General features: G+C 45.7%; 2 protein-coding genes and 1 pseudogene across 3 annotated transcripts; 1 reads left to right on the top strand and 2 right to left on the bottom strand.

Moving 5' to 3' along the window:
* Window positions 1-3,747: 3,747 nt before the first annotated feature.
* Window positions 3,748-7,198, top strand: LOC144119128 (uncharacterized). The gene is made up of 3 exons (XM_077651833.1): window positions 3,748-3,826; window positions 5,188-6,572; window positions 6,620-7,198. Exons 1-3 carry the CDS (start codon window positions 3,748-3,750, stop codon window positions 7,196-7,198), a joined length of 2,043 nt encoding a protein of 680 aa, XP_077507959.1.
* Window positions 7,199-8,504: 1,306 nt separating this feature from the next.
* On the bottom strand, window positions 8,505-11,468 carry LOC144115261 (uncharacterized; annotated as a pseudogene).
* Window positions 11,469-19,503: 8,035 nt separating this feature from the next.
* On the bottom strand, window positions 19,504-102,455 carry garz (Sec7 domain-containing protein garz). Of its 2 annotated transcripts, none has more exons than XM_077649563.1 (34): window positions 102,302-102,455; window positions 101,783-101,891; window positions 101,459-101,657; window positions 98,078-98,305; window positions 95,872-95,978; window positions 94,854-95,240; window positions 93,283-93,484; window positions 91,158-91,402; window positions 90,610-90,708; window positions 88,185-88,379; window positions 87,948-88,089; window positions 83,176-83,435; window positions 81,623-81,825; window positions 76,223-76,346; window positions 75,716-75,841; window positions 75,537-75,619; window positions 75,395-75,458; window positions 72,363-72,635; window positions 71,225-71,401; window positions 69,616-69,740; window positions 68,224-68,359; window positions 67,771-67,886; window positions 64,261-64,420; window positions 62,087-62,345; window positions 57,241-57,437; window positions 54,483-54,708; window positions 50,527-50,708; window positions 37,430-37,610; window positions 37,083-37,213; window positions 31,375-31,476; window positions 30,165-30,278; window positions 29,421-29,739; window positions 21,187-21,497; window positions 19,504-19,666 (listed from the first exon to the last, which is right to left on the bottom strand). In XM_077649563.1, the coding sequence occupies exons 2-34, from the start codon at window positions 101,876-101,878 to the stop codon at window positions 19,640-19,642; spliced, it is 5,796 nt and encodes a 1,931-aa protein (XP_077505689.1). In that variant the 5' UTR covers window positions 101,879-101,891; window positions 102,302-102,455; the 3' UTR covers window positions 19,504-19,639. The 2 variants fall into 2 exon arrangements, with proteins under 2 accessions (XP_077505689.1, XP_077505690.1); XM_077649564.1 differs by having other exon boundaries at window positions 68,224-68,356.
* Window positions 102,456-102,810: the final 355 nt, after the last annotated feature.

Raw genomic sequence — 102,810 nt, 5'->3', positions numbered from 1 at the left:
TTTGTGTAGTGCCTGCAAGCTTCTTTGGAGTCAGTGATTATTGTGAACGATTTATTTCCGCAGTATCCTTCAGCTACTGCTAGCGCAACAGCAGCTTCTTCCCCCTCGGATAATCTGCAGCCGCTCTGTGATATACTGTTGACTAGGTCCCCTTGATGGTTCACCACCACCGATACTACTCTGTGTTCCTTCATGTTTCTGTTCCATCGATGCAAAGCCGCATCTGTGTATAATACTACATTTGTTTTTTTCAGCTAAGTGCTTTTCTACATACTCTGCTCTCGCAGCCCTTCTCCCTGCGTGCAGATTAGGGTCCATGTTGCGAGAGATTGGGCACACCCCGAGTGTTTGGCGAATGTTATCAGGTATGCCCGCAACCCTATCTTCCACTCCTTCACTTATAAGTAGCCCAGGCTTCGAGAAGTGGAGCTTTTTCCTCCAAAAGTGCCGCGCCACAGTTGACGCCGGAGACGTGCCCCCCCCCCCCTCCCCCGCAAAGTACGCGAAACTTAGGAGGACGCTCGAGCTTTGCCTTAGGAGTAGACGTGTTAGCGCCTTCTCCTATTTTTTTGTTTTTAGTCCTTTCATTTCTAATTTCTCACCGATTACCAATTAACAAAGACCACTCCCATCACATTCATCGATTACAATCACAACTAGCGAACACATTACCGATTACCATTCACAATTATATATTACCAATCACTATCTTGGTTACAGTACACGCCATACTACGTACCTGCTTATCTCACGCATACACACGATTTGTTTGAATGCAATGAACCACCATAACACCGCCTCTTAATTCCGCGCAATTTGTAACGCCTGATGTTCATATTTTTTTTCTTAATTAGCATAACAACAGCGCACATCCTAAACCCACGTTACAGTCATACACACTGCAATGTGTTCACTAGGTGCCCCCTAACTCGATTCAGCAACTACCCTTCAAGGCCTATGGGTTGCGTCGCCGCATTGCACCCAGATGTCCTAGGTTCGAACTCCTATAACGTATATTTTCTTTTTCGACATTCTTCACGAATTTTGGGATTTTAAAGCTAAAGCTTTACTGGCCTAGCGACGTCGATTTCGCATTGTGTTGCAGAAGTTAGTTATTTCGTAGACAGGGTGCTAATTTCAGATTCCCTAGTGCTGTTCTCAATGCCTCTACTTGTGCTGTAAAACCTTATTTTTTTTCTAAAAAAAGGTTATGATGTGTTGTACCAAAAGTGGGGCTGAACCGAATCCCGAACCGGTTCGGACCGGTTCCTCTGAATCCTTCCGGTTCGGTTCCAAGATGGCGAAACACAAATGGATTCGATTCGGTTCTGGTTCCGAACAAAAATACGGGTTCAGTTCCGGTCTCGGGATCAGGTTAGATTACGGTTCGACAGCCTGGTCTATAGTCATGACGCATGCGATCGAGATGCACAGCGGGAAAGCGTCGCACGAAAAGTGACTGCGAGGATCTGGATAGCATGCTTCTACCGCCGAGACAAGCTGTTCCGATGAACTAAAAGTGCGGTCAAACGAAGTTTGCGGTATACAGTGTTTAAAAGCACAGCGCGGGGAACTAAAAAACTACGACATGATCATCAGTTGATCGACTAAATGCTTGAGCATTATACTCGTACCCTCTTTTGAGACTCATCAAAGATCATCCACACAATTCGTCTGTGTCTGTCTTGATTGCGACTTCACAAGATTTCATCGTTTGTCGTTTTTTTTCGCGAATGTCTTGCATGACTGACGTCCATGTGCCGTCGATGAGTCGCTCTGAGGTCTCTTTCATACGCAGCTGCCGCGCCTACACGTTGTCTGTGCGCTGTCTCTGCGGAGAAGTTCTTGTTGGCCTGCGTCGCAAATTTATGAGTCCTTGACACTACATCAAGTTGAAATTCCTGACTCAGAGTAATTCTTCAGTTCTTAGGAGGATATTGACATTAGGAAATCGTTTATTGCTAAGATTCTTCACCATTATAGTCCAGCCCGGATGTACCGAATCAGGATATTTCGAATTATTGGCTATTTCAAACACAAATTATCCCCTTGAAAACCCTGTGTAAAAGTGCAGGAATGTCGCGCAGCATATCGAACTCCAATTTCACCGGTCGTTCGATATATCGAACTGCGCGCTGCGCGTTTCCAACTGGCGCTTCTAACAGCGCTCTTCGGTGGCTTTAAATTCCAGCGCGGAGGCTAGTCGGCTGCGCGGCATTAGGCCCTACTGGCTGCGCTATAGGGTTGTGAAACCGTTAGACGGTGTGGACTTGGGGCCCGCTTGACGGTATTTTCTGATCTGTTGTTCTCAGTTTCCACGTCACATTGCTTTCTTGCGGTGAAGCCAACTTAACTAAACCCTAGGGGCGCACCTCGCCTCCCATACGTGCTTCGCTGCCGATGGCGCGGAAACCAACTGTAGTTCAATCGCTTAATAAGCTTTTATTATATTTATAGCGCACTAATGGCAGTATTAGGCACTTTATGATAGGCAGTGGCTAGTACTAAAGAGCCCTCCGCTGAGCTTCGATGTGAAGCAAGTTAGGCCTAACAACATCCAGCGAGCGGTGCGGTGCCAGCGGGCTAGCGGGCGGCTTGTCAATGCAAGGAACGTGTCACTAGCGTGGGCGCAATCTATTGTTGCTTCTAGTTTACAGACAAGCTAGTCTATTGGTCAGTTTTTATCAATAGACCATAATCTAGAGCCGTTCTCCGGTGTGGCCATTTTCCGCCGATTGGCTCGCCGCGGTTCGGGCGTTTATTTGGGGACTGCGAGGCTGCGCCAGCTCCGCAGCAGCGCCTGCATGTAGCCGCGGTTTACTGCCCTTTAAGCGCAAAAAAAAATGGTGGCGGTTTAGCATTGCTAAACCCGAAATATTGTTCGAAAGCACTGTTTTTTTGCAGTGGACACCATCGCCACGTACCTCAAAGCTTCACACAGACCGACCCCTGAAACCCGGGGATTGCGGTCAGAAGTGCTTACGCACTAAGCTCAGCGTGGTTTAGCGAAATCATCCCGGCGACGTAGACGGCTCCGGCCGACTCGCTCGTCCACAGCAAGAACTGCAATGCGAATGCCGCGAGAGCGGCGCCGGCTCCTTTTTGCTGCAAACGGCGAGTCACGTGGTTAGTCACGTAGCCACAGCTGCGAAAGCGGCTGTTGGCGAGTGACGTGGTAGAACTTTCTGACGGGTTAGTTGGTACATCTTTATTAAACAGCGTGCGCTAACAGGACGTACACAGGAAACTTGGAGACAGAGGAAAGAAGCGCGTGATATGCCACGTGGCTGCCACACCACCGCTCCTCGACTTGAAGGTCAAACTGCGGCGCCGATGACCTTGGCTTGGCTAGGCCATTAAAGCTTACGCTTTAAAACATTCCCGACCATACTTCCCCAGAGCGGTTGTGTCGCAGGAAGTCTTTGCGTTATCAAAGGGATAAAATTGATGCCTTAATGATGGCATGTATAGTATGACATTCACGTTAATTGCGCCGCGGCGCTTCATGCGCTCGTTGCTATCGAGAAAACTTTTGATCACTATCAAGCATTAGGTGTAGGCTATATAGCATGCGATTTCAATTCAAATGCGCTCTTAATCCTTTCTGCCGGCCATAAAACACCCCAGAAATAGGGTGGTGGTGGTGGTGATGGAAACTTTATTTGGCAAGAGAAATCAAGGCCCGCAGGCCCCCTGGCTCTCCGCGAGACCGTATTCACGGTCTAAACGTTCATATTGTGTTGGTCCATGACGTACGCGGCCCAGCTGACGGCGATCTGCCTGGCCATGTCCGCTGGCCGCAGTGAAAAGCTCCCAGTCCTCCCAGGTTTGGAGAGGCACCGGGGGGAGGGGACGCCGGGCATGATAGGACGATGTGGGTAAAGGTGGCCTTGTGCTGGGAGCATAAGATGCATATGGGGGTACCGGCATAAATTTAGGTTGGCTGGTGTAGGGAGTGTGACGTTCCCGCCTGTCGGGGGGGGGGGGGGGGGGTCAGTCACACAATCTACGGGTACTGCTGAAGCGAAGCGAATTGAGCCAACAATTAGTGGTAACCCGGCAAAACAATATTTATTCCCCTCTGCCTGAAGGCGAAACTGGCGGTCCGCTCACCGCTGGCATTTAGGAGCCTCTGGTTGTCGGTCCGCTAGCAGTGTTGCCGCATTGGTCAGTTGGTTTTTTCCGGTTGTCGGCCAAAAAATTCCAATTTTTTCCCACAAATATAATTTTTTCAAAAGAGTAATTTTAGAGTGAATACAGCCAAGGTAATAAATATAAAAATTCGTGAAATAAAATAAATACAAAGCCCATTCATAATGAACATCAGGGCTGGATTGTTCTTGACCACATCGTCAATCACCACTTTGTTTTTATTAGTTTTGGCGTTGGGACGGGGTAGCCTCTCTTGTATAGACAGTAGAAATTTTCTGGAATTCTTTTACAACAACATGCGTACATAGGGGATTGTGTGACTAAAGAGCTGGAAGTGGTTGGAAGCAATTAATGGAAGGGTCATTTCCACTACAGCTATAAGAAATCCAAGGACGCAGCACTCGAAGCCTGAATGAACATGAATGGGCCAGGCCAGGGCTCTGTATTTGCTAGGCAGCAAATTCAAGGGAAACAACAAGCCATATTTATTCTCGCGACACTAGTCAGGCTGCCATGATAACAGCATTTTCCCTTCATCTCTGCACATTTTCCTGAGAAAGCACATTTAGAACACCGGTCTTTAGCGAAACCAAAATTTCCCACGTTTTCAATGAGTTATTAAACAAAATTCCCTTTTTCCCCCAGTGGCTTGATTTTCCCACGATATGGGAAATTTCCCACGATTCGGCAACAGTGTCCGGTAGATCGGTACTCCCCTCCAATCGTCTCGCGTCGGCGGGCCGCAGCTGCTTCGGCTCTCCCGTGGTCTGCCTCTCTTCCCGGCGTATCGGCTGGCGGTGCTGTGACGGGTCGGGGCCACAGGACGCTTGGGCGTTTCGGCTGGCGGTCAGTTTGCTACGGTCCCTGAGGTCCGGCTTCACTGACTATAGACCAGCGCGATCATGCGAGACCGTTCGCCTTGCCCCTCTCTGCTCGACTCCCTTCCTTTGTCTCTCCTGCCTGTGCCGCGTATCTCCGGGGGTCCCCTTTCTTTCTCTCTCCCTGGGTGATCCTCGCCCAACGGTTTTTCGCCAGAGAGCTGGTCCACAGCCATCGTGGTCCCAATCCGGAAGGCGAGGAAACCCCTCACGGCTTTTTCCTCCTACCGGCCTGTCTCGCTGACCTCGGCGGCATGCAAATCCATGGAGTTCGTGGCCCTTCAACGCCTCTCCTGGATGGCGTGCGCCTGTGGCTTCCTCTCTGAGTGCCAGACGGGATTCCGCAGGCACCGCTGCACGGCAGATTCCATCGCCGACGTCGTCTCCTGCCTGGAGGAGGCCAAGCAGCTAGGGGACGTCGCCCTCTTGGTCCTCCTGGACGTCCAGGCAGCCTTCGACAGCCTGCCCCACTCCTCCATCGAGCAGGCTCTGGACGAACTCGGAGTGACCGGGCGGTTGCGTCAATTCGTAACCGCATTTCTTTCCAACCGCTCCATGCAGGTTCGGGTTGGGGGCACCCTGAGCTCTCCGCGGCCCATCACCACCGGGGTCCCTCAGGGCTCAGTTCTCAGCCCCTTCCTCTTCAACCTGGTGATGGCCGGCCTCCCGTCCGCCATCCAGCAGGGTCTTTGCCACAGGGTCTTCTGCTCCGTGTATACGGACGACGTCGCCCTCTGGGTCCGGGCCTCCCGGAGGCACATAACCTCTGCCAGCCAGGCCCTCCAGCGAGCCCTCGACGAGGTGCAGTGCTTCCTGGTGTCCAGGAGCCTGGTGCTCTCTGCCACCAAGTCAGAGGCACTCTTCGTCCATCCGCGGTGTGCACGGGCCTCGTCGCGAATCTGTACTCTGCGGATTGACGGCACCGACCTACCCTGGAGGCCGCAAGTGAGGTACCTCGGTCTCACCATCGACCATTGCCTCACTTGGATCCCAGCGGACAAGCCCCTCCTGCTCCACTTGGACCGCGTCGGCCGAGCAGCCGAACACCTCCTGGCACGCGGGAACGGCTGTTCCTCTACCTGGGCCTTCCGGCTGTTTGAGGCAGCTGGGACGTCAGCGGTGCTCTATGCCCTTCCTCTGGCGACTCTAACGACCACCCGGCTCCGCCGTCTCCTGGGAGTCCCACAGAGCTCCCAGATCACAGCCACCCTAGCCGAGGCGGGGGCGCTCCCATTAAATCTCATACTCTTACAGAGAGGCCTCACACATACAGACCGGCTCCGCCATGTTCCTGACGGCAGAGCCCTCCGTGCACGCCCCCACTCCAGGATGGGCATGCTCTACGCTGCCTACATGGAGTCCCTGGGCCCTCCCGCCAGCCATCCTGCCCTCCCCCCACCACCTACGCGTCCTCCCCTGCAGGTCTCCTTGGACTTCGGAGGCATGTCGAAGCGCCACACACCAGCTGCGGCCCTCAATCAGACCGCTGCTGCCTTCCTGGATGAGATGAAGGGGACCACCCTTCTCTTCACCGATGGCTCGGTGCTACCAGCCACAGGACAGGGGCAGCGGCACTCGTGGCTCCACAGCTGAACGCGACAAGGACGTGCAGGCTGCCCTTCCCAGGCACTTCCTCTGCAGCTGAGCTGGCCGGACTCCATCTGGCAGCGGACCTGATTGCGACCATCCCACCTGGTTCAGTCGTGGTCCTCTGTGACTCCTGGCCAGCCCTCCAGCTGCTGTCCAGGCCTCTTGACAACGTGGCCACTACCCTGGAGGATGCTGGCCACCAGATCTCCCTGCATTGGGTGCCGGGCCACTCCGGTATTGAAGGCAACGACCTGGCCGACACTCTGGCCAAGTCTGCCCACACCGATGGGTCCCCGGTATCCTATGCAGTGACTCAACATGACTTTGCCCGCCCCCTCATCATGCAGATGGTACGGGCCCTTCACTCCGACCGGAGGATTGCGAGAAGACAAGCCCTTCCGCCGGCTCTCGGACCAGCTGCCCAGGCGGGACTGAGCCCTCCTCCTGCGCCTCCGCATCGGTTGCACGTGGACGCCCTCCAGGTTGTACGCGTGTGGCAGGGCCCACTCTCCTGCCTGCCGCTCCTGCGGGGACACGGGGACGCTTGGCCACCTCCTGCTGGCGTGCCCGACCCATGATCCCCCCAGGCGACGACTTGAGTCGGGATGCCGGGCACTCGGTCTCCCGTCTACCACGGAGCACGAACTCCTCTTCCCGGCTCGCAGCCAGCTCCTGGTGCATCGGGTCCTCCTCTCCTTTCTCGAGGAGACTGTCCTGAGCATCCTCCCCTAGACCTTCGCCTCGTCCAGCACGAGGCGATGGATCTGAGTGGACCGATGCTCATTCCCCCTGCCCAGTGCTTGCACACATTCCCAGTGCACTGAGTCTCCTCTCCCCCCTCCCCGCCAGGTGTTGGCACACTTTCCCAGTGCACCGAGGCTCCCCCCCCCTCCCGCCCGGTACTAAATTGCACACACTCCCAGTGCACCGAAGCTCCCCTCCCCCTGCCCGGTGCTTGCACACACTCCCAGTGCACCGTGGCTCCCCTCCCTGTTGGACGCTGACGTTGCTGCGGCGGTGCGGCTCCAGAACGGCTAAGGATATCCACGGAAACTGCGGCGGCCCTCCCCCCTCCCCTCCCCCATCCCCTGGTGCCCAAGAGTGATGCCTAAAAGGCCAACATACGTCGGGACCAGTATCCCCCTCTCCCCTTAGCAACAACCACCACCTGCTCATGCAGCCAAACAAGGGCACCCGCCAAATTTCTAGGAACCCACGGCCGTTACGACCGGAAGGCCGATGGCCTCGTTGGGAATGTGTCGAAGGGGATCAGGTGTCTCGAAGGGCAACACTTCCCTGAAGTCAGTCTCGCCTGCTCTGCTGGCAGCCCGCCTGGTGCCAACCGCCGGCCTCCCCCGCCACCTCGAGCCGGTAAGTAGTCTGTCGTGTCCGCTGCTAGTAAGGCCGCCTGTCGGCGTGCACAAAAAAACGCACAAACGTGCCCGTCTGCGCGCGCCGGTGGGGGGGGGGGAGGTGGCACAACAGACATCAGGGAAGTCTTCGATTGCGTTGGGCACCGCGCGCGGGCTCCCCAGACAACACTGAAATATCCTGAGGACATACTGAGGATGTTTTTTTGAGGACATTCTTTATCCTCAGGACATCCTCAAATGGTCCTCAAAATGTACTAGAAAGGTCCTCATGTCCGGCCTCAGGACATCCTCAGAATAGCCTCAAAAGGACAATTTCTGATGTTTTGAGTACATTCTGAGGAGGTTATAACTGGTCAAGCTGCATAAAAAAACGCGAAAAATTTGTGCAAATAATTTATTCATTAAATTCCTCAGCTGCTTGCTGCCATTTGGTGTTATCCCGGTGTGCTTCACAGGCTCCTTTACTGCTCTTCTGAGCTGCGACTGTCTTCTGTGGTGCCTACGGAAATAGAGATGGAAAATCAGAGATGGAATATGCATTTATGAGGACACACATTTACAAAACCAAAACAAACATAGTAGAACACCGGAGCACAGGCAAATCATGTTATTATTTTGCATGTTGTGCATCCAAAAAGGAAATAATTCATGCAAATAATAAATTCTTGCACATAAGTAAAGTGTATATTTGGGAAGAAAAGGCACACAAACATCCAGCCATATCAAGGTGTGTTGTTGGGCAAGCTGGTGAGATATTCAGAGGGAAAACAGTGCAAAAGAAAACACACAGGACAAGAAAGACAAACTCGAGCGCTGACTAACAACTGAGTGTATTTAGTGCGAGAGCGAAATAAATACTTGGAAAAAATGACAAATGCGCAGGCGCAGGAAAAGAAAAAAAACAGCCATAGGTGAACTGGTCAGTCGATCATTTCGTTAAGCTATTCACTCCCTTCCTCTTTACATTTATGTTTTCATAAAAGGACTCCACACCAAAACAGGCAGCAAACAATACAAGACAAGCGCTTGTTCCTTCTCTCTTACTGCATGCTGTCTGTTTTGGCACTAGGTCCTTTTACGAAAATATGCACTAACTAGCCCCTCAGCAAGCATTACATTTCTGTTTCACACATTTCCTAAAGTAAATAGAGAATTTCTCGTCTTTTGTGTACAAATGCCCCACTGACATGAACCAGAAAACTGAGAAAACCCTCAGTAAAATTTAATAAAATCCTGCCGATAATTCTGTAGCACACATAAATAGTACTGGCCAAGTTGAAATGCAATGATGAGAGATACTGCTTGAAAGCATCCATTTGGAGTTGGAAAAAGATAACATGCCACCCGCCATAGAAAAAGCCTTCAGCTTCTGCCACTGTGGCATAAACTCATGGTTTATACAGTCAGTTATGCTGATATTTCTGAATGAAGGAGGGGAAAAATAATGGCATCGCGTTTAAAAAAGTTTCAAAGCTTTGCGTGAAACATTCTCTAGTGGCCAGACACGCAGACTAGACAGTTGTGATGCTCTATATATGCCAAGCATTGATGATCGGCATGGAGAGAAGTACAGGTCCTCGAGCTGAATGACCTTTCTTCCTACAACGCAAGGTGCTCCAGTTGGCAGATGTGCAAAGTTCTCGATGACAATTATAGATCCATCTTGCAGAATGCAGCAGCTGTCCTCTTGCCAGGGGCAAGGACTACGCTGCCTGGCAGCTTCACTTTTTTGAACTGAGGCCCTTGACATGGAGCAATAAGGGGCCCAGACTCATGTTGTCCAGTGAGCAGTGGGAAGTTTGGCATCTGCTGAGCCTCCTTCAGTACAGCTCCTTGCTGTGATAGTCTGTTAGAGAGCTGCTCAAGTGGTCGCTCTGGTTTTCGGAGCAGTCTTTTCAGAGCAAACATGTGGTTCTCAAATGGGAACGCACTCCATGAATCCAATGGCCCCAGGTGCTCAACATCGGATGCCAGATGGCATAGTCCATGCACATTGTGCGAAGCATGCTCCTTGCCATATATCTTCGTAAAGCCTTTAACAAAATGGTTCAGAAGCTGCCCTGCATACTGCACTTCACTTTTTGTGCCATTAGGCATTGAAAGAATGGTAATAGCAACATGCAAAGCTAGAAAATTCTCATACATCTGTGATGGAAGAAGCGATGACAGGAGCACGGGTCCCCCATACAGCAAAAATAAACTAAACTCTGTGGCCTTCCAGCGATCCAGATCTGTGAGGCTACGAGGCTTTCGGTTAAGTTCACAAGGAACAAACGGTGCGGCCTTGACATTTCTCACTGACAGTTCAATGCGGACTTTGCTGCCAAGCCTTATAGCTTTCGGGCCACGGAACCACAATACAAGCAATTTGTGCACCACGCCTAGGCAAACGAGGTGCATATAATCTAGCGGGACATCCCTCACAATGTCTATTGGCAGCTGCTCTACAATACTGCTTCCAGTATGATACTGCTCCTGTGACCTCTGCCTAAAACTGCAGTCAGTTCTCAGCTCACTGCTAATGTTTGGAAAACAGACTCTTCAATGTACGCACCCTTAACAGTGCACTTCGTGCAGCTGTAATAGCCCGTGTGGTTTTTGACTCACAAAACAAATGCCTTTGCAGGCGCATCACACACAATGGCTTTTAGCTTTACAGGTATTGTGAAAGCTTCAACAGCAATTCCTGTAGATAAAAGAACATTTAGCTCTTCAACAAAGCTGTATAGGAACTCATTTGCATCTCTCGGCTTGCTGTCACCGAAGAAAACACTCGTCACAAATGGTGCCGCATGCTTGAGGTTGCTTATGCGGCCGAGAATTGTCCAAAACTGGCCTCTAGAACTTTTCTATAATGGTAGGCCATCAATATGAAAAGTCAGATTCAGTTCCGGCGGCAGGTCTCGACACTGTCCCAGGATTTCCCGTATTCCTGCTTCTACACCGAAGTGGCGGTACTGGCCTTCCGAAATTTCGGAAAGTTCATTCGATTTTTTCGGTCTCTGTAGCAGCGCTCTCGCCGATGATGGGAGAGAAGAAAAACACTTGTGGCTGCGGAGCACTTTCAAAAGTGACAGCAGCATGCGACGACCCAGACTCCACTGCCCAAGTTTGAAGCTGGTGGCGGAAAGTCGCTACGTCCTCGTCAGCGCGTTCATGATCGGCTTCGTAATCGAACCTGCCGTCAACCTGAGGACAAAGGTCCTGATCGGAGCTTAAATCTACAAAAACCGATGAGGTCCCAGCTTCAGCATCTTGACTTGTGGGGTCTGGGGTCGGCACATCCTCAGTATCGGGCACAAAACGTTCGGTCACACACACATCACGCTGAAGCTGGCTGCACTGTTCTGACAATGGGTCAGCACCAGCTTCGGCACACGCGGGGAGCTGCAGGCTAACGTCAACCCGTCTTTTCCTAGTGCGGCGAAACTTTCGCGCACGACTTTCCGTTGACATCGTGCAAATCTAAAAGGCGTCACTCACTTTTCTGAGAGGCATCCATCGCGGAATAACACGCACGTGCGAGTAGCGTGCGTGCTTCGCCGTCACGGTGATCGATCACGACGTTGCGGATGCAGGCTTGGCTTGGCTTAAACGAGAAGCGGCAACACACGGTAATGATGATGTTGATCGTGCGATGCGATGTTAAGAGGCAATAAATATTGCGGAACGATTGACTTTGTGAAAAAGAACATATTTTACTGAAATAAAAAACACCGTAATTTGCCTACCCAGCAACACACAGACGGGCCCCCGGATTCAAGCCCGCTTTCCGTGATCGGGCTAAAATCGTGCTCCTTCGCCCAAAGGAAAAGCTAGCGGCATTGCGTACAACACGTAGCCTTGCAAGAAGGAAAACGATTTGCAGAAGCTTTAATTGTGCGCGATAGCGTCGTCACATGAAAAAACGGCAATCACAACTACGGTAGACCAGAACTCATCGATTTTCTCAGGACATGAACCAGCAGCGATGCGGGTGGCTGAATACGGCGTTGCACGAGCCTTACCGGAACCGCACCTCAAACTTTTTTCTCTATCGTTGGCACGCAGCAAGCGTTCTCTGGGCTGCAGTTAGAACCAGCGTGCATGCGCGGTAGTCACCTAAAGGCGGTGGTTTCTCTCGTTTCCGCGTGCAGCAATTTGCGGTCTAAGCGCGCTGTCGTTGAAAAAAACTGCATGCATACTGTCAATGGGATAAAACTTCAGAGCGCCGTCGCAGTAATGCATCACAAATAAAACTTAATGGAAGTAAATGCTTAGAAATAAAATTTCACACACACACACAAGCATTATTTTTCTGATAATTTTCATGCATGCGTGTTCACAAACATATGTCCTCAAAATGACATTTTGAGGACCACGAAGCCGCTGGTATGACCTGAGAACATCATTCTGCGAACGTTCTAAGGACAATCCAACCAGGGACATTATGAGGACATATTGAGGATGTTTTAAAGGCCCCGAGGACGTTTGGACCATTTGAGGACGTCCTCAGGATGTTTGGTGTTGTCTGGGTCTTTTCTTTAGCCGTCTGGCTGTCTTTGCACGTCTGTCTTCTGTACCGCCCGCCGCATTCCACACCACCGTCTTCGCCACGTCTGGGTCGATCAATTTGAAGAAAGGCGAAATGTCTTTGGCACTGATCGGCGTGGTGAGTTTTCAGCAATGCCTGAATCTCCCGTAATGTAGGCCACGCGCCATCATGGAGGGACTCAACAACGCCAACTGCGGAAAGAAGATCCACGATTACGCCAGGGCCTTCCTAAGCAACAGGACAGCCACGGTGGGAATCGGGGATCTCAGAGAAAAAATCAACACGCCAAACGAGGGCACGCTGCAAGTCTCGGTCATATCACCGGTACTCTTCAACGTAGCGATGATAGAACTAGCAAGAAGACTCGAAAAGATCGAGGACATCGGCTCCACAATCTATGCAGACATCACGATATGGGCCAACCAGGGAACGCTAGGACAAAGAGAGAGAAGTTTACAAGAATTAAGCGGCGACGTGTGTGGAAGAGGACTGGCGTGCTCTACTGAAAAGTCGGAGATCCTCAGAATCCAGAGAGGGAAGAAACACCCGAAGGTAGAAATCCTACTCGAAAGAAGCCACATTCCGGAGAGGGAACAGGTCAGAATCCTCGGAATGTGGATCCAAACAAATAGGAGATGCGGAATCGCAATCAACCGGGTCAAGCTGGCTGCAACGCAAGTTTCAAGAATGATAACCAGAGTATTGCGGAGAAGACGTGGCATAAAAGAAAGCGACACTTTGAAACTCGTAAGAAGTTTGATCATAAGTAGGGTGACCTACTCCCTCCCATACTTCCAAACAACCCAAGGGGAAAGAGACCAAATCAACGCAATCATTCGGAAGGCATATAAAACGGCCCTTCAGCTGCCGATGCGTACAGTAAACGAGAAGTTACTAGCACCCGGCATTCACAATACATTCGAAGAGCTGGAAGAGGCACAGCTAGAGACACAAAAGGAAAGGTTGCTGCAAACAAGAAGCGGCAGAAGAATCCTAGAAAAGTTGGGGTACAACTTAGAATACTAGAAAAGGAAGCAGACATTCCCGACAACATCAGAGCTACTGTCAAAGTCTGCTCACTCCCCAAAAACATGGACCCAAACCTCCATCCGGCTAGGAGAAAGGCGAGAGCAAAATACATAGAAGAGAAACTGGCGGTCAAAGAAAATACAGTACACGTGGACGCGTCCAGATACAGAGGAAGAGACGTGAGAATGGCAACGCTAGGACTCAACTGGGAGGGCGCAGAATTTTCTAGCGCATCCATTAAAAACGGTTTGGTTGATGAGGGCGAGGAACCCGCAGTTGCTCTAGCGATCGCCGAAGGCAACTAGATCGGAAAATCTTTAACCATCCTAACAGACTCGAAAGAGGTGTGCAGGAACTATATGAAAGGAAGGATAGGTAAATGTGCACGACAGGTCCTAGCATAAGTGGCTCCAAAAAAGGACCAGGCGAGGCATGTTATTTTCTGGGTACAAGAACATGCGGAAGTATGGCCGATGAGACCGCTCGAGCTTACACGAATCGAGCCTCTCATCCACTCAGGCCGGAGCGGGCCTCAGAAAATATAATGCCCACCTTCTCAGAAATCACTAATTACTACAGGGGGGTAAGGAAAAGATATCCGGAACCGCACTCTAACCTGGCTCGGGAAGAGGCGGTCATATAGAGGAGGCTCCAAACAGAAACCCTAGCTAATCTTTTCATATTAAATAAGATGTATCCAACGCAGTACAGGGACGCGTGCGCCAAATGCGGAGGCAAACCCACGGTGCATCACACAACGTGGGAGTGCAAGGACAATTATAGTTTGCATAATCAGAATGAACCGTGTCGGGAGCAGTGAAAGGAAGCGCTTTCCAGCCACAATCTAGCCTTCCAACGAAGGCTGGTACAACATATGCTGTGAAAGCTGCCAAATCCAATGGGTCCCTGGAATAGGGGCTCCACTCGCGGCGAAGACATCGCAAGATGAAGACGACCACTGCACTCTGAAGTGTATAGAAACTAGAGCAATAATGTTTATCCTATCCTATCCCGTATTCGGCCCTTCACAGCAGCGTTCACGCATGCAGGCGACGCCAGAGTGACTGTTCTTTGGTAATGAGGGATGGATGGTGTGGCGGGTATATGAGGCGCTCAGCGCGAGTTTTCGGTGACCTCAGCAAAAGAGCGCATACGCTCCTTCGAGAAATCCCCCACGAAGTCCGCCAGAGCCCGGTTTCTAGACCCTTGGGCTAAGGAGTCGGCGGCCTCGTTGCCGGGATTTTCCGGTGCGCAGGCACCCAGATGAGCTCAGCGCGTTGGGGGAGGTGGGGGTGGGTATGTGCAACAAGCATTGAGCAGGGGGATGAACCCTGCCCCTGGTAAAGTTTAGAATGGCGGTTTTTAAGCAAATAGTGTAACGGGCATCTGTGCATGCCAGAGCAATGGCTATAGCGGCCTCCTCGGATTCCTTAGACGTGGCACCTGAAGAAAGCTCAAAAGTTAGGGGTGTTATGTGGGGGCTGTGGACAACCGCAGTGACCCTGTGCTCATCGTAGGCGGCATCCACGCAAACAGCATCGGGCTCATCTTCTTACCATTTGTGTCGCGCGCGCCTTCTTGCGACTTTGGTCACGGTGGGGGTGCATGTTCCTCGGTAATTGTTTGGCATATATTTTGAAGTGTGAATGTAGGAGGGTTCGTGATGCCTAGCTGATTTAGCATGTGTCGTCTGGTAGTAGTAGCCGCTAGTCTATTAAACTGGGCTTGTATAAGTGGACCTCTCGAAGTTCATGTACTGTCGGGGACAAAAGTGCCCCGCTAAAAAGGGCGAGCATGCTAGTCCGATTCTTGAGGCGAGTTTAGCAATGGTATCTGCTGCCGTTTGTAGCGTGTCCTCGGTTTGACCGTCTGATCCGTATGTTGCCCAGAGTGTGAGGTCATCGGCGTATAAAGTGTGACCAAGACGAGGATTTTTTTGTAATTCTGTAGCTAAGGGGATATGTGTGATGTTGAACAGAAAGGGGGAAAGCACGAAGCCTTGCAGCATGACCACATTGGCAAGTGTGTAGCGTGAAGTGTGGAGATTTGCTGTGAAGCGTGGCTGTCCTGTGTTGGAAGAAGGCTCTTATGTAGTTGTATACGCTAGGACCTGTTTGAATGTTCGTGAGTGCCTGTAAGGTTGCTGTGTGTTGTACATTATCGAAGGCTTTTTTTATATCACCTTGGTATAAGTTGGCATAAGTGGGCCAAGCACTACTGGTGCTAGCTGTAGCATAGTATCCTGTGTAGATAGGCAGTGGTCTGAACCAACATAGTGTACGGATACTGTCCAGTGTCATCTACGTATGCTGTTAGCCGAGCTAGTATGACCTGTTAAAGAAGTTTCCCTAAGCTGGAGGTCAGCAATATCGGTCGCATATTTGCTGGGGCAATTGGCTTGTTGGGCTTAGCATTACTTTCCCGTGCGTCCATTCTGATGGGAGTGTGTCTTCTTCCCAGTGTCCGTTATAGAGGTCCATTAGTTCCTGGAATGATTTATCGTCGAGATCTCCGAGGGCCGCATTTGTAATCTGGTCTTCACCCGGCATAGTGTTCCTGAGCCTTTGAAGTGCTCCCGTACCTCTGATGTCGTTGCAGTATCTAATTTATCATTTGGGTCTCCTGCACGGGGGGGGGGTGTTGTAGTCCCTGGGTGGTGTGCATATCCTATACCTAGAAGGGTATCTGTGTCATGTCTGTGCTGATGTGTTAGTATAGCTATTATGCTGCATGTTTGTTTTGCTCTGATTGGGGCCTAGAAGGTGCCGGAGTAGGTGCCATGCACATGTTGTGGCGAGATTCCCGCTCAGCCCTTCAAGTATTTGTCCAATTTGGCTGATACAGTTGAGCTCCATGTTCATCAATTTGGGTGGCCAGTTCATTAATCTTCAGAAGTTTGTGATTGTGCTTCTGTGTGGCATATAGTTTAGTTAAAGGGGCTCTGAAACGCCTTCCGAAGAGAGCACATTAACTCACTTAATCACTGCACTGTGTTGCCATGAAAACCAGAGGCAAATAATACTCTTCCTACACACAGCAGATGACCCGCAATCACGCGTCAAAGTTGGCGAGCCCTTCCCGGCGACTTTTTCACGCTCACACCCTCCTCCGTCCCCCGCATCTGCGTAGAAAAGGTGAGAGGTGGTCATTGGTTAGATTCTTTCAGACATCAGGCAGCCACCGTGGCCGCAGCCAATAAGCCACTTATTTCCGGCGGGTCGGGAAGCTCCGCTCCCAAAGGGGCGTCGGCGAAGGAGCGCCTACCTTCCAGCGTGCAAAAAAAGACGAGAGGAGAAGGAAAGGCGCAAAGACGCTGAAATTCAAATTTTAACTACAGATAACTCAGCTTCTACAAAGCTCATTAAAAAAATCCTTGCTGGACACTATTCGTGAAGGGGCGTGCTTCAATATCCCAGGCATGCCGCAACTTTATTAGAGCCCCCCTTCACAGCCCCTTTAAGCTGCGGTGGGCTTCAAGGAAATGCCACTCTGGCATCTAATGTTGGCACCTCTTCATGTGTATCAAAACTATGCATATTAATCTCTTGGCACTGAAGGAGTTGTCTCACCCATGGCCTTAATTCTATGTGGTCTTCTGCAGGGGTATTTCGACGCTGCCGGCGGAAATTTTCCGAGTTCGCTAAACGATGCTTATATGATTTAGGCGTACAGTGTGGTCCTGCTAGAGTAAGGATAATGATATGATCGCTACCTTATGTGTGTGTGATTCGTTCCAACTGCAGATGCAGGATGCGTCTGCAGAGCGTGGCGTCCTGGGCTGGTGTCCATCCCAACCGTACCTTGTCTGGTGGGGCTATTGAAATTGTTATGCACGGGTAGCTGGGACTGCTGTATCTAATTGAACAGAACCTCTCCTCAGCTGTTTGTACGGCTGTATCCCCAATCAGCATGTGCACCCCCATCCCCCCCCCCCCAGTTCAGGTCCCCCGCTATTAATAAAGGTGTTTTATTGGTTTCCTGCGCTATTGTCTTAATTAGATTCCCGTAGCGAGATGCAGGGCTACTAGGGAGGTTGTATATATTGGAGACTTAATGATTCTTTGGTAACATCGTTCAGTACGATTTCTAGTGACGTGTGATACTTCGTGTGTGTGGTGCATTGTGTGCGAATGCTTGCCTGATGCAGGTTGTAACAGCGGGCTTATACGCGTTTGGTGCATGGCATGCTGTATATCCTAGTATGTTAAACGCTGTACACGTTTCTTGTAGGAGTATAAGGTCGGGGGGCGACGAGTTGCTTGTTACGAGCTGTACTAGAGGATCCCGCTTTCGCCTCATGCTCCGGCAATTCCAGTGTCAGATTATTAATGAGTGGCTGTTGACGTTATGAATGAGAGGATTAGCTGCGATCCTTCTGCAACGGAGGTGGGTACTGGTGGTAGGGCTAGGAGGGGGTTGAGATTTTCTTGTAATCAACGTACATTTTCTTTGCACCACTGAAAAGAGAATTCTATTTGCTACACTATAATGTGCAGCACTAAAAAATGATCTTGAAACAAATGGGCTGAAAAAAAATTTATGCACACCACCCTGAAATTGCCAGTTTTCTCATGAGAAGAAAAAAGATAAACCCCAGAACTTACAATTTTTATCTGACCAGTAGTATACATGTTCTTTTACATCGTTCTTTTAAGAATTTTCAAGCTTCCCTGTGGCACCGCAAGCACCCACTTTTTTTTTGGAGTTATTGAAGAAAATCTACATACTACACCAAATATACGAAGTCAATGCGTGTCTCCGCACACTATATCCTAGCTACATTAAACATAACTTCCAAGACCACTGCATTTAATCCGCCTTTTTCGCAACATGCGGTGGCCTTTGGTGAGTGGCGAAAATTCGTCTGCTACTGATTGAAAACAAACACACATGGGGGACTTGGGAGCTGTTCTACGAGGAGCCAGCTGCGACTGTGAGGCGGCAAGTGTGTGCTTGAGAGCTGCTGCCATCTGTTGCATGCGCCCGCCACTAACATATACTGCACATGTGCAGTAGGAGCAGCCGGTTTCATTTTCAACTAGTCGAGCTTAAGGAGAAGAGGCATGCATGCACAGAGGGGCCTTGTGAAAAAAGCAGATTATATAGATACATGGGGTGCCCAAAGCTTCTTCAAAGCATGATTTACCCCAAGTAAGAATACAGTTGCAGTAATAACAAACACATTTTTGTTAATACTTATGTGGTGATATTCTTATGTAAAAATCAATGCTGGCAGTTTGTTTACAAACTGAACTAAAGGAGTCACAGCATAGTCCAAGATGCAGACAGGGTTGCCTCTTGATTCACCACCCCTTTCATTGGGTCAACCAGTCTCTTCAGCCAGCATCACAAAATGTTTCATAACATCATGATGACTTCTTTTCACAGAAATTACTTGAAAACTAAGATGTTCAGAGCTTCACAGAAGAATAGATCATGTGAGGAGGCAGAAATAACAGCAAAATTAATTGCATATCACTGCAAGAGCTGTCAAGCACATACAAGATGTAAAAAGTGCTGGTTGCAGTGCACTGTACCAACCTTGTCCTCAAATTATGTGTCCCATGCTTATATAATTAAAAAAGTGCATCTTGCACTATACGAGCTGGGCTTCTCTAAAGCTTCAGAAAAGAAGATTCGAATCATGTCTACGGGAAGCAACACTTTTCATGTTAGGTTCCCTATGGGTCTCAAATATTAAGTACAAAAACAAAATTGAGGTAAACAGACTGCGCTATATGACATCATATCATTATGATATAGAAGCTTTCTAATAGCACCAAAACAGGCTTCTGGCTAGAAACCCCCAATAAAGCCATGTTCTGAGGTGCAAGAAATGTACCTTGTATAAACAGCATTCAAATTAAATGCAAAACAAAATCAGAAGCCTTTTCACTTATATTTGCAATTCTTCCCCACCCCCAGAAAAAGTGCATTAACATACAAATTCAAAAGGGGCCACTTTCAGCCTAGCAGCTTTTATTAGTATCTCTATATACAGTTTTTTTTTATTCTTGCAAATTTCATTTGGAAGCTGAGCAATGACGCATCTGTAAAAACTGCACCAAGACGGAGTGTGATCCTCATCGATCAGCTGACTTCACAGGGTTCTAGGACAAAAAAAAAAAGAAGGATTATAGAGAAAGACATCAATACTTTCTGTAGCAGAACTTCCATCAATAAGGCAGTAAATCAACACATGACTAAAAGAACCTGAACACTAAACATTAATGCTCGCATAATTTCCAGCACACACAAGGAAGGAAACTGCATGTAAAAGCGGCAGTTTTCGCAAAAAGAGTTTCAGTACCACTGGTATGATTCCACTTTTCTAATAATTTATCTTCTGTGGTCCCCAAAGGAAAGCACAACCTTAGAAGTGTGCTGCTATCCTCTGTTCAACAGTTCATCTCAGCAAAGCAAGCATCAGCCGACACTATGTATTTGTGGTTTCACAACTTAATGCACATAAAAATATAACTTCAGAGAGAATGTAAAGATACAAAGCTACCAGCTCCATTCATGACCGAGAAATAAAACAAATGAACACAGCTGACACAATGTCTTCATGTAAATAATTCAAAATGGACACTCACTTACTTCAAAAAATTATGAGGTTAACATTCCTGTGAATAAACAACAATCCAGAAGTCCCCCACTGCCTAACTTAAAACACCGCTTCTCATGTTGTTAGGCATCATATAATCTTACCTTTGAATGCCTGCCCTACGAGGACATTCTAAAACATCTTGCTGCTGTCTGTGTCTGATGGACTGTTTACAACAGATTCACAAAGCATAACAGCCAACAAACTTGCAACCAAGAAAGTAAAAAAGAAAGTGCTGGAACCAGTTACGAATAGTGGACTACAAAGTCAACAATGTATAATCACTCTGAAACTGATGTCTACAGTTAACAATGGCTGTCTCCTGCCAACATCTTTTATTTTACCATGTGTTGACTTATTTTTGTAAAATTTAGATCCTGTGAAGCGCCCTCTGTAACAGGGAAAAAATGCGTTCCGTGATTCGAGTCCTACAATTCTTTCAAGCTGAATGAATGCAAATTCCAAAAACGTAGAACCTCAGACTAAAGCTACAGACCACTATACTTTTCATAAACTACTTAGAAGTTTCTAAAATTCGAACACATACTGCCTTAATGGTCATGATACTTAATATAATAGCTGTTTTATAACCACAGCAGGCAAAAAACAAACCTGTTTTGCATATTTACTCAATGATTTTACAAAAGAACTTGTATGCTACCTCCACACATTTTATTTACCTCTTTCCTCCTCACAGAAAATATCTTATCAATGTTTCATAGTCAATTATTATAAGCACATCTTTCTCCTGTGCTTTTTTTCCTTCCACTCCATACTTCCAAGACTTAAAACTCGAAATTAATTGTAAGAGCTGACCAAGTCAGAAAGGATGACTTCATTTTTGACTAGGTCAGTGACAGCAATTCTTGGTTTCCATTATGGTACTGGATGAGCGAAATTATGTTGAACTCTTGACTAAGACCTAATACTATACATCAAAGACTACATAAAGTACACTAATGACTAAACACTCGTTCAGATGAAAAATTCCACCAGAAGCGCTTCAAAGAAAGATGTGCCTACCTGGCTTGGTGCAAACACCGAATGATGCTGCTCACAAAAGACAATTGGGTCAATAACCAGTGGTACAGGTGTAGCCGTTGGTGGTACAGCAGTGGGAAGCACTGGTGGTGGTGACAGTGATGGTGGGTGTAGAATCACCGAGTGAGGGGGGGACACTGGATCCACAGGGGCTGCCACAGGCCCCGCTGGGATTTCCGAAAATGCCATGGTTCCAGCCAAACCTGTCTGGCTTGCCCCCAAAGTGATACTGCTGCATTCACTTCCAACACTGGCACTAGAGGGCCGCCGTTCCATAAAGCTTGGATCTTCCACTGAAAAGCATAGCATGAAAGCAGGACCAGTGAGATAAATGTGGTGCTACACTCCGCAGTTAAAAGGGGACATCCACCGCGTTCAACGGAGCGCCCCTTTGATGACCTGCGAGAATCAGCGACACCAGGCGCACGCACCATGAGTGTGGAAGGTGAAGTCAGCTTTGCTTCGTCTGCTACGGTGCTCCCCTGGCGCTTGCTTGCGGAGGTAGAAAATCTCGAATGCAAAGTGTATACTAAAAATAAAAAGAACTCCTCACAGCTACATAACAAATGAGTATTTCTGGGATATATACCGTATTTAGCCGCCGCCGCGTAATGAACCCACTCGCATAGCCTAGCGAGTTCCTGTTTTCGCTGCCGTCCGCTGCGCAGACATTGGCAGCGCACCAAGATGCTGCCCGCTGCCGACATCACCACTTGTTTGTTTATATTTTGAATACAGCTCCTGCCAGAGGGGTGCGGGGAAGCGAGGGGTGGGGGTGGGGGGGGGGGGGGCGAGCGCGCGCAGCGCGGACCTCGGCAGCGCCAAGCTGCTGCCCACCGCCGATAACATCAGTTGTTTTTTTATATTTTGAGGGCAGCTCCTGCAACGGGGGGAGGAGGGGGTGGCAGCGCGCTCGGCGAACTTGGCAGAGCGCCAAGACGTTGTGCGCTCTAAGCTGAAGCTTAAACATTCGCATTAGACACTTGTCACTGTCCTGTTTTTAACCTCGCAGTAAAAAAATTGGGCTGAGGCTTAGCTAAAGTGTTAAGTCTGGATATCTCGAAGCGAAAAGATTCGTGGCGATGCTCGTGGTTTAGCTTAAGGTTTCATACATGCTGCTTTTGAGCCAACTCCCACGCTGCCACTTCTGGGTCTTCTTCTCCTTCCATGGCGAAAGGTCAGACGACGCAGGCAGCGCGCGGCGGCGACGACCGCTGCAGCAGCAGCGGCCACCTGCGCTCCGCGTGACGTCACTCGGTTTCACGGTCAGACGACGGAGTGAGCGCACGGTGGCTACGACAGCTGCGGCAGCAGGGGCCACCTGCGCTCCGCGTGACGTCACTCGGTTTCGCGCATGCGCAGCTGTGGCAAATCTGTAGTGTGGCTCACGCGAAGCCTGGTTTTGACGAGCCTAGTGAAGCTTTTCGCTTCAAAAACGCGCGTCTGACCTTCAGGGCCGGTGTTCAGCACGTTCGCGTTATCTCGCCGCTATTGGCCGGCACCCCCGGCTGGCACAAAATTGCCCAATCGCGTCAAAGTGAACGATGCTAAACACTAGCGGCACGAACGCGTCTGACCGCGTGCCTTTGTTGATGACTGGAGGGACGGAAGGAGATATATGAAATCTCGACCCTTCCAAAAAAAAATCTGCTGGAAACTTGTTTCCCTCACGTAATGAACCCTCCCCCCAAACTGATGTCAACTTTTCTGGAAAAAAAAAGTGGGTTCATTACGCTAGTAAATACGGTATTTCTTTAATTTTTGATTTTCCTGAAGCAATTTTTCTGCAATACAAAAGTGGTGCAGGAGAGACATTTCTAGTTCTAGTCAACTTTCTGCTCTCCAGTTGCTGCAGCAGGCCGATTAACTGAGCGAAAGCATAAGGAGCCTGTTGAGGCATTTTCCTGGCTTTGAGCGTTGTTGTTTCTCTGTCACACGCGGTCTGTACTTAAGTGTGCTGTGTGTTCGTAGTGGAAATCAAGGTATGTGTGGTTATCTTAAGTTGCATGATTATGCATGCCAGGTGGCACAGCCATTAATGATCATGTCATGGCATGAGCCATCATGACTATCAATTTATTGCTGTCGACTGATGTGCATGGAAACTGTTGTATTTGTGTAGCAATTAGTGTGTGTATGTGTAACGAAATACTGAGCACGACACGTGATGCTTGGTCGTGACAAGCATGTCATAACTTGTCATGCTGAGCGAACATGAAGTCACATACCATGTGATGTCACTAAACCGGAAGTGACAGCTGGAAGTGACGTGACTAAATAGGAAGTGTGACTGGTAGACGTAACCAGACTGGAAGTCTTCCAGCAATGCCTCAAAGGGTTCGTTGTGCTAGCGCATCAAAATTAGCGGACGCGAGATAATGCGCAGACTTGGTTTCGATAGCACAAGGAACCCGTTCGGCTATTGTCGCAATACTTCCGGTTGCCATTTCTGGTTTGACGGCATAATTTCCGCGCATCCCTCATGGTTTGTTGACGTTACTTCCGGGTTGGTAATGTCATTTCCAGGTCAGGGCCATCACTAGCTGTTGCTACTTCTGGTTAGAAGGCGTAACTTCAGCGCGTGTCTTCCCGTTTTGTGAGGCCACTTACGGACATCACTTCCGGTTTGGTAATGTCATTTCCAGCTTGGTGGCGTCACGTAGTGGGGACTCAGCCCCGCAGCCTCCCCTTGTGGTTTGCTTTCCTGCGGTGCACCCTCCCATGGCTCCGCCTCAGGAGAGGTACGCCATGTGACTTTCCCTGTTTAGTTACCTTAACTAACAAGGGAGAGCGACACGGAAGCCATGACTGCTGCTCGCACGGACGTTTCGCATGCGGCTCCGCTCTTCCCCAGCGGGGCGAGGAAGTGGCAGGGAGACTTGCTCCCGTATCTAGTCCCGTCCGGCTTCGAAGTATCCCTTGCCCTAGCACGGGCGAACATTCGCTTCTAAGTTTGCTGGCGAGTCGGACGATCTCAATTCCTTAGCGTATTTTGTTGCTAGCTGGCATTATTGTTGCGGTAGCAATAAATGCCTGTTTGTGTCAGCTAGTGTGTCGTTCCTTTGTTCCCTCAGAGCAAGGCCCACCGTGGTTGACGTGCGCTTGGTAGCGTACGCGATCACGGGGTGGGGTCTGGCGATTTTGAACTGTGTCAACCGCAACTAAGCAAGGAGAACGTATTTATCTTTCCGATTAAAACCCCAAAACGTGTACTATGTGATGTCACGCTAGCTCAGTCATGAGTACTGATGCCAAATGCTTGTCATGACTACACATCATGTGTAATGCTTAACACACATCACCATGCACACACATTCATCTCTATACATGACACGGCTTCCACACACACCAATCACGAGCAATTAACGTGACGTCACAACGATGATCATGTCACGGCATGACCAATGACCATGATTCCCATGGCGTGCGTATGTGACCACACATGCTTTGATTTCTATACAAACACACACCACACCAAGCAGCGACAGAGTGTGACAGCGACAAAATAGCGCTCAAAGCAGGGAAAACTCTTCAACAGGCTTCTTATGCTTTCAGTTAATAATCACCCCGCTGCAGCAACAGGAGGTGTTCACAGGTTTAGAGCAAGAAGTGGATAAGAACTAGAGATATCTCCCCTGCACCCCTTTTGTATCATGAAAAAATTGCTTCAGCAGAATTGAAAAAGAAATATATATAGCAGAAATACTGATTTGTAATGTAGCTGCGAGAAAAATCTACTTTTTATTTTAAGCACTGCCTTCGCATTCGAGATTTTGTACCTCCACAAGCCAAGTGCTGGGACAGTGCCACGGCAGTTGATGCGAGGCTGACTCCTTCCGCACTAAATGCGCATCCACCTGGTGTCACCGATCCTCGCCAGTTATCAAAGGAGGCACTTCACGGAGCGTGGCAGTCACGCTGTGGGATGTTCCCTCTAACAGTGGACCGTACTGTAAATGCACAAATTTCCAATGGTTCTGGTATATGCTGCAGTACAGGAGTTCTATGCACCTACCCCAGTTTAATCAGTAGCCCCAATGTGCGTGACAGCCACTGAAAAAGACAATGTTGCACCTAACAATGCACCCTGACCATCAACAGATCATGCTACAACCAATGCAGGGATAGGTGCCCAAAAAGCAACGATTTTGCTTGCTACTCAGAACTGGCACATGAGCACGGATTTATAAGATGGATGCAAGGAATAAAAATCAGTTAAATGTGACAGTGAAATAAGGCATAATACAGAACTTGAAACATGCACTTGCTGAACACTGATATATTGCTGATTCACTAATGATTTCTACAAATGGATGCATAAGCTCCACGCCCACATGGCATACATGTCAAACCATGAGTACTGCTGCCCTGAAGCTCCTATGAGGGACTTGTAAGGCTCTTTTATACTAGTGCCACAAATGTGCCACTACCTTGCAACGAGTTTTGTGTACCTGTTGCTCATAACCAGGGTAGTCTTCCCCCAGCTTTGTACTCATTTTGCAAACATGCAGGAACTATTTGCAATTTATCCAGAAATACACCCAACCTCTCTTGCAACAGAATTGGACATAATGCACATTCTCTAAAACAGTTATTCATGCATGAATATTCAGGAACCAAGGAAGAAGCCTTCAGCCTTCATAGCTAGCACATTAGACTAGCACAAGCACATAGTATTGGTAAAATGTCAAAAACACAAACAGAAAAAAAAATCTGCTGAGCAGAGGTGCAAAAGAACTGTACGGCAGCTCTTGAATCGAATCAATAAAAAAAATAAGCCAAACATTGAACCAAATATTAATGCAAAAACATCACCTAACGTAAACTGTAATGTTTGCGAATTCTGCGATCCATACATACAAGATACGACTGCTCTCATTAGGTAGTGACAATATTGCAACCTGCAGAAAACGGCCAGAATCCTGGTCTTCATGCTGGTGAAGGAAACCATCCAACTGCCTCACATTCAGAATGGAGGCTGTATAGCAACAGGCAAACGCGTGTTCCATGCTTTCAGCAACAGCGCACACTTTGCACAATGCGAGCTGACCCAAGTGCTGCTGCCAGCACCAATGTAGCCTCTGTAACAGGATTTTAGAAGCAGCGCCATCCTATGCAGCAGTGCACTCTAAAGGCTCTCAATTTAGTTTTTTTTGGTGGCTTTAGTTTGTTCACCACTCACACATTCCAAATACTTTTTCAGAGGACGGACGTGGGCCTCCACCTGACAATTTCCAGAACGGCCAAATGCAGTTTTTGGAAGGAGCACATTCAGAGATAGCACAGCATGGAGTGTTTCAACAATTACAGCTGGTTGAAAGCCAACAAAGCAATGACAGATATACATCTGCTCACAGCACCAAGAAGAGGTGGCCATGAATAAAGCAAAAATGCAAGGTAAAATGGCAATCGCAAGAGGCCAAAACAAAAAACCAGCACATGCATAAGGCTGAAGTGGATAGGCAAGCACAAATAATAAGGCTGCTGTTGCTATGTTGATTCTTTTCAGATTCAAAAGGGCAAATAAAAACGTTGATCTATCAAGTTTCATTGGTTATGTTTTTGTTCACTGATTCATAAGCTATGGTGCTTTCTTTCGGGTTTTGCTACTGTACTCCAAGTTGTCAATCTCGGTGAACTGCGACAGTAGGAGCAATGGCCCTCAATCTAGGCTGCTGATGTTTAGGTATGAACTGAATATGCTTTTGCACGCGAAAATAAAAAAAGAAAGTGAAAGTGACAACAGTTGTTATTGCCCACATAGGAATGCCAAGTAAATATTTAGTACAGTAAAAACTTGTTAACTCGATCTTCAAGGGACCGGAAAGAATGTTCGAATTAGTCGAAAGTTCAAATTATCGAATGACCCCAAAAAACCTTTTAAGAACTGATTGCACCAAGGTCAATTTTTTTTGGTAAAAGACTGAACAATGGTTACTTGCTTTTGAGATGAGAAAATGATCTTTTACGTTCCTATCAATGCTTTATTGCGTGCATATTGTCAGGAGGGTTGAAGCAGAACTGCTCCAAAACCATAAGAACCTCCTCCCTAGCACCATTCACGGCGCAACACTACGGAGCTTCACCTCTACCATGTAACATCACCCCTGAAGTGGAACCGCTGTGTGTGAGGAGGCTTCACATTACAAATGGTGAATGTCACGTGAGAATGCACAGTTTCGGCACACTGGAAGGGTGGAACCACGCGTATGGAAGCGAGAGAAATTCTCAGTGGCGGGAAAAAAAGGAAGAAAACACCAGTGGACCAACAATCAGCGTACGAAATGGCAAGCAGCTGGTGTCAATTGGGTGGTTAATGTTGGCTGATTGAACCGCCATCACTGTGGGCTGGCCCTAAGCTCAGTAAAGCGAAACCGAAACTGAGCAGTCTGACTGTTCTCGGAGATGGGGTCATCCGTTTGTTGTAGCGCCTGCTGTTGCACAAACGTCAGAAGTACGCGAGTGACTCTGCAGCATGGAATTCACGTTTTGAGTACGGCTATTTCAGTGACCTCTTGCCATGTTGCTCATGTCTGGACGAGGTCTCCTTCGGGAGCATGTTCGAATCAACCAATGCGAGACCCATAGCATCCGAATTAGCGGGTGTGGTGCCATAGACTTACATGGATGCTGGCCAGGACCACACCGGCAGTTCAAATGATCCAGACTTCCAAATTAATACAAGTCGAATTAATGAGCTTTTACTGTAACTGTTTTAAACCAGACCAAACATTACACACGAAAAACTGTTTGGAGTACCTGGCCAAAATCTGAGCAATCATGTTTGGTGAATCTCTTGGCCAAGAGCAGAAAAAGTTGTCTCCATGAGCAATACAGTCAATTTCGAGACCTTTAACAGCTTACCACTGCCCCTCCAAAATCCCCACTGACGCAGCCAGCCAAGTGTTACTTTTTGTTCAGCCTACAATATATCTCAGAATATGGCTTCAGCAAGTACGCCTGAAGTCTGGACAGTGTGCAGCGTTTCCTGATCACAAAACCGCATCTCAACACCAAGCAGCAATGTTGGTACGCCTTCCTCTGAGGATCCTACATACAACTGTGCAGCAAAAACAGAGAAGTACGCACAAAAAAGACCATTTTCTGCCATAACCAAAAGGCCCTGCGACTGCTAGGTTTTCCACTAAGCATGAAAGCTGTGGTAGTGCAAAGAATCGAAGTCCTGGGAATATCAGTAAGGAATGATTGAATGGTGCATGACAGCCCAGTTATCACTACAGCCGAAACCCGCTACAACGAACGTCGTTTCAACGAAATGTTTCCAATTCCCCGTCAGCTCGCCACAGAAAGTAATGGAACAAATTTCTCACCACAAAACCATTTTTGGCGAGCTCTTCCGCTTCAATGAAATGTTTGCTATGCAAAGCTGGGTTTAAAACTATCTTACAATAAGACAAGCATATCGCCGCCCATCTGCGTACTTCCGTTGGTCCACGCGGCTTTGTTTCACTAAACTTTCGCTGGAACCAATTGATCCACTCATTCAAACGCACATGGAGACCACCATTGCTTGGTAGTGATGACAGTCGGGCTGGCTGCCTTGAGACAAGGCATGGGTCCAAGCTCCCGTTTTCTTCCAAGCCAGAGCCGCAACCAATCTGTTGCCAAAGGACGCAGCAGCCTGGCAACAGCAGCAGCGCGTTTGCCCTAGTTTTTTTCACCCGTGCTTGTGCGCTGCAATCAACATGAGCATGACGACTTTGTCTAATGCGCCGAAGTTCCTTTCTTCCGAAGAGCTGAGTGATGAAGGCATAATTGAGGGCGTTCGCCACAGCGACGCAGCATCGAATGATGACAGCGATGCAGAGGATTTAGCACCACCATCTGCACTAAAAGTGATGGAAGGAAGCATTTGATGTGCTCCACAGATTTATTGGTGCTCATGATGACGACGTCGTGATGCAACTGCTCACCGAGTGCGAAAGTCGTGCCATGGCACTCATGGCAAAAAAAAAAAAAAGTTGAAGAAGCTGACAGACTTCTCTGGAAATAAATGATGTTTTGGGACTATGTTGTCTAAGCTGACAGTGTTTTTGGGCTGTTTTCGCCTCAACGAAATTTTTCGCGCGCCCCGTCAGTTTCGTTGTAGCGAGGTTCCACTGTAGTGGACTTAACTGCACGTCTTCCCATTTTACAAGTGAGCAAATAGCTCTTAGCATCTTTAGTTCTCTGACCAAAAAAAAGGGCCTACATACCCATCACAGAGACCAGCTCATAAGAGTCTTCCTCTTGAGCTGTTCGTACAGCCTGATCACTGGAGCAGCCACTTTCTGGTGCTGCTTCTTCACATGGAATGGTCGAGGGCAAGGCTGGAGGAGTGGGAGGGCGAGGTGGTGGCTTGAATACCTCATCCTTCAGGCGCGGCAGAAAACTGTCAATGCGGTCCCATGTGACTGTCCAGAGCTGAGTGTAGCCCGACGATGAGTTCTCAAGCTCCTCCCCAGCAGCTTGAAAAACTCCTGCTGTGTCCATAACCAGCAGCATGTTCTTTAGGGACTCTGGTATAGCTTCACTCTACCAGAGCAAAGAAGACAAAGCAAAGGCCACCTTAAGAGAGGTGCAAACACACTTCACAACCACAAAAAAAAAATCATGCATCTGCAACAGCAACCACATGAATAAACTTGATGCGAGCATTTCATTTTAGCAGTTGAACCTTGATGCTCAGTGGTGACTTATCAGCATTGCTTCCTTTGTCTTAAGTTCATATTATACAAAAGGTAATTGCATCATTCTATTCTAAATCGCACTAAAAAGCTATGTACACTGAAATCTGAGCAATATGTGTAGGGCTGCCATGAAAAGGCATTCTTCCAGCAGCAATGTAAGTTAGAATCATGCTAAAGAACAGTAGCAATCCCTAAGACAGATAGCGTCAAAAGATAACAGAGTGATGGGTTCAAGTTACAAGCAAGCAGCCACTAATACTGAATACTTACGAGAAGGTCACTGTCCTCAGCATGCATGTACTTGTCCATAAAATCCAAGATTGTCAACCACAAGGCAGTAAAGGTAGGCAAGGACAGCAATGGATTCAAATGTTGCAAAAACACCTAGATGCAAGAACAAGAAAAACACAGTAAACAATTTCAGTGACAATAATTACACTACCTTCATGTGAGAGAGAAAGAAAGGTCGTCATTGAAGAGCTTCGGCTAGTATGTTCAGAACTGCCTACGTGCTGGGGAGGAGGTTAGAAGAGAAACAGGCAATGGAGGAGCAAGAAATGAAAAAAAAAAAAATGCATAGTAGAATTTAAACGGTGGCTACAAAATTTCAAAGTACATAAGCTTTTCAGATTCCGACACTGATACCCAATAGTTAATTTAAAAAAAGTAGGGGTGTTTGAATACTCGAAAATTCAAGTAGTTTGCGAATAGTATTTGCTATTCAATTAAATTCACATCGCACTTTCACTGTTTCAACCTCCTAAACCTTACGAATTTCTTGGTCATCTAAACTCGCAGCAAAACACTGCGAGAAATGCCATTATCTTGCACTTGACACAGGAGTTAACTTGCTCTTTCCTCACAGAATCAACCTCCAGCATGCAGGAAAAAAGCCCGCGAGCAGTAATGCTAGGCCTCGCATAAAAACACTGCACTGACAGCCATCGAGTGCTGCCGCGGTGTCGCCGCTGCAAGCTTGCAGGTCAAAAAAAGAAGTGCAAACACCACACGGCACGTCATTAAGTCGTGCCACGATGCAGGCAACAGGCTGTGCATCTGACTGGCAGCGATCCTCTCGTTTTAAATCACAACGATAAGAGATGCTGCACGCAAGGAAGTGGTCCGGCATGTGGAGGATAGCAAAACGGGCTAAGTTGCGAGCCACGTGTCGCTGTGGTTGTTTTGCGGCAACCACTTTGACCATTCCCAATTTCTGTCAGTTAGAATATAGAAATTGCGTGTGTAAGGCCAAAGAGAGCAAGAAAAAAGCATACGATAGAAACATTGGGTTTGAAGGCCGCTAGTGTAACCACAAGCAACAGAGAAGCACGAGGAAGAAATAAGGGAGTCACCTCACATAAATGGCATGACCTAATCTTCCAGGTGCCAGGCGGCTTCACGAACAGTGATGTCATAGCCACTCCTCTCATTTTTCCTTCCTCCATAGCCAGCAACTACCCAGCATGTAGCAAACACTTACCTTGCATAGAAGTGTAGCACCTCTCATTCTGGTTTCTTCCATTCCAACAGGGTCATTGGGGCTCACATTCTCCATCAACTTGGACAAAAGAGGAAAGAGAACCTAACAAAAAAAAAGGCATGCCGTAGTAAAACTAACATGCATAAACAAGATACGGACAGAAGAACAACTCCATAGACCTCTAAGACAGCACACTTCGGTGAAAGCAGCAAACTGAATAGCTCTACACCTGACAGTTTTCATGTTCAAATACTTACCTGCCAAGCATTAACTATAACACCATTCAATTTTTGGCAGTACAAACACTGGTTGAAATCCCAATAACAATTATTAGATCATTAGATCACATGCTTTTAGCTATGCACCTTGAGATGTTAATCCACGCTACCTCTCAGCTACCATCACAATACACACGACATGTAGTTGTTTTGTGTGGCAGGTTAAGGAGGAGATATGATCGTGTCTGAACAAAGCCATCGCCAGGAAGCAGCACAACCTCATTATTGTGGAATGCAACTGCAGACTTTCAAGTGATAACTGAAAAAAAAAAAGCAAAAAAGAAAGCATGCTAGTCTTGCAGCTAGCAAATCAGCAGCAAATTAGAATATAGAATTTGGACTAATGCTGGCATGCTATGAAAACTGTCACTGCTGTGTACTACTGTCAAGTATATGCCTAGCATACTATTAGCAGCCAAGATTCTGTCAGCGTTACAATAAAGACACTTCTGAGTGCATTCTACAAAAATCTGACAATTCAATGAAAGTTCTGGCATGTTCTGAGCAAGAAAAACTTTCCAAGAGTCACCAGCAGTTTTAATGATCACAACTTTCACACAATGCAGTACTATATAGCCTGGCAGCACAATCCGAAGAACATTACGCCAGTTCAGCATATAAAAAAATCTCATGCAAATAAATAGGCTCCACAAAGTTCCAACTAACATGTCTACATGCTTCTAATAACTTCTGCAGACTGCGAAACTAATCACTGACTGGTGCATGCAAGACAATGCAACGGACAACTAAAACACCGCAAAGAGGAGTTCAAGTAGTAGCATGAGAAGTTAAGTTAAAAGCAGCATGCCAAACAGGAGGACAGTGTGCAGTTCCATGAGTGAACTTTGTCAGCAGTCGTACCTGCACACGAGCGGTATTTGCAAGGAGGTATATTTACTGTACAACACAGTCAATGATTTCTTTTGTTTTAAGAGTGATGCAAGTACATTCTATTGAACATCTTGGCTAGATGACACACGACAACTTACACTGTGTCCTACCACTTGGTTATGGGGCACAACAATGTACCTTGCAGCCCTCCAGAAATATAGCAGTGGAAATACAGCAATGCTGAGACAATTCTATTTGGAGAGCATGTCACATGACGTGAGTGGTACTACAGTGAAAGCTCGTTAATTCGACCCCCGTTAATTCGGACAATCGGATAATTCGACCTGCACGCATGGTCCCTACAATTATATATAGGAGTCCATGGGGCAAAACTCTCGTTAATTCGGACAAATTTTACCGCCCATCGGTTAATTCGACCTAGTTCCACGGCCCGCCAAGAGCGGCGCTACTGTAAAGTTGGAAAAAAAGAATGTAGCGTAGGCCATCCGTACGGTCAACGTCATCAGCAGTGCGAGAGAGGGCAAGGGAAGCAAGGTTAGCAGTGGCCGAAGCGCCCGGTGTCTTTCTTTGTGCTTCGTTGCCTCTTGCAGTCGTGCTCAGTCGTCGTGTTAACCCTATCTTCAACAAGTCTCGTTTTGGCGTGTGTCGTCGTTGCCCCGTGTTTCTTGCTGCTACGATCGCGGTTATTGAACCCTAACACGCCTTTTCTGGATATTGCGTGCTTTGCCAGCGTGTTTACTGCGCTGTTTTCGAGTGCGTAGCGCGCCGTGCCTGCGCGCCTCGCCATCACGTCCTGCTCCGATGGCGACACCGGCAAAGCGGCCGAAGTACAACCAGGCGAAGGACCTAGCCACGAAAGTGGAAATATTGAAGGTGCTGAAGGATGGTGTTTCACGCTCTGACGTGATGGTCAAGTATGATGTTAAAAGAACCACCTTGGCCACTTACGTGAAGAATGAAAACAGCATTATGGAGGCGTTTGACAGTGAAGCCTACGGTGACAAAAGGAAACGACTGCGGACTGCGGTCCACCCGGAACTCGAAGAAGCCGTAATGCGATGGATTAGAAACGCACGTGAGGCCTACCTCCCTGTGAGTGGGCCATTAATTTGTGCCCAGGCTGAAAGGTTCGCCACAAAAATGAACCTTGAAGAGTTCAAAGCTTCTGAAGGTTGGCTTGCTCGCTTCAGAAGCCGTCACAATCTGACTTTTAAGAGTGTGTGTGGCGAAAGAGCATCCGTGGACGAAGACAGGATCGAGGAGTGGCGGATCACCGGGCTTCGTGAACACCTAGCTGCGTACGACACTCCGAATATATTTAACGCCGACGAAACAGCGCTTTTCTTTAAAGCACTCCCGGATAAGACGATCACCTTTAAAGGTGACCCTTGCACAGCAGGGAAAAGAAGCAAAGAAAGGGTCACTGTGCTACTTGCCGCCAACATGACGGGAACAGAGCGTCTGCCTCTCCTAGTGATCGGAAAGGCTCAGAAGCCGAGGTGCTTCAAGAACGCGCGGCGCCTTCTGGTTGAATACCAAGGCAACAGGAAGGGTTGGATGACGTCCAGCATATTTCAGTCCTGGCTTCATCAAATGGATCGGCGTTTTCGAGCTGAGAAACGGAAGGTCCTCATGGTTGTGGACAATTGCAGTGTTCACTGCAAGGTGTCGGGCCTGGAATGGATTAAGCTTGTGTTCCTCCCGCCGAATACAACTGCAGCACTTCAGCCCATGGACCAGGGCATAATCCAGCATATAAAATGCAAGTACAGAAAGCATGTATTGCAGCGCATGCTTCTCTGTATGGAAGCTGGGAAGAAGTACGACCTTATGCTCCTCAGCGCTTTGAACATTCTGGCGCACGAATGGGCCAACACGCCTACAGCAGTTATTGCGAACTGCTTTCGGCACAGCGGTTTTGTGCAACCGAACTGCGGTGTGGGAGAACTGCCGACAGAAGCAGCTGACGCAACCACAGAAGACGACAGCTGTTTCGACAGCGTTTTGCCTCCTGCCGTGCGGCTCGCGGATTACGTGTCCATCGATGATGGTGTCGCCATTGCCGGTCAGCTGACCGAGGACCAAATCATCCAAGAAGTGACAGGCGCCGACAACGACGATTCGTTGGAAGATGACGCTTGTGAGCACCTGCCCCAAACGCCGAAGCGCACGGTGAAAGAAGCCGCAGAAGCCTTGTCCGTGCTGGAAGACTTCTGTGAACAAATTCCGGATGGTTCGCGTGCCGCGGAGCATCTGGCAGCTGTTAGAGCTATTGTAGCCGCTCAAATTCGCCCGAAAAAGCAGACGACAATAACAAACTTCTTTGCCAAATAAAGGTATGTCATGCTGGGGCAAATTTCATGTTTTTTGTGGTTCATTCGATATTTCGACATTCGGTTAATTCGACAATTTTTTGCGGTCCCGTCAGTGTCGAATTAACGAGCTTTTACTGTATATCATTAATGAAGCAGAAAAAAAAAACTATGGCGTCTCATAGACAATGTGAACGCTGATCCTTTATAAAAAGAAAAATGCATGTAAACTCATGTGCTCAGGCTTCAAGATGGCCACTACTGGCACTGACAGCTGGCACTAGCTGACAACTCAAGATAGCATGCTTGATCAGACATGAAGAGCCACGGACTCCTCCTGTTCTTTGCTGCCGGGGTCTGATTAGCAGATGGTGTATCTGACTGCATCCCAGTGCAGCTAAAGAGCGGCAGCACGCAATTCACAGTAGCTACTGCCACTCCTGTGCTCTGTGTGCATGCGCAGAGAAAGCCTGGTGGCCAGGATTCATGGATTCATCACTAGGAGAATGAGGCAGCCTATGGCCTCTGCCCGTTGTTATAAAGGACGCAACGTACAGCTATGGCCATGAAAATATGGAGCATGCTTCAGTAATCAAACTGCTTTCACGCCTTACCTAGCAAAAATTAAGACTACTTAATACACATTCCAGCCAATGCCACCAGAGCATTCGTGTGTAAACCTACGAAACCTTTATATTTTATCAATGAAATGCGTGAGAAATGCATGAGGTAACAAAGAATGCTTTGCATTATTTTGGCTGTGCCTGTACACGGTGGCTTTACAATTCGACACATTTTCACTTCTGCACACAAAAAATTAGAAAACGATTAACCTATTAGAAAATTAGAGACTATTAGAAACTATCAGAAAACTTATCACTAGACATTAGCGAAGAGTTTTTTTTTGTTCGAAGTGAATAGTAATTTTCTGCAAAAAATTTCGAACCAAACATTTGGAATACTTCTGGAACACAAAAGAGGTTGAATGACACAACAGGCACCTTCGAAATCACGTATTTTTCAAACACACAAGGCCTCTATATGAAAAAAAAAAGAGAGAGAGAGATAATGCATTGAAGCTGTGTCACACCCACTAACGTGCGACGAGTTTCTGCAAAAATGGCCATTGGAAATTGGGGAGTCAACCAACATGTGGTGCCAACGTATCTGTGGAGTGTGAGACCTATATAAGGGTGCCTCCAACTGTTGTTGTTAAATGCGACTGTGTCGTTGCACAGCTGTTGCCTTTAAGTGTTGACTACATGACACATGCAAGGCGGACGCACCACGCGCTCAGTGTCACCTCGCGTCAGGTGTCAGAAACAGGCACCAATCTCCGTGTGTCTCGTGCAAGCTCCCCTTCGTGCTCACGCCATCATGCTTGTTTAGAGAATTTCATGCGGAGAAGAGCGGCTGCGGCAGCTGCAGTCAGCTCAGACTCATGAAGTCAAGGGAGCCGCCCGTTCTCAGATTAGACAGATTTAGCATTGCACGTTTTGCTTCCGAGTGGTTCCACTGCATATGCGCGGATAGCTCCGAGGACGCCCCCAAAGTGCTGGCCAGCTGTTTGCACAAGTACCCAGTCAGAACCAATCAGCGCATGCACACTGGCAGCACGCGGAAGCAGATCGCACTATGCTAAATGTCTCTATTAATTCGTGCCGCTGTGCTCGTTATGGCACGTGCACACCGCGGGTACCATGGCCGTAGACACGTGGCAGGTACAGGTCTGGGCACCGTGCTTCGGCCTGCTCGCATCTGTTGCCGCAGGCATGTGCAGACCGGCTCCCACATACGCGCAGAAGCGCAGTCACGCGGCGTAGAGTCGGGGCTTTGGTTGCACGCATGCCATGGTGCCATCTTTGAGCAGGTATGCTGAACCGAAACCACCCGCAGCAAGTTTCAAACATGTTATTTACTTGAGACGAATACTACCTCGAGATTTCGAATGCCAAACATTCGGATCGAATCGAGTATCGAATACTTTACTATTCGAAAGGATATTCGCACATGACTACTTGTCACTACACTCTTCCCTGTAAACAAATGCACCATGAACAGCTAGTCCTATGTGGTTCTCCCCATTGCATAACAGATGCGAAACAAGGAAATAACTACCGCCAACACCCACCAAAGACTTGAGAAATAAGTACTGTTTTCTTCTGTAGCTGTGCGGCTGCACTCAGATGTTAGTGGTAATTATTTCCACCAGTTGAAAGTAGACTGCATGCAATTTAGGACAATTTCAACACGAGCGAAAGCACACCTTGTTGAAACAAGCTTCCCATTCAGCAGCTGACAATGCCTGAAGGTCATGAACCAGCAGAGCACGCTGCAGGTAGGTCAGTGCCGACGTGCGGATGTTTCGTCGTGTATCACAGCAGAGACGAGCAATGCCTAAAAATACAAAAGCACATGCCAGATATATTCAAGCAGCCCAAGCCAAATAAGCATTAAAACAAAAACTGCACCCAAACTGTGATGTAAAACATTTTCAGTCGAGCAAAATAAAACTGACACTAAATGCAGAAGACATATGTTAGGCAGAATTTACTCATTAAAGCTCTGTGGACTGGATAAAAATGAATTGGACTAGACAAAAAGGCAACTGACCTTGCAGAAGTGGACACCAGCACAGGTTCCAAAGAGTTGGCTGCTGACTGCCTCTTGCCAGCCGGCTCATATCTCCTGAAACTGGCAGGCCAGTAGACGACAAAACAAGTTCAGGAACCAGATCATTTGGCTGCAGTATTGACGCTGCCCTTGTGTGCAAAGTATGCATGAGATCCAGAAGCTGGAAAGAGCCAACACAACAGAACACCTTAACAAACAAATGTCCATTATTATTAAAGGGCAACTGCAGAGGCTTTGGAATTCAACGAGCTTAAAGGGATCGAATGTGTGAAACTTGCATGTAAGGCCTGCAAAGTCCTTTTGGGCAAGTATTTGAAATGGCGACACAATTGCAGACTAAAATTGCAATGTCTCCACAGCATAAAGCGCCAAGTGCGGGGTTGCATAATGACACCATCCACGGTATAAGTACATTTCCAGCGCATAAACGCTTGCTCTGAAAAAAGAAAACCAACGACACCAAAGGCAGAGCCCGCCGAGTGTTGTTTGGCAGCATCTAATGATGCACGGCAGGGTGTGGTTGACGGCAACAGAAATTTGAAATCTTACCATTCCTGGCGTCACACCAACCTTCTCACTCCTGCAGTGCTGTGAGGGGAAATCTAACTGAAATCTAACTTGATTATGTCACCATTTAAAATGCTAGGTTAAAAAAACTAAGCATGCTTTCCCTACTGCCTATATAGGTTTGAATCCTTGAATATCGTGGAATTCTCAAAAGTGCCTTTAAGCAACTCAATGCCTAAAAGCATGAGCCACTTTGAGAAAGCACTTTTGATACTCAATATTCTCGAAATACAGTTCTGTATTCAAAAACTTCAATGAAATCCATCAGAACTTATACCAGCTATTTTAGTACATTTCGAACATCTGGCTCAATTGATTATGGCGGACACCACCATACAACATGTGTCAATATGAGGTGTGGATTTATGGGTAACCCTTGGAGGGGGTAGTCTCACAAACACCATGAATTTTAACCTTATTTTCACAAAGAAGAGTGAGGGGTTAGTGTGGTTCTTCAACAGAAAATTTCTTGCTAAATCCTAAATCCTGCCTAAACTTGCCCCTGGTAAGCATGTTTAGCGGTGAAAATACAGCCCATTAATGGCAGAATATTCAACAAAAACAATATATAAACATGTAGTGTGTAGTATGGCACCAACACCAACTACACTACAAAAAATGTACAGAATGTAGCATCTTACTCTCCCTTTGAACATCAAATAAAAAATCCCTTTTCAGAATTTTAAAGAAAGGAAAACTGGACAATTTGGTGAGGGTTTAGCATAATGAACAGTGCAAAGGACCAGGATAAGGAGACAGGACATGTGCCTGTTTCTTTCCTCGTCCTGATCCTTTTACGCTACTCATTATGTTAGATTTTGAAGGCTGGTAACACACATGGCTTTAAACTCCTAGCAACAGCAAGGGCAAATCAGTTGGGATCTCTTCAGTGTCACCGTATTCGCTTTCGGATGCTTTGCTCCATCACACACACTGCAGTGCAGTCATTCTGGCAGCTGACTGCTATTGTGCCTCTGCTCATCATATCGCGTGCCCCCGGCTCCGCACTCTTTTATGTTCACACACTGGCGTGGTTTTTGGGTGCTTCGCACCATTACGCTGATGCATGGCAGAAGAGCTCATCGTACTGATGCATGGCAGAGAAGATGTTCATACGTATCATATTGCCGCGAATATTTGCAGTATTTGTTCGTTTTTCAAATCTGCCGCCACACCACTTTATCGCTTTGTTTGCGACGCAAGACGCGACTAGATTTATCTCGACTGATCACAGCCAGGCAGAGCTGATTCTACGTTGTTCCAGAATGTTCTAGTAACTTTGCACGCTTTATCTCGAAAGTTCACTATCAGCTTTAAATTGAGCACGGCCGACAGCGGCGGGCATTCTGTTCGACGACCGCCGAGCACGCTTGTCGCTTCGCCGCCGCCGAGTGATTCAGTCCATTTTGGGTGCAAGTCAGCCCAATAAACAGTTTTCTTTTAGAAGACCCTTTCGCCCGTCTTCATCGCTGCTTCGACTGCCGTCACCACTACGTGACATCTGGCGGAGGTGCTGGGAAGCCTCCTTCAAGTCGTGAAGCCAGCCCTCAGCGCTTCGCACCCGAGGATGAGCCAGCAGCTCAGCGAGCCAGCCGACGTCTCCAGGGAGAGGAGCCCGAGTTCGGGAAACTGCCGGACCGCACCAGACAGCGAAAAGACGCTACTATGAGCACCACAACCTCGCCGAAGATGTCGACACCGATCATACTGCAGCAGCCGCGGGTGCCACCAACTTTCAATGGATCCCTAGGCGAAGACCCTGAAGAATGGTTGGACCAATTTGAGCGCGTGGCGTCATTCAACAAGTGGGATGATGCGGCAAAAATTGGACATGTTCTTCTCACTGGATGGCTCCGCACGCACGTGGTACGAAAACTACGATTCGTCCCTTACGACATGGGAGCTATTCATGAGAGAACTATTGAAGGTATTCACCCGTGTCGTGAGGAAAGAAAGAGTCGAACGACTCCTCGAGTCCAGGATCCAGCTTCCGAATGAGCCCGTCCGCGGTTACGTCGAGGAGATGAAGCGCCTATTTCGCCGCGCCGACCCCCAAGATGACCGAGGAAAAGAAAGTTCAGATTTTAATGCGTGGCGTAAAAGAGCAACTCTTTGGCAGCCTCGTCCGCCAGCCACCAAAAACAGTCGAGGAATTCAAGCAAGAAGCCTGCACGATTGAGAAGACCCTCGACGTCCGAGCTCGGCAGTACAATTGTCCTTCCTCTGCCTGTGCAATCCGTTCGGACACGCCGGCCACCACCAGCGACAGCTTGCGGGAAGTTATCCGCGAAACCGTCCAAAAGGAGCTACGCCGATTACTGCCATCCTCCCCACAGCCACAAGCAGTGACTCTGATGGACGTGGTACGGGAAGAAGTGCAGCAGGCACTTGGTACCCCGACGGCCACAGAACCCCAGGCCATGACCTACGCCGCTGCAGTAAGGACTGCTCAGCCCCAGCGACAACCGCTAAGTCCTCCCCAAGATGAGCCACTTGTTCCACAACGCCGCCTCCCAGCCTATGACCGACGCTCAAGCCCCAGGTAATGCGACGCCAGGAAAACTTCCGACAACCGGCCATTGTACTTCCATTGCGGTGAGGCCGGCCATATTCTTCGTCACTGCCCGTACCGACGTATCGGTCTTCGGGGATTTGCCGTTAACGCCCCACGACCACGCTCCGGACAACGTCCGCAGGAAATCGACGAGTACCTGCGTCGAGAGGAGTACACGCCGAACCGCTTTTCGCGCTCACCATCGCCGTCAACCTCGCGCTTTGCGTCGCCACGCCGCAGCTACGCAGCCGCGGTACGAGGAAGGTCTCCCAGCCCCCATAGGGGAAACTAAAGGCAGCAACCTCTGGAGGTGAGGTTGCTCACGAGCGAAACGCCGAAGATCCTCCACCAACCACGCCCCATGAAGACGCTGCACCTGCGACACCGCATGAAGAACCTACTCTCGCTACACCGACGCCGCACAAAATGACAACCCCGACCACGACGCAAACTGCCTTCAAAACAACGACGCCACCCAGAAAAGCTTTGACCACACGCCACACCCGCGACTCGCATACGCGACGAAGCCGTGACCCGACGCCAAGAGTGACATGCAATGCAAGAGCCAGGACCTCCGACTTAGAAGCGACTATCGCAGGCCGGAAAGTTACCACTCTAGTCGACACAGGAGCCGATTACTCGGTGATGAATGGAACATTCGCTGCGCAGCTGAGAAAAGTCACAATGGGACGACCCACAAATTCGCACCGCAGGGCGCCACCTCATTACGCCATCAGGACGATGCACAGCGCAAGTGACTGTCAAAGGACATACCTATCCTGCGACCTTTGTTGTGCTACCACAATGCTCCCACGAAGTGATCTTGGGTATGGATTTCCTTAATGAGCATCAGGCGATCATCGACCTGCGATCCAAGCTGATCACGCTTTCGACGGACGAAGCCATCGCTTCGATGAAAACTAGGGAAAATCATGTTGCCCTGAGTGTCCTGGAGGAAGAAGTGAGCGTCCCACCCCGATCAAGCATTATCGTGACCGTAGGTGCCACAAAAGCCATTAACGCTGAAGCCATCATCGAGGGGAACATGCAGTTGCTTCTAGACCAAGGAATCAGCATCGCAAGAGGCATCGCACATTTCCGCAATGGCCAGGCCGAAGTACTGCTGACTAACTTCAGCAAAGAATACCGGCACATTAACAGAGGAACGACGATTGCTTTCTTCGACGAAATATCTGACGTACGAGACTCCTTCGCCCTCTCCGACCCCTCCGCAGAAGATTCGCCTGACCAAGAGAACTCGCCCACTTTCGACATCAACCCAGCCCTGCACCGGAGCAGACAAGACCAGATCCGCAATCTGCTTCAAAGCTACACGAGTGTTTTTCGACATCGCCGAAGGTGCGACAAACGGCAATTGCCAAGCATCGCATTATAACGGACCAACATGTCCGACCTCTCCGTCAAAGCCCCTACCATGTGTCACCGCGAGAACGACAAGCCATCCGGGACCAAGTCGAAGAAATGCTTCGCGACGACGTCACCCAGCCTTCAAACAGCCCATGGGCAGCACCAGTTGTTCTAGTGAGAAAAAAAGACGGCGCACTTCGATTCTGCGTGGATTATCGCCGCTTGAACAACATAAAGAAGGACGTCTACCCCCTCCCCCGCATCGACGACACACTGGACCGCCTCTGCAACACCAAATATTTCTCATCGATGGACCTCAAGAGCGGCTACTGGCAAATTGAGGTCGACGAAAGAGATCGCGAGAAGACAGAATTCATCACTCCGGATGGGCTGCGAGTTCAAGGTGATGCCATTTGGCCTCTGTTTCGCACCAGCGACGTTTCAGCGAGTAATGGATACAGTGCTGGCAGGCATGAAGTGGCAAATTTGTCTGGTATATTTAGATGACGTCGTTGTCTTCGCCTCGAACTTTGAAGAGCACCTCAAAAGACTTCGAACAGTACTAGACGCAATCAAGTCGTCTGGCCTAACCTTGAAAGCAGAGAAATGCCACTTCGCCTACGAAGAGCTGCTGTTTCTACGCCACATCGTTAGCAAGGAGAGAGTACGCCCAGACCCGCAGAAAACAGCTGCTATTGAACAGTTTCCACCGCCGGCCGATAAGGAAGCAGTACGCAGATTTCTCTGACTGTGCACATATTACCGACTATTTGTGAAAAACTTCACGCATCGCCGAGCCCCTGACCCAACTGACAAAGGCAGACGTGCCGTTTAAATGGGAAGCGCCGCAAGTAGAAGCCTTCAAGGAACTTCAGCGTCGTTTACAGTCCCCACCGATCCTTGCGCATTTTGATGAAAACGCCGATACTGAAGTTCATACCGACGCAAGCATCGTGGGCCTAGGCGCCGTCCTCGTTCAAAAAAGCGATGGGCTGGAGAAAGTCATCGCATACGCTAGCCGTTCCCTTTCCAAGGCCGAGGCTAACTATTCGACAACTGAGAAGGAGTGTCTTGCCATCATCTGGGCTACGTCAAAATTCCGCCCCTACCTCTACGGACGACTGTTCAAGGTGGTCAGCGACCATAACGCGCTGTGCTGGCTTGCCAATTTGAAGGACTCCTTTAGCCGACTCGCTCGATGGAGTCTGCGTCTCCAGGAGTTTGACGTCACCGTCGTTTACAAGTCCGGGCGCAAGCACTCTAACGCCGATTGCCTCTCACGAGCCCCTGTAGATACACCGCCGCCGGACGACGATGAGGACGCCTTCCTGGGACCCATCAGCCCCAGCTCTTGTGCTCAGCAGCAACGTTCGGACCCCGACCTAAAAGGCCTCATCGAGTACCTGGAAGGCAAGGTTTCTTCACCCCCCACTTCATTCGAGCGAGGACTGTCTTCCTTCTGTGTGCAGAATGAGGTCCTCGTGAAGAAGAACTTTGCAGCGAGCAAAACAGCCTACCTCCTTGTTGTGCCTGCTTGTCTCCGCGAAGAAGTTCTACAGGCTTCACACGACGAGCCGACAGCTGGACATCTCGGGTTTACTCGCACCCTCCGCCGCATTCAAGACAAGTATTACTGGCCCCGACTGGCTGCCAATGTCGCACACTATGTGAAAACCTGCCGAGTTTGTTAGTGACGAAAGACCCCTCCCACACGACCAGCAGGATTTCTGAACCCCATTGAACCTCCCTCAAGGCCCTTTCAGCAGATCGGCATGGACTTGCTTGGCCCTTTTCCAATGTCAACATCTGGAAATAAGTGGATCATCATAGCGACCGACTACCTGACCCGCTACGCCGAGGCGAAAGCCCTACCGAACGGAACAGCAGCAGAAGTCGCCAAATTTTTCGTGGAATGCATTCTTCTTCGACACGGCGCCCCCGATGTGCTCATCACGGACAGAGGAACAGCATTCACGGCGGAACTAACGCAAGCCATCCTGCGTTACAGCCAAACCAGCCACCGGAGGACAACTGCATACCATCCGCAGACCAACAGACTGACCGAGCGCCTGAACAAAACCATCGCCGATATGCTCGCCATGTATGTCGATGCCGAACACAAAATCTGGGATGTCATCCTGCCTTACGTCGTCTTCGCCTACAACACCGCAGTGCAGGAGACCACCCAGATGACCACGCTAGACGCCATGCTGCCCAACGTTACAGAAGAAGAGAACGTTGACGTTGCCGCCTACCTTCAACGTGCAGAAGCAGCTCGAAGGCTTGCCCGATTACGGATCAAAGATCAGTAGCGGTCCGACGCCACACGCTACAACCTACGTAGACGCAACGCGGAATACAAGCCAGGAGACCAAGTCTGGGTGTGGACGCCCATTTGCCGCCGTGGATTGAGTGAAAAGCTTTTGCGCCGCTATTTCGGCCCGTACAAGGTTCTTCATCGGCTAGGTGAACTGGATTATGAAGTCATCCCTGACGCAATGACTGCATCCCAGCGACGGTGCGTACGACCAGAAGTTGTCCATGTAGTCCTGTCTGAAGCCGTATTATGCGCGCTAAAGGCCGCTGCATTTCTATGCTCTATTTTCGCAAGATGCGTTTTTCTCTTACTACAGTCCAACCTCGTTATAACGAAGTAGCATCGGGACCGTAAATCAGTTCGTTATATCCGATATTCGTTGTAACAGTAGACATAAATATCGGCTGTGACAAATTCGTAATTTGGCTCGCGCAAATATTCTAGACACTAAAATGCATTATATACTTGGCTTTGAACCCACTACAAACGTGGTAATCCTTACCTGTCTCCTTGTGGCATTCAATCAAAATAGGCCGGAATATGGGAAGGTTGACACGACTGTTCTTACGTCGCCGCGCACGTGAAAGTGCGTGGCGCGAAACGACTGCACCATGTGTCTGCGCATAGGCGACTTGGTGTAGAGAGAGGAACTCGAGTGAGACACAGCGGGAACCATCGCGCCTGCGTGCTCTGCCGAAGCGCGATTGGTGGCCCCGAGAGGGACCGTTGAAAAAAAAAAGCTGCCAAAGCAGCTTTGAGAGAAGAGGAGGAGGAGGAGAGGGGGCGTTGGGCGAGAAGAGAAGGAGGAGAGGCGGCGTTGGGCGAGGAGACATATGCAACGCCAGCCCGGGATCAGCCAAACAGGTTTGCATTCGTTCATTTGAAGAAAGATGTTATCTTCGTCTGGTGGCTTTTCACAGCGCTGCGCAGAATGAAGTTTTCTACATTGTCCATGCTCAAGAGGGCCTTTTCTACGTCAGCAGTTTTCGTCGTCGGGAGTTTTTCCAAATATCCTTTCAGCCTCCTGGCCATGTCCGCGGCATCCGCACTGCTCATCGTTGGTTCATCCCGTTCACTCTCACCGCTGTCGCTGCTGCTGTCATCCTCGGGCAACAAAACGCGATCCACAATTTCTTGATCCGTCAGCTCGGGCGCCACGGCCAAGTTCTCATCGGCCGAAACGAAATCGTCGAATTCGACGCCTGGGACTGCCAGCCGATCCCAAGTTCTGTCCAGCTCTGCCTGGTCTTCGGGCTGCACTTCTTCTTCGTCGGCAGGCAGAACAAAACCGGCATCCGCGAAACAGTTCCTTATTGTCGACTGCCTCACCTCATTCCACGACCCGTACAACATTTCGAGTGTCGTCTTGATGTTTATTGTTGTCGATCTATGTCGATCGATGTCAAACACCAGTTGCGTCACCAAACGCTTCCTATAATTGCACTTAAGCGAACGAATAATGCCTTTGTCTAAAGGCTGCAAAGCAGAAGTTGCGTTCGGTGGCAAAAACTGCAAGCGAACTGCCTTCAGCACGATCGAAACTTTATGCGCCGAACAGTTGTCCAAAAGCAACAGGACCTTCCTGTGCTGCCTCTCCATGTCCTGGTCGAACGCTCTCAGCCAGTCCTCGAAAAGCTTGGTCGTCATCCACGCTTTTTTGTTCGACGTGTATTGAACCTGCAAATTCCGGACGCCTTTCAGGCACCTCGGATGTGCCGACTTGCCGATGACGGTGAGCCGTCTTTTGTCGGAGCCGTCCATGTTCACGGCAACGACGACAGTCACCCGGTCTTTGTTTTTCTTGCCCCCATGGCAGGTCTCGTTCTTCATCGCCAGTGACCGCTCTGGCAACAACTTGAAAAACACGCCGGTTTCGTCGACGTTGTATACGTCGCACTCGTCGTACTCCTGGAGCAGAGGACGAAAATTCTCCAGCCACGTTTGACATGTCTCCATGTCGACAGCGGACCCTTCGCCAGACAAAGTGTGGCACGCGATCTCGTGCCTATCTTTGAAACGTTGCAGCCAACCGCTGCTTGCACAGAAATCGTCATGCCCCAGTACGCAGGCCAGGCTGTGGGCCTTCCGTTGAAGAAGTGCTCCCGACACCGGCAAATTTCGCGCCCTCACATCTTTAAACCAAGAAAGCAAAGCCGCTTCCACGTCTGGGTGATGGCAAGGCCTAACTCGTTTACGGTCGGCTTTTATGTCGTCCTCGGTGTTGCCCTCAATCTTCTTTCTAGTGGCCAAAATAGTGGATAACGTACTTGGAGGAACGCCGAATTCCGAAGCAATATCCTTTTTCTTGCGGCCACTGTCCACAGCTCTCAGTATCTGCAGCTTTGTCTGGAGCGAGATCGCTTTCCTCTTCGATGCCATTTCGAGCGCTGCAACAACAAGACTGGCCGCTGTGCTGATGTCAGAACGCCGGCCTCAAAGTTGCCAATGTTGCTGCGCTTGCCTTTCTTTACCGCTGGACAAGTGGCGCCGCCTTTCGGCCCTCTGTCATGTCATGAGCTTTCAGAGTTTTCGCGCTCTGTTCACAGGTGGCGCGACCATCCAAACGCGATTTTTGTGCCAGACGGCAAAACTTTTTCAAACGATAAAAAAAAAAATTCAGCTGTGTATCGGCCTTCGATTTTCATTTTGGTTTTTGTTTTTTTTATGCTACTTTCAAGTACTGAGCCTCGTGTAAACCAAATATTTCTTCGTTACAGCCGATATCGCGGCGGATCTCGCGTTTTCGGTTTCGTTATAAAAGAATAAATGTCACTGAAATGAAGCATGACCAACCAAAATTCGTAATTAGTTCGCTATAACCGATAATTCGCTATATCAGTGTTCGTTATAACGAGGTTCGACTGTAGTCGCATTATTTGTTTTAATGCATCGGGTCGATGCTTCTTTGAGAGGGGAGTAATGCCGCGAATATTTGCAGTACAGTTGAACCTCTATGTAACGAACCTCTATGTAACGAATTCCTGGATTTTACGAAATTTTTCAATTCCCCAGCACATCCCCCATTGAAGCCCATGTATAGGCGACCTCCATGTAACGAACTCGTTGCGGCAGTTGACCTTGATGTAACGAATCCGTGGCTCTGATCATCGAGCTGTATCTTGTAATGTTTTGCCCGAAATTTGACCGGGCAGTGCGCAACTTTAATGAATATTGTTTAAGTAAGTTTTTATATTAAAAGGTAAAGTAGACCGCGAGCAGAACGCTTGCAATCGCAGCAAACAAACAGACCTCAGTGATGATGATGATGTTGAGCGCCGCTATCGCCGCTCCGTGGCAAGCGTAGCAACTTTTAAGCTTTCATTTTGTAGCTTGACACTAGGTGGCACTACTATGACAAATTTTTCGTGGTGTTGCGGCGCAGTTATGGTAAGCCTTCTTCGTCAGCGTGTTGACGTGTGTGTGTTGGTGTGTGTTTACGGTGTCGGTTCGTTACGATGAGTTCTGCTGTGAGGAAACGCAAAGTTTTGTTGCTTGAAGATAAGCTCTCGATTTTGAATGCGGTTACCGCCGGTGAAAAAAAGAAGGATGTCGCTGCCCGCTTCAATATACCAGCCAGCTCCCTGTCAACCATTCTTGCTGCAGAACAAAGCATCCGCAGTGCGATGGAGTCGGGCACAAGCGCCCAGAAGAAAAGACTGAAGACGTCGACGTATGCTGATGTGGACAACGCCGTGTTTGCATGGTTTTTGGACAGACGAGCACAAAACGTGCCCATAAGTGGCGCGATTTTGCAGCAGAAAGCCATAGATTTTGCTTGTATCCTGGGCCACGACGACTTCAAAGCGAGTAACAGCTGGCTACAAGGATTTAAAAGCCGGCACGGTGTCGTCGGAAAAGTGGTATCTGGCGAGTCTGCCTCCGCAGACAGCGATGCTGCTGCCTCGTGGGTGGCCAAGAAGCTTCCCGGCATTTTCAGCCACTATGAAGCTGCCGACATTTATAATGCTGATGAGACGGCCCTGTTTTTTTAAATGTTACCGAGCCGCACGTTCTCACTGAAAGGAGAAGACTGCCGCGGTGGAAAGCAAATTAAACTCCGCGTGACGGTTTTGCTTTGCGCCAACACTGATGCCAGCGACAAGCGAATCCTGTTTGTTATTTTCCGCAATGCCCGATCCGGATGTTTTAAAGGAACAGGGCGGATGCCAGTAAAATATGTGGCAAACTCCAAAGCTTGGATGTCGCGGGCAATTTTTTACGACTGGCTGAAGGAGCTCAACCAAGATGTCAAGCGACAAGTTCGCAGCATTTGTTTGCTGCTTGACAACTGCTCCGCGCACCATGTGGAAGGCCTACAGCTTTCTAAGGTCGAGCTGCAGCATTTGCCACCTAACTGCACTTCTCTGGTACAGCCCTTAGACAAATGGGTTATTAACAGCTTTAAATGCTGTTACCGGCGTCGATTGATACAGAAGATGCTCCTGGACATCCGCCTTGAATGGCCAACAAAAGTGGATATCTACCAAGCAATCGAAATGCTTGCTGCGTCGTGGCAAGAGGTCGGATCACAAGTGATGACCAATTGCTTCGCCAAGGCTCAGGTAAATAAGGCCATTCAAGCTACAGTCACTGAAGACGAACCTTCAAGCCCACCCGAGGTCGCAGAAGCGTGGGATGAACTACGCATGAACGGTGGGGTGCCCGACGGTGTCGAGCTGTGCAACTTTTTGTTCGTGGACAACGGCGCCGTGGCTACGGAAGAGATGACTGATGCGGCACTTGTCGAAACCGTTAAAGATAGCCTTGAAGGTGACGGTTCGTCAGAGCCTGATACGTTTTGTGCTGTTCCCACCGCGAGGGAACTGATGGACGCGGTGGATGTTCTGCGCCATTTCGTCGGCTCGCAGGACGATGAAGCAGCCATGGATGCCTTAGTTTCCTTGGAGCGCCGAGTAGTGGCTTCGATCGGGCAAAAACAGCAAGCGAAAATTACGCAGTTTTTCTCTATTAAATAAATTCTTTGAATGGCGAGTTCACTTGAATTGATATCTGTCGAATTTTTATTTCGTTTTGGCATAATCCTTACCAGTCTTAACCCAAAACTGCATGTAACGAAAACCTGGATATAACGAAAAATTGCGAACTTTTTTCAATTTCGTTATATCCAGGTTTGACTGTATTTGTTCGTTTTTCAAATCTGCCGCCACACCACTTTATCGCTTTGTTTGCGACGCAAGACGAGACTAGATTTATCTCGATTGATCACAGCCAGGCAGAGCTGATTCTACGTTGTTCCGGAATGTTCTAGTAACTTTGCACGTTTTATCTCGAAAGTTCGCTATCAGCTTTAAATTGAGCACGGCCGACAGCGGTGGGCATTCTGTTCGACGACCGCCGAGCACGCTTGTCGCTTCGCCGCCGCTGAGTGATTCAGTCCATTTTGGGTGCAAGTCAGCCCAATAAACAGTTTTCTTTTAGAAGACCCTTTCGTTTGTCTTCATCGCTGCTTCGACTACAGTCACCACTACGTGACAATATGATCACAATTCAGCAAAATTATGAGCCTATTTATTGGGAAATCATATCATCTGAGAACGTATTATCCAGAAGAAAAACAGTAACTCTATGGGACATTCTTATTATTCACGATATTGAGTGAACTGGGAAATCGTATTCAGATTACCCAACCCAAGTTTAAGAATGCCCAAGTTAAGTCACTTTTTATAGCAGGTGCTCTTTTCTGAGAGAACTATGCCACCACACAGTAGGAAACAGAAGGGCTATATTAAATAAACATCCTACTTGAACTATGCAGCTTTGAAACAAATAAAGTCAAAAGAGGCCAACCAAAACTTTCAAAACTTATGAAATTGAAGTGAATTTAAGCTGCACTGCACGAGTCATCTCAAGCTGACAAAGCTACAAAACAAAAACTGGAGGCAACTTTGAGGCAACTCTGACAAGAATTCAATAACACCAAATGACAATGAAGATGATTTAATTTCAATTGCACAAAGCCAGCTTGATCATAAGACATCATAGCTAACATGCTTGGCCTGCATGAAATGGGACCAAAGACCCTTTTTCCCATGCTTTTCACCACTGAGAAGCCAAGCCCCAGCAGGCCAGGGGAAAGCTTGCACCCGCTGAAAAACCAGTAGTACTGGGTATAGAACCTCACGTCTCCCACATGCAAAGCAGATGCTCAATCCACTAGGCCAAACAATGTCAAGCCTTATACCTTACAAAAATCAGCATCTAGAATTCACTTTCGAAGAAGGAACTTTTACACAGTCTACAGAAACTAACCTGAAGCGACACATGCTGATACTCAGAAGGTGCTCCCTCCAGGCGGTCCTCATCATCAGCCTCATAACCAAGACTGTGCTGCTGGTTCCTGCGGTGCAGGGCCTCTTCCCTGCGCCTCGCCTGCCCCTTGGTCATTCGTTTCGTCTCTCGCGGCTTCGCGTTTCTCTTTGCCCAGTTGTTTCCTGTGACGGAAACAATACACAGACGCATTTACTGAAATGCTCATTGTACCTGCCACACAGACTCAAGAAAAGAAACAATAACTTCCCTGAGTATGGAATAAAAGACAGTGCTCGTAGTCTGTGAAGAATCAGTTCCAAAAAAGAGAAAACAGCCACACATGTGAAGCGCAGTGTCAGGACCAATTATGCAAAATTGAACGAAGAAAAAAGAACCAGTCATTAGCCACTCAGACGACAATAAATGCTGAAAAACCAATCTACACCTACAAAAAAGTGCTAGCTGTTCTGAACGTCATTCCTGTAATATGCTAATTTAAGCATATACTACCGTATTTACACGATTGTAAGTTGACCTATTTTTCAAAATTTGAAAATCCAAAGTGTGTTTGGGGGGGGGGGGGGGGGGGGACTTAAAATTGAAACCAAAGCATCGCACCATAAAGGAGAGACAAACGAGATATCAGGCATGGTTGCATTTTTGCTGCGCAGCTCCGTCGCATCGCTCTTGGTGCTGGCCTTGAGCAGCTGCTATGTCAACACGCAGAACTGGCATCCCCACCCTGCACAAGGCGGCCGATGGTGGCTGTCGATAAGCAGCAAACCAGCACCCGCCCACTCCCCCCACGTGGCCGTAGACTGCGTCTGCTGATAAGCGGCAGCAGCCCAATAACGCATTCGCATTCTACTCTTAATAGGCGTCGTCCAAGTTTTTTTTTTGTTTACTTTCAACCGCGCACTCGGCGCTCCAGGGAGCGTCGATAGTTGATGAAGGGCCGCTCGCTGTTCGAATCGCGGTGGCACCCGCACTCGGAAGCGCGGCCGCATCGAGGAGTGTCGATGGACGGCGGAAGAGCCGATGCCGCTCACGCGTAGTTTTTTTTTTGGCTCTGACAAATTCAATCTGGTGCCGGCCGCGTTTCACAAGTTTTTAATGTAGTGCTTTGTCATTCGTCTTTAGTGCTCCGGGTCCGGTAAGCAACCGGCGCTCGTTCACGGCTATATGCAAGATGACTGTCATTGTTTAGGCTGAAGAAACGAACTGCGCGCCGGGCCACAACTTCAACGTTCGCAACGGTGATACAGGTGTGGCAGCTGCAACGAGGCAAAATTTTCAGCTGTTCTACGCGATGTCGTGATGTGGCTGCTTGCGAAGTGCAGGATTTCGCTGCACGATGGTGTTAGAACAACGGGTTGTGGGACTGCAGCAGCGATCATGACGGCAGCGCTAGTGAGGACGAGTAGTCCAGTGACTAATAAATTTTCATTTTGGAATGCATCCACGGGAGCTCCCGCGCGCGGCAGCCGATAGCGGCTGGCGATAAGCGGAGGCCACAGGATAGTGCTGTCGCGTTCCGTTATTAAAGGCCAGGTGTAAACAACCTCCAAGTTTTTTTGTTTTTTTTCATAAATGTGAAGTTGGGGGTGGGGGTCAACTTAAATTCGAGTCGACTTACAGTCGTGTAAATACGGTAGCTTTTAAAAGCAACACAATGCCACACACCTGTACTGTACCTTTGCAATTTTAACAGGAAGAAATATGATAGGCTCCCTTTAAGATGAACTTGAAGGGACCATGAGAATTCGTTCGTCTTGTAACAAGTGTCCCAGAAAGGTTATGCAAATATACATTACATAATAAAAATGAATAAAATTACCTTGCAGCGAGAAAACTGCAAAGAGAGCATTTAATGCATTATGCATGAAGTGAGCTGAACAGTAAGGACATGAAACTAGCTCAAGCCACCCCAGCATCCCAGCATCGGCCGAATTTTTTTTCTCTCTCTTTTCTGCTGTGACCTCTCCTTGCTTTTTAGTGTGAAAGCATTATTAGCCTCCTACCTCCAAAATCCCACTGCCTTCGAGAGAGTCTCTAAATGAAAGGAAAGGCACATAACTGGCTCCCTGGGCCACTGGACATCTCAATCGGGCTTTCAGGTATGTCCCAGTGGGTGGTGACAGAGAGATGTGCCCATGCACGCATTGGCAAAATGTGGCACCGGAGCAATGGGCCACCGGCATTCATTGGTTTCATTAGCATTGGCATTGACAACATTGTAGACTCCATTGATTTAGAGGAAAGGAAAGGCACATAACTGACTCCTTGGGCAAGTGGACACCTCAATAGGACTTTGAGGTATGTGGCAGTGGTGTCCACCTGCAAAAACACCATGCTTTCGCACAATATTTTGTAATGCTAAACTGCCAACCAATTTTTTTTTCTGTTTTCTGTTCTCCCCCGGCTAGGCTATGAGCAGCGCTTCAATCGTGTCCAGCTGGCTTAGCCATGCAGTACAGAACCTGAAATCATGACTGTTTCTTTTTTTTTTTAACCTGTCTATCTCAGTTCTGCTACGTGGCCGTCACCCTCCACGAGCAGGTGCACCACACGTCTTTCCATCTGCCGCAAGCAACACACACAAGATGCAGACATCTGACCAGGTCCGATTTCTGAGCCCCGTAAAAGACTGCTGCGACGCAGTCTCAGGCTATGTCGATGCTGTGTCTCAACAAGACAGCTCACGAAACAGACCCAAAAGCAGTAACCTAAGCTACAATGCGAGCGGGACCCCTTCCACGCAGTCTCACGATGCCTGAAGACAAACTGCCGGTTGTGGAATGCCGACCTAACTGTAGCGTTCACGACGACACGTACTTCGCTTAACACTCACGGATCACTTTCGCCAACTTAAATTCCCGTGATGGGCTCAAATGCTGCCGCAAATCAAAGACGCGAAAATGAAACCATGGCGTAAGGTGCCCAGTGCACAGTGCGGTTGCACAGGCTGGCTTCGAGCCCGATGTTTCTATTATATTCTCTTTCCTTGTCCTCTTTGGGCCAAGGTACACAGTTTCTAGGTTCTAACTAAGGAAAATTGAGAACAATCAGAGAAGTCACCATGAAACAAGCGCACCAGCACACGCGGGCTGCAACTTCACCCCTTCCGCTATCCCGCACAGGCTGGGCCCGTCTCTAATCGCAGTGATCTAGAGGATCATTATCAGTAAGGTTCACAGCCAGTTGTCAACTACATTGTGGCACGATGCAGTGATGTGCCGCATGGTGCTGCACTTCGTTTTGCTACCTGCGATTGGCTGTCAGCACATTGATTTCATGCAAAACCTAGCATAACCAAGCCCAGGCTTCTGCCACGTGTTGCAAGTAGATTCTATGGGGAAAGAGCAAGTTTAAGTTAACTCATGTGACAAGTGAAGTGCAAGATGGAAATACCGCGAATTTAGATGAGCAAGAAATTTGTAATTTCTAATGCTTTTAGAGCCTCGAATATTTTGAATAGTGAAAGTGAAATATGAATAAAATGGAAAAAAAATAATATTCGCAAACTATTTGAAGTTCTTAATATTTGCGCACCCCCTACGTTTTTGCTTGCATATGGAGAGTGCTGCGCGAACACTCCGCAAGTACCGCTGATGGAATCATTGTGCTCCGCGGTCATTGCAAAATTTTGCCTTAACCGAGGAACATATGAAAACAGTTAGTCTTAAGCGGTTATTTTGTTTTTTTACGTCGAGTCTATGGGAAACAAGCCAGATGTTCCCACATTGTTAGTCTTATTCGTGAATTTACCTTGACCAGGTTCGTCTAAACAGGAGTCTACTGTACTTTGTAAGCAGATTGCTTCTAAAAACGTTGTAACGTAACAGGTACATTCATGAAAATACATCCCCTAAATTTCATGAAATAAATAGCTAAAACACAGATGCACACCTCTCAATTATTAGACAGACTACTGCTGCAGAGGAGATCCGCCTTACCTCCATGCAGACTAGCCTCGACAAAAACGCGTATGCACTGGATGCAGCCGTGCAGGTTGCTCGGAGTGATGTGGGCCAGGTCACGCACCAGAAAGGCCAAGCACTCGCAACACTTGGCCAAAGCAAATGGGTCATGAGGGAGTAAATCACAGGCCAGGCTGATGGAGAACTGGTTCACGGGGGCAGCGCTATGGCTGCGCTCTTCTTCGGCACCCCCACCGCTGACCTGCCACAAGACAGCAAAGCACGCAAAATGTCAGCAAGTCAGAAAAATTGGGCCTGAAGCTACCACCAATCTCAGAATTTTCAAATGTTTATTTAAACAAGCTCTCAGGCAAGCTTTGTACAAACTTCATAATGAGTGACACGTGCTTTATTACAGTTAAAAATTACCGACTTTAATCTCAATATACACAAAAACGTGCAAGCTGACGGGAACTCGTGGCATTGACAGAAAAAATGAAAAAGTTGAGGAATGTTTCCTCCATAATGTACCGTATACTGCCGCATATAAGTCAACCTTTATTTTAAAAAACTACCACGTGAAATGTGGAGGTGAACCTAATATACACAGCCAATCTATTTGCATGGTCTAAGGCAGTTTCAGTTGAGCCATGGGTAGTAAGTTCCTTTGTGACAGCACCTGGGCTCAGTGGAATACATGGAGCTCCATGTGTAAAGAAAAAAACTTAATTTGCATGCACATCTATTCCACTAGTAAATATTCCAACTATACACACCACAGTTGCCATTTACCCGGCTTGCTCGCACTGGTAGTTGCTTTCTCGGACGAGGTAAGCAGCACAAAAGCAAACTTCCATAACGTCCAAAGTGCACGTCACACCGAAATCCGAAACTACAGGACCGCTGGCAGTTCAGTTTGCAGCATAACAGGATGCACGCAACTATGGCAGGCATGGAAGGTGCACCATTTTATACCCTCTAACCTCCATCTGCCTCCAACTGCTGGCCTTGTGATTTCATCATTGTTCTGTTACTCTGAGATGTCCAATACTGTGTGCATGCCGCAATTATGTTTGCCAAAGCGCTCAGGTAAGAGTTCTTGACTGTGCAGGAAGTTGATGAAGGAGAAGTAGTAAGGAAAGAAGGAGAAGTAAGCAAGGACAAAATCGCTATGAACTACCGCATATACTACAGTAATGAACCCAGTGGCATAACGAACCCATCCCCCACTTTTGTCATTGAGAGTTTATATTTTTTAAACCGTTAGCTTCTCGTAGCGCATGTTCCTCAGTTTTCGTGCCATCTGCATGCTGCACGCCGATAGCATCACAGCGCGTTTATCTTTTGACAAGAACTCCTGCGAGGCGGGTGGCTCGCTTGGCAAACTTTCCAGAGTTCCAAGATGTTGTGCGCCCTTGACAGAAGTGCCGGAGGCGATGGCTTGCTTGGCACGCTGCTGCGCGCCTAGCTGCACCACTGTAGGCTTAGAAAGCCAGCGAAAGCTTGGGCACCGAGAAGAGCATAGTTTAAACCAGAATGCTATAAAACATCCTCAATGCTGAAATGCTAGGAAGGAAGCAGGACGTTCAGATCCCCAACCAATTTCGCTTGCTTGAGGTCGGCAGATTGGGGAGGCTTAAACATTCACATTACACACTCGCAACCGTCCTGCAAGTTTTTTTTAACTTCGCATAAAACAACACGCACCTGACCTTCAAGGCCGGCGTTCAGCATGTTCGCTTTATCTTGCCACGATTGGCTGGTGCTACTGGCTATCACGAAATCGTCGAATTGTGCAGTGATACAGCAAGCACCTTTCGAAGTGAACGACACTAAACACTGGTGACATGAATGCCTTTGACCGCGAACTTTTGTTGATGGATGGATGGACGGACAAACAGACAAACGGGCGGGCGGACGTTTGGTATGAAATTTCGTCTCTCCCAAAAAAATCTGTTGAAACTTTTTTTGCTGCGTAATGAACCCTCCCCCTAACTCTACCAAATTTTTTTTTAGTTCACCTCAGCATAAGGAGTAATATTTCTCAGTAGGCCACAATATGATAAAAAATACCTTTTAAAAATGGAACTTGCGCCAGTAAAAAATTAATCATCGAGTCAACAAGATGAAGGTCCTTTTTTACAAACAGTCAGATTCCTAATATCTGCCCTCAGCCTGCAAACTTCGTTTTCATTTTTGAATGCATGACTGGCTTTCGTTCAATACAGCCTAGTTCCACAACTCAGTAAGAGCAGGTCAAAATTGAATGACTCTCCAATTTTGTCTGCACTGATGCTTTTAAAAGTAGACCCCTCAAACACAAGAAGAAAGCTATCATGCACAAAATAAGGATTAAAAATGACCAACTGTCGAGTTAAAGGACATTAGAGTTTAATGTGCCTAGTCTAACAATGAAAAAAAAAACTCCCAGACTTTTGATTCACCTTCCCTTGGCCCAAACAGCGACAGCTGCATCACATTCCCTGCCACCCCATGAGTGCATCCACTCCAATATACACCTCGACCACATGACCACCGTGGCACATTCTCAACAGCCCCACACACAGCCATTGGGGCTGTGTGTGGGGCTGTGTATGCACCTGTACCATTTTCAGAAACCAGCAGGTGAATGTAGGTGTTTTCAGTTGTGACACAGAACGCGAATGAATGCCACATACCCCAAAAGAAGGCCCTCATACAGCTATCACTATAAGCCACTTCACGTGAATGGTTGTGCCTTGTCCTGGTAAGAGAATACGTTTCCAAGCACCCAAACTACAGCTACATAGCTCACCAATATCCAACCGCCGGCCGATGAGTCCATCGCACCCTTAGGACAATCATCTTGGCAGGAACTGGGTACACGAGCAGCATCCCCATTAGCTGACTGGTGCTGGTACAGCTCACTGTCTGACGTGTAACCACGGTCAATAGAGCCTTCCTGACGTCCATGAACTGCCCGTGACAGCTCACTGTCAGACTGGGCACCCACTGTAGAGAGATTCAAAAGGTACAGCAGCCCAGACTGAGATTTTACACCAGCAACTGTTTTGCTTCTGAACGTCATGCTTCTTGCATATAATGCGCACACTATAAAATTAATTTTCTTTCACTATTTTTACTCATTCAACGAATCATAAAATATGAGCATGCAGCAGAGCATAACATTAAAAAATATTTGACAAAAAGGGCAGTAAAGTTAAGCACACCATAGCAATAAAATCAGCAAACATTCCAACTTAAAACACACAGAACACTGAGTAAATGAATATGTAAAGCCAGTAAAAACCATGAGTTCAGATGCAAATTTCTCTAAAAAGGAAGAATATCTATTCAAGGGATAATGGTAAACACACAGTATAACCTCATTATTCCAAAGCCTGTCACAAGGAATATATTCAAATCAGGCAGGAGCCCGAACCGAGCCCGCCAAAGCATGTAACCATTATTTACATGCTACACGATGACCTAAAGTAGTCACTGATACAGGACTTTGATTTTGTGGTTTCATGGCATCAAAGGTCTTTTCTACTACAGTAAAAGCTCATTAATTCGAATTCCACGGGGCCGCCAGGCCAGTTCGAATTAACCAAAATTCGAACTAATGAAAGTGAGCAAAAATGGACGCGTTTGATGCCCGGAGGGCAAGAAAAACATTTATTTAGTAAAACAATCTGTTATCATCTTCTGCTTCTTCTCTCTGAGGGCTACCATAGTCACTCGGTCTTCTAGCGAGCGAATGAGACGCAGGGAGTCTTCTTCCCCCTCTTCAAAGCTGAAGAAAAGGCGTGCGACATTCAGCGTTCCCATAACTTCTGCCGCGGACGGACGCACGGGCTCTTGCTCCTCATCGTCGTCCTCGTCTTCTGCCTCTTCTGGGACAGATTGAGCGACAATGTCCTCATCACTTCGGGCACCGCACACTGCCGCATCGCTGTCTACTTCAAAGTAATCATCAAAACTAACGTCCTGCAGCACAGCACGCACAGCCGCAGGACAACGTGCTTGGTGGAATCCCGTGCTTTTTCGCGATTTCCACTTTGCTGGCCTTCCGTTCGTCCACCTCGCGTAAAATCGCCATTTTCTCCTTCACCGTCTTGGCGCAGTATTTCCCACGCGAACACATCTCGTGGACACAAGCTCACAGCAAGCGGCGTGCAAAACGAGGGCTAAAACACTAAAACGTCGTTTCTCGAAGCAGTCGCGGCAGGAAAGACTGGTTAGTACTTGTTCCAGCACCCTAGCGGCGCCCCTATGGTTGTGCCATCTATCGTTCTGCCGTGAAAGCTTCCAACGATGGTTTACAACAGGGGCGCGCAGTTCGAATTATGGGTGGCAGCGCCAATTTTTGAGTGAATTAACGAGCTGTTACGCGCATAGACTTCTATGCACTGCGGACCGGACCACGATGACTATTTCGAATTATCCAAAATTTTGAATTAACGAGTTGTGAATTAACGAGCTTTCACTGTAGTAGGAAAATGAACACTTTAAAGCCATCATACCTGCACTCACAAAAGCTACGGGGGCCCATGAAATAGATGAGGAGCAGCAACTTCTGTTGCAAAGCAAACCACAAACCACTGCTGTCCCTTTTGCACTTCTGTGGAGTCCGGTGAAATGCTGTCCCACCTGCTGCATTTTTGACAAGCTGTAGAACACTTTGTTCTCATGCTATGGTTTTGCCACACTATAAACTCAACAATGAGCGCATAAAATGCTAGCAGACTTCTACAAGAATTAGTGCAGCAATTCTGGCAACAGTTTTTTTTGTTCTCTGTATATTATCATCACATGAATAATACGAATATTAAATTTCAAAGTTGCTAATTCTACATACACATTTTTATGATGCCATTCGACATAGTACACAAGAGTGGTGGTCAGAAAGTTAACTCTGAGAATTCAACTTTGATATGTTTAAATCACTATACACAATTGTTCTACCAAAAATACCTAGGTGCCTAACATTGCATTTTTTATGCTCAGCACAATATATTCCTGTCAACAATTATTTCTGTCAAGAAGTCATTATATATCTACATTCAAGAAAAAAATTACTCCAATAATGTTTGAAACTAACACCACCCTCAAAAACAGCTGCATATATTTAATATATGTGGACAACATAACAACCATTATTGAACCTGATGTTAACATTACATATTGTAGACTGCATAATAGTTAGGAAGCTTGTAATGACCAGATAACCCTAAACATCAGCTCAGCATCAAAAGCCAAGAGTGTAGATTGTTGTCAAAGGCAATAAACATAAAAAAACAGAGCCTGTGTGTCACAAATAACCAACAGCCAATGCTGTTCACCTACTCCATGAAAGATGTCTAGGTCACTGAAACAAATATTTAGAGGTAACTGACCCCTATTCAGAGCATGTTGATACTATTTGTGCATCAGCAACGTGAAAACTTGGTTTCTTAAGCACAAGTTCAGAATAACATGAAACAATATAGAACTCCTCGCATTTAAAATGTTAGTTGAACCAAAAATTTTTGCCGGACCCCTTTTCCATTGCAGACAAATACAAACCAGAAGTGCAACAGAGACGTGTAGTTCATTTATTTTTTTTTAATACTGATCGACCCATTCCCGATTTATTATTATGCATGTCAACAAAATTCTCTACGCTCAAGTATAAGGGAAAGTAACAAAGGATGGCGTTTTTATATTGTGCTCATAACAAACTAGTGAAAACCAATATATGCAACATTATACGAAACCCTTTTGTCTCGCATATCCACACATCGTCATGCTCAAATCCTGTTCCATGTATTACATATCTATATATGAGAATTCTTTCTGTTTTCAAACGATAAATGGAGAGCCCTACCCAGTGCCACGTTCCAAAATGATTCCGTGAACAAGTTTGAAAGTGTAATAGAATCATTTCTGTTGACAGGGTAACTTCTTTATGTTCTGTCATCTGCTTCACCCTGCTTATTTTTTTTATATATTTCTGTTGTTACAGCTGTTGTCGTACATGCTATGCTTGTTGTTTGAACTTCATCGATGGACGATGATGTCATCATCATTTGCAAGTTCGTGTGGAGCTGCGCCTCTTGTGCAGCAGCGCTTCAGCTTAAAAAAAAAAAGAACGCTTGGCGTCGCGGCTGTCTCAGCTCTGCTCCTTTGAGGCACCCGCAAAACAGCAAGTGAACCTTGAGGTCAATCACACTTGTTTCCTTTTGCGCTGAAAATATGCTGACCCTATTAGTGCTATTCAGCATTTCATGCACTTTTAAAATTTTTCTTGTTTGGTCAGTCACCTCTTTTGAGCATTATTTTTTTGCATTATACAGTGCTAGTAGTAGTTGCACCTGAAATTACTGATCCCAGCTGCTTGTTGTATGACTAGGCTGGAAAATGTACTTCCAGTGTCAAATGAAACAAGACCGAAATAACCAATGGGAAAACCTGAACACAAGGATATTACCGTAAAAACCGGACTATAGGTCGGACCGGAATATAGGTCGACCCCCTTACTAACCAATTCTAAAAATGAAAAAGATCTGTTTTCAATGGGAAAAGTACCGAAAGACATCCTTACTTTGAAACAAATGCGACTCGAGAGGTTGCACAATGGTGACAGTATTTAATTTCATTTAAATGCTGCTTGTATGTACACCCGGCAAATTTTTTAACAATACCGCGCACCAATCGGCCCGCGTGTTTGTTTCTGGCACAGGCAAGTACGGCGCCGTAGAGCAAAGCCCTCCTCTTCATGAATCGCCACAACCAGGATGGCGAGCCTTTGAATTGCGCCCTCGTGAGTCTAGAGGCACGCGCGATCTCTGCCGCTTTCACGCGGATGCATTCGGCAGTCACAGGCAGCGATCTTGCTCGCAGCGCAACGTTTCCTTCCTATTCTCGATACACTACGGTCTGCCCACGAAATGATGTTTTCATCTGGTTGCTGCAAGTTGTAATACGCAGCTTCTGCCTCCGCCAGTACTGAATGCTCTTTACGGATACTCCAAATTCGCGCTGTGCCGCCAGGTTCCCGTGAGCTTCCTCGTACTCAATCGTGTTTTTCTTGGAGGCGACGGTAAATTGCCGTTAGCTTCCGCTTTGCATCTACTGAAACGCAAAATGGCGGCACTGCTGCTGATGGCGATGGTGATGGAGGCGGTTGACTTCAGCCACCCATTGTTGCAAGAGTTCCGTATTTTTTCCGCCAATGACCGGTATATAAGACGGGGGTCGACTTTTCACCATGGTTTTTTGAAAAAAAGTTCGACCTATATTCCGGTTTTTACGGTAGGTGCTGAAGAAAAAATACAGGCAGTGTCCATTAACACTTTCATGCACTGGTCTTAGCCCCAACGAACTGAAGAATCAAGCGCACTAGTTAGTATCCAGTGTCCCTCAATTAAAATCGTCTCATTCTGTTGCTCCCGTTTGAACTGTCTTGTTCGCATTTCATATGACACTGACAGTATCTATATATGCTATAAATAAGCAAATAAAGTAAAAAAAAGAACTAACGATTTCGGCAAGTTGTTTCGTAATTTGCTCCTAATGTACCGTGAAAATGGTTCTAAAACCAAGCCCGAGCACCAGAACAGCGTGCTGCCTGGTGCACCTTTAGCCACTTTACGCAAGCAAGTGCGCACTCTGCCCACCTGACGTAGTAGTGCTGTCGGCCACTGAAGTCATAGAGCGGTGGAAAGCTGGTGGCCGGTGAAGTGCATGAGCTGCTTGGGGCTTGAGACCCGCACCTGCACACGCCATCAGCACAAACAAGGTGGCCCAGTCTGAGGGAGCCTGCACACATGTTGCACTCGTGCGCAGCAACTCCTGCAGGGCACATGCCACCTGGCCGCACACCTGCTGGAGCGTAGCTGGCCGCAACAGCAGTAGCAGCTGCAGAGACCCCAACACCTGCAAGCACCAGGGCACCATGCAACTGTCAATCATATTATGACTTCACTATGGGCAAGCACTGGTAGAAACACCCAGTGCTCAGAGTAGGTATACTAATTTCCCCAACACCAGCTGCACTGCAACAAGGCTTCCTGCGGTGCAAAAGAGCGGAGGAGCATATAGCCCTTCCGGATACCGTTTGCTGGCAGGCACTTGAGCTTTTCTATACAACAGTACTAGCACCTGGTGTACTGAAATTTAGACTGCTTGATAAAATGGCAAACACCCCACATTTCTGGGCTCATTTAAATACAGCTCTCATTTGAAAGGTGGTGACTGCATCTAGCCGCCAGTTCTGGCCATAGAACCTCTACCCACCCACCAGCAGCAAGGTATATTGCAAAATACTGTGACTTTGAAAGATTTTTCATTTGAGTGACCTATTCTAACTATACCCAGCTCTCCAGGAACACTGGCAGCAACAGCAGAGTGCAGAAAATTGTGGTGCAAAGCTCTTCATGGTCACAGGCTCTGATTCTCTAGTGCTCCTGCTTAGCACACATCCATACAACTCTCAATACTAATTCAAACTCACAGGTAACGGTAAATCTGTTGTAACTAAGCAGAATTCGATTTAAAGAAAACCTCTTATATTGATAGAGCCAAAGCATCATTTCATAATAACAAAGCAAAAGGCTTCAATTTATTTATTTATTTATTTATTAATTACAACCTCAAAGGCCCCCCCTGAACGGGTATTACATTACATGATGATCCCATTAGGTGGCTCCACCTTTCTCAGCTGAAGAGGAGACATAGCAATTAAAACTATTTTCATTATTTTAGCATGAAGTGTAGCAAGTTTCGCATAGTTGTGTAACATTTTATGCTTATTTGAGAACTGCATTCTATTTTAGGCTAGCTGCTATACTGGTTGAGTCAGTACAATTAACACCCTTATAAATTCATACCAAGGGCAATATATAATTAAGGAGCAAGGGCATGTTTTGGATCTCAGCATGATCACAAAGGTTTGTTATGTGCAATAAAGCTAGTAGTCTTTTTTTAAGATGCCTAGTAATTTTATAAACAAAAGTTAAAATATACAATGCATATTTACATGACAACTGTTTTTACAAAAACCAATTTCAAAAACTATTACTGGCATATATAGAGAAATTAGGAGCTTTACTGCACTCTTAAATGTCTAAGGAGTCATGTGCAACAATCATTCTAATGTCACTGGTTATGAAACGTCGCAGGGATGAGTTACAGCAACTGTAAGAAATATGAAAGCTGAGAAAATCAACCTTAAAGTTTATTGAGAACTGCGTTTGCCTTGTCTATCGCCTCGTATGGTCTTCCTTTTCATCAGAGAAGTGCAGCATTGCAACCAATGGAAGCTTTACCTTATCTCTCTTCTTCATGATGATACTAAGATAGTGGTGCACTGTGGTTGAAAACCCGCAGAATTTGTGATCTGCTGGGTCCATCAGAAGCGTGATTCACTCAATTTTTAATGGCAAAGATAAAAAAAAGTTTTCTAAATTTGTGCTGCATATTTCGTTAAAATTTTCATCACATGTCAGATGACAGATGAATTTCGGAGGTCGTGGGTTTGGATCCTACCGCCGGCAGTTGGTTTTTTCTTTTGTATTAATCTCCCATTGATGAAAAACTACAAATTAAAAATAAAGACATCCCCTATGCACCTCGGTTTCAGTGGCTGTTGGCTTCCATCATATAGATGAAGACCCAAGCGCAAGAAAAAAAATGTATTGAGGACAAGAAAATTTTGACTAAATAAGCCACTCTTATTTTCCGCTGCCACATCCCCATTAACTAAAATGGTTACAACAACAGTACAATGAGCAATGAAGTATCACTATTGTTACACTGCCAAGCATTGCAGTGTAACAAGACCACTACTCACCTGAGAGGTCATCTCCTCACGACGAATCAGCCTGATGGCCAAGCGCAAGATGCCGACGACTGCACGATCAAGCAGAAACCGATAGTCGCTGGCACTTGCACCCATGACCAGGGTATACAGATGATCCCTCACAGCTGTCCAGATTGGTCCAACACGATCCCTGCAAAGCAGCACATGCAGGTCTTTAATGCAGGATGTATACCTCTTTTATGCCCTTCTTAGGAGCTCTATTTGAGGCTTTCCACAGAACCTCATGGACCCAACAGCAATGCTGGCTACCAGGTTAAACAAAGATTCCAAATCTTAATGCCTTTGCTTGTCATTTCAAAGTTGGCACCAGTCACATCTGAGATAATAAAACGAGATCTCAGTTCCCAAAGTTAAAAGGGGGACATATCAGAGTATGCTTCAAGCGCTCATTATGCTAACAAGAAATAACAGCTGAAAATAAATCATGCTTTATGCAATTTATTTTTTTTAAACTAACTAACATACCGTATTTACACGATTGTAAGTCGACTTATTTTTCAAAATTTGAAAACCCGAAGTGTGGGGTGGGGGGGAGTCGACTTAAAATCGAAACCAAAGCATTGCACCATAAATAAAGGCGAGACAAATGAAATATCAGGCATGCTACAACATCGTTGCATTTTTGCTGTGTGGCTCCGTCGCATCGCTCTTGGTGCTGGCTTTGAGCAACTGCTATGTCAACGCGCAGAACCGGCATCCCCACCCCGTGCGAGGCGGCCAATGGTGGCTGTTGATAAGCAGCAAAACGGCACCAGCCCACTCCCCACACGTGGCCGCAGATTGCGTCTGCTGATAAGCGGCGGTGGCGGTCTGATAACGCATTCGCGTTCTACTCTTAATAGGCGTACAAGTTATTTTTGTTTACTTTCAACCGCGCACTCAGCGCTCAAGGGAGCATCGATAGTTGATGGAAGGGCCGACGCTGCTCACGCAGTTTCTCTTTGGCTCTGACGCATTTGAATACTGCCGGCCGCATTTCACAAGCTTTAATGTAGTGTTTCATAATTCATCATTTGTGCTCCGGGTCCGGTAAGCGACCGGCGCTCGTTCACAGCTACATCCAAGATGGCTGTCATTCTTTACACCGAAAAAACGAACAACTGCGCGGCGGGCCGCAAGTTCGACGTTCGCAACGGGTGATACAGGCATGGCAGCTGCAGCAAGCCAAAATTTTCAGTTGTTTCACACGATGTCGTGATGTGGCTGTTTTTGAAGTGTGGGATTTCGCTGCACGACTATGTGAGAACAACGAGCTGTGGGACCGCAGCAGCGATCACGCTAGTGAAGACGATGGCGCAAATGTGGACGAGTAGTCCAGTGACTAATACATTTTCGTTTTGGGATGTGCCCACAGGCACTCCCGCACGCAGCAGCCGATAGCGCTCTGTTATTAAAGTCCAAACGTAAACGACCTCCAAGTTTTTTTGTTTTTTTTTTTTTCAGAAATGTGATGTGGAGGGGTCGACTTACATTCGAGTCACTTACAATGTGTAAATGCGGTATATGCTGAAACCCAGTTAAACAAAATTTAAAAAGAATGGCAACATATTTTCAAGTATCTGACATGCAGAATTATGCAGATTTAAGGCACGAGTGGAATCTCTGCATGCATCTGGTAATTTCCTATTACTCTGAACGAGAGGCCACCACAAATTATTGTGTCCAAGACCTCAAGAGCGTTAAACCTGGAAGCCATTTTAACTCAACACCACAACTATAGCAAAATGCAGCACAGCAAACACCCCTCAAAGGAGGCCCTGTAACCAATGCTGGTGGTCTACGGTCATGATCTGCAGTCAAATGCCTTGCACCTGCTAGCCAACTGCGATACCCTACCAGCAGGTGCAAGGATGTCACAAGGCAGTCGACCGTGACATCATGACAATAGGGTAACACCACTGGTTGTAGGACCTCCTTTGAGGTGCATTTGCCCTTCCTAATGCTCCTTCCTTCTTGAGTTGTAACTGACAATGAAGTGCACATGCATAACATGCCTGTACTTGTCACCTTATACAAAGCACACATCAATGTTCAGAGCAGCATGCCAGTGTACTAACACAAGTTGTCCAAACTTGGACACCACATGGAACACTTTCTGCTCGTGTGCACTACAAGCTATTTCCGATACCAACAAGCTGCATCACAATGGGAAGCAGAAGCAGGCAGTGTTACCACTGCTACCACAGGTCACCACTTAACAAGAATGGCATAGCGGTAAAAACGAAGTGCTGCACGACTGAAAACAACTTATTTTCTGTACAAAAGCAGCACAACCAGTAATCCTACACCCCAGATGAACCCAGGCAGCTTAGTCACACAGCACCTCTTGGACCAGCTGATAGTGCTGGGCCATAGGCTTGGTTTGGGTTGGTGCCCAAGCAGATCAGCACCAAGACAAGCCAAACCAAGAGCCAAGCCAAGAGAGGGAGAACAAAAAGAAGAAGGGAAGAAGGGGGAGCGAACGGAAACACAATTGTTGAGAGAAATAAAAAGAAGAGAAATATGAAGAAGATAAAGAAGAGCAGGAAAGAATTAGAAAGCAGAAAAGAAGAAAGGGGAGAAAATGGGGGGACATGACGGTTCTTGCCTAATGTTTTAACTAGGGGCGGCCACATTTCAATGGTGGCGAAAGGCAAAGGCGCCCATGTGCTGTGGGATGTGGGTGAATGTTAAGATCCCCAGGTGGTCCGGAGCCCTCCACTACAGCAGCTCTTTCCCTATTTCTTTCAGTCCCACCTTCCTCCCTTCCCTTGCTGTTCAGGTGTCCACCGAGATATGTGACAATTACTGCCCCATTTCCTTTCCTCAAAAACCAATTTTCCTGCAGCCTAGAGCAGCCAATTTTTTTTTATTAATTCAGGAAACTCCAATATCACCAAAGAAACACTGAAGCAGACTGTCACTTTTGCAGACTGTGCTCAGAAAGCATAAATTTGGTTTATGGAGGTTTGGTTTATGGGGGTTTAATGTCCCAAAGCGACTCAACCTATGAAGGATGCCGTAGTGAAGGGCTCTGGAAATTTCGACCATCTGGGGTTCTTTAACGTCCACTGACATCGCACAGTACACGGGCCTCTGGAATTTCACCTCCATCGAAATTAAACTGCCGTGACCGGGATCGAACCCGCGTCTTCTGGGTCAGCAGCCGAGCACTATAACCCCCGAGCCACAAGACGGCTCAGAAAGCATAAATTAACATTATTTTGTAACTACAACCTTTCAGATAACAAATATATTTAAACATCAACCGTCACAGCATATTAATAAGGTAGTGTCTTGTTAATGCATGGCATTAGCAATCTTACCATTGCATAAATTTTGAAAATAAGAAATTAAATTTGCAATAATGAAGTCCATACTAAAAAAAAGAAAAGGTTACTGTAACATTCATTAGAGGAGTGCTAGTTTCTTACCCAAAGTTGTCAGGCATAGAATTAAATCAAATTCAAATTCCTTGTGATGATTCTTGGCTATACGCACTTGTTTTGCAACACAACCTTGATCAGCAGCTCCAGAAGGAACACTGTTGAATGCTCATCATAACCACCAGACATAGATGAGTGGCTCTCTGGGCCATGGCATGTATAGATCAGAGCCTACAAGAAAAAAATGATGAGAGACAGAGAAAATGAGCAACGGGGAAATATGGACTTCATTAACACAACAGGTCTACGTAACAGAGTCCACTAGGCACAATCAAAATGGCTTACAGAGCTCCAGTCACCAAGAATCAGCTACAAATAACCCTAGCTTACAAGTACACTATGTATTGCCACAACTTCTGGTGTGAACCAGAACCAGTCTGCAAAAGTAAATAAGCCTGATCTCTGGCTTCTAATGAGTTGCGGCTATGCTCTACTCTCAACACTTATTTGAGGCAGCATACACTCTTAGCAATGAAATGTATTATATTTGCCACAAATAATTACCCACCTTGACCAGTTCCTGCAATGCATCTTCACGAAGAAATTTTGATTCAGATACCAAAAGCTCTGGTTGGCAGTTGGCTACACACGTAAGGGCTGCTTCACGAGCCCGTAGGTCCTCTGGGTTTGGCCCACGCTGGCTGCTGCAAGACAGGTAAGATGCTGCTGCTTACTCTATCACATCCCCAACAGCAACCAAGAACCAAGTATATCTCACTCTTGAAACCCCATGCTACCCGCACTTCAGCTGTTAACAAGGTTAGAAAAAAATTATTGTTTTTGTGGTTAATTTTGTTACAAAGAAGAAAAGGCTTAAATAAATATAAGACTACGTATCAAGCCCCACTACTGCCAGAAGAGCAAGCCATTTTTCCTTACATTAAATTAAAACTTTATTACAACAGACAAAAACTCATTTCTGCACAGCAAACCACAACTTATAAAACATTGTGTGCAAAAAATAACTGACCCTGCCATGGAAAATAGGGAGGAATGAAACTGTAAAAGGTCACTCATTTCATAGCATCGAAATGACAGATCCTGCATGACAAGTTGCACATCTACACAAATACCACAAGGCTGCTGCTTTAACAGGAGGAAAGGGTGGCACAGAGGCACTTTACAACTGCTGCCCCAAAGTCGTGGTTACAACCATCATTGCCACAACTTGAATTCTATACCAAGTCAAAAGATTAATGGCAAATGCATTTAGTGAGCCGCACAGTAAACCACCACCCTTTCAGTATGCACCTGCTGACTGAAGCTTATAGCATGCAGTCCAAAACCATAAATTTGTACGCATCCCTTTTTATTCACACTAACCATAAACACGCAACAAAACCAGAGGAAAGCACGCCATGCAAAGCTAAAGATGATGGCTATCCCATGGCTAATGGTTTAACCAGTTCACTGTAAGAATATAGCAGTGCTGATGTTCACAGCCAAAAAACCAAAAATTGCATACAAGATGCTGTATGTACATTCTCCTGCAATTTATTGGTCAGCATCACTATACATTTCTTATAGAAAGCCCCAGTGGTTCAGCTGCTACCGCATTTAGATGCTGAACACTAGCTGGAAAATTTCATCCCGACAGTGGTAGCCACATTTCAATGGAGGCTCAGTGCAAAAACACCCACATATTAAGATTCTGGAGCATGTTAAAGAACACAACTTGTTGAAACTTATTCACAGCACTCCACTACGGCCCATGTCATAGCCCAAGTGCAGCTTTGGCACGTAAAAATTCATTATTGTAGAGTCAATTTATCACCCTTCCTTGCAGAACAAACCTATTTATCTTGTACTATTTATCTTGTGCTGAGAGCCAGAAATTTGTTTGGGTAAACCAAGCACATCTCTTTTTTAGAATGCAGTCTCCAAGGGCAGGGAGCCTCACCTGTCCGTCAGGTACATGTAAAATGAGTTGAAGATGTTGAACTGCTGTTGACCAGGACCAGTGCTTGGGCCTTCTTCAGCCCGAACCAAAGAAACTTCTCCAGACGGGTCAACAAAGTCCTCAGCCTAATAAAAGGCAAAGTTGATAATACATGTCACCATTGCTAATAAGCTCTTCTCATAACACAGCCCAACATCTCTGAAGGTAATGTAGCATTATACAAAATTTAAAAAAAAACAAAAACATAAAAATACAAGCAAATATTACAGCTCACACTCTCAAATTAGGGAATGAAGGCCTTCTTCAAAGCTTTCCTTGAGTTCACTCTTCATGAAGGTCACTTGAACCGCAGTTTGTTAAAATACCACGAACATCATGCAAATTCACGCTTGTATCTGTCCTGTGGAGCTAGGGCCAAGTGTACAAAGTAGGATGAGCTACAATTCACAATTCAGCAATTAGAGAACTGACCAAAGCTAACCATGAGATAGAGATCTCACAATAAACAATGTACGATAAACAATGTACAGCAGTGAAATACAAATACACTTACTTATGTATGCCGTAAAATTAGATGCAAGTAGTTAAGTAGGAAAACAAGCGATTTGATTAGTTTTGAACACACAATTTCCTAAACTGAAAACTAGGGTTTGCGGTCCTAGTCGGTGGTTGAATGCCACAATGAACAGATAAAACACCATTAGTAGCCCATCCTCTTACAAACCACGTCGCATTATATACAATGCATATACATAATGCAAGAATATACGATATAATGCACAGCAGTTATATATTGCTCAGCCCACAAAAGCAGACAGTATGGCAGGTAACAACCACTTTCTTTTTATTTAGATGTGTACGAAGGAGGCATTAGCATCTTTTTGAAGGCGGATACCTATCCTCTAGAGTAATCAAGGCACAGAACATTTCATTTCCAAACAACAGGGCTAGCCCTGTTGTTTGGAGCTCAGGGCTAACAAAATGTGATGAATGACGACACAAAGTTCCGCAATTAACATGCCACCAGCCTCCTTAACGCTAATAGCATTGTTTTGCAAACAGTCAATAGCCATTCAAAACAGGCATCGAGTGCTACACAGAAATAAGTTCTCTGATGCGGTGTCAGGCTTCACACAACAGAAAGGGGGCAGTATCATGGCTTAAGCTCTCTAAACATCAGCATTTCATGAAGGTAAAATGAAGGTAGTGCCATTATGTGGCAGAACAGGATACTGCTGGAGAGGAGTTTTTGGAGTGCAGTGAGGTAGTACAACTGGTGGAAGCAGTTCCATGAACAGGGAAACGGTGGAAGTGAATGCAAACAGCAATGGGGTGATGATGGAACTGCTGTATGTAGAAGGTACCGACACACTGCAGCATGCCTGTCAACAGCAACGCAGCATATGGCAAACCAAAATAGTGCATTGGTCCTAACAAGATAAGTCAAACAAAGTAATTTGCAAATTAAATGCATAAAATTTTTTAAAAATTGTTTTATTCGATAAGAAAACAACCAAATTAAGAATGTAGCAATGCAAGCATGACAGTGTTGTCCATAATAAATATGGCAGGACCAGATGGACATTGGCAAAGTGTAGCTGTCACTTACAGTGACTAGAGCTCGCGGCAGCAGCTTGGCCTTGTACAGCTGTAGCAGGCAGTCAACAAGGTTTTTCCAGCCATCGCGCAGAATGTGGCCATGCCTCTGGGCCAGTCCAAACACCATCTTGGCAACCAGCTGAGCCTTCTGGCTGGAGCCCAGCGCTAAAGGCACGGTTTCAGGGCTCTGTGCATATCATGGTGCGCATATTCAGTAAAGCATGAAAACCAAAGCACTGCAGTGGCATCAATACTCGTGCAGCAATTCCATTCCAAAGACATTACTGTAGTTTCATCATGCCAAAGGCCACAAGACTGAAGCCCCAACATATGTGCTGGAGCTTTGCATCAGCTTAACCATCCTTTGTCACTTAACACCTGTTTTACCTTTACCATGCTCTCTCTCTAGATGATCATCTGAACTTTCCCGGTTGTTACGCCAGCTGTTGTCTCCTATTTCAAATGTCCTGGCTGAATATTCAAACAATGCATAGCTTGACCACTCATTTTACCATCACAAACTGCACTTGCCCACACGTGCAGTTCAGTTTGCACCAGCACCATTGTAGCCCTGAATTCAGCAGTCAACTGCACAAAGCTCATACTGTCCTGGTGCTGAGCTACCAAGAACAAGACCAGAAATATCGAGCTAGATCATGGCCTGCATACAGTAGACAACTTAATTTTCAAAAAGAATTAATTTTCATGTTTTTTGCAAATCACATAAACCTCGGGAATAATTTGGGAAAAAAGTGCACAAAGGAGCCCATCACCTCCGCTTCACGAAATTAAATGTTCGCAAAATATTCTGATATAGTGACTTTACCTGATTTCACGAAATATTAAGCTCGTGAGAAATAACTGATTTAGAGTACATATTAATGCTAACCTTTTAAGCAATGTTTAAAAGGCTGAAACAACTGTTCCATAGGCATTATTTCATTTGCTAGCATTTCCAAACCTATCAGGTGTAATTATGCCTTCAGAAAGGGCCGACATTTTTTCTTCATTTTTTCTTTTCATGCTACCTTATGAAATAACAAACCTGCCTTTCATGCAATGCTCAGAACAGAAATTTTGAGAGCGAAACATAAATAACCATTATCCACTCGCTTCCATAAGAGAGTGTCATGCAGGGAAGCACTTACCTCAGATGTGCTAAGCGAGGTAAACTTGCAGAGGGAGATGACGAGGTTGTCAAACACATCACTCATGGCATAGTGAGCAGCCACCATTGCACACTTGCGATATCCACCCAGAGCACGCTGCAGCACAAGTGACTCGGAAGGTGCACGATCAAGCACTGAAGCAAGTGCAGCCACTGTAGGGCCCCAGACGAGGGTAAAGAGGTCATGGTCCAGCAACCCATTGGGTGCGTGCACAAAGCGGCCTGCCTTGCTAGCACCCCGCCGCAATAGTACCTGCGCACACACAAGGCACATCCATGCTTACACAAGTACTGCACAAAGAGGAAACAAAACGCAATATTGGAAAGGTCAAAAGATGCCTTTGAGCTATTTCTTACAATGCATGGGAGACATAGAATAAGGTCAAAAGACCGCACGGCAGGCAACAATGAGACAAACAAGAACATTGCGATCATGTTTGTGGGGTGGTCAAAAGAGCCAAGGATTAAAATAAAGGCGTGCTGCCAACTTAAGTAATGTAGTGATCAGCAGAGGTACAAAACAAGACAAGTTTTAATCTGGTGATGAACTGAAGTTCTGAATACAAAGCTTTGCAAGTACCCACACAGGTGTTTCATTTTAATTCATTCTACTGCATTTTCCTCCCTATAACTCACACCTCTGCATAAGTCATGCCCCCCCTCTGGAAATGGCAGTTTTTCCCCCCCCAAAAATTGCACATAAGTCGCACCGCACTAGAAAAACATGCTGAGAATCCCTTCCTTAGAGAATGCAATGAAAATAAACAACTGCGACAGCTGCCTTGTGCAGATAATACTAGAGTTCTCGCCAGCATGCCTTGCTCCCGCAGTCAGCCTTTTTTGTTGGCTTCATTGGCCGGAGCACTCTTGAGGGTTTCCGTTAGTCCTGGATAATTTTTTTGCCTCACGCTGAACTGCCTCCCTGCTGCCCGGGTCCCATTCTCCAGCAGATACCCAATGACATGCAACTTGAATTTTGCATTGTAGCTCCTTCACCTCACAGGAGGCATCATGCTGTGCAACAACAACGCATGAGGCACATAAAGCCAAACGAATATGATGCTGAAGTCAAAACTCTCGAGAATATGGCTGGACAGGCTGTACCACACCACTGCCGCCACATTGTTTGGTTCTGGAGAGATAATGCAATTCTACAAATAAAATGAAATCTAATGATAACTTCAGTTTTTCCTCTCTTATACACAAAGTTTGTTTTCAAACAAAGTTACTCGTCACAGCAAAAAACAGTATGCGGTCGCATGTCATTTTTCACCGGATGTAAGTCGCATCATTGTGTAAGACGCATCAACGAAAAATTCAGAAAAAAAAAACGCAACTTATACACTACAAAATATAGTAAGTCATTTTAATTCGTACAACACTTAAGCCAGCCTGCTTCAAGAGCTAGAATGAGAAAAAATGAAGGAGCAGCCATTACGTTGCAAGTTTTTCATGTCTCAAGTAAGCTATACTAAACTTTCACATCACAGCCATTGTTCAGCTGTTGAAACCGAAAGAGCATGAGGGAAGAAATTCAATTATAAATTACCTAGCAGCTGTAGAAAATTGCTACATGGTGATCCATGTATACTAATGTCTTGCACATTACTACAAACAAGAAAACACAAAACCAAAATTTGTTGCCTGTACTCCTCTAAAAGCATTCAGATATGCCCAAACACCAAGAAACATGGAAAACTGGACAGCTGCTTTTACGAATAGTTTCCATGTGCATTTAGCGAGTTGACCAGGAACACACTTGGTTCTGACCAGCAACTTGCAATTAAGTTCTGTCCCAACAGCAGCATTATAACACATTGCCTAAAGATAGAAGAGGCAGCCTTAAATAGAATTCACAACCATATTTGACACCCTCTGCCATCACATATCTCCAGGCATGAACACCTGCGCTCTGCCGAACTCACACACAGCCTGCATCTACATGGCTAGGAGAGGCCTGGTGCACTATGACATTTCTCGCTACGAATCAGGGGTGCGCCTCCCATAGTGTAATATGCTGTCTCGTCCTCGCAATGCAAGTGGCTATTGCCAGCAGCTTTGAGCAGAACCATTAAACAAACACAGCACCGTCTGGGAAATGCAGAGTTTCCCATACTAGGAAAAGCATCAACCCAGTGAGATCACTAAGCACAACCTGTAATTACCCCTCTTCGAATCAAATGCTCCAAGCACAAGCCAGCCAAATCCCATACACTAAGAAATCTTCCACTGCATCAACTCAGAGGCTATTCAAGAGATAAACATAAGCAACATGTATTCCTAAGCAACGAACTCATACAGCAGAATCTCAATGACACGAATACGGCTGATACGAATTTTGGTATGATACGAATTTTAGTATGATACGAATTTTTTCATGGCTCTGTGAGGTTCATATCATTGAGATTCTACTGTAATTGTGCATGCACCTCTTGTTCTGAGCACATGCAAGCAGATGCATGCATGTGCTCAGGAACATGGGAGCACAATAAATGCACACAAGCATCTCTTATGTTTGTCCACTTCCACAGAAGTTACTTTTTACAATGCAAGTCAGCAAACGGAAACTAATTCATGTCCTCTGGTAACACCAAAATACAAGGTAGCTAGTATCTGCACAGTAGTCTGAATGCCAAACCTTGAGACGCAGAACCTCTGCTCTAGGAAAAAATCAGTAGATGTCACAGAAGCCACTCAACAAGAAGAGGCAGGGTTATCTCTTACAATCATTGCAATAACCACAGTGTGCATCAGTGCATTCTATCTGAAGGCCTCCCAGCAACTGAACAATAATGGCACTATTTCACAAAATAACAAAGCATGAACCAATTTAAGTAAAGAAATACTGAAAAAAAAAAACAAGTGAAGTCCCTTGTCTAAAGCTATGTCTCATGAAAGTCCATACTGCTCTGAACTTCTGCCCCACCTCTCACAAGAATGTCACCAATGCTACAATTTGTGGTATCGCTAGTAAGGGTACCAAAAAAGCCAGAATCCCAAAGAATCACTCACTTTCCAGAGATAGTTCTCTCTGACCAGTCCAGTCTGCTCAGCAGGCATCACTATCTCTTCATTTCTGCAAGAGATTCAGTACGAGGTTTGACTGCTGCCAGCAAAAGGTCAGTTTTCATCGAAGTGGAAAAAGCTAGCTCACTTGATTGCATTGTATATCTCTTCCAGCATGTCTTTATCAAAGTCTTTCCCACCATTCACATCTTTCAGATTCTTCTTGAAGTCCTAGGAGACAAACATGAAAACACCGGTATTTCAACATTTCTAGCAGAAGGAAAATATCCAACAGAAGTTAATGCAATCCCAGTGAGCAGTAGTTACCTCCACAGTCATTGGGATATTTTGTTTCTTCACATTATGGTTGTGCTGGTCCATGTTCAACATAATCACAGCATAGGCCAAAGTAAAGGCAGCATCACTGTTGACAAATGGCTCATTCATGCTTTTCTGAAACAAAAGTGGCACAGAGTAAAAATACAGCACATTAGCATGTAGCACAAAATAAGGAAAACAGACTAAAATAGCTCATTAGGTGCACTCTTTTGAAATTTGAAAATATGACAATTTGAGAAAACATGATATGCAAGAGTGTGAGATGACAGCCAAACGTCAACAAAATGCTGCCACTAAAACCAAAGGTCCGAAATTATTCCCATCTAACTTCAACAAAGACATTTACCTGTGTTAGTCCCATTCGAAATATGATGAAATGTATATATTTTCTGCTTTAATTTTTCATTTCTGTGCACACTAAATTTATACCAATAATGTGTGTGAAAGAAGCCAAGCAGGATAAAAATAAGCATGCAGTCAAGCAATGTTCCTCACATGCCAATGTTCTGCAAAGTGTTCCATCAGCAAGGAAATGAGTGGTGCTTCACCAGGCAGTCTGAAGGTTTCAAGGTACATTCTAAGTGCTTCATCAATTCTCGTATTTGCAAAGTTGAAGGATCTGTGGAGGCAGGAAAAACATAAGATCAGAGATGCCAGCCAGGAAGCCATAAATAAGACTACAAAAAACAGCAATCCCAAAGGTAAAGAGCAATTTTGCTCTAAAATTAAATATTAAGCATGGCTGTTTCCAATATGCCTCAAAAGACACTAAATTATGGATTCAGTCATTTCTACCAAAACCCGAAAAATGCAAACAAAATTTTAAAAAAAAACACGAGAAAAGCACAAAGACATTAGTATGTATAATGAATATTTTCACTAGGCTATGCTTTCACTAGAAAACAGGCAAAGGAAACCTGTAGCACAAGGATCTCTGCACTGAGCTTTTTACACCACAGATATTTAAATATCACACAATTCAAAATACACTGCTCATATTCACATCCTGCAGCACCAAGAGGATGAAAAGGTTTTGTATCCTTCTTTGTACCTAAATGCTATGCTTCACATTTTTCAGTTGCAAGCAAGACCAGCCAGGGTACTTTGGTGCCTCTGTAGTCAAACAGTATGCCAGAGAGAGACTACAAATATCACCCATAGCTACAAATACAGAATAGAACAAACAAACAATATCAAAATAGAGAACATCCCATGCAGCATACATAGCCTGTCTACCAAGCATCAACAGCAGACTTAGCGTGCCCAATACCGCATGTGTGCATGATACAGAGGCTTTCCATTTGGCCACAGAACCCAGCAACAGTAGCTTTAGCAGCTGTACACACCATGACTGGCTAAAAACAATGGCTATTGTAAATAAGCAGGATTTATCTACAGCTAACAGGCTTTCATCAGTGCAGCTTTCAACTACTAAAAGTGTTCCCATTATGAGTTGAGAAAAATAGGGACAGGCTTTTAAGCGCAGAAACTAAACAAGCCAATGACTTCTGTTCATAGAAAGCCTCAATGAAACATGAATGTCTTTATGCCTTTATCCACTAAAAGTATAGCCATGCAGGATGTTCAGTACATTAAAAAGTGTTCCAAGCAAGAATAGGTTGGTTTATGGGGTTTTACATCCCAAAGAGACTCAGGCTATGAGGGACAGGCACCTTAGTGGAGGGCTCCAGATAACTTTAACCACCTGGGGTTCTTTAACGTGCACTGACATTGCATAGTACATAGGCCTCTCGCGTCTTCCAGGTCAGCACCCAAGCGTCATAACCTACTGACTTCCAAGCATGGATAAGAATAACTACAAAAGTCAACACGCTGAAATATATTGGACAGATCACCATGACTGCAGCAGTAGTAGACTTACCCTAGCAGTGAAAAAACTCGCTACTACTGTCTCCGATTGCTAAAAACTAATTTAGCATTTTTATCCGTCACTCTGTGAAATTCAGAATACAAAAGCCACGCTTCAAGTGCTACAATAAGCTGCACATTACACGCAGACACACTCAGCAAAATAACTAAATGCAGTAAACTCCCATTAGGACGAACTCGGTTAACGAATTCTCGGATAAGAGGAACAATGCAAGGCCATTTGGTTGGATTCCCATAGGATTCAATGTTTAAAAAAATCTGCTCAAGACGAACTTTCGCAGGCGACCGCAAACCCTGGCAACACTGTGCAAAGGCACTCACAGGGCGGCCGCGCAGCACTGCTAAGGAAAGAAAAAAATATGTACATAAACGTTTCTACGCAAGAAAACGCACTCCCACAGGACACCTCCTGCACGCTTCACGAAAACCTAAAGAGAAGCTGTTTTGCTGGTGCCAGTGCAGAAAAGGCAGGCCACCAGCACACCAGCACAGAGATGTCGCATCTCAGCGTCACGCGCGCAACAAGTCTCGCTCGTTGCCTCCGGCAAACCAAGAGGTGCATAGGTGCAAAACTGCACCCGCTCTGACTTGGGGCTTTAAGCCACAAGTCAGAGCGGCGTTGCAACATGTGTTATCACGGCATAGACATGGCCAGGTACTAGCGCCATACAGAAAATATTGTGGCGCATCTGCTCATAGAGTTGGTGACAGCCATGCTGCGGAAGGAACGAGATAAGAAAGATGCACGGATACCCAGCTGGGCACCTTCAAAGTGCTCAGTGCCAGAGGAAAGCAAATATCAGAAGAAAAAAATGCACACACACAGCAGTCACAGCTGGACAGAAAGAGAAGCAGACGGTGAAAAAGAAAACCGGATCAGTGCAATTTTCAAGTAGGACAATGTGAGCTTGTTTCATGCCCCAAATCTTCAGTTCATTCAGACACATAGTACAATAATTAGGGTTGTGCGAATATTGAAATTTTTGAATATGAATCAAATATCGAATATCTGTCCAGGTTGAGAAAAATCTCAGAATAAAAAAAGTAGGCATGTGCAAATATTTGATAATTTCGAATATTCGGTCGGATAGTAAAGTATTCGATACAGTCAAGCTCACATATAACGGCCCCACTTAAGATGAACTTTTGCTTATAACGAACAAGACCTACGCAACCGTCAAAATATACATTGTTTCAATGGCACAAAATCACATATATAAGGAACGTCATTAAGCCTTGCTGATCGCTTACAGCGAACGGATGGCGTAAACTCGGCGCCGCAATGCGAGATAACCTGCCTCCGATTACTTTGTGCGCCCGGTGCGCGGTATGTTTTCGGACCGAGCCTCATCCCGAGATACATGGAGATGGGTGCCCCTTTCAGACGCCTGATGTGAGGTAGCGCTGGATGCTGGGCGCACGGTGCGTATGCCTAGCAGGTGTCATGGAGTCACCACTTAAAAACAACAGCTGTGCAACAACACAATTGCAATAAAAAGCAGCAGTTGGAAGACCCACATACATGTCTCACAACCCACAGATACGTTGGCACCACATGTATGTTGGCTGTCTCAATTTCCAATGGCCACTTTTACAGAAACTCGATGCAGCTTCAATGAGAGCAGCAAAGCTTCAATGCACATTTAGTTTTTTTTCATGTCATGGCCTTGCGTGTTTGAAAAATATGATTTCGAAAAAAGGTTATTGTGCCGTTCAACCTTTTTGTGTGCCAGAATTATTCGAAGAAAATTACTATTATTCAATTCAAATTCGCTTCTAGCGGAAAAACATTTCGCGCAAGAAAAGCAAATTTTGTTGCCCTTATTTTTTCTGGACTAGTGTGTGGTCTTTGCAACTGAAATAAACAAAACTATAATGACTCAATGCAGTACAAAAAAAATTCAACGCGCATAGAAATGCATAGGGCTTGATTAGACAACATCATTATCATCAGCCTAACTACGCCCACTGCAGGGCAAAGGCCTCTCCCATATCTCTCCAATTAAACCTATCTTGAACATAACAGTATGCAGCATGTAATGTGGTCACACAAAATGAGTAACAAAATAAAATCCATGAATTTACACGACTGGCAACTAAGGATAATATAATGGGTAGCAAAACCTCTCATTCGGACTGCAAAGGACTATAAGAAATGTCTGAATTATCCGATCCTCATATCCTCTCCCCCCTTTGAAAAAAATAAGACCCGTATAAAATGCAATACAGCCTTATAAGGAGGCTCCAATGCACAAACAGAGAAAAGCCCATGACAAGCGTGCAGTTTTGGCTCACTGGAAGAACAACAAGGACTTAAGCAAGGGGAACGGCGAGGCTGGTTCTACACAAAAAAAAAAAGACCAGCGAAGCACCAGTTGGCTTCTGAAAGCGGCGCACAGCTGGGTTCTAACAGCTAGCGAATGTGTGGCTGACACCCGTCGTCACCGCATGCTGACTGCAAACCTCAGAAAGCGAAACGACGTGGCCACGCTATTTTTTTGGCCCAGCGACAGAGTCCCTCCTATTGTTGTCACACCTGCCATTATGCAGATACCAGGGGTGTGCAGGTTACAATGCACCTTGCATTAGGCAGGATTTTTACACGATCGTTTGCCCTACCAGTGACACCTCGACTCTGTCCCACTTTGGGAGCTCCGTGCAAAATTCTGCAAGTGGACTTTCCTGCATATCATAATTGACCAAAACTAGATGGCGGAGCTCTCGCTAAACGATTTGTGGAGGCAACAGGGCAAGTGCCATGGGTGTGGGCATTAAGTATAAAGCACATTATGGAAGGATCAAACAAAAAAACCACATGCATTCATGCTGCAACTGTTCAAAGCAGGTGGTCGGCAATCTTGTTCTCATCACGTGTGATGTGTGAGAAAACCCACACAGTAGCATCCAAATGTGATCGACCCACGCAATTAACAATGGGGAAGAAAGTGAAGAGGACGCCTCTGTACTGTTCAATCTCCAGATAACTAGAACTTCGGATCACTTGCCCAGATATTGTGGTTTTGCCATTATCAGATTTATGAAAGTCGGCACAGTATTCGACCGCTGAGTAATACTCGGGAATTCTCGAATACTGATATATGACTCATATTTGAAATTCGATTTTGAAATTTCAAATATTCACACACCCTGAACAATAAGCGTTCTATCTGCAATTATCGTTTCACTGCAAGACCAATTTATATACTGTTTTCATGTTACATATAATTGAAAACACCTAATATATTCGCACATCTTCTTGGGGGGGCGCTTCTGTTAAGTGCAACGTCTGACAAGATTAACAAATTTTCAGTTGCTTCAAGTTCACCTCAAAGGCAGTCTAATGTATGGTATAGTTCCCTTGCTTTTGAAGCTCCGTTTGCAAGCTACTCACAAAAATACTATTGAAATATAATTTTAGCAACAACATTGAGACAAACTTAAAAGCAGAATTACAAATGGTTCTCTAGTTTCAAGCTTGTTAATCAAGTAAGGCAGTACAAGGATAATATATAAGTACTGAAAGAAGCTCTACAGTAAAGCACTGCTTAGCACAAGCAATACTGCTCGTGCTTCAGCAAGGAAAAAAAATATGCTGCCTAAAGCATGCAAAGGCAGACATGCAACTTGGCCCTTAAAAGGCCAATGCAATGTCACTGAACTCAAAAAATGCAACATTAAAAACAGAATTACACATCCAAAAATAAAATGACCCAATGCATCATGCAAACTGAATACCAAAGGTGAGTGGTAGACCTAACCAGATTACGGATCATCTGGAGTTTTCCCATGCACTAATGAAATATAAACAATGCTTGGCCATGTATAAAATGCAGTGATCATCATCATCTGTATACAATGCCCATACACATACACAGACCAACGCATGCTTCCAAGGTGACCCACCACAACAGACCACACTGCAGCTCATCATTCTCGAAAGCACCCAATCCTACAAACATGGACAGGCCCTACGCATAAAGGTAGAAACGCAGACCGGTTACTCACTTGACAAATGCATCAAGCACCTTGAGGTTTTTGCGATTGGCAATGTATTCACCAATTTTCTTCTTATCCAACTGTGAGTTGTCTCTTAGGAACAGAGCCACCTCAGCGGGGTCCAGGGGATCACTTAGCAAGCCATGCTCCTGAAGGAATTCAATGCCCTTGCTGGGCCGACTGTTGAAGTGCTCTGTGCCCGATGCCAGAAGCTACAAAACCAGGACAAACAAAACAAAGACAGTTCAGTAAAATTTTTCCACACAGCCAACAAAAATTTTCCTGACAAGGAACAGTTTGGTTTTACAGGGTTATTGTCTCAAAGTGACTCAGGCTAAGAGGTACACCGTAGTGGAGGGCTTCAGATAATTTCGACTACTTGGCGTTCTTTAGTGTGCACCGACATTGTACAGTACATGGGCCTCTGGCATTTCATCTCCATCGAAATTCAGAAACCGCAGCCAGGATCGGACCAGCATCTTTCAGGTCAGCAGCCGAGAACCCTAACCGCTGAGTCACCGCGGCAGCTTGACAAGGAATGAATTTGCAACAGGTGCTTTGAAGATTCAAGCGGAAACAAAGTAAATATTCCCACAGCTTAAGTGGCTGGTCAGAAAGGAAAATACGTAAGGAGGAAGACACAAAATGCTAGTGCCATGAACGACACGCTTAGGCACTTCCCAGCCAAGTTTTTTCTATGCTGATCACACTGTCAAACATATATTAGAAACTCTTAACTAGCAACATATTCTTAATATTCAATTAATGAATTTTCACATGCCAAGCTGTGCCCAGGCTTTCAGGCACACTGCAGATGAGGGCTCCAGATAAATTTGGACCACCAGGGACTCTTAACATGCATTAAAACCTTAGTATGTGTGTGTTATTAAACCTTACTACAATTGAAATAAGACTCCAAATTCAATGAACTCTTACTCAGCAGCACAATGCCATAGTCACTCCGCCACCGTAGTTAAATTTTTAAACGCTAAACCATACAAAGTAATGTTTTGTAATGTCACAAGAACAAGCTGTCGAAACTGTGACACTGCACCTTGCTAACATGTTCAGTGACAAAAGCTCTAGTGGCGGCATTCATTTCTGGCGTGTGCATCGAGGCAATCAGCTTACCTTAGCAATAATCACAGTTGTGGGTTGGTATTGGTGAAGCAACTTATCAAAAGCAATGGACCGAAACACACAACAGAGCAGAAAAAGGCAAAAAAGGCAATGGGCACACCACATGCCACATGTCAGTTGCTTGTTTCCAGTTTGTATCACATTTGGTTGCACTGCCTGTGATATGATTCAGTATGCTGTCTTTCGACATTATGCTTCCTCAGTGTGCTGCAGCAGCTGCCATATACATGGCCTGTTGCAAAGTTACAAGTGAACCAATGCACATTTGCTTCAGTTCGTCTACTTCCCAAAAAGGCAGAGTCCAAATATTAATTAAAGCTCAGATTTGGAACAGGAGACTCCCTGAGCAGAAAAAATTTGCAGCCAAAAGCTGGGTATTTTTGGGGGGGACAGAACAAATAAAGACATACACACACACACACCTTTTTCTTATGCTTGATGGCCATAAGCTCTTCATGAGACGGGATGTTTTCGGAAACGGACTTGCGATTCGGTCGCATGAAGACTGAGCTCCTGAAATGAGGCTTCGTTCCAGAAGTGGGGCTCTGCAGAGCCCCATCTGGGCAATGGACCAACTGCTGGCCCAATTGGTAGCCAAATGGGGCCACATGACATTGCTCCACCACAGCTGCTGGCTCACCGTGGTAGCCCTCACCGTCACCATCAAGGAGGGACAGGGATCCTAGCAGAGAGACAAAACATACAGCTACAGTTATGTCCAGTGCAAACTAAAAGGTGAGGAAAGAAAACTGGCTCGCCTAAGTGCAGCCAACATTATGCTCCATTCATACTTTGCACCTGCGGAGCCTTTCCCTACCAGCTGTATTGAGATAAAGTCTTTGAACACCATCCTCTGCCACCTTTCTTGACGTCCCCACGCAAAACCAAGTGAGCTTTTTTTCACTTTGTCTTCTTTGTTCCTCAATTAGCTCCAAGCAACAAGTTATACCATTGCATAACATTTACATAACAAACAATATGCTTCTGGGACGCAGAGTGTAAACTTTCTTTTTTTTTTTTCAGGCATTTAGGATTATAACCATTGACATCCCAAAACAGGATTAAATATTTGATGCTGCATTTAGGACCTTTAGATGGTGCTGGGAAATGTCCTATATGAAGAAAACTACGAAATTTCCAAAGCGCAGAGGAAAATTACGCTTTTATCGCTCAAATGTGTGGTCGTACGTGCTGGTTTCACTGATATGCTAATCAGCGCTTAAAAGTTATTTGAAATATATGCGAATCTGCTTGCTTTTTTGACTACCACTTTAAAATGTGCTCACACTGATTCCCACCTCTGAGAGCTCGCCAAGAGGAGGGAAACGATACGACTTTGATCACATTCACTAGATAGGGGCACAGGTTCGAAAAGTAACCAAGTAGAGCTTTTCCCAGCACTAAACCTCTTTCCATGGCTGTCACATCTGTAGTGCTGCTGTCTAATATACTGGACAAATTTTCGACTGCCGGGACTCAGGAAGCTTTCAAACTGCCAGCAGCAGCAGACAAAACAGGGCTCTAAGCAGGTAATGAGCCAGTGTTGAAAGCACACATACAAGTGCCCACTGAGGTTTCAGAAGAAAAACCATAGAAAAGCTGAACTTTCTCATAGCCTTAAACATCGTAGCTTTAAATCGAGAGGCTTGGTTTATGGTTTACAGGGGTTTAACGTCCCAAAGCGACTCAGGCTATGAGGGACGCCGCAGTGAAGGACTCCGGAAATTTCAACCACCTGGGGTTCTTTAACATGCACTGACATCGCACAGTAAACGAGCCTCCAGAATTTTGCCTCCATAAAAATTAGATCGCCGCGGCCGGGATTGAACCCGCGTTGTTCGGGTCAGCAGCCGAGCACCATAACCACTGATCCACCATGGCGACTGAAATCGATAGGTGTACCGCATAAATGGCACATGTGAGCACAGGATGCACCCTTTGAAGCATGCATGCTTAATCTGCCAGGAAGCAGCCGTTTTGTGGAATTCCCAGAAGGGTTGGAAGGCGTGCAACCTGCTGCAGCTGTCACTGCTACCTGTGGATTCAATTCTGCGCAGCAACAAAACGCAAGCCTCAACTCCCCCCCTGTAGTTCTAACCTGCCAAACCAAGGCCAACAATGAAAACAGAATCTTCACAATTATAGATCTCCTAAAGCTTTTGCACCAAAATTTATATTTTTACTTTTTTGTTTGACTTTATTCATGAATAACAAATAAAACAACCAAAACTTTCCTTAATAAGGCTCAGCATTTTTACAGCCTTAAAAAAACTAGCACGAAACTGAGAATAGGAACTGAAAGCAAGGTCTTGAAAAACATCAAAACCTCAATCATTCATGCAAGAGTCATAAACTGTGAACGCACCATGCAGTGCAACAACACAAAATGGAGCAAAGGTATAAGTACTGAGCACCAGCACTTCGATTCACCAGCCCTTACTGAACACAGAAACACATTAATAGCATGTATATAAAATATGTTAACATAATCGCTGGTGCAAATACAGGTTAGTACCTGAAATATGTTACTACTATAAACCTGACGTGAACATGAATTAAGTTTTCAGTGCTGAAATGAAATGTTAGTGTCACATAGTTCAAAAGAAAGCTACTTATGCAGTCAACGTAAGTAAGCCAAGAGAAGTGGCTAATACTGCAGTATTTATTTTGAAAACCTCAGAGTAGAATGAGAAAAAACAATTCCCGAACGGATGATATCTTTTAAGCGATTCAGTGGCAAGGTGTTTGGGAAAGAAACTTCTGAAGTCTTCAACGATGCTGACATGCAAGACACAGGTTTGATCCCGGCCGCGGTGGTTGAATTTCTATGGAGACGAAATTCTGGAGGCCTGTGTACAGTGCGATGTCAGTGCATGTTAAAGAACCCCAGGTGGTCGAAATATCAGCCGTTCAGTTATTACAACTGTTAATTTGAACGGTGGCAGTGCTGTGAATAAAATGCAATGAGCATGCCCACACCATTTTCATAAAGGTAATAGATTGCACAAAACTCAAATGGTTACTACAGATTGCAAATAAAATGCACAGGTTAGGTACATGTAACCATGACATAAAAGGTACGAGTGGTTTAAGTTGATGAGGAGTGTTGTGTACTGGTGACAGCCGCTCCGAAACATGGAGAAAGAATAGATGCATACAACTCAAAATATGCTCACGTTCAGCTCTGCACTAATAAAGCTTGAATGTACCAGAAAAACTGGAATATAGGTCGAACTTTTTTTCAAGAACCCATGCTGAAAAGTCGACCCCAGTCTTATATATACCGGTCATTGGCGGAAAAACTACAGAACTCTTGCAACAATGGGCGGCTGAACTCAACAGCATCTTTCCATCACCATCGCCATCAGCAGCAGTGCCGCCATTTTCCGTTTCCGTAGTTACAAAGCTACGGGGTCTTACGTTTTTATGTGCCGGAATTAAAAACATTTCTGTGCGCAAAATTCTGGCCTAATAGAGAGCAAACAGTGCTCACAAGGTAGAATATTATTGCCTAAGTTGTTTGTGATCTAAATAAAAATCGGTACTTGCCTGTATTTGGAGGAATTGGCGAGAAACTGTTTCCGGCTACGAGTACAGTTCTTGCAGACTTGAGCCAAGCAGCCGGTCTCACAGGCTGCGCCATCTGCCAGACGGCGAGGCAAACGACTTCTCGGCTCGGTGGATGCGAGAAGCGCTCTCTTCAAAGATGGGGTTCGTCTGCCCGCCAGAATTAATATCACAAAGAAGATCACTGCTTCTGCTACTAAATACCGCAGTGAAAATGTGACACCAACCGCACTGCACACACTAGTAACTGATAAGTCGTCGCTTGTGAGCTGCATGTTCATTCGGAAGATGGCACAGCCTGTGAGACCGGCTGCTTGGCTTGCATCTGCAAAAACTGTACTCGTAGTCAAAAGCAGTTTCTCGCCAATTCCACAAAATACAGGCAAGTACCGATGTTTATTTAGATCTCAAACAACTTAGGCAATAATATCCTACCTTGAAAGCGCTGTTTGCTCTCAATTTGGCGAGTATATTGCGCACAGAAATTTTTTAAAATCCGGCGCATAAAAACGAAGTCCCTGTATTTTGGTTAGAGGCTGCTTTTTCACATTTTGTTTCAAAATGAGCGGAAGCCATCGGCAATTCACCGTCGCCTTCAAGAAAAATGCGATTGAGTACAAGGAAGCTCACGGCAACCTGGCGGCACAGCGCGAATTTGGAGTATCCAAAAAGAGCATTCAGTACAGGCGGAGGCAGAAGCTGCGTATTGCAACTTGCAGCAACCAGAAGAAAACATCATTTCGTGGGCAGACTACAGCGTATCCAGAAATGGAAGGAAAGGTTGTGCTGCGTGCAAGATCACTGACTGTGACTGCCGAATGCATCCACGTGAAAGCGGTAGAGATCACGCATGCCTCTAGACTCACGAGGGCGCAATTCAAGGGCTCGCCATCCTGGATGTGGCGATTCATGAAGAGGAAGGGCTTTCCTCTACGACGCCGTACTTGTGTGTGCTAGAAACGAACACTCGAGTCGATGGGCGTGCGATACTGTTAAAAAATTGGCCAGGTGTACATACGAGCAGCATTTAAATGAAAATAAATACTGTCACCATTGTGCAACCTGTCGAGTCGCATTTGTTTCAAGGTAAGGGTGTCTTTCGGTACTTTTTCCATTGAAAAAGATTTTTTTCATTTTTAGAATTGGTTAGTTGGGGGGTCGACCTATAATCCGGTCTGACCTATAGTCCGGTTTTTAGGGTATACCACAAAATGAGGCCTTTTTCTTCTTTCTGTATGCAACAAGCACTGTAATGCCCACGGCTCCAGTAGTGTTTTTACTTTTCCCCTGCACATTCACAGCAACTGAAATGATGACTACCTTTCAAATTCACGGCCAACTTTTAGCTGGTTTTTATTTTGCATCTAATTTTACGCTTCAAAACCTCTGTAAAACTCTAATTAGGAGTGACAATATCCATATACCTATTACAGCACAGTGACAAGCGTAAACAAACAGCACAAAAAAAGCACTGAATTCCACTAACAACCTATGCCATCTTTTTTCTTTATGTCTTCTTATTCATTAGGCCATAAGATGAGTGAAACAATAGTGAAGAAATTAGTACACACATCGTGTAACAAAGGCACACATCAAAGCACACTGTGGTTAAAAAAGCTCTGCTCACCAGACATTGACCCACCGCGGGCAGCCTGGGTCTCACTCAGCATGCGGAAGTGACATCGTGTTTCTATGCTGTCAATCACAGCTAGCAAAGCGTCTAGCGAGAGGAGATGAATAGGCTGTAGGCCTGTCACGGGGAAAGCATTCTGAAAATACACACACAAAAAAACACAATAAAGCATCACATGTGAAACTCACACACTCATAAAGGGCACAGAGCTGCTTCAAGTAGCTTGCTAACCTTTGACAGTACTTTAGTGAGATCTTCAAATAAATTGGAGCAGAAAAGGTCACAGTCATAGTTGAGGTACAGCTCAGTGATAAGGCCAGGTATCCTCCAAAATTGCAAGACAGCTTCCACAGACAACTCCTTTTGGTCCCTTGTCACATTGGGTGACTCGCTCACAATCAGCTCCATGAGCTTGGTGAGATACATCTGAAAAATCAAAGAGGGCAGGAGGCATTATTTAGCAACCACCTCGAGCTACAGTACTAACTGTCTGTCCAGGCTCACGGGGCGCTCATTTGCGAATGGTCAGCTAACTAAACACGACTAATTTCAATCCTTTCATAGTGGTTACAAACTGTCACCTTGTTTTGTCAACTGACAACTGTCGCCTGTTTTTCCACACGCTTCGCTGACGAAGGCATAAAGAAAATCAACTGCCCATTCGTACCAGCATGAAATTATCATAGAGGCAGTAACATGATTAAGACATTTCTGCGGTCATCAGCGGCTAGTTCGGAAGCACTTTCCACTGCGGGTTCAGTGTGAAACACGTTAGGCCTGTCAACAATGAGTGAGCCAGGAGTGAGAGGCGCACTGTCACCCAATGGGCCTCACATCACTGCAGAGAGCACGCCGCCAGCGAATTCACGTCGCAGGCGAGCATCGCGCTTTTTTTTATTTATGATGCAAATTCCAATTACTGACACTGCTGCCACTGAGTGACAGTAGTTCTGGAGGAAGTCTGAACAGAAAGATGTCGCTGGAATGGTTACACTGTGTGCCGCAAAATGTCTTAGAAGGGTTGGAGCAGCCATATTTCTGGCGTGTCATCCATATCACTGTTTTCGAGGCGCATACTATGTCTACTTAACGCGCAGGGACAGGAGTGCTCATGTGCCTCGTCTGAAGCCACCTCTCTTGGATGCCAGAAAGCCTGACTGCGTGCCGTCTCAGAACCAATTCTAGCAAAACGAAAATGGGCACTTATTTATAACGTGCAGGGAAACAAACTTCAATTAAGTTTTAAAGCCAGAGTAGCGGATGTATTTGTTGCGCGAATGTGTCACTTGTGAGAGATTTTCAATTATAAGACTGTTTCACGCGGTCTTCTGAAAGTCGTATAATTGAGGTTCCGCTGTATATATTGATTTTTCCATTTTTATTGATGCATGTGTTTTGTAATGACTGCCCCACAGTGTTGCTGTTCTGTAATCCTGCATTTAAAATTTTTGCATCCTGCCCAGTCAGGCAGACTTGATCGCCTTTAGCCCTGGGCTCCAGGATTTTTCAATTAAATTTCAATTCCAAGTAAAATTTTTCCCCACAACAAACAACAAGAACATTTTCTAGCAGACAGCCATCAGTCTTGTTCGCAGTCATAAAAAACAATAGCAGCAACTACACAGACATTGAAAACAAATTCTTGCACCATACTGTACAGATTAGCAATGAGCCAATCCGTGTATGACAAAAATTAAAAGATTGCAGCATTAACTGAAAAGTAAAGTTAAAACTAATGAGCTCCAGGTTTATCACTTCATTGTTTTTAATGCGCTCACACAGAGAAAGTTAAGATGTAGACACACTCATGCAAACAACAGAGAGAATAGTGCATTATCCAGCAGTAAAACTGAATAACACAAATCACTCGCATATCCTCTGAACCTTCACTCAAAAAGCAACTTCCAGAGGCAGGCTGGTGCATTTGCAATTAAGGAAAATAAGGACAGGTGGCAAACGAGATTAAACATGGCAACTTCCATGCAGCCATGTAGAAGACTGTTCATACCACGGTCTTGCAGCATATAATTTAACTTCTTGGATGTGTATGTACCCATTACCATTTACCAGGCTTGAGCACATTACCCCTTGAGCACACAGTACAAATGCAATCAATGAACAGGGTATATGGCCACGTACACCTCAGCTGGGTACCACCACCATGAATAGGGCTTAAGAGCTCACTAATGGAATTCCAAGTGAACTGCTTCTGCCTTTCACTAGCACCATGTCCTTACACAATTCTGACGAGCTATGCGAGCGATGGTGCACGTCACTCATATGGCGTTGGTGAATGGCAACACCATGAGTGAATGCGCTAGGAAAACTAGACCAAAATATGCACATCACAAACGCAAATGACAACAGGAGAAAAAAAAAATATACAAGATGAGGCGACATGGCCATGGTAAAAGGCACATTTCTCAGGGCCCCACTTGAAGTGCAAGCTGATGTACAAGGGCAGACAAAAATACTCAAACCCGAATACCACTGCTCATATTTGTTATTCTGCAAAAGAAGGATCTCAAAAAACACCACGTAGATTGCGTCATGTCATTATCCACCATATATTTCTTTAAGTTCAATAGTGAGGCATTTCACGGTCCTTTAAACAGTAAAAAACAAGAAGAGCAGGACACATCCCACAGTCACCTACCTCTAGTTGGAACTTGAGATGAGTACGAAGTGCCTCAAACAGCAAAAAGCTCACACGTAAGGAGGACACAAAAATGGAAAGACGAGATGAACTCAAGAGCTGAAACAAACAAAAGCATATCAAGTCATCAAAATTTCATTGAAGTTTTTCTTTTTCTTTTTATGTCAGATACAGAAATAAGCTTTCAAGAAATGTGAACATTTTCAACAACAACGTTTATGGATTTTTGCGTACCAAAGCAGCACTGTAGGCTGTGAGGTGTGTCATAATAGTGATATTCTCAGCCATAGAAAGGTTTCTTAAAAACATGCTCTAAATTTCACCGCACAGGCATTTCATCTCTATTGAATAGTAGCTGCCACAAGCAGGATTTGGCTCACAAACCTGTGCTCAATAGCAAAAAAACCACTGAGCCAGTAAAGTGGGCCAAATAAAAATAAGGAAGTTTTCAGCACAAAAATGATGAGTTTGAGGCAGGTTTAGTCCACCGAGAAGCCAGCCATGAAAACAGGAAAAAGGCACAAGAAAAGGCAAAGTACACCACCCACCATGAGAAGGTTGCGACACACATCATCCTTGACCAGGCTGAGCAAAGAGGGAAAGGAGCTGATGTGGTCAGCTCCACTTTCCAGAGCCACAGCCAGTAGGTTCAGGCCTGAATGGATCATCATCTCAAGGCTCTGTTGCTGCTGCTGGTTGTGGCCAACTGCCTCAGGCACGTACAGCAAGCTGGCAAGGAAGCGCAGCAGCTCCCATACACAAGGTAGCCCATAAGGCACCACGGGGCCTGCTCCTATGACAATGGGAACCAGCACATCAACCGCTTAGGCAGGTACCACTGAAAAACAACTGCTAAGAGCTTCCCATGCAAACGTTAACAATATATAAACATAACAGTAGTCTTATTTTTTAACATACTATCAATGCTGCATAAGTGACCTGTTTCAATGAAATGGGTTGCTGATTTCACTTGTATTTTACCAGTCTTTATTTCTTATCCCTTATTGAAAGAAAACTCAGTGCCTACATGGCTTATTGTGGGGGATACAAAAATTTATAAAATAGATTCACAGTATTTTGGCTCATCACATCCCATAGCAATGAATTCCATTTCTTGATGGTCCATACAAAAAACAATGATGAAAAATGGTCGCCCTAGAGCTATATGGTTGGACCTCATAGCAATCCAACAGAAGAGGTTCCAAATAATACACTTACACCAATGCCACACTTTTTGTTGCAAAAAGAATGGCATTAGGTGCCTAGTGCCTCCAGTTTTAATGAAATTCACACACTGCCATGCAGACAAACTTAAGGGGGGATGAAGCTTTCAAATCATGAAAACCTCGAAAAAAAATGTAATTTTAGAAAACACCAGATTTTGTATATATAAGGTCTTTCCAATTATATACCAAAAGATTTTCTCCGAAAAGAGCCCAGAAGTGACCTTTAAAAATGTTTTCTGTGACCACAGGCAGCAAGAAACTGGCCGAGATCTTCGAGAAAGTGCCAGTTTTCTCAAAAGTATTTTTTGACCTGCCTGCCCTGCTTGCAGAAAGCATAGCATGACTATGGCTTCATAGATTTTCATGCGATTTGTTGCATTTTGTTTCTTGATAAATTCTTTATGCAGTGACATTCTATATTTCTAAATTACTTTCTCACTTTTTTCACTCTGTCACTAATTTAACAAGACAGTAATGAGCACATTATGCAAGCATGGATATAATACTGTGTAGAAAAAACCCTGGTTGTTAAAAATATTTGGAGAATGTCACTGTACGCACCATTCCTTTAGCTAAAATTTAAGAGTGACTCTAGGTTCCCATCAAGTTTTGCTGTCATGCCAGGCTTTCTGCAAGTTTGGTACAGCAATAAAGCACATAAAAATTGAAAATGCCAAAACTACTGAAAGTATATGAGCGAAAATTAGTATTTATTCATTTAGTGTACTTCCCAATCAGCGTGCCAAATTTCATCGCTCTATGCCAAAAATTAAAAATTTTGCCTCCGAAAGCAACGTTCCCCTTTACAGGGTCCCTGAAAAGGGTGTCTGAGCTTGGCCTATAAAATGCTTGCATTATGTAGAGTACAGGCCACCGAGAATTCATGCCATTTACAAGACCTCAAAAGTGATTGGAAAATTTACAATACATTTTTTTTAAATTCCCGCTTTCACACCCCGCGGCCACCAGTGGTGTGGTTCCAGCGGTGCCAGGCTTTCACACGAAACCTGGCATACGACGACATCATGTCATGCAAGTGACGTCAGTAGCAGAGGGTTATCATTGGTTCGCCACACCAACTCTTTCAGACATCACGTAGCTACCATGGCCGTGGCCACTGCAGCTGGTCAGAAAGCCCCTCTCATTCTAGAAAGAGTCATTCAAGGGAACTAAATAATAAAATAAAAATAAACATAAAATGCTTTACCTGTGTAAGGTGTTGTCAAGCGACAGTTTTAGAAGTTTTATTCTCAAACGATAAGGGTGTCTCCTTTTCTTGCTTAGCTCAAGCAATTTGACACACCGTATACTGTGCACACAGTGATACAATATTTGAAGACTAATTATGTGCATTGCCTAATCAAGTGTGTAATGGCACAGTTTTTGACTAGCTAATCGCAGGAACAGATGGCTAAACACTGTACTTTATAAAATGCTTCAAACTTACCTTCCCGACCACCGTGCAGTGCTGTGAAACGCACACCATGTGGATTGACATAGTCATTGTCTCCAGTACCACCCATAGTGACCACTGTGCCTGTGCTTTCCTTTTCAATGCTTGTTTCTAGGCTTGACGGCTCTTGTGCAACAAGGTTGTACTCACTCCCTGTCAGGTCTTGGCTCATAGACAGGACACTGTCCAGACCTTCCTGCACATAAAATAAAACCATAACTTGGCAAATTCTGTGCATGGTATACGAAAATACTGCTATTTTATAGCTGTTTTCAACAAACTACCTCTTTGGTACAAGTGCCCCCTGATCTAGCCCTCACTGTGTGCATTTTGAACTGCAGTGCCTTGTGTGCCTTTCAGTGAAGACCCACCCGGAAGTAATGTTCTGAGTAGATATGGCAGCAGCCACCCATGGCCATTGTCAAACAACACAAGAGCCACTCATAAAACACTGAAAGGCAAACTCTCCATCTCAATAAAAATTTTCACAGAAGGAACACATGAAGGAAAGCACAAATGTATATGGTACGACGACGAAAAGAGAAAGATGCAGCACACATCTTTAGCCACTGCGGCATTCCAAATATAGAAAGAGGGTAAAGTACAGGGTACAGTCTGTCGGCTTTCCTGGAAGCAAGCATGCCATTACCATACCTTGCTAGTGTACTGAGATGGTAAATGCAGGGTGAAACAAATGCTGCACGATTGCACATCATGCCATTCTCAAACCATATAAAAGCACTACGTAATTCAAAAGCTAACAGGGAACTATGCACATTGTCCAATTTGCCATCAGGCTATATGATGTGGCCTTTGTGGTTCCCCAGGTGATAAATGCACTGCATATTAAAATGGAGCACCACCTTACTGCCAGATGTCTCAAAAGACCAAAGCATGATATCAGACAGCCAGAAATTCTTTTGGCACCAGTGAATGGCTTCTTAACTCTTCATGCACAGTACATACTAGACTTCTAATATGAACATGCTGACACTGTCACAAATAGCCCGCCAGAAACACTAGCAAATTCATGGCAGTAACAATACAGCACCAAATACCAAACTTGCAATGTCTTTTTGGCCCATGATAATAAAGTTGGACAGAAAATTATTTGTTACAGTAGCCAGAGAACAGTAAAAATTGGTAACCCCCCCCCCCCCCCCTAGCAAATTCTAGAAAAAGTGCCCTGAATGCTCAACATTAGTACCTGATAACACATAATATAAGGAATTAGTGAACTCTTGTTCACTCTGCTCTAACCCATCTCAAACTGAATATTTCGCACGCAGCAGTGCGCATTACAGCGTCTTTTCAGTGTTGAGAAATCGCCATTGGGGTGAAACTGTTAGCATCAGTGTCTATGTTGATGTCACACATATACATATTGAATATTTCTTCAGTTCTGATGGCACTACTGCTGCATGCACTTTAATCATGACAATAAACCCTACCCTATTCTTGGAAAAAAGTATCCAGTACATCTCTGCATTATTTGAGAGGGAGAAAAATACATCCTCTTTTTTTTTTTTTTTCACAAAGTTCCAATGATTGATCACGTATCTTACCTGCGCACAACTCAATGAGTCTGCCTGACTGGTGTCTAAGTCAACAATTGATGGCACAGAGTCCGACAGGTGAATGACCCCCGTCAGTGGGCCAGGTTCAAGGCTGGAATCAGATGCAGGTGGAAATTCAGACTCAGACGTTGACCCAGGACCAGGCAAGGGGACTTTCGACACTCCTGATCCCACAGTCTCCCCAACAGGTGGCTGTTCGTCTGTTGTTGGAGTCTGCGGCTGAGATGCTACATTTGCTGGTGACTGTGACACAGCATGTGTCTGTTGCTGTGCTTGTGAATCGTGTTCCCGAGGAATTTTTCTATGCTTGGGCACCGGAGACCGACGTTTCCTGGCATTTCTTGCGTTGTCCATGCCACTTGCCCTCATTTTCAACTGGGAGAAATGCAGAAACATGGAAGAGCAAATAAGCGGAATAACAGAACAACCAAAAAAATAGTACAGAAGCTTTTACGTTTCCTAGCTCTGTGTCAGACATGCGAAACAACAAAGCTAGCCTGCTCTAGAAATATTTCTGTAACCAAAGTTAAAAACTGCTCTAAAATGGTCAACATCATCCACGATATTCCCAAAACAACATACACAATACTTCCGACTGAGCAGGCAGTCTGTTACGTTGATATACAGGAAGGGGCAGCAGCATGCATGAACACATAAAGGAATTAGCATTTGCTAACAAGCACAAAGAACGGTTACCCTAACTTCTGGTTGATTAGAGGAGAGCCTCACATTGCACCTGGTTTGGTAAGCCGCAGTCAGACTGATCCTAGTCTTTCATTGCATCTAACAAAACTTAATTCCATAGTTTTCACAACAGGCGAATCAAAGTCAAATACAAAATTAAGGGGCTCTGCAGAATCTAGAACAAAACCCTCCAGGTGAAAACTTGAATGAGGTAAATAAACCATTTAATCCAGCTTCTTTCTCTTCGTACTAGATGAAAAGGATTCGTAGCGTGTGTGTCACTGCTACAGAGCAATGATTATACACTGTATATTACACTCACCTTCTTTGAACAACCCCCTTTAGCAACTTCAGAAAACTGTGGAAGGCGAGAGAAAAGCAACTGCACCATGTCCATGAGAGCCTGCTCTGCTGACTTACGCAGTAATTCTACAAGACAAAACAAACACAAATGTGTTTTATGAATTAGCGAGACACTTTCCAGCATGCACTTATTGTGACCATTTTGCAAGTGAACAAAGTCAACAGAAACAGCTTCAACAACACTAGCAAAAGTTTCCATCGTAAAGCTCAACAACTACACACCAGAGGACCTAAGAAACAAACTGCTTTATCCCTCCTTCCGATTATACTGCCCTGAAGCAATAGAACACAGCAAAATATGACAGCATAACTGGATCCGTAAAATGCAGTTGATGCATGGTCAGGCTATGTAAGCAACCCAGTGTCCCACCGCCGTGGCTGAGTGGTTATGGCACTCGGCTGCTGGCCCGAAAGACGCGGGTTCGATCCCGAACATGGTAATCCAGCGGTACAAGCCATCTTCAACTTTTCCCCAGCGTCCCTTTAAAGTTCGCAGGACAGCAGCATTCTGCGACATGCTCCAATGTAAGTCGAGCTCCGAGACCTCTTCCTAGATAACCCCACAAAGTATTTCATGAGACATATTCATAGTCCATCAGCCATAGCCTCAAGATGACTTAGGCTAAAGGTTTACCCAATTATGCAATACTGCAAGAAAATATGTTCACAAACTGCTTATGCAATAATACATGCAATACATGCACAGGTAGTGCACAGTAAGCAATGCCTCACTACATGAGTGAAACAGGCTACACACAAGGTGAAATTAAATTCAACGCAAGCTGAAGAAGCACACGTATGTGTGCAATTTGTCGGACCACCAAAAGAAAGGTTACTCACAGCATTTTGCACAATAAGCAACCCTCTCAGCAGCACTTCATTACATTATTTGCTATTGTTCTGAATTACACACTTCATACTACAGCGCTCTCGTGTATCTCTCGTGAAGTCAAAGCCTCCAGATTTATTGATGGGCTTAATTCTGCCTTGCATACCCTGTTACTGTGCACATGGACAGAATTGTGACAACTTCCAGCTAAGGCTTCGACACAGGTAGATGAAAGCACTAATCCAGCTCTTTTATTGCATGGAGAATAATATTCTAAATGAGAGAAGCCAAAACATCAGTCAACTGCTTTACATGAACGATGCATGAAAAATAGACAGATGGAACACAGACAAACGAGATGACAGCAGGGAGAGCAATACTATTAGCAGTAACATCCTTTGGAATACAATATGCATCATTTTTCTTTTTTTTTTTCACAGTGAATGTAGAACCAGCTGCTATAAACACAGCAAGAAGGTAAACAGTACTGAATTAGCAGAATGCGCAGAATGAAACATCAACTGCTTTACATGAACGATGCATGAAAAATGGACAGACAGAACACAGACAAATGAGATGACAGCAGGAAGAGCAATACTATTAGCAGTAACGTCCTTTGAAATACACTATCAGAGTGCAACTTACTCAATGTTGCAAAGGTCCTCTACTAAAAGTACTAATCGCATGTGTCGAACTGCTAACTCATATGCAGCAGTTCAACACATGCATGCCTTTTTGACACTTAATTCAAAGTTATTTAGGTGATTATGATAATCTAACTGAATGAACATTTTTTTCTCAGAAGTTGCTTTCTCACTGACCATACAACTGCTCAACTTTGAAAAGATACCTTTAATCAGAGCACTTTTCATGTGCTTCAAATAAAAGAGTGAAAAATGTTGAATAAGCCCAAAATGCAATCATTCATACATGCTATGTGGCACCAAGACAACGAACAACATGCAGCAGGAACTACTAGTAGGAGCAATTTGTGCCAACAAAGCACTCATCCTGCAAGATATTAGAATTTCATGACTTGCTTTGAGCACTTCCAAAATATTTTCACACCAGAAGAATAAGTTAGGGAAGAGCATTGCTATGTGCCTCTTTGAGCATGCTACTTTCTAAATGAGCCTTTTACTGTAGATTCTGCATATTACACTTATTATACCGCCTTCAACCATCGCAATACTTATTTGTTCAATCATAACATAGAAATTGACTGAGATGATTTTCAATTATACCACAACAGTTTTGTCATGGTAGAAAAAATTCGAATTATTGAAATCTATGCATATAAGTGAATCGTAAAACACAATATGTAAAATGCACTCACCACTGAGCCTTGTCTCGAAGCAGATGCGAATGCAAGACTGCATCATTTCACACACAGACTCATTTGAAAGCAGGGCACCCACGTGGGATAGAAAGAGAGATCGCAGGACAAGCAGTATTTTCATAAGCACCACCTCATCTGACGCCGGATCGATGCCCATGAAACGGGCATGTGTAACAGCATCTGCAATACTTTCAGCTGCAGACGCTGATGACTCCAATCTGTGATCTGCAACACAAAAGCACATGAAACATGTACAGATGTTACAACTATTGGCCCAAAATTGTTTTTACGAATTCTAACTAGCCACGCTTACTAAGCAAGATTGGCAGACCATCATGGTCACTCTTCCATCTTGGTTTTTTTCTACTCCACAGTGCCAAGCTAAGTTGAAAACTAGTAAACTCCATCTCATAGCTTTGTAATGTTCTTTAAACAACAACCAGAATTAAAACTTCCTTAACATAACAAAAAATACCAACATCCAAGCTTTGTCCACTCTGAATACTTGTGCTGGGCATATATTCCAGAAAAAAAAAATCGTGAAGAAAAACTAAACCACGTGTACTAAACAATGTTTGTTATGAACCAACCCCTACGCTGCAGTGGGAGACAAATATTCAGAACAGTTGGCCAAAGTGAGCATGGCCGAGAAGTTTGAAAACAAGTACTGTCACTGAGAATGCACAGCCACAGCTGCCAGAACAACAAAGCAGAACAAATGCCAAAGAGCACTAGGCACCCTAGTATATTCAAGGTTATTTTTTTCCCAATATAGTAAATTGTTAAATAGCTTTTGACCCACATTTTTATCGGTTAGGATAGAATTGTATATTATGAGGTTTAACGTACTGAAGCGACACATGGGCTATGGGGGACGCTATTGCGGAGGGCTCCGGATTCTGGGGTTCTTTAACAGCACATGGATGCCTTTTACGTTTCACCTTCATCGAAACCCGGCCGCTGCGGTCTGGATTGAACCCGGGTCCTCCAGCTCAGATAGCTGGGCGCCCTAACGACCGAGCCACCACAGCAGGTGGTTAGGATAGTATTAAATGTGGTTGCATCCCAGAGCTTAAGACTACACATTACAAAAAGGAATTTACAACAGTACAATTAAAAGTAAGCAGTTAATCAGGTTTATGGTCTGTTTAATGTCCCAAATCGACCCAGGCAAGGAGGGGAGGGCTCCGGATAATTTTTACCACCTGGGGTTCTTTAACGTGCACTGACATTGCGCAGTACATGGACCTCTAACATTTCACCTCCATCAAAATGTGACTGCCACAGCCAGGATCGAACCTGTACCTTTCGGGATAGCAGCCAAGCACCATAACCAGTGAGCGAACACAGCAGCGCAAGCAGCTTTTCAGGATCCTAGAACGCCTAGTAGCACCAGCTCAAAGCTAGTATGCTGTTTTCAATCTGGCTAGCTCATGTTGATAATGATGATGAGTTTTAATAGCACAAGGACAGTGTTGGTCAAAGAGCACCATGGCTCAAGGTATTTTTTTCAACTACACAAGGGGTGGTTATAGGCCCATTTTTCAAGCATTTCACCCAAGAGAAGCCAAGCACTAGGCCAGGGAAAAGTTTGTACCCACTGTATCACCGGTGGGTACCCCGCGGCACTGGGGAATAAACCCCTTACCTCCCGCACACGAGGCGGATGCTTTAACTATTAGGCCACTGCTGCGGTCGGCGAGCTCATTTTTCACAAATAACTACTTGTCTCGGCAAAATCCTGTAGCTGCCCTTAGAAAAAAAAATTTCTAGAAGCCATAATGCACATAACTTGTGCAGCTTTATCTGTAGGTGCTGCAATTTTGTTCCCATAGCAGATAAAAGTGATGGGAGTGGCGAAACAATGCAATTTTTCAGAAAACAAAAGAAAGGCCAAGTGAGAAAACTAGACAAGAAATCTATGAGCTACAAAAGGGTCAAATAGTGCATTCACTTAGCTCCGCAAGAACTGAGCAACCATGCAATAAAAAACACAATCCAAAGTCGCAATTTCTGAAACCCAGTACCAGCTGAAAACATACCCTGACAAAGCCAAAAGTAATGCCAGCAAGCTGCTGCCAGCACTTACATCACAGCAGTTGAGTCACTCATTCTATCAGCTTATTACGCTAACTCACAAGTGCACCGGTTCGACACATGTGTGCCTTTCCGACACTTTTTTCCTTCTATTTTTTTATCATACAAGCAGCTTGCCAATTGAAAGTATGCAAGCTCTGCCAGAGCCACAGGAGTGCTGCTTGGTCTACAGCCTGGAATGCTTGGGACATGCAGCTCACTAACAAAGTTTCAGCAAGCACAGCACCTTTGACACTTAGAAACACAATGCCTTCCAAAGATAACATCTTCTCATAATTGTTAACTTTTGGAGACTAGTGATAATAGCAGTTTGAGGAAGTAGGTGCTAAAAAAGGCAACAGCTATCACCTTAATGCTTGTTTTCACAATGTATGCTTAATTCCTCCTTTTAAAAAATATGCTGAACAATTACAACATACATCCAGGCCCAAGAAATACATCAGCACACTAGATACTGCCCAACCAAGTGCATCTTTTCCAACAGCATGGGCGTATAAGCCATTTCACCTGAGACTCACACCACCTAAAATTATGGTTTCCAATGTATCTTACAAAAATAAGCAACGGCCACAGCAAAATCATCAAGGAATCAAAATGTAACTTGGTGATGACATTTTCAGTCATAATTCGCTACCTTTCCTAAGGGGAGAGAACAGGTAAATAACATTAGGAGCGAAATGTTACAATGCATTCTGAATTCCTACCACATCGGGTGGCAGAAAAACAGCAAACACGCATTCTTGCATTTCCCTAACAAATGAATTTTGCTATCACAAAAGGGAATGAACACACATCACCACAGCAGCAAATTGCCACAGTCATTATACAATACCATGCACGAGGAAACAAGAACACGAATGATGACAGACTCATTGATTCATCTTAAATGCTTTCATATCACGGTCAATAACATTCAACTGCAAACCAACGCAAATAATTTTAACATAGACAGCACCAGGCACTCATTACTTGCGCAGCATAACAATCAAGCCCACAAATGATGAGTGCTTCACAACACTGCCTACCATACTGTCTACCTTATTTCCATATTTACGTTCACAGTGGCTTGGTAATTAACTAGTGCAGCAACAAAGGTTTATGTAGAAGGGAAGTTCATCAGCATGCCACCATCCACCACACTACGATTTCATGACACCACATAGTAAAGTGCTAGAAAACGTCAAACCTAAAATTTCAGGACAGAAATATTAAATGAATGAATGAACTTAAAGATGAAGAAGAATCAGCCCACGCTAAGCATATACCAATATAACAACTTACCTAAAAGGCCATAGGAGAGGAATTTGTTCACTGACGCAAGAGCTTGGCCAGTTACGATGCCACTGGTGTCATCTGAACGAATTGCTTCCAAGAACGGTCCGAAATAAACGCTTGGCTCAATGTCTGAAATATCGGTGGAGCGGCCTAATGCGTCCTTCAGGTTTGAAAAGCTGCGGGTTAGAGCTTCGTGTTCTTCCGCCTGCAAAAAAATGAGGCGTGTGTGAACGCGTAGACATCGCGGTGGCAAAATTCGCGAGCTTGTCACCTTAGTGTCAATGCACCACAGCAACTGTACCTTCAATATGAGAATTACTAAGTGAATACCTGATTGCTCTGTCCACTACTACTCCGTCTCAAGGCGGCTGTTATGACCGATACCTCCCCGGCGATGATGTAGATGTGGTTTTCCGGGACATACATTCTGTTCGTTCGTCTGAAATTACGCAAGAAACCGCATAGGTCCAATAATCAGGCTGACTTGTAGTTGACATGCCATGAAAGTTCTTCCTACACGTTGTACCGCGTAGAAATCGTACTGCAGAGGCAGATCACAGATCGTCGAAAGCAGTCGACAGAGTCTGCAACCACTGTAATACCAGCTGTTTCTCAAAAATAACAAATATCACATACGAAAAATCCACAGTAATAGCGTATACCGGTTACTTTCCAGCGTTAAATTTCCCTGTGAATTGATATCCTGTCAGTATTACGAGCTTACAACCTCGATTTGGCGCTGGGCACTGTCATATGCAAACCCGTGACGCAAGGCTGCGCCGCCGTGCCACGTCAGAGGAATTGCGAAGGGAAAGCGTTAGTTTAATATATGTGAACAGGACTACGTACCACTTGCAGAGGTGACCTGCTAAATACTTTTGCTCAAGCCATATGCTCCACAGATGAAAAAAAAGGGGGGGAAAACAGCAACCTGAGGAACCGACCACGATCACCATGAGCGTGAACGTCACCTCTCAAAGGGCGGAGAATGACGGAACGAATTATTGCCATAGTAACAAATTTTCAGTGTTCAAGCTGCCCACAATGTTGCTTTCTTAACTCTAAGAATGTGAATGTTACAAGATATAATAAATATGAGGGTAGTTTTTTTCAAAATTTATGAAACATCTGATAACTGAGACGCGCGAATTTCAAAATGCAGACGAAGTTTGATGCATGCTTCTTTCGTCGGTTTCGTCGACCGGGCAGTGGATGAGTCTGGCTCCCTGAATTTCACGAAGGACTCAATGATCACATATCATGATCTCACCAATCATTTTAAACTAGAGAGGAGAATTTTCCCCCCTCCAGACAAAAGACTTACTAAAGAACAAGAGGTTACGTGGCGTCGTCTACAG

The sequence above is a fragment of the Amblyomma americanum genome, chromosome 1, assembly GCF_052857255.1.
Source record: "Amblyomma americanum isolate KBUSLIRL-KWMA chromosome 1, ASM5285725v1, whole genome shotgun sequence".
Classification (NCBI taxonomy): domain Eukaryota; kingdom Metazoa; phylum Arthropoda; class Arachnida; order Ixodida; family Ixodidae; genus Amblyomma; species Amblyomma americanum.
The sequence above is the reverse complement of the archived record's forward strand: the minus strand, read 5'-3'. Positions and strand labels throughout refer to the sequence as shown.

Bases quoted from the DNA above. Each gene is read 5' to 3' on its own strand.
- LOC144119128 (XM_077651833.1), top strand. From the start codon at position 3,748: ATGACGTACGCGGCCCAGCTGACGGCGATCTGCCTGGCCATGTCCGCT. The intron at 3,827-5,187 runs GTTTGGAGAGGC...GTTTTTCGCCAG, and splicing joins AAAGCTCCCAGTCCTCCCAG to AGAGCTGGTCCACAGCCATC. The intron at 6,573-6,619 runs GTGCTACCAGCC...GTGGCTCCACAG, and splicing joins TTCTCTTCACCGATGGCTCG to CTGAACGCGACAAGGACGTG.
- garz (XM_077649563.1), bottom strand. From the start codon at position 101,878: ATGTATGTCCCGGAAAACCACATCTACATCATCGCCGGGGAGGTATCG. The intron at 68,360-69,615 runs GTGAGGCTCCCT...CCTGTCTTGCAG, and splicing joins TACATGTACCTGACGGACAG to CAGCCAGCGTGGGCCAAACC. The intron at 21,498-29,420 runs GTATGTAGGCCC...TATGCTTTTCAG, and splicing joins TGAGCTGGTCTCTGTGATGG to TGGAAGATCCAAGCTTTATG.